At 41.9% G+C, this 144,179-nt stretch overlaps 1 protein-coding gene across 12 annotated transcripts; it reads left to right on the top strand.

The window, feature by feature from the left end:
- Nucleotides 1–26,344: 26,344 nt before the first annotated feature.
- Nucleotides 26,345–133,005, top strand: CCDC85A (coiled-coil domain containing 85A). 12 transcript variants are annotated; one of them, XM_067292748.1, is made up of 6 exons: nucleotides 26,345–26,807; nucleotides 29,572–30,487; nucleotides 111,293–111,369; nucleotides 123,584–123,703; nucleotides 126,727–126,810; nucleotides 130,994–133,005. In XM_067292748.1, the coding sequence occupies exons 1-6, from the start codon at nucleotides 26,580–26,582 to the stop codon at nucleotides 131,081–131,083; spliced, it is 1,515 nt and encodes a 504-aa protein (XP_067148849.1). In that variant the 5' UTR covers nucleotides 26,345–26,579; the 3' UTR covers nucleotides 131,084–133,005. The 12 variants fall into 12 exon arrangements, with proteins under 12 accessions (XP_067148849.1, XP_067148848.1, XP_067148851.1 ...); XM_067292747.1 differs by having other exon boundaries at nucleotides 26,345–26,837; XM_067292750.1 differs by lacking the exon at nucleotides 126,727–126,810.
- Nucleotides 133,006–144,179: the final 11,174 nt, after the last annotated feature.

Here is a 144,179-nt window from a genome sequence, read left to right as displayed (position 1 = left end):
CAGATAATCTAGGGCCATATGATTTTGTAGAGCCACCATCCTATTCTGAGCCATTTCATAAGATGTACTGTTCAACACTTGGAGAGTCTCGTTAGCCACCTCTTCTAGTAAATTGCTGAGTTGATGTATTTTGGTCCCATAGGATGCAGCTGCACACGTAGGACAGAGTGTAAAGAAAAACCTTCGTCCTTCTGGTATGACAGGTTTATTTCCTAATTTTAATTTTATCTCTCTTTTCCAATGTGGTCATCCTGATGGAGGTTGTTGTACCACTCTGAACGGGGGCATTAACAGACCCAGATAACAAGATCCATACCATCCTCCAGGTAGCCAACGGTACACTTTTTCCACAGATCCAATATGGACCATTAACGTGGCCTTGCCAGATGGTTGATTTGTTTGCAATTGCCCCCCAGGTTTGATTTGGGTACCACCAGGTGACATTACCTACCACTGTACCATTTGGGAGCTGTAAAGGAAGAGCAGCATTGCGGGAAGGGGTTAGGTAATACCTGCACTTACTTGCTCCTGCCTTGAACCCACCCGTTTTGTTCATTTTGTAACAAAGCAGCCCGTCCTCCACGTAACCTAATTTTATAGCTTCAGGTTTAGCTTTATCTCAACTATTCATCAGTAGAGATGGTTGTTTCGGCCACTCAGCTGACACCATACTATTGCTAGTTTCAGCAGGACAGTGGGCAGCTAGGGAATCTGCATAGGCATGGTTTGTTGCTTTTAATCGTGTCTGATTATTCCAATTATATAAAATACTATATTCTGACCATCCTAGAGGGGTAGGTTTAAAAGGAAATCCTGTTCCCCCCAACATTAGCTGCGAACATATCCAGCAGTCTGACATGTTCAACTTTTGCCAATCGTATTTTTGCCTCTTCGTAAAGATTTTCATGGTTTGTTCCCTGATTGACTGAACAGTCAGTTAACATCATGGCTACCCCAATTAAAATACTAATAATCTGTTGATTAGTTCTCATGTTTGATTAATCAATTAACTCTTTAACTTTCTAATTGCAAAAACAAGCAAAAGTTACAAATAATTCAGCAACACTCACTCCCAGGTCCCCGGGTTCAAATTATTTTCTGCATTCTTATTTGAAGAGGATTTTTATCTGATGGAATGACCTTCCTTTGAGGTTCTTTTGGCAGTGATGCTGGCTTAACTCAAGTGTAATGAACCCAAGCTTTGATCCCTTCCACCTTGAGTGCAGTGCAAGTAGGTAGGAGTACCCGGAAAGGTCCTTTCCACCTCTCTTGTAAAGGTTTGGAGTTCCACATTTTTAATGTATACGAAATCTCCCGGTTGATACTGATTGACAGGAGCGTCCAACACGAGCAGTCCTGTCAAAATAATATGCCATCGGAGAGCTGCAAGGACTTCCCCTAAAGAAATCAGAACTTTAATCTGTTTTTCCCTTTACAGGGATCTCCCCTGGAATCAGCAGCGCTTGGTATGGTTTCCCCATATAACACCTCATAAGGACTAATCTTACTCCTAGACCTTGGCTGTATTCTGATTCTTAAAAGAGCCAGTGGAAGGGTCTGGGGCCATCTTAAAGAAGTTTCTGGACATATCTTACTAATCTGTTGCTTTCAAGTTTGATTCATTCTTTCTACCTTCCCACTCGATTGAGGCCTCCACGGGGTATGTAAATCCCACTTGATACCAAGAATTTTACTTAGCTGTTGGACTATCTGCCACAAAATGTGGGCCCTGATCAGAGGACATTCCTATCAGTACCCCAAATCTTGGTATTATGTCTTTGAGCAATAGTTTAGTTACTTGCCTAGCTTTATTGGTGCAACAGGGAAAAGCTTCTGGCCATCCCGAGAAGGTGTCAGCTAATACCAGGAGATATCTAGAACTGTCTTGCCTTGGTAATTCAGAGAAATCAATTTGCCAATAATCTCCAGGGGAACTTCTGTGCTTAGTGGTCCCCAGGGACAGTCTTTTCCTGTTCATAGGATTAATTTTTAAACAAACAAGGCACTTTGCCATCACAGATTTTACTATTCCAGTCATTCCTACACATATAATTGAATTTTGAAGACTAGAAATCAGAGCCTCACTACCCCAGTGTGTTTCTTCGTATCTCTTTTTTACAATTTCGGTCATTATCTGCGGTGGAACAATGACCTGTTTTGTAGGTGTTATTAACCAACCCTCTCCGTTTGGGGTTGCTTTTAACAGTGATGCTAATTGTTGATCTGCCTCACTGTAATTAGGTTTCAGAATTGGCAGCTTCACCTGCTTTACTGGTACCAATACAAGGATGCCTTGTTCGGCCACCTCTTTAGCGGTTTTATCGGCTAATCGATTACCCACATTTACTGTGGCTTGTCCAAATTGGCGTGCCTTGCAATGCATTATTGCCACTTCCTCAGGTTTTTGAATATTCTCTACAAGTCGGAAAATTTCCTCCTTGTATTTAATAGGTGATCCTTGAGCTGTCAGCAATCCTCTCTCCTTCCAGGTAGCCCCATGTGCATGGACTACCCCAAATGCATACTTTGAGTCAGTCCATATATTTACCTTTTTCCCTTCAGCTATCTTCAGGGCTTGTCTCAACGCTATCAATTCCGCCTTCTGGGCTGACACGTTAATGGGTAGGGCCCCAGCCTCTATTACTTGTGTAGCTGTGACCACTGCATATCTGGTCACCCATTTCCCATCTTGTACAAAGCTGCTACCATCTGTAAACAGTTCCAAATCAGGATTAGTTAGCGCTTCATCTCTCAGATCCTGTCTGCTTGAATATACATGTTCAATGCTTTGCAGACAATCACAGTGCAAGGGCTCAGGGTCCCTTACTTCTGAGTTCAAAAACATCGCTGGGTTGATTGCTGCGGTGGTTTTGAGTTCCACATCACCCTGTTCCAACAGGATAACTTGATATCTGAGCATACGGCTTGGAGACAGCCAATGTCCCCCCTCTTGTTCCCAGATGTGGAACATACACCATGATTCTTTGTCCTATTGTGGATTTTCCAGCTTCTTGGATCAAAAGAACAGTTGTGGCTACAGCACGCAAACACCCTGGCCATCCTTTACTCACACTGCCCAATTGTTTGGAGAAATATCCCACAGCTCTTCTTCACGTTCCCAGTTTGAGTCAGCACGCCCAGGGCAAGATGTTGTCGTTCATGTACAAATAGCTCAAAGGGTTTAGACAAATTGGGCAGCCCCAATGCAGGTGCTGACATCAGAGCCTTTTTTAAGTCTTTAAAAGCTATTTGGCATTTGGGGGTCCATAGTAGGTAGTTCTTGTTTGACCCCTTCAAAATTTCATAAAGGGGTTTTACTAATAGCCCATAGCTGGGAATCCACAGTCTGCACCATCCGGCCATACCCAAGAATGCCCTCAGCTCTCGTGCAGTTCTTGGTTCTGGAGTTTGGCAGATAGCTTCTTTTGTCAGCTCCCGGTCTCCGTTGTCCTTGTGAAATCTCGAGACCTAAATAAATCACAGTCTCTTTCCCTACCTGAGCCTTACTTTTTGTTACACAATGGCCTCTTTGTCCCAGAAAATTCAACAGGCTTACGGTCATCTGTAGACACTCTCCCCTAGTCTCCGCAGCCAAAATGTCATCTACATACTGCAGTATTGTTCCTTCCAGGTTTTCCCTTTTCCATGACTCCAGCTCCTTGGCCAATTGGTTGCCAAATATTGTTGCACTGGTTTTGAACCCCTGAGGGAACACCGTCCAAGTAAGTTGTGTTTTGCGTCCGGTGGTAGGGCTTTCCCATTCAAAGGCCAATATCGCCTGACTGTCTTTGTCTAGAGGTATGCAGAAAAAGGCATCCCTGAGATCAAGCACAGTAAACCATTTATGGTCCTCCTTCAGGGAGGTCAGCAAGGTATATGGCTTAGCTGCTACTGGGTGAATATCTTGAACAATCTGATTCACGGCTCTTAAATCCTGAACCAACCTATATTCCTTGCCATTTTGTTTCTTTACTGATAATACTGAGGTGTTATATTCTGATTCACACTATCAGTAACCCATAATTCAAAAATTTAGTTATTAATTCTTCCAACCCTTTTCTAGCCTCCCACCTAATAGGATACTGCTTTTGTCTTACCGGTTTAGTCCCAGATTTTAGAACCACCTCCACTGGTTTCGCCAATTTAGACTGACCTGGAATTCCACTAGCCCATACCAAGGGCACTACTGCATCTTCTACGTCAGCAGGAATCTCCTCCTCCGCTTTCTGCGTGCTGCTCTGTAACATAAAAATTCTCGTTTCCACAGCTTTTGATTCAGGTATTAGTAGCTGCACCTCTCCATTCTTAAAGGTTATCTGCGTGTTCAACTTATCCAATAAATCCCTACCTATCAAGGGCATCGGACATTCAGGCATATATAAAAACTAATGAGTCACCCATTGGTTTCCCAATTTAAATTTTAAGGGCTGCAAAAAGGGCCCATTCTCTCCTTTCCCTGTAGCACCAACAACGCTTACACTTTCATGGCTAAAGCTTCCTTTACAAGTATTAAGTACAGAGTAAGTGGCTCCTCGAGCAACTACAAATTCTACTTCTTCATTTCCCAGCCTTAGTGTAACCAGGGGTTCGGCTGTGGATGATTCCCCCAGTCCCCTTCAGGATTCATCCTTTAAGGTCATTAGCTTAATGGCTTGCAGGGCTGGGGCTAAGTTCCCAGCCTGAGGACATTCCCTTTGCCAATGCCCCCTTTCTTTGCACATTGCGCACACTGATCTTCTGCTAGATGGGGTTGCACAAAAGGAGGTGATGTTCCCTTTCCCTTACTCCCTTTCACACCTCGGTAACCCCCTCCTGGGCCTTCCCTTTCTCTATAGGCTCCTTCAAGGAGCCCTGCTTAAAGCAGCAATCAATCTCCCTTCCCTTAGGTACTCCCTTCGAATATGTCGCATTTCTTTTTCCTTTTCCCTATTATTAAAAGCCGTCCATGCCACTTCTAACATTTTCCCCAGATCTCTCAAATCTGCCCCCTCTAATTTTTCAAGTTTCCTTCTTATGTCTGGGGCCAATTGTCCCATAAAAGTTGAAGCTAACTGCTGGGCTTCCTCTGGTTTCTCAGGATCCAGGTTGGTAGATTTCCTGGCAGTAGCCTTTAATCATTCCACAAAAGCAGACGGGGATTCAGTTGGTGCTTGTTTGACCTCATATAGCTTAGACCAATTAACTGCTTTTGGCAGGGCGTGTCTTATGCCAAACATTATCCATCTCTGATATCTTGTTAGGAGTCCCTGGGGTCCTGGCTGCTTAGGATCCCACCCCGGGTCTGTAGCAGGAAAGTTCTGATCTAGCATCCCCTGCAAATCCCCACCAGCATGTGCTCCTTCAGCCTGTTTCCAAGCAATGTTTAATACCATCTTCTTTTCAGTATCATCTAGCAGGGTGTCTAATATTACCTGTAAATCATTCCAATCTGGATCCTGAGTCCTAGAGTTTCAAACACTTTAGCCACTCTCTCTGGATCCTCTCTATAGTTCCCTGCTATTTCCTTCCAGGACCTTAATTCCACTATTGAGAAAGGTACTTGAACTGTTACTGGTCCATTATTTCCAACCACCTGCGGAAGGGAAGCCTGTAAACCACCCTCCCCCCCCCGCCCCCGCTTCCCCTTGTCATCCTCTTGTTCTCCTCTCAATCGGGCTAAATCCTTCTGCCCCTTCAGCCCCACACATAGCCTCAATATCCCCCTCCCACCCTCTGTCGGGGAGCGACCATCAACTCCAAATCTTCTTCCTCCTCCTGTTCATACTTTAAACACCTTTTTCCAATACTACAAGCAGAACAACACCTTTTCAAATTTCGACCCTTTCCCTCCTTCTCTACTGCTAGTATCATCGGATCCTTTGGAATCATCCCACAATCTTTCTGCCACTCAGGGTGGTCTCTTAATGCGAAAAAGAAATCTACATACATTACTTCATCCCATTTCCCCTCCCTCTAGCAAAACAACATGAATTGTAATATGGTATTGTAGTTCACACTTCCATTCTTAGGCCATTTTTCCTGATCTTCTAAACTATACATGATTACGATGATTACAGTATTCAATTAATTGTTCTCTTGGTAAGTGTACCTCCCAGCGGACCTGCCGCCTCCTTCCAATGCTTCAAAATACCTCCCTGGGGCGATTTCTTCAAAATCCCCCCCTCTTTCGACACTTGGTTACCCATAACCACAAAATCCACAAAACAAAGTCCAATAACATTCCAAATGTCAAATTACCACATAAACACACAATTGTGCACAAATAACTTGACCTTCCTCCCCCTGAGGGACCTCTAGAGCCCAACCTGACCTCCCTGCATGGCTTTCGCCACACCTTACAGGCGGGCGACCCCACCTTTTCCACCCTTTTAACCCAACTCTGCAAGGCTCCCTGCGTCTGACCAGTGGGCAACCCAACCTATTAAGGAAAGGAATGCCTTTACCTTCGCAGGGGGCTTACTCAGAGCTCTTTGGTCCGGGGATCAGAGGTTCTCCCCGAGAATCCCTCGGTGCCAGCTGGAGGTCCTGCAATCCCACAGATGTGTCGAGATTCAGAAGCAGGGTCCCATCTGGGGTGCCAAAGCTGTCACCAAAATCGGGAGAAAAACTCCTTAACACCAACGTAGCATTAAGAAGCAAGCATTCTCTTTATTACAGCGCCAGATGCACGGGAGATAGCTCCACCCAACGTGCACACCGTGTCTCACATCATCCAAAGTTTCTATTGCTCTCTCACACAGATATGTACTGAATTTCCTGGAATGATTATACATATTCATTCTATTCCCTGGAACTAACTATCATATTGACATAATCATTACGCATGCGGTCCTGGTAACAGTCTTAGCTAAAGCTCCTGCACGTCTTCCCAGGCAGGTGATCCACAGCCAAGGAAGACAAGCATCTCGAATCAACCAATCCCCACAAGGAGGCTGCAGAGCTTCCCACCACAAGGCACTGCCGAGAAGGAGCCCGCCCGTGCTCAAGGACAACTGCACATTCAGGCCAGGATAAAGCAGCCACAACTGATACCACACAAGCCACACACTCAAACAGCCAGCCACACAACACCAGCTGCCTTCAGCCTCGGGGCTAGCTACTCACTGAGAACATTCAGGCAAGTTCCCACCTGCTCTCCAAGGCAGCACAAGGCTGCCAGGAAAGCACCATAAAAAACCTGCCCCAGAAGCACATTTCCACACCACAGGACACCAGCACCCTGCCTGCCTAAGCCCACTGCCCACACCCACCTTGCCATTCCCCTGCAGCTAGCACAAGCTCAGCAGCTGTCTCTCCCACCTACAGCAACTCCTTTGCAGCCCATTCACAGCAGGAAGGTCCCACCCTGTGGTGCTTATCACAAAGGGACACACTCAATGACCACCCAGGGGCAATGGAGCCCTTGGAGCTCACTTCCTTTGGCTTTTCCCTCCTGAACACAGGCCACAGTCACACTTCTAAGCAAGCCAGGGCCAGCCAGAAGCAGCCTAACACCTAGCCAAAGGGAAAAGCAGCTCTGCAGGGATGCACCTCAAAGGCCAAGCAACTCCACCAGGGCACCGCTGCTTATGTAGATACCAGCAGCACCTGATCAAGGCTCCTTGGCTTTGGTTGCTTCCCTTTTTGCTTTCTCATTTATACTTCTGAAGCTGACGACAAGCAGTCAGGACTGACTGGGGTCTCCTTTCAGAGAGGCTTGCACAACTGACCCAACGCCTGAAAGTCACACCTTGCCTGTAACTTCCCAGGATAAACACCACTCCTTCAGGGACTCGGAAGGCAGCCTCAGGAAGCAACTGCCACCCAAGTTTACAAACCTTTCTACTCTCCACTGCGAGAGCAGACCCAGACCCACCAGCTTGCAACAAGCCACAGCTTTACTGCAAGGCAAATTCACACCACCCACACAAGTGCTAGAGTCTGCTTTAAGAGGCCACTGGCCTTCAAGGAGGCACTCCCACACATTGCCAGCATTCAAAACACACTTCAGAGGTGCCCTGAGCACAGCTGAAGCAGGACATGACCAAAGAGCTGCTGCACACAGCTGCTTGCCTTCACTAGGGAACCCCCAGGCTGCACTGCACTAGCCTCCTTGCCTGCACTGGGACAGGCTGCACTAGGAAGCACTTTCAGGGCTTTGGAAACACAAACAAGGGCACTTCCAGGGGAGCGTCTGGGGGGCAACAGGCTGCGGACATTATGCTGCAGCAGAAATGCCTCTCAACCAAGGGAAGAGCCACAAGTGCAGAGGCAAAGCTACCAAGAGGACACCGACGCAGCCCGAGATGGCTTTAAAACCCAGGCACGCTCAGGGGTCACCTCACCACTCTCACCCCCACAGGCTTCCCCAGCGCACAGCACAGGCAGCTGGGCAGCCCCACCACTGGCTGCCACACAGCCCCACTCACCCCCAGCAGCTGCAGCCCCTGCAAGGCCGCTTTGGTGCCACCGCCACCTCTTCCCCGCTCCCTGGGGACTGCAGGGCAGCAGCAATTTGCCTCTGTCTGGGTTTTGCCACCCGGGCACCAGCCTACAGCTGCCTTCCCCCACAAGGCTGAGAACCCAGCCCTTCTCCAGGACTGACGCTTTCTCTCGGCAGGACACCTCACCAAAACCCTCAACCCCCACCACACACGCCCCATCACAGCACCCAACAGCCACCCCCCACCGCAGCCCACTCCCTTTAACGGCCGCCGTCGCGCGCCCCGCCCCTGCGCCCCGCCCTAACGGCCGCCGCGCGCTCCCCGCCCAGGCTGCCGCAACAGTCGCCGGCCCTTCTGCCTCGTTGTCGCCCTAACGGTCGCCGCGCGCCTCCCCCTCCCCCCCCCCCCCCCCCCCCCCGCCTCGCCCTAGCGGTTGTTGCGCGCGGCAGGTACTTGCTGTAACGGGAAAACTGGCGAAAGCTGCGCCAAAACATCGTCCCAAGACACTGCTGAAATCAGCACTAGACATTCAAGTTAGCACTTTGTGGGTATTTTAGTAATTCAAGTGGACAAATCTGACTGATGATTGAATTATTAGTAAGAGCTTTATTCAGCCTGACTTGCATAAATCTCTGTTGGTTTTCATTGGTGTACTCCACTTTCTCCGTCACGTAAACCTATGTGCTTGAGGTATTAGGTTTATATTTATTTATGCAATAGGGAAACTATGGTAAGTGTGCTACTGATTTCATTGATTGGAAAAATGTGACTAGTACAACAAAGACTATAGAATGGATATCAGCTGCCCAGAGGCTTCTGCAGTTAGATAAAGGATTAAGACATGAAAAGAGAAGTCATTTGAATGAGGTAACTGTATCAGGCTGCATAAATGCTTGTGTTCCTGCACACCCACAAATTGAAATGCAATGCTTGACGATTACGTAGGGATGTGTGAAGAAGAAGATTCTTACAAGAAACTCTACCTGGGCCATTTGCATTGATCCATAAAGAAAGAAAGAGAACAGCAAAGCACAGAGAGTCCCAGCCCACACATGTAGTGGGAAAAATGCAGCAATATGAACTAATTTTTCTTAACCAGGTGTGCAAAACAGCAGGAGGACAAACCCAGACTCTCTGCAGATTGAGAGTGGTAGGAAAGTATCAGCAGGCAAAGTTTCATTGCAGCAAGGCACTCTGCTTCAAATTATTTTTGTGGAGAAAAAGCAAATGCATGTACCCTGTCAGCTGAGGGAGACTTCTTTTTATTGTAAGCTGTGTATGACAAGTAGCCTGTATGGGTTGTTATGGCTTTTGTGGTTACTTTTTTTAATACCTGAAAATCTTTGAAAACTGTTGGAAAATCTCCCAAAACTGAGTTATCCAGGCATTCAGCCCAACATTCCTGCAGAGCAGTGGCCTGCAAACCTAGAAGGAACTTTTCCCTTCTCCAAAAGGTCAGTCTGTTAGGCACAAAATAATAGATGTTGAAAGGAAGTAATTTCAAAATGTAAGATTAAGGTTGGCATCAGGCAGAGATGAGTTACCAGAATATGTCTTTGTTTTGCTGCCTCTTGAAGCCTCAGTTTCTTCTAATGGAAGACTTCCGTGTTTGGCTCATGTGCAGGTATATATGCGTGCTGCATTTAAGTTGCTGTGGAGCTGCAGCAACAGAAGGCTCAGGATGAAAAACTGCCTGAGAAGCAGGTCCAGAAGCAGTTACCCTATGGTGAGCTCTGCCCCGCTGGGGTTTTAGTACCAGTGGTACAAGAAATGGTGATTTCTGAGGTAAGTCAGTGAAAGCTGCAATCGCTCTAAGAGTTCAGAGAGATATAGCCACCCAGGAAGAAGCGATGGGGATGTGGCCCCTGGAATTTCCCAAATCTGGTTGTTTTGTCTGCATGTGAGCACTTCAGTCCCAGTCTAACAGGAGCTGCTCTGGCTTTTCCTGAGGAGCTTCACTTTGTTTCTGGTACAGCCTAGTTGCTCTAGGGTTGAAATTACTGCATAGAGACCCCCGTGCATGTGCAAAGTCTAAGCAAATGAAGCAGAGATTAAATTAATAGGGGTCTTTGGAACTGACCTAGAAAGGCAAAAATGAAGAGAGAATTAAAGAGCAGATGCATGATTTCTTATTGAACTTACAGGGAGGTGCAAAAACTCTATAATTGCTTTGTAACAAGTTATACAGAATCCTTTTTAATTATTACACACATATACAAAGAAATAAGCAGAATTTTGTAAATCAGGTAGTCACAGAAGGAGAGTAATTAAAATGTTAATTCTAATTGTATGCTATGATCCTGCACTGATTCTTTTTTTAAGCTCACTTTATCCATTAATTAGTTAATGCCTGTAAAAGTGCTTTGAAAATAGAAAATGCTATTGTTACTATCATTATCCACCAGTTTTAATTAGTTCTCTTACATTTTAATTGGATTATTGAGATGTAGACTTAGGAAAAGTGATTTGGGAGCAATTGCTATCCTCAGAATCCCAGTGAAGTGAACAGCTGCCACTGTCCATACAAAGAAATAAGACTGGCTTGTCCTCTACGTGTGTTGATGGATAAATCTTCATATGTGTCCTACATGAATGGGTGCAGATGATGGCTTTCCTCTCTCAAAATTATCTTGTCTAAGACCAGGATAGGACACATTCAGCCTGGTCTCGTGACAGCTTTTCTACAGAAAGATGTGTCACGGTGCTAAGCTGTGATTTATGACCCTGGAAGACTAGAAACAAGAAGATGGTAGCACAAAGATGGGGAGATTCCTAATTTCCGTGTGGGACTGACACGTTTCTCTCACTGTTTCAAGAAGGGGTACTGGCTTTAAACCGATAATCTCTTTAATAGTATCTGGTTGTGGTTGTGCCTTTTCATGTCTTCAGTAGTGAGGAAACTTGCCCAACTAGTCCTTCATTCTTGCCTGTGGTTGAGAAGAACATATAGGAATAACCGTTTCTATTCAGCCTTTCTTTTCCTTCTTTTTTTTCCCCCTGAAATAACTGCTTCTGAGGTGAGCTTCAACATCTGATCCTCTTGGGAGATTGTCTGGGGGAATTTGCTTTCAAATTTGGTCCCAGAATACCTCCCTTTCCCCTCCCCCCCCCCCAAACCAAGACCAGGGACTTTCTGAATTTGTGTAAATTTGTGGATGATGTAGTTCCAGAATCTGTTTTATTTCCAAAACAATAACTGGGGAGCCAGCAAATCTTCCCGTGTGTGCTTGCCATTAGAGACTCTCTTTCATGCATTTTTATAATGTTTTGGTTTTAGTGCTGATAAGACTCCCTGCTTAAAAATCCAACAGAAAAGCATTCTAGTGGCGAAAGGAGTATATTTGCTCTTATTATAAAAGACATTTATCAAAGTTAAATCAGTTGGGGTTTTCTAGCGCATGGCTGACTTGCAAAAATCTCTTTAACAATTTTGCATTTTTGGTAATATAAGGAAGTTCTTACCATTTGGAGTACTGGAACTGTACGGGGATGCCAGCTGACAAGAGCAAAAAAAGGTGATTTCGGGGGGGGGGGGTTTGAGCTTTTTTTTTTTATTAGCTATATCCATCTTCTACTTTTTTCTGTCATTTTCTGTGTACAAATGGTAGCCTGCTTCTAATAAGAGATCAGGAATAAAGCTGACAGGTAAGTGATTGAGCAATACTTGATCCAGTGCTCCCCACAAATAATGGAAAGTTGCCTATTGAAGCCAGTGAGTTTTGGGACAAAGTCCTAAGACATCTGACAGCTGCCTACTTCCGTAGCGTTTGAGTACCTGATAAAAAAAATAGTTGAGGTACGTTCTTTTTAATCATAGCTTTTCAAGAGTCTCTTCTGGGGTCTTATGTAAAGGCATCTTATCTCCAGTTCTTCAGGCTTTGTAGTATTGAACCCAAATGTCTCTGGTTTCAGGTATTAGGAGGTTAAAATCTTATATTTAAATCTTTGATGAATGTTTGTTATGTTAGCCTAGAAAATTAGATTTCTGGATTAGATCTACTTCTATATCACATGATGCTGCAGTTGCAAGAATTCCCTATGCAGTGATCTTGCTTTGTGTGCATTATTTATATGATGTTACAAATAGGGAAAATACTAGTCCCCTGAAGAACATATTTTTGTTTGGCCTCTAATATTTCCTTGTCAGAAGTAATTGTTTGTACTGCAGCCTTTCATTTTATCTTCAGAAGCACTTGCCCTTGGCAATTGTCCTATGTCAGTTGTGACAAAACGCACAGCAGTTTGATTCTCTTTCCTTTCTGCTCCCCATATATTCCAAAAGTTATCATGTGTGTCATTCCTAATTGCTGGGAATTGACTGAGGATGGCAATGTTTTGCTGGCAATTCTGAAGCAGTGGCTTGCGCTCTACTTAGGTTAAATACTATTTCTTGGAAACTTTTCCAGGTTGTCCCTCACTCAGTTTTGTCTCTATTCCATTTGGTTTAAAAATTCCATCTGGACTCTCATGCCTGTGACTATGCAAGCTGTACATAGTGATTAGATATATTATCTCCATCCAATGAGTTTCTGGGTGCTCCACTTAAACAAAAAAAAAAAACGACAACAACAAAAGCTGGATGTCCATCTATTAGTGTAACAGCAGTTCCAAGAGTTCCTGCATCTCCTCTCAAGTTGATTGACAATAACTGAAAGGAGTACACTTAGATCAGAAATCCTGGTTTTTTTCCTTTTTGCTTTAATTGTTAATAAGCTAATAGAACGAAATCTCTGATAATGTGCATATCATTGCAACACCGTTGTGCAGAATGTTTTGATATGGTTTGTAATGTTAGACTAGTGCTTGTTAGAATACCGAAGATACTTACCTTACCTAAGATATTGAATGCAGCTTGCTTAAATATTTAATGGATTTGTCCTGCTGAGAGGAATCAGCAGAATGACTAAAGAGTTTGTTCATGGAGATGAAAATTGCAGAGAAAGGTGATCTATGTGGATCACCATTCAATAGTCTCGTGACCTGCCTTTCTGACTAATGTATACCTTTCCTCCGAGCATGGTATTGCCTGCATTGATATAAGTTTATGTGTGTTTCAGTGGCACGAAGACAGTGGACAATTTGGAAGTATTATTGTATGACATGATGGTAAATATTAAGTTGATTACCATTTGCTGAACTGACAACACAGTTGGAAACCCCTTATCTGAGTATATTCACAGAATCAGAACAGACCATAGAGCAAAGGGGAGGTTAGCAGCCATATCTAAACAGATAGATCCACAATCACAGGATTCACGGGCCATTCTCTGCCCATTTTAGAGATACATTTCCAAAATGCTTTATATAATTTTACCTACTGCAAGCAGCACAAATGCTGATAGAAAAGCCCAGGCCAATGCATAATGTCATTGACAAGGCCATCTCTGGCATCACTGCATGACCTAAGCAATCACTTCAACCAGAAAATGACTGAACCCATATTAGAACACCCCCTTTTTGAAGACAGTAATTTTTTCTCCTGTGTAATCACTGCACATCCTATGGTCTCAACTCCTTCAGGCTATTGCTGCCATTTAGGGCAGCATGCCATTCTTTTCCCAAGCATTTAACATCAGCAAATCTCCCAGTGACTGCCTAGGTTGACCTTTATTTGCTGAAGAACCAACCATTTTGCTTTGAGGACTTAAATACTTCCATAATTTTCCCAATTGCAGCTCAATGCCTTGTGTTCACCACAGTTCTTACATTTCCCCCAAAATCATATGCACAGGCATTTTCAGGATGTTGTTTCATTTCTGCCATCATGGTATTTATAATCTTTTCAGGTTACATTACTGGGTTTATAGCTGTTTGACATAATCCTCACTAATATACGCTTTAAAAACCTTCTTTGTCTCTTAACATCCATTTTTCTTCTTGTCTCATTGTAAACCTTATCTATTTCTTTCATCAAAAGACATTTTACTGTCTGACATTTGCTACTTTTCTTATGTGGTTTGTTCCTTCATTAGTTTAGTGTGTATGTAGCTTTAAAATGAAAAATGGCTACATATTAAATGGGACAGTCTTATTTAACTAGTTTTGCCCTTTCCCCTGAACTTTGAAGAATCCACATGTCTAAGGCTTAGTTTGTAAATTCTGTGCGTACTGTTTTTTATGTACTATTTTAAGGACAGTATTTTCATGTTATGGTTCTATAGCTCCAGCACAAGGTCATGCTCCATGGCTAGAGGTGTCAGACACTAATACAGCACAAATAAATGAATACTAGTGGTAATTAAATGAGCTGCACTCTTTATTCCATCCTGAGTGGCATTATCGGAATTGCTAACTAATTGCTAGAATTGCTAGAGCCATGGGTATCTGCACAAATAGGCATGCCCAAATGAAAAGTATATCTATGAGCAGAGTGCTTCCTTCCACACCTGTGTAATTTTTAACTGACATGAAGGCAACGTCTATGTTAAGCTGCGTGCTTTAGTTCCACCTTAAGCATGCAACACAGCCTAAGGCTGTGACTACTGTTTTTGTATAGTTGTCAAAGAACCCACCTCTCCAATCAACTTGTATAAATTTTCATTCATGACAGTAGATTTTAAACTTGAAAAAAAAGACTTGGGAAGGACAGGGGGAGGAAAATAAAGTCCATGTAAAGTATTCAGAGTCTATCAGGGCATGGGATTTTTCCATGTTATTCCTTCCAGACACCAGTGTCTGTGCTTCTGACATGGTCTTGCTTGAATTCCAAAACCTTTTTTTCCCCCCCCCCCCAAGGATTTATCCTACCCTAAGTTCTCCCTAATGCTTGTGCTTAACAGGTACGTTGTAAAGGCAGAAAGGGATGCTTAACTGCAGTTATGTTCATACTGGTGTCTTGGAGGAGGAGGACGACGACAGATGATCTCCATCTTCATCCCTTATGTACTGTGCCAGTATTTGTCACTTTTACGGGGTTGAGTGAAGGAAAGGATTATGCTATAGGACATACACCTCTCCTCGCTTCCCACCACTTAGTTATCTACTTGGCTTCCATGAACAGTGATGGAAAGAAGCATCTGGCCGCCTGACTAACTCACAAAGCAAATAGGAACACAAAACGAAGTCCAGTGTTACCTGGATGATGATCAGAAGTACAATTAAAGCAAACCCACAGATGTTCTGCATATGTGTCTATTTTGGATCCCAGCCAGAACAAACTGTTAGCTGTGTGGGAAAGTTGCCAAGCTCTTCATGATAAAATCAACCTCCAAAATGTTATAATTAACAATTTTATTCTAATATCTTTGGCTACCTTAAGTTATTGTTTCAGGTACATTTTCTGCTGAGTTGGAAAGGCACCTGTTTCTTTATTTCATTTCTAAGGATCGGTCATCTAACCCACTTGTTTAACCTTGAGCAGGTTATAAAGCATATTGATTTACATGTTCCTCATTGTAATAAACAAACAGGTTTAGGAGTGTAGGCCGCGACTTTCAAAAGCAATTTCTGAGTCAGTTCGAGTGGTAGTAATTTTCCTGCTTTCCTGGCACCTCCTGTGAGTATTCCATGACCAGGAATCCCAGGTTTGTTCTAGAGGAAGGTCACAAAAGCCCCCAGTCAAAATTTCAATTGAAAGAAAAGCAAAGTGCTCACATAAGACCTTTCAGGATTTTTCTTTTTATTATAGATTCCAGGTCAAATCTCCAGGTCCAGCTGAGCCAGGGTCAGCATGTAAGTTCAAGCAGGAAATGGTAATTATGCTCCACTCCTCTCATCTGGGGTGTCTTTAGTGGCTCTTCTGAAGGTTCAATGTTATGATATGTTTCATCTGTTCCAAATGCAGGCTGCCAGGGATAGGGATGGTTTTGCTTCACCTCCATCCCCAGGGCTGCGTGTTCCCTCCACCTCCCTTGCATCAGATGTAGGTACTGGGAGACTGCACAGTGAGCCAGATCAATGAAATACCTATTTTTTGGTGGTTGGGTTTTTTTTTTTTCATTGACTCATTGAGCTGTGCCAACTCACCACACAGCTGCATGATAGCTAGATCATGAGAAATGTGTAGGTGGGGGCAGGAGGAGGTTCAAACTTTGTTTTTTTAAGAAATTCTTAATTTTGAAAAAAACAGATTTTTGAACAATTTCAAGATGAAAAAAGAATGGTTTTATTTTGTTTTTTTTTTTTCCCCATGGAATAAATAGAAGCTATTTATGACGGATAACTAACTAAAGAATTTAAAGCCAAAACTTTCTGAAGTTCTAAAAAATCCCATGACTAACTCACACTGAGCTTTTCTTTCCCTTCTAGATTGTTAGTCTGAAAACATTTTTTAGATTTTTTTTTTTAAGTTTTTCTCTTTGTTGGGAATACATTAACCTTTTTCTCTCTCAAAAATATTTCTGGGATGAGAAAACTTCATGTTGCCGAATTTTTTTTTTTAATGCTCATACTTGCACTGGAGATTATATCTGTGGAATTATTTCTCATTTAGAGGCTGCAATAAAGCTGAAATATAACAAAACGGGAGGATTTAAGAATCGCACAGTGTGCTCTCATGTAGCCAGTCTTGTCCACTAGGGGTCTGCAGTTTCTGCTGTTTCCACTCGTTTTTCACTTTCTGCAGATACTACTGGTGCATCACCTTTGCTTTGCTGTTGGGGTTGGTGTCCAGTGTCACCTGGGAAGTCGTTCACTAATGAAACCCTGTCAAAGTACAGAACGGTGAGAGGCCTTCTGAAACTCTAAGGGCTCATGGGTGCAAGAGCTTTGGAAAATCAATGGATGTTTGAATCACTTCCTCTTTAATATATGCATACTGTCTTTAATCTCATTTAAAGCTGAAAGATTCATGGGTATATCTATACCTATTACAGATTTATTAAGAGACAGTTTAAACCATGCCTAAGCAATGGATTTAAGCCACAGAATATGAGTGTAGTTCACACTGAATTGTGAATGTAATAAAGATTGGGATTATGCAAAGTTGGATATTTACTCTTACCTATCCTAAAGTCAGGTGTGAAAGACATGGATTCCTGTTGTAAATGTTTCAAAAAACCAAGATGTCTTTAATGCAGGATTTTGTTTTAGGCCAGCTTTAGCTAGATGTCACTATCCATAATATCGTTTATGTGGTGGAAGTGGATATGCGGTGAAGTAAAAAATATTGTACATGCTGCTTAGTATTAATTTTTAAATTTTTATTAACACTTGATGGACACTGTAGACTCAGTGAGGGAAAGTTGTTCTCTACTGTACTGTGAAATATTCTTGTGTGAATACATTAGTCTAATTTATACTGGTATAGTGAAATGAAGAAGGGGCAGCCAGAGTCTGTGCTTATTGGGCTGGGAAATGGAGGCTTCTATGATGGTGAAGGCTGGAAGCTTGTGACTTCTGGAGACAGGAGGGCAGCTCCTGCTCCCCTTGCAGATCTGCAACTACAGAACAGGCTTAGTGCCGTGGTAGCAAATGAGTCCGACACAGCATCCAAGCTGGCTGAGCCTGAGGCATGCGGGAGCACCAGGAGGAAGCAGTCAGTGTTAGTAGTGGGAGACTCCCTACTGTGGGGGATAGAGGCCTCGATCTGCTGACCTGACTTGCTCTTTAGGGAGGTCTGCTGCTTTCCGGGGGCTTGACTCTGGGATACTGTGGAGAGACGGCCAAGGCTTGACCAGCCTTTGAACTATTCTCCCCTGGGAACTCCTCCACATGGGCACCAACCCTACTGCCAAGGGAGATCTGGAGTGTATCGAGTGTGTATGGCTCTTGGGATGAGGGCCGAGGGCATGGGGGCCCAGGTGATTTTCTCCTTGATCTTGCCAGGGAGGGGAGAGGACTTGAGGAGGAATGGATGGATCCTGTGGATCAACAACTGGTTGTGTAGCTGGTGTTGACAACAGGGAGGTGGGTTTTATGACCCTGGGGCCCTCTTTGAGTGTTGAGGACTGCAAGGAAGAGTTGGATCTGCCTGACCAAGTAGGGCAAAAGCATCTTTCCTAACAGGCAGGCCAATCTGATGAGAGCTTTAAAATAAGAATGACAGGGGAGGGAGCTGATGACCCACGGACAAGTGGGGAAGCAGTGGACCAGGTTAGTAAGCAAAAAGTGCAGAGTAATGTGGATGAGAGAGACCTCAAAAATGACAAAGCAGGGTCGAAAGGGGCCCACTTCAAGTGTATGCACAAAAAGAAATGCTGAGAGGGCCTCACACTTTTCTTGGGAAATCAGTATGACTGGGTGCCTCTCTGTACACTAATTTGTGCAGCATGAGGAACAAACAGGACAATAGAGGTCTGTGCAATTGCAGGGCTATGATCTCATCAGGATCACAGAGATGTGGTGGGATAGCTCATGTGACTGGAGTGCTGCCATGGATAAATACTTGGCTCTTTGGGAAGGACTTGCTCTTCAATAGCCAAGACAGCGATGTGGATGAGTTGCCCCTTATGTGAGAGAGCAGTGGGAAGGCATGAAGCTCTGCCTAGGGATGAACGATGAGCCAGCTTAAATTTATGGGCTAGGATTTGAGGGTTGAACAATGTGGATGATGCTGTAGTGGGTGTCTGCTACAGACCGCTAGATCAGGAAAAAGAAATAGATGAGGCCTTCTTCAGACAACTGGAGGAAACCTCATGTTTGAAGGCCCTGGTCCATATGGGGGACATGAACCACCCTGATACCTGATGAAAAGGCATCACCGCAGGGCACAAGCAGGAGTTTAGGATTCTGAGAGGAAGGAACAAGGCAGATAGCAGGATCACAGCCCTGGATGTTCAGGGATCTGCTTGGAGGAATCCCATGGGAGACAGTCCTGGAGAGAAGAGGGATCCAGGAAAGCTGATTGGTTCTCAAGGATCACCTCTGCCAAGCTCAAGAATGGTCCATTCCATCATGCAGGAAGTCGGGCAAAGGTGGCAAGAGGCTTGCATGGATGAACAAGGAGGTCCTGAAAAAACAGAACAAGGAAGCATTCAAGAGTTGGAAGCAGGGTCAGGTGACCCAGGAGAAATATAAAGACACATTTGAGCGTGCAGCTATAGTGTTAGGACAGCCAAAGCCCATCCAGAGTTGAACCTGGTGAAGGATGTGAAGAGCAACAAGAAGGGCTTCTGTGTGTATATCAGCAGCAAAAGGAAGACTAGGGAAAGAAAATGTGGGCCCACTGCTAAATGGAAATGGGGACCATAGTGGCAAAGAACACAGAAAAGGTCAAGGTGATCACTGCTGTTTTTGCCTTGGTCTTACTGGTAGGATTTGCCTTATGGAATTCCAGGCCCTTGAGACCAGTGGGAAAGTATAGAGCAAGGAAGACTTACCCTTGACGGAGGAGGATCAGGTTAGGGAATACTTAAACAAGTCCATGGGACCCGAGGGTATACATCCACAAGTGCTGAGGGAGCTGGCCAGCCTCACCGTGAGGCCACCCTCTGTCACCTTTGAAAGGTCATGGCAATCAGAAGAAAGGTTCCTGAGAACTTGAAGAAAGCAAATGTCACCTCTATCTACAAGAAGGGCAAGAAGGAGGATCTGGGGAACTACAGGCCTGTGAGCATCACCTTGATCCCCGTGAAGGTGATGGAGCAAATAATCCTGGAAACAATTTCCAAACATATGAAGGACAAAAAGGTGATCAGGAGTGGTCAGCAAGGATTTATGAAGGGGAAATCATGTCTGACCAACCTGATAGCCTTCTACCATGAAATGATTTGGTGGATGAGGGGAGAGCAATAGATATTGTTTATTATGACATTAGTAAGGCTTTTGACTCTGTCTCTCACAAAATCCCCAAAGGCAAGCAAATGAGGTGTATCTTAGGGTTTGATATTTGGGGCAATACTGTTTAACATCTTCAGTAATGATCTGGACAATGAGTCAGAGTGCACCCTCAGCAAGTTTGCAAATGTTACAAAACTAGTAGGAGTGGCTTATACTCCAGATGGTTATGCTGCTACTCAGAGGAAACACAACAGGCTGGAGAAATGTGCAGAGAGGAACCTCATGAAGTTCAACAAAGGGAAATGCCAAGTCCTGTATTTGGGCAGAAACAATCCCATGTATCAAAACAGGCTGGGGGCCAACAGACTGGAAAGCTGCTTTGCAGAGAAGGACCTGAGCGTCAACAAGTTGACCATGGCCCAGCAATGTGCCCTCACAGCAAAGAAGGCCAGCAGCCACCTGGGCTGCACTAGGAAGATCATTGCCAGCAGGTTGAGGGAGGTGATCCTTCCCCTCTACTCAGCAGTGGTGAGACCATACCTGGAGTGCTGGGTCTAGGTTTGGGCTCCCTAGTACAAGAGAGGTATGGACATACTGGAGTGAGTCCAGCAAAGGGCTACTAAGATGATTAAGTGTCTGGAGCATCTCTCATATGAGGAAGGGCTGAGAACTGGGACTGTTCAGCCTGGAGAGGAGAAGGCTCGGGGGTGGGGGAATCTTATCAATGTGCACAAATAGCTGAAGGGGGGAAGTAAAGAAGACAGGGCCAGGCTTTTCTCATTGGTGCCCAGTGACAGAATAAGAGGCAATGGGCATAAACTGAAATGCAGGAAATTCCACTTAAACATAACAAAAACACTTTATTGTGAGGATAGGTGATGAAACAGGCTGCCCAGAGATGTTGTGGAGTCTCCATTCTTGAAGATACTCAGAATGCAACTGAGCATGGTCTTTGGCAGCCTGCTCTAGCTGACCCTGCTCTGAGGGTTGGACTAGACAATCTCCAGAGGTCCCTTCTAATCTCAACTATTCTATAGTTCTGTGATTCTGTTTATTAGAAACCTTTGATACTTGAATTCATTGGGAAAAGTACTGAAAGGCAGCACGATGGTTTCCTAGATAGGAACATGCCAGAAAGACAGTGGCAGCCTGCTGTTAGCTTCAAAGGTCCAACTTTCTGCAAAGCTTGTTTTACCAGACTGAGAACTAAAGATCTAAAGGAGACAGGAAAAAGTGAAAAAAGTAAAAAGAAAAAAATTCTTTGAGGGAGAATGGTGAGCAGTTGTTTGCGCGGGCATGCTAATAAGGCCAGGCTCTCTGAAAGTGTCTGGAGAGACTGGGTTTCCCAAATCTAGGGAATAATGAGCTATTGTATTTAATATATAACCAGATATGGTTATAGCATGTTGTTTTTAAGCCATACTTCTTCAAATGCTTCTAAGTTATTAATATCTCATTTTAGAGAAACTGCTTCGTTTGTAATCACCATTATCATTGTCTCTGAGTTAGATAAGCCCTGTCCTATCTTAAAAAGTGGTCTGAAGGGGAATCTCACCTAACTTGAGAGTGGATGTATTGGATGATACCATGACAGGAGAATGGGGACTAAAAGTAGTGTTAAGAGACACCAAAGGTGCCGGAATTCTGACTAGCTCAATTACCATACAACTTTCCTTCTCTGAAGAGTGAGGTACTTTTCATGGGACTTATTCTTTTGTCTTTCTTGGAGATTGCAGATAAGAAATATCAATGGCATAATTAAAAATAATTTGTTTCCCATTATGCACCTATCCCACACAAACACTTTCTGGTTCTGTGACATTTCACATTGATCTGAGACTGCGTGATGCAAAGACCCAGAGTCTCTAAGTGTCTAAAAGTGTTCATGAGAGTTAAGTGTTAGGGTTGGAAGCAGTGCTTGATAATTCACTGAATGATTTATTTGCATAAAACCTGTTGCAGCATGTAGCACTTTAAAAATTCAGATGGTTTCTTCACCTTATATACGGTGAAGCGTTTGTTTCTAAATGATGGGTAGAACATCTAGAAGCAACTATAACTAAAATTACTTGAACTTTTCATTTTCAAAGCTCTTTCCACTACTTTCTGGTTTGGGGATGACATTTTTCAAGTCTGAACTCTGCTCAAAAGTGTTTTTGGAAAGTCTGAATAAAAACAGTTTAGCCATCTCTGTGTAAAATGACTGCTACAAAAGTACTCATTTGCTATGACACATTCTTGGCAGCCGTCTACTGAACAGCTTTAGTGACTAATTGGAGATGGCCAGAAGTATTTCTGAAATCATTATATATTTATTATTGATCATAGCAATGCTTAGACTCCGCCCATCAACCAGAGACGTAAGTGCTAGATAGTCTACAGGTGGTAATGGAAAAGCCAGTGCTAACCCTCAAAGACTTGCAGCATAGTTTGCCAGCAATGATAGCTGCGTCTCTGGGGGAGCAGGACACAGCAATGAAGGTGTTACCAGGTTGGCAAACCATAGTCAATGAAGGCTCTGTAACTGGATGCACATCCACTTGGTGCTAGCGTTTGGCACACAGTCGGGAAGAACTGAAAGGACAGGGGGATGTAATCACCCTTGCCGTTGGACGAAGGCTGTAGTGATCCCAGCGCTGCAGTCCCATTGCTCATCTGTTTAGTCTCTCCCCTTCAGTCTGTGAGGGAGAATTATTCAGGTGAGTGAAGTGGCATTGTGAAAATTCAGCTTGAATTTGAAAAATAGAAGTGCTTGTTTTGGGACAATTCTTATCATCATAGTTGATGCAGATAAACAGCTCCAGCCTAGGAAAGTACTCAACACTAGAGCAATTAGGTGGACTCTCTAAAAGTAAAATTTTAAAATTGCCAGGAGATGGGAATAATTATGTAGCAGTTCCCACTTCCATTTTGATCTTGTAACACAAGCATGAGCGAACGTGGTATTAGATTCTTTTCCTGTTGAAACATCCTAAATTAGTTTTGGTTCCATTATTAGAGGTACATTTGTTCCAAACTTTTGAAGTTTGTTAGTAAACTGTCTCTAATGGCCATACTATATGAATTCTCCTTTCACATTTGTGTCTATATAGTAAAACTATACCTCCTGAAAACATAAATATGGAGGTGTTTCATATCACTACAGATTACAATGTTCCCCTAAGCAGTTCATTTCAGATCCATGCTTCCCATGGCACCACATGCAAAAGATACAAAAATGCCATTAATGTTGAATTGAGGCAAATGGACATTCTCTTTCTTGAAAATTCTGTATTAAAATTGTCATTTTTCAGTCACCTGTTTATTTCATGGAAAGGAATATATTTGAAGTTATAGAAATCTAATATAATAGGACTTTTCAACCTATGTTCTGCTGAATTAGAAGAATTAATAATAATAAAAAAGCCTTTATTGCTGCCTTTTTCCCCAAGCTGTTGTTTTTCAGTTGCATTAGAATGGAATATATTTGGGTTTAAAAAATGACAGCTCCTTTTCATGGTCTTTTACTGTATTTCTGCTATGGCTGGTCAGATGCTTTTATCTAAACCTTTGTTCTTTGCAGTGGAAGAATTTCAGAGGATTTAAGCGAGTGCTTGGAGAGTTTTCAGGGGAAAAAATTTATGCGATATTTTGCCATCATGAAATCCTGTTTTCTGATCAGCACTAATCTCCATACTTTTTTGAAACTTTTGTTGACTGTGATGGACCTGAGAGTTCATGATACAGCTCAGCACACCTGCCCATCCTGCTGGCGCCTAACTGTGCATAACAGGTCCTGTTGTGTGTTAGAGGTGGTGGGTTGTTCTCTTATGTCCTAAGGAGTATTGTACATCGTTTGTTAGCAGCTCGACTCTGATTCCCATGCCATGACTTTGACAAGTGACTGTTATAAGGAAATAGCTAGAACAGGGGTTGCCAAGTAATCTGAATCCCTAGCTATGAGAAGAAGCAAGCTGGCTTCAGAGGCTGGCACTGCTGGGTCATCCTGGGACTCAGCTGAACGGAGCCAGAGCATCTGCTAATAGCAGGCAGTGAGCAACTGGAGGTCCGTGAAAAACGATCACCTGAAGGAACATCTCTGAATGGTGCTTGGAAAAGGAAAACACGTGGGGCTTTTTGACCTGGTGAATGCGCACCATGTAGCCCAAGATAGACGGGGCGGTAAAACTTTTATTGTGTCAAGTGGTAGCTGTTCAAGGAGAAGATTAAAAATAAGGACGAAGGAATAGTATTTGATTTAATTGTTTTTGTGGCAGCTTTTAAATAGTACCATGAGCAGAAAATAATTTGAGGCTAGTCTGCTCCTGTGGCATCAGCTGATTTGCCTATCAGACAGGACAGAGTTGCCTGAGGCAGCAAAATGGCAAGGGAATCTGCTGGGACAATGATGGTGGGGCATGAGGGGCACGTTCTCCAGGTGCAACTGCCTTCTCCCAGAGCCAGCCCTCCTTGTGATCTGACACACCACAACCTCACGATTTACCAATGTGATTTACAAGAGAAAAGTGGAGATGTTAAGAACTTTAAACTTTCCTCTTAAGAATCAGAAATCTTCCTTAATGCTAAGTAATTATAAAATTGCAAAATTAAAGGTGGTAAGGGCCTGTTAATATGGCACCCTGCTCCGTCTGCAGGGGATTGTTCTGGGGGAACTAGGTGGTTTAAAAACGGGCATTCAATCAATTATTTACCTAATAATTTCTGTTCATCGACTTGTCATTGAGATATATTGTGTCATCTTTTTTCATGAGCAACAAGAATAGATTAATTTCATTCTCAAATCATCTGCAAGGCAGATTTATATAGAGCCTTTGTATCTCTACGCAAATTGGAAAACGTAAGCCTTCCACAACGCACTTGCTAAATATTTTCAAAGAAGAAATATGAATATCCCAATCTTAATTACTTTTTCATGGTATGCTACCTTCAGCTTGAGTAAAGAGTTGGAGTACGGGACTGCATCTAGTTTTGTCTGGAAAGAATTAGGTCTATAAAGTTTAAATATTCCCATTGTAAATGGAAGATGAGGTGAAAGCTGCTGCGGTGCTGGCTTTTGGCGATCAAATGCGACTCACAAGCCGCCCTGTGAGAGGTACCAGAAGTTCTGTGAAGTTGAATGTGTTTGTACATTTATTTCCAGAAATAAAATTGCTTACTTAAGCGTCACTTAAACCACGTGAGGGAAATGTGAGGCTTGTGTAGGCCTTAGGAGAGCGCTGATGCTCTGTTTAGGTGTGCTTTGAGCTAGGTGGGGGGGCACAAAAGCGAATCTCTCCCTTTGGGCTTTCTGTGGGCGTTTTTTATGGGCTTCCATGAAGCTGCCCTGCCCCTTCGGGAGGTGGGGGGGGGGGGACCAGCAGAGGGTAAGCGAAAGCAAACGGCTGTGCCCACCCCTCGCGCGGCAGCTCCGGGGTACCCGGCCCGCGTGTCCCGCCCGGGGCCGCCGCGGCGAGCAGCCTCCGCAGGTGCCGCGCGGGGGCGGCAGGGGGCGCTCGCGAGCCGCGCGGCCGCCGGCGCCGCCTCCCTCCCTCCCCCCCGCCTGCCTGCCTGCCTCCCCCCCTGCCTGCCTGCCTGCCTCCCCCCTGCCTGCCTCCCCCCCCGCCTCCCTCCCTCCCTCCCCCCCCGCGCCGCGCGGGCTCCCACGTGCTGCGCGCCCCGCTCAAAAGCCGCGCGCCGCCCCGCGCCCGCTCCCCGGCGCCGGCAGCGTCCGCCGGCGCCTCTGGCTGCTGCCGCCGCGCCGCCGCCCTGCGGGCACATGCCAAGGCGCGGGGCGGCCGCGCCGGCCCCCGCCTGCGCCCCTTCCCCTGGCCGCCGCCCGCGCACGGGGGGCACGAAGCTGGCGGGAAGAGGCGGCTGCGGAGGAGCGCTTGCGGTCTCCCTGCGCGGGTTCCCGCTTCTGCCCGCCCGCCCGTCTGTCTGTCCGTGCACGATGGGGCTTCGGCTCGGGACTTTGCGTTCATCTGTTGCGTGGCTTCATCTGCCACCCGAAGAGAAATCGATTGCCACAGCAGCCCTCGTTAGACAGCACGGCTTCAAGGGACGAGCAGCTCTTAAGGAGCAGGGAGGACGAGACGCACGCTGCTACCGTTGACTTGTTGAAAGACCTGGGGTTTTTTGTTTTTTTTCTTCCTCCTTTGGAAGGGGGAAGTTTGCTCCCCAGACTCTAGCCCGGCTTCCTCCACACCCTTTCCTTCTCCTCTTCCTCTCTTTTTCCAGGATCCGCTGCTTGGGGCCGGAGGTGATTCCCTTCGTAACCTCCCCCCCCCCCCCCCAACCCTATACCGGCACAGGAGGCACGAACTAGCCGGGCGGAGCGCTGCCCGCCCTCGCTGGAAGCGGGGCGCCCCCCCCCCCTTTCGGGAAGAGCTGCCCGCGGCGCTCCGGGCTCGCCCCCTTGCCCTTGCCCTCGGCTGGGGCGGTGTTGCGGGGCTGCCTCCGCGGGGCGCCCGGGGCGTGAGGAGCCCGCCGGGCTCGGGCTCGGGCCCTTTGGCCGCCACCATGTCGAAAGCGGCGGCGGCGGCGGAAAGTTGCGGGGCGGCGGCGGCGGCCGAGGACTTGTCCAAGGTGTCCGACGAGGAGCTGCTCACGTGGAGCAAGGAGGAGCTGATCCGCAGCCTCCGCCGGGCCGAGGCCGAGAAGATGAGCGCGATGCTGGACCACAGCAACCTCATCCGCGAGGTGAACCGCCGCCTCCAGCTCCACCTCGGCGAGATCCGCGGCTTGAAGGTAGCGGGGGCGGCGGGGCGAGTTTCTCCGGTGTGTCCCCAGCGCATCGCGGCGGCGAGAAAGGGAGCCCGCCCGTGCCGGAGCGGCGGGCACGGAGCGGTGCCGGGGAGCAGGGCCGAAGCTGCGCCCGGCGGAGCTGCCGGCACGCGTGGGGCGTGGGCCGGCGGCCCCCGAGCTGCGACGGTGCCCCGGGGCCGAGGTGGGGGGCGCGGGGGCTGGCGACCTTCCCGCGGCGCGGGGTCCTTGCGCGGAAAACTTCCCTGCACGTAGGTGCCGGGCACACGAGTGCATCTCCCGCGAGTGGCTTCGCCGAGCCCTCGTCAGGTGAATGTGCTGGCGGTTCTTGCCGAGAATGGCGTGAAAAGCGAACAGGGTTTGAGCCTGCTTGAAATGAAGTGCCCGGTTAAAAGCGGTGAGAAACTGTTCCGCGGTCTGTGGAGCACAGCTGTTCTATAATGTGTCCCACTGCGCTTTGGGCTGATGGGAACATCTAATTCTTGTCACCTTTGCGGTAGACTTCATTGGTTTCTGGTAAGATTCAGTGTTTCTATCTGAAATACATGTGAAAGAATACAATGTGCGGAGCTGTAGAGATTCAAAAGGTTTTGTTTTGCCTATGCTGTTTTCTGTCACGTTTTTTAAGATGACTTACTAGGCTCTGCCTTGGAGTGATGAGAATCATTCCCTAGTTTCCTTGTCTGGAAAGGACATCTGAGGATGCATCTCTAAGGAAGTCACTTTCAATGGTGTACTTTCACAGACTGCACTGAGAGGCAGACCAAGTCTGTGATGATTTATGCCTTCTTAATTTAACTCTTGCTAGGTGGGAAGCGTAGTCCCTAATGTTTCCTTCCCTGCTTCTGAGAATTGGGAAGACAGCGTAACTACTGCCAGAGAATTTCCCTGATGTACCGGGTATAACTGTGCTGGAGAACTTGAAAGTTACTTTAAAGTGGACGTGACTACAAAGCATTATCTGTCTTGTTGCTGTGACATGTGGCACTTTTTGTAAAATTCCTTAGCTGAGGTGAGGTTGGAGAGGAGGAGAGACCCAGGTGCAGTGTGGCCTTTTGAATTGTTATGTGAGGGTACAACAGAAGAGAGTTCATGACTTGTAGAATGGTTTTAGACAACTAAATTATTGAGAAAGTGTCTTTGATAATCCAAGCTTTCCTGTTCTGCAGCGTACAGCAATCCTGCCTCCCTCCCTCCATTTTGACAATAGAAGGTGTCTGGGGGTAAAAGAGACCCATCAATGATATTAGCTTAGTGAAAACAGAGCTTACATTTTAAATGCAATTTAAATTACAACAGCAATATCATTCTCCTGGTTATGTTCAAAGGTGTTGTGATGTTATATGGGTTTATAGATCTGCCAGATAAGTAACAAAGCATGCCAAAATGTGTAGGAAGGAGTGACAAATTCCTCTCTCAATTCTGAACTTCCTAAGTGATGTTCAGCTTCCACCTTTTGTTCAGATGTCTCAGCTGAAACTTTTAAAAGGAATTTGGGAGAACAAGGTCTCTGGGCTCCAATGGATTTCAGTGGTGTGTGGGTACCTACTTGCTTCTTTGTCCCATGTGAAGGAACAGGTCCATGAGTAACGATGAACAGCTGTGCCTGGCTTGAGTGGATGGCTGCTGCCTGCTTAGATACTCTGACTGATAAACTGTGGGCTGTCACTTAAACTTTTTTCCACCATGGGGTCATCTGAAGAATCCCTATCCTGTATAGGTTTTTCAGGTTACCTTGCAACCTCATTGAGACTTTTCCTTTGTCAAAGCTGGGTTGAAACTGGTCAAGTTCAAAGTCATTTTGAGAGGAAGGTCACACACTCATGCATGCACCCAGCAGAGTTGCAAAAGCTTCCTTTTTTATTTTAAGAAACTGTGCTAGAATGGTCTTTCCATAAGGCTAAGCTTGTAATACCAGACATAAGGGAAGAATATTTAGACCAGAGAAGACAAATATGGTTACAAGCCAGTTTAGTAAAAGTAGGATGGCGAAATACTGAAAATGTTTTCTTTGCTGTATTATTCTGCTACAGTAAGAGCCTGAACGTTTTTTCTTCAGAGCATTACTGTTCTTCAGTTAGAGAAGGGCACTGGGAACAGGTACTACTTTGTTTTGTTAGAAGTGAAAAATCTATTAAAGCAGATTATTTCATTTCAGAGTGATTGAACCAATTCTGATTAAGTGAGAACAGACAAGATTCTTTTATGCAAATCCGAAGCAAAATCAAACAAAACCCAAATATTTTAAATCTCTAAAAAGTTCGTTTTGTATGTGAATATGCTTTAAGGAATAGAGAATATAAATGTTGTTAACTATCTGAGTGAGATTACCATTTCTGATGTACTTTCTGGTTTTAGTCAGCAATAACTTTACAAGTGAGTATTTTTGAGGGAGTGAGAACATCATGAGAGAGTATGATCATCTGAATTTTTCATTGTGTTTTTGTTTTTTTTGTTTTTCCTTTGGGCATTAATTAGACACCTGAAATTTTCATACCATATTGGAAGTTAGTCATTGAACCTTTCCAAATTAGCTCTGCATATTCAGTTTTGTACTGGACAGGTGTTCTGTTAGTATGAAACATGGTGCAGTTATAATATGCCAGATCTAAACACACAATTGTTTATGCCTTACTTGAGTGCTTAGCCGATGGTTTGTAGCAGTGCTGTTCACTGACTTGTATAATGCTAATGGTATAGTGTTAATTTTTTTAGACACTCTTCTCTCATGCTTATCTTTCTTTTAAAGGATATCAATCAGAAGCTGCAAGAAGATAACCAGGAACTGAGAGACCTTTGTTGCTTTCTGGATGATGATAGGCAGAAAGGCAAGAAGGTATCCCGTGAGTGGCAGAGACTGGGCAGGTACAGTGCTAGCATTATGCACAAAGAGGTTGCCTTATACCTACAGAAGCTGAAAGAATTAGAAGTGAGGCAAGAAGAAGTGGTTAAAGAAAACCTGGAACTAAAAGAATTGTGTGTGTTGCTGGATGAGGAGAAGACTGGTGGAGCAGGCAGCCGGAGCTCTATTGACAGCCAAATCAGCCTGTGCCAGTTAACTGCAACAAGTACATCCATAAGAGATGTTGGTGATGGAAGTAGTACTTCTAGCACTGGAAGTACAGACAGTCCAGACCATCATAAACATCATCCGAGTACTAGTCCAGAACATCTTCAAAAAACCAGGGGTGAAGGAAGCCCTGAGCATCCGAAACACAGGAGCATCAGCCCAGAGCATCTCCAGAAGCCTAGGGGTTCTGGCAGTCCTGATCATCACCTGAAAGGACCAAGTCCAGAACATCACAAAACCCTTGTCAAAGCACCTGAGCAACAAAAGCACAGCAGCAGCAGTCCAGAAACTCTCCCAAAGCACGTTCTGAGTAGTAGCCCTGAACACTTTCAAAAGCACAGGCCTGGCAGTAGCCCTGAGCATCAAAAGCACAGCAGTGGCAGCCCAGATCATCTTCAAAAGCACACACCAAGCGGAAGCCCAGAACATCTGCACAAAGTGAGGGGTACGAGCCCTGAGCACCTCAAACAACATTTTGGAGGGAGCCCAGAGCATCTCAAACATCTCAGTGGAGGCAGCAGAGAAGGTACCCTCAGGAGACAAGTAACAGATGACCTGTCACCTCACCACAGAAGTGTATACAATGGAATGAATGGTGGGTCAATATATTTAGTGAGAGCTTGTTTTTCAAAATTCCTAAGGTAGTTTCAGTTCTGTGTCAACACTTTTGGAAAAAGAATAGTATTTTATGTGAAATGAAAGGTAACAAGTCTGATGTTAGTATTAACTGACTTGATAAATAATTGGGGTATACCCAGTTGTCCTTCTGCCAGGTTTTAGGTGGATTGATGAAAAAGTGGAGGAAAAAGTTCATCTTGAGTGCTTGTGTAAGGTATCAAGAAGCAACTTTTGGACTTGATTCTGCCCGGTGGTTGGTAGACATAAACTGTCCCTATGTAGACTTATGTTTACATCAGGTATCAGATAGGGAGGAGTTATGTGTGTTTCTTATGCTGTCTATATTTGAGTCGGCAGAATGGAGGTGAATGTCTCCAATTTCATTTCCAACTTTCTAAGCTAGTCTGTCTATAGCTTTGAAAATTTTAACATTTCCTCTTTATTGATGGAAAGCTTCTTACATGCTTTTCCATAAACTCTGGAGAAGATGCCAGATGAAGAGCTAGGCTCAATATAAATGAATCTGATACTCCTAAAGCTTTCCAAAGCCTTGATTTTTGCATGTATTTAATTATAACAAATTAAAGGTTAAGGAAGATCCTAAGGGATATTTGTTGTTATTGCTGCCCTTTAGGAAGATACCCAATGAACATGCCTAGCTTTAAGGAGCTGATATCCCCACTGATTGCAATTAACTTTTTTTTTTAAGATAGGCACAATGTAAGTATCTTGGTATTTTGGGAGACAAGTGGTTATGACAATATTATTGAAATGAATATGGATTGGAATAGAGTAAATGAAATAATTAAAAACAAAATTCAAATAAACATCTTCTGTTGTTGAAATAACTTTTTGTAGACTTGGCAAAATTTCTGTAGTCTGCTCTTTTCTTCTACATGCTCTGAGATCTTTTCATAAAAGAAGTCAGCATCTTATTTATATCTGAAAACTCATTTCTCAGTTCTTTGTATGTAGAAAGTGAGGATTTTGCCATAATAAATTGTCTCGGATGGAGTTCATGTGTTGCCATTTTATAAGCAGCTGCGAGAAGTCTTTCTGCCATCGCTGGAACTGACTGCTTGTTGTTGGATCTGCTTGTGAGATGGAGACAGTGAGCTCTCTGCCGGGTGCTGTCCTCAGCATTTATCATGTTGCTGTCTCGCATCAGTCCATTTATCTTTGATGAATAACTTGCAGAATGCCTTCAGCTGAGATAACCTGCTTTGTAGGTGTAAATCCAGATTACTTTCAGTGACATGTGCGTATTCCACAGGGCTGATAAACTCCAGAGCGGTAAGTGTAGAGACTTCAAATTAATTTTTAAAACAGGTAATTAATAAGGTGATTGTATGAAAACTATGTGAAGATGCAAATAAGTAAGTTCTAAATGTTGACCTTGCAAAACTTCCTTTAAATGCTGTATTTCTTTCTCCATTCAGTTCAGTTAAAATAAGCGAACAACACTGACTTGTAAGTAGCATGTAGTATGGAAACAACTTCCTAGAGACTTCTTACTTTTACCCATGATGTTCATGAATGTATTCACTGGTTACATAGAAAGGTGATTTAAGGCCTTAAGTATGCATTTTTCAAACTCATTCACAGACAAGGATACAGTTTTTCTGCTCCCAGCCCGGTGGGCTTTCTGGTGTTTTCAATCCAAATAGTTCTTTTTTGTCGTGTTTTTAACAGTGGGATGACAGCAGTTGTTACTTTAAACCTGAGGTGACTGACCTGCTTTGTGCAGGGCATCTCAAATAGCCACAGCTGTGACTCAGATAACAGGGAGCTGGAGAGGGGAGCCAGTGATTTGGGAGTCTGTTTATTGACCTGGATCAGAGCATCGCCTGTCCCACCCTTTGTGTTAATCACTTTTGCAGAGGAATTTGCACCCCGATAAGTTGTCAAGCCTCTCTCATGTTTATGTAATTTGATATAAGCATGAGGTAGATGTTAGCTGTGAGTTGACTTCTGGCTTTGGTCTGACTTTTTGTCTCATTTTGGTCAAATGTTAAACTCTTGTGAGCTTTGCTGTAAGGAATAACCCTTAAAAACTTGAGGAAAAGACTTTGTCTTCACATCCTCACAGCTAGGCTCAACTGCTGCTCTCCTACCTCCCCCCCCCCCCCGGCCTTTTAGGGAAGAAGTTGCACAAAAGTGCTAGAAGCGCTGACCAATATAATTTACCATCACTGCAAATGTAATCTGTAAACCTTAATTGGCATGTTTTATGTGTTCCTGTATACATGAACCTGCCAACTGAGTACAGACTGGGAGCTGTACATTGAGCTTGTAACAAAAATGCCAATTTTGCATCTGCAGCAAGAAATGCTAAAATTGTGCAAACATAGGTAAGAAAGTGGTGTGGAAACCTGGCCTTAAACTCAGATGAGCAATGTAAAAGGATGCTATTTTTGATTCTTATCCCCAAATCAAGTAGTAAGTCTATTATATCATGTTGGTGAAAACCTAGTTTGCTTTAAAATTCAGAATATATTCAGCTAGTAGGCTGATTGCACGGCCATTTGATTATTTTGCAGGGCATTTCCAATGTTACAGCAGTACTTCTGTGACTGTCATTTGTTTGAGCAGCAAGAATGAAGTTTTTGTGTTGATAAATGGTAAATAGTGAAGAGTAACATCTTTTGACTCTTCTATAGAAATAATATATTTTAACCATGTAATTGGAACTTACCCGGCTCAGTAGAGGCCTGGCGCATCTCCCTTTGGATGAGATGGAATGGCCTCCATTGCCTTGTGTGGACTCCAAATCAGGTCTGAGAAGAGAAGGTATTCCTCTGCATATCAGACCTTGCTCTGAGAAGTACTATACTGTCCACCTGAAATTGCTCTTCTTTCTTGGAAAGCATGTTTGCAGACAGCCCAGCTATTTCTGTTGAAATAAAATCTTCCATCCATAACTAATAGCTCCTATTTACCCTGAGTTCTGGTCTTGTTAGCACTTGCATGACCACAGGGAAGCAATGTATTCAGTCATATGCAGTTATTGATACCAAAATTTTGTATGTAAATATACAGGGAACAGAGATGGAATCTCTGCAGGCTTTAGTCAAACTCTTAAGCAATATAATGTTATGATGGTTTCAGAAATGCGGTGTGTAGCTATAGTCCGCATTACAGGATATGGTATATGCATTCGTTGTTTGGGCCTCCTGCATCTTTTAAGCTCCCATGAGGGACATGAGAAGTTGTCTTTGGTCCGTTGTCTCTTCTGAAACGGGCGCCCTCAAGCTGTGGAGTCCCAGAAGTGGGGTCTGAAAGCTCTGTTTGGCTTGATGCTTGTTAGCTGAAAACATATTTCATTTTAAAAGCTCTAACCAAATACGAGGTGTGTTGTAGCAGTTAACGATCTTTTGCTGTAATCCCTCTTAAAATGTTCTGGTTAATGAGCACAGGGCTATTTGGGATAGGAAGATGGCTGAAATTAGGTAGAAGATAGCAGTGGTAAAAACATTTTACAGTGAATGCTTATGCAGTCTCAAATAATACATGACAATCTTTAACTCTGACACAAATATGTGGGTGCAAAAATATAAATTAATGTGTTCAGGATTTGCAATCTAAGTGTTTTTTATTCTAAGCAGTTTATTGTAAATTTTCTATTTTAGAAGTCTTTTGTTTTATTCTGGGCTTTGACTTTTGTGTGAAAGGAAAATATCAGAAGGCTTTCAGATGTGCTTTTTGCTTCCTGCTAAGGTTATTAATGACTAGAAATAAAAGTGCTGACTAACCCTGTAAGCGCTGCTGGAGGTGCGAGGACTCATGTACAGAACAAATGCAATGCTGTCTCTCGAGCAAAAGTATTGGCTTAAATGGAGACTCGGCTTAAATTTTGAAAAATTCTGCTATAAATGCGTTGCTGCTTATAAGGAAAATAAAATAAGAACCTACTGCTTTGAGTAAAAAGAGGAAAGTGCAGTGTGACTTCAGAGAGCAAAAATCAGTAATAATGTTACTGAGTTAATTTCAGTGGAAATAGCTCCTATCCTGCTGCTCAAATAGTGAAATGATGTCACGTGTCTGTGTAGGCTTGCTTACATGTTACTTCTCATACAATTGAAATGAAAATAATTTGCTTGTCATTCGTAGCAGTGCACAATACTTTGCGTGTAAATTGAACTTTCCTGATGGCACCCAATACACATCTGACATTTAGAGCCTAATACAATATTATTTACTCTTAGGAGTAACCTGCTGTATAAACAAAGGCTACAGGGTCGATAGAATTTCTACTTGTCACTGTGAATTAATCTATTTATTTCAGGGGTTTATTTTTTTAAGTATAGAATTCTAAAACTTTCATGTCAATGGGAGCCTTTCAGTTGAATTCCATAGGATTTACATCAGACTCATAAATCGGGTTCAGACATTAGACTGCAAGAGAACTGAGGCCTGATATGTGAGTATGTATGTGATTAGAGCATGCTGTATTTATTGACAAAGTCATTTCTGTGGGGTAATTTGCCAAGCTAAAACATGGCTTATAATACGAGAGCTATGAAACTACTAGAAACTCATGTCTGAGGGCTTACGGGAGAACTTTACGTTTACATTTCTTTAACTTCACTGGCAAAAATAGTTCTGCTTTAAATGTTTGAGTATATGCTGGATCATCTTTCCAGTAAAAGTATGTGAATCTTAATGGGAAGACTGTCTGTTTATAAAGAAGCTTGTCTGGTTTAAACCAGCTGGCTGAATGTTGCAGCACTCTGGTTCCTGAGAAGTTCAGCTGAGGATCAGAGTGGGAATCAGCCAGTGCTGACTGCAGAGATGTGCTTCCCTCTGTAGCTATTTGGTGGGAGATAGGAGGTTGCACTACACTTTAAAGTGGGAATGCATAGGAAGGATTCAGCTTAACAGTCCCCCCCCTTCCAGGACTGCAACTAAACCACAGCCACACATGGTATGTAACACTTTGCGTGAACTCACCACTTCCAGCTTCTGTGCTAGTATTTCTGAAGTGCCTGGTGAAGGCTTCTGAATGCTTAAGTGTTGAATGCTTAGCTGAAGCCTTACCTACCCCCTTGGTTTTGTTAATGCTTTTAGGGCAGGCAGGACAAGCAGTGCATGAATAACACCTGTCTCGGGTTGAAGACTTGTTGTCAGCTGAGAGCATTCTGGGTGGGATTTTCTTACCTACTGTGGTGTTCTTCAAAACAAACAAAAATATCACTCACCAAACAGCCTATCCCCCTGCCATTTAAGGGCCCAGTGTGGAAGAAGGGTAGGTGGTACAGTTAAAGACCAGTGCATTTAGGTTGTGAGCTCCTCAGCGATTAGGAAATCAACACCGAAGTTCACATAGTGGGAGTGAGATCCAGTTCCTCTGAGTGTAGAAGAAGAATGTGAGCTGAGGTGTTTTTGAGACCATACTTAAAAGAAACCACATGCATGAAAATGTGTGCACGGTACTATTTCTGCACTTGTGTACTGTAGAAGCCCATGAGGATGTAATGAGAAAGGCTGTTGGAAAGTACAGCTAACCAAGGGCTTAAAGGACAAAAGCATTCTGCAAGTATTTTACTATCACAAGGGAGATGATGGCTACTCTTCTACTTAATACCATCTACAAGTGATGCTGGATTTTTCATTGATGGATTTTTACTTTTTGATTCCATCTTAGTCCATTTAGTGAACGGTGATCGGATGGCTAAAACCATTCTAGTAAGACCTCAAACTTAAAAAAAGGAAAGGAAAGAGGAGAAAAATAATTAGTGGGTTTTTTTGTTTTTTTTCCTCCAAGTAAGCTAGGCCTGATAAAGTTCATAGTAAATTCTCTAAGGAGAATCTCAATCTCTTCTTTGATATCTTTAAAGGAGATGAGTGAAGTTTTGGAAGAGAGACTATGGTGATTTTCCAGTCTTGAGGGGGAAAAGAATAATGAGAAAACTGTGGAATTGTCAATTTAATAATAATATCTGGAAAAATACTGGAACAAGTAACTAAACTTTTTAAATGTCTAGGTGGTAAGGAGGAAATAAGTTGAGGTAAACTTGTTAAGAATAATGATACAAAACAATCTCTCTCCTATGTATTGTAAAGTAACAGGCGCTGGGGAGAGTGGGGGATAGGGAATGTAACTATCTTGAGCTAGGAAGGGTTTTGGCCCTGTCTCACCTGATATCCCCTAGCAAGCTAGGGAAGCATGGCTTGATTAAACTCCCATAAGGTAGGTCCACAGCAGTTTGGAAAATGTGTCTAGAGATGCATCTTCTCAGTAATTGTCTGTACTTCTTGCCCTTTCAGGAAGGCTATATCAGAATTGAGCTTTCACAGGTGTCTGTCGTTCTTCACTGTTTTCTTTCATAACTTGCTAAAGGAATGGAGTGTATACTTTGTAAAATTCAAGATGACACTTTGTGGGAAGGTCCGAAAGCAATTTGAATGATAGCATCTTGACAACTAGTCTTAACAATACAATGGAATGTAATAAGGATGAATGCCAAATCCTACATTTAGGTAGGAATAGTTATTGCTCCATTAGAGGTTGGGGGATGTTTGGTTAGGTAGCCGTTCTGCAGATACAGATGTGGAGGTTATTTTGAATCACTGATTGATTGAAAACATGAACCTTGTTATGCACTTTAAAAAAAAAAAAAAAAAAAGAGGATAAGCCTGCCTAGGGTTTACCTGTACAGAGCCTTCTTCTCATCTCTTTTCTCTGCTTCCTTACTTTTCCCTTTAGAGTGCTGCTTCTGCTGCACAGATGTCTTTATTTTGGCTGTCAGGCCTTGATGCTAATTCAGTCTTTCCTTGATACAGGCAGTGACCCTTTCACTGTGAGTGCCAGAGCAGGGAAGGGGTTCCTGGAAGTGATATGTTATCTTTAAATCATCACCAGTGTGCCACATATCTTTAAGAGCAAAGTCTCTGTTAGCTAGCCTGTGATGACTGTGTGCATTAATAAGGCAGGAGGGAAGTGATGGTGAATAGAATAACAAGCAAGAGCTTTTGCCCTCTTGAGGTACCATTTTCAGTTTGTGCAAAGGTAAGCACAGCAGAGCTAGACAGGTTCAAGGCTGGACAAGATAGGCAGTTTATTGAAGACAAATTATTTAAAGACTAGTTTCCTTCTGATTAATTGGCCCTCAAAGAAGGACTCACCAATAAAGGTAATGTTTCAAAGGAAATAACTTTCAAAAGGTAGAGAGTGGAGTGCAGATTTTATCCATTTTGAATAGCACCTCAATGTGTTACTGTTCTTTTAAACACAAATACCTTTCAGTGTGAAGGCCAGAGGAGTTTTAAAAAAAAAAAAAAAAAAAATTTTTGTGAATGGGGCTCCTATAGAGGGAATGGGAGATACCCCTAGTTCAGGCAAGTTATTTGGAAGAGATTTAAAAATATGTTTAATTTTAATTAGTCTTTTATGGGTGAATCATTTATGGGTGAATTAGTCTTTTATGTTGCTGAACCAGTTCCTCACTTCCCCCAGTGTATGTGGCCAGGGCCAGGCATATTGCAGTTGCACAGAAGCATTGACACAGTCCTGTCAGTAACCCTCGCTTCAGACCTGAGTAGTGCCCTTATCTTCCAAGCATTTAACCAATATGAAATGGAGATTAGCAGCTATGCCGGCTGGCTGGTTAATTTGAGATTTATGGCCTTATCTCTTGTTTTGAGCGTCCATTGGAACTTCACTGACATTTGAACGCAGACCTCCAGAGGCGGAAGGCTGACGTAGTGCATCACTGTGCCGGTGGTGTCAGAGTCTTGACCAACTCTGCAAGCCAGCGTTTGTGTGGCTCCCCTGACTTTACTGGTGTTCTACGTGGGACGCATCTGATGCGTTGCGGGGTTTTTGGTTTATTTAAATGTATGTTTTGAAAACAATAGATTTTTCAAGTAGTGAGTAGGAGGTTGTTTCATCATGTACTGAAGCCAACATAAAAGCTCATTTATTTTCATGATAACTGGGTCAAGTTGTAAGATATTTGCCTTCTCTTTGCCTTCCTGATGCTTTCTGAGTCATCGGGAGCTTGGAGGGGCAGTTAGTGTTGTCTGCCTGAAATATATAGGCAGACTACTTTTGTACCAGGATGAAAAGTCCTTACGTTAAAGCCTAGTTGGAGTCGTTGCTTGGGGAGAGCACCTTTAACTTCAGGAGGGGCCATGGTGCAACGTAGCCCTTCAAACAGCTTTCTGAGTTACTATGTTATGGTATTATTATAGTAAAATGTTTTTAGAACTATTACAGTGATTAAATTGTCAAATTCTCTGAACTCTGGCAGTTTTAATGCAGAGTTGAAATATTATTATAATTCTTGGTAAGTGCTGCTTGTTTAAGCACTTGAGCCTTGCAGGATGTACTGTGCATGTTAATCAAAGGGTGTCCTGTCTTTCCAGCTCTACCTATTAATGGAGCCTTTCTTTTTCTTGTGAGTTTTTTTATTTTATTAGAAAAGTAATAATGGGGGGCTGCAGATTGTACAGCAAGTTGAACGGGTTAATAATACCCAGTGAGGAACAAAGCAGTCAGTGTAGAGTGGTGCTGAAAATATTGTACTTACCGTTCACACACACACCAAGTACATTCTTTAGGTGTTGACAGGTGCTATAGGACAGGGAAGCAATTCCAAATTAGAGGGTATTTAACGAGGTGTAATAAAGCTTTGTGTACTTAGAATGACTCTAGCAATGAAAACTGATTGGTTTCTGAGCTAGTAAGTCATGTCTCAAGCTGTGCTTCAGTTCACTAATTATCTTAGGTCTTATTGTCAAATACACAGATCTATAGTAACTGAGAGAACACTTAGAATTATGTTCAAGTAATGATCTTGATATAAATCTTGTCTGTGTGTGCTTCTTGAACAGTTAAAGGGTGGGTTCCATTGAGCAAATTAGCTAGGATGGAAACACTGAGCTCTGAATTTTGCTGCTTCACGCAGGAAGAAGTCAGTCTTTAATATACCACATCTGTTCTTGCAAAAAGGTTAAACCTGAATCATGCAGTGCTTGTTTTACTACTACAGGTTTTACTACAGCTGCATACTTGAAGCTGCAGAAGAGTCCACTGTATCCACTTGTCTGTCTGAAGAAACCTGGAGTATTAAGCCTTAGTAAAGAAAAAGGGCTAGAACACTTGACCATGGAATTTGGAAATGTATTTTAATAGGATGCTCAATTGTAACTGAGCTCTTAAGCCCCATTAGCACATTTAGCCAGATGCTCATTGCTGTGAAATGACACTGAGCCCAACAGCTGTCGAGGTCCTAAAAAGGATCATACATATTATCTTTCATTCAGTAACATTCAAAGAAATGTAAAAACATGGAAATCCATGACACTTTGGAAGAGAGATGTGATCCTTTTGGTCTAAGGCATAAATTGCCATCTACCTAATGGAAACTAAGAATGAATTTCACTCTGACATGTTATTTCATTTCTGTTTATGGCAAGAGGTTTTGTGTGCCTCCATCTAAAGCAGCTGGTACTGGTCACTATAGGAAAAGGAATGAAAGACTGATTGGGTCAGTTGCCTGATCCAGTATAGCAAGCTGTAATTGTTGTAGGTGGTTCTCTTGTAGTCCTCTGTATGTGGATGCGTTTTTCTTTTTTTCCATATCCTTGTTCTCCAGCAGTGGTTTGTAATATGTCTCAAGGGCTTAATAATATGGTCTTTACCTTCATGGCAAACCTGAAGTACTGTGAAGGGTTTTAGTGGTGCTTATATACATGAATTAAGAATCTTCTATAATGTGTGGGGCATTTACAATCAAGAAACCTAAAAGCACATCTAAATAAACAAGCAAGAAAAACCTACCTTTCTCTCTTACCTCCCCCCCCCCCCCCAAAAAAAAAAAAAGCTTGTTCTGTCTCAGGTCCTTCTTTTGAAATCTGATCACTTGTGATCAAATTTTCAGACAGTCTTACAACTCAAAGATACCAAATGAAATAAGGAAATGGAGGGATTAGCCTGGAAGGAGCCTTGGACAGTGGGACTGCAAGACAGTGAGATATACCATTAATAACAGTAACTTGTTTCAGAGGAAATTAATTCTACAGTTATAACATGGGAGGGAGGGGAAAAAAATACATCAGTCATTAAAAAAGCCCTAATGATACTAGTCTATGCACACTTAGTATCTTTGTGAAATTTTTAATGCTTTTAATCTTGTAAAATCCATAGAAAAGAAACAGGATCATAGTTTGAGACCTGTCCATGAGCATGTGGTCCACACCATGAAAAAAGTTGCAGATGTATTAATTGCAAATGGGAAAGGTGCCATATTGAGCTAGGCTATCTTGAAGGATAAACAGATCTGTGAAGCCTGACTGTGAATAATAAATAAGCTTAGTTCAACATGTGTCAGTTTTGCTATAAAACTTCTGGTTTCTTTGCACTGGTCCCTCCCTATACATTGTTTGGGGAGGGGAGGAATCTAGCAGTTTTTTGCACCTGTGTACTTCAGCAAGCAAATCTTTGACCCTGTATTTTTCCTGTGCATGATTTGTGTGAACTTTGCACTAGATGATTACACACATTGTCAGGTGACAGAGCATGGGGAGAAAGATGACAGTATTTGTAATGCTGACCTGTAAAAATCCATATCATAATTTTAAGTGGTTTAGACTAATCGAACACAGCACTGTTCAAACATTGTCAAGAATAAGAGATGCATTATCTTTCAGCTATGATCAGTGAGCCCTGTGATAAACAACAGTATTGAATATCTTTTGAAGTTCTCTATTTTGGTACTTCATCAAAGTTACCTAAATATTCTGAAGCTTTTATGATCTTGTTTAAATTTAAGGTTCTAATGAGACAGAACCTGCAATATCAAACTTCTATTTGATAAATAGTGAGATCTCTTTCAAATGTTTGGCCTCAAAACTGATTGTTTCTTTTAAGTGCATCTGTTTAAATTCCTGTGGATTTTAAAAATTTGGCTTGATCAGCACTTGCTGTAGGCTTTGGAATATATATTTGCAACTTGGATTCAAAAAATATATTTACTTTTACCGAAGGTTGCAGGGTTTATTCATCATTATGTTGCTCATATTCATGCTAAGCTCAGATAAACCTGGGGAAAAGCACTGATTGGTGACCCACATCCCCTGTTGGTTTGTGAGTCCATTTTAGTTTTACAGTGGGTGAATCTTAATGCTAAATATCCATCTTATGGTTTTTTGTGGTCTGAGAATATTATTGATGGCCTGAAGATGGGTCTCTAAAAAATACTCTTTGTTTCTGAAAGAGCAAAAGAACACTTCATCGAAGGCAGCTAATAAAACAATACACCAAATGCATTCAACTGAATGCTTAAAGGTTAAACATGCAGATTGTCTTAGTCCTTTAAAGTATTTGATCATTTCACTCCTTGGGCACCTGACTTGCCCTCAAGCTGGGTGCCCAGACAAGAGCAAGATATCCTTGCTCTTGCAGCACTTTTACAGACATCGCTTGCCTGTTATTGTAGTTTGACTTGCTTGCTTGTATCTATTTTAAGATTTTTGTAACCTGAAGTTAGACTTTGAATTTTAGATTTTTGCAGTGTCATTAAAGATACTGCAGTAAAGATTATGCAGTCCATAAAGATAACATAAAAGCAAAGCATTCCAACAACTCTTTTCTCCTAACCAGATCTCCAGCCTCCAAGACCAAAGGCTCTGCAGTCTTAAATTAACGCAGAAGATCCCAGAATCAGTCTCCTACAGGTACAGGCGCTAAGAATTTTTTGATTTATTCCTTGTTGTTGGAACTTGACACCTGAACTCTACACTCCAATCAATAATACTGAATGCTACATGTTGACTGCTTGCTGCCACAGCACAGGTGAATGATTTGGAGAGTTAGGAGGACAAAAAGCATCTTGAGCATATTAAGCCAAACTCTGCTTTCAGTCTTTAGGTGTCTGTACTGACATTTTGCCTTCCATATAAAAGTAGTCAAATGGAAAGATATCTTTTATAATGTGCTGAAGAGTTGTACTTAGGCTGATAAAAATGAATTGCTTGGTTGCCTGACAGCATGCAGAATGACTGATCAGACTATTTTGGAAGCTTGGATCTGAGTTTTATCACCTCGAGTCATTCCGTCGTCCTTCTTTTGTCAAGAATGAATTGGATAGTGCTAACTCCTTGTGTTGATCACACTATTGCAATTATATGCAGTTACAGACCCGTGGAGTACTGGAAAGATACTTGTGGAAGCCTAAAAAGGGGCTTGCTTTACCCTCTTTCATGGTAACTCTACAACCACCCAAATCAAGCAAAGTGTGTTGCATGGAACAGATAAGTCAATGCATATCAGCTGCCACCTGAAAATGTGTGCTGTGGGTGCTGAAGCTAGGAGCCAGTTTCCTGGGCAACACGTTCTATTCCAGCTCTATTGCCTGATGCTGTTTTTATTTTAATATATATATTTATTTAACTAACACACTCAGTTGACGGAGATGATTCTGACATCTGTTTGGAAAATGGAGGTACATTTGAAGGATTAATAAGGATGTTTGAATATGAAATAATTATTCTTTGAGAGCAAAATATTGAATTTATCAATGTGAAAGGTTCTATGCTTTTAATGTGGCAGGTCTTGGTTTTGTCTGCTTTTGTGTTTGATAAAGGTGCACTTAGCAGATGTATCTTTCAGTAAGTTGATGAGAGTTATCAGTCTTACATGTCCGTTCTCCTCCTGTTGTGAGATTTTGGGTATTCATTGCCTTGGTTATAGGAAAAGAAGGTGCTGACTGAGGAAATGCATTCAGGGGACATTTTCTCTCAAACTTAACATTTTTAAGTAGTACTTTTAATAACCCCAAAACTTGGCTAAATTTTTCTTGATTTGTTTTTGAAGTGCTACCCAGAAATACATCATGATGCAAGGAAGTCATAGGATCTTGAAACTGGTCAGAAGGGGTCTGTAATAGAAGATGAAAGTGGTAGAATTTCCACTGTCCAAAATGTGAAAAAATACAGAGAATAAATCCAGAGAGTGCAAACATTAGTTAATGTTGTTTCCGAGGGGACCAGGAACATCTTAATTCAAAACACTGAGGCTCAGTGTATCTTCTGTGTGTTTCTGCTCATCAGTGTAGTATTCAGGTGCTCAGGTGTATCTCTTGAGCTCAGGTGTTTAGTCATGCTAGCTAGATGATGAATAAATCAACCAACTGGCTTCCTCAGCCGGGTAGCATGACTGTTTATACAGTGCTAAGTACTGAACTTGTGTCCCAGTCTATCTGGTAAAACAAACTGGGAAAGGCTGTCTGAGGGTCAGTTCCTTTATTGCTCCAGAAACCTAATGAGGAATCTGGAGGTGTATTGTGCAGAAAAGTAAAGAAACCCTCAGACCCTAACCCTAAACAACCAAACCCAAATATATCAGATCTGAAAGCCACCAAAATAAATGTTATGTGGTAACTTTTTTTGTCTGTGCTATGTTGAAATCTTGCTGAATTCGTGAACATCTGGCAAAAGGAGAGGCTGAAAATCTCCAATATATTGGTCATCAGACTAATCAGATTAGTGCATCTGCTGGAAAATGGCATTTGCGGTATGTCTGTTCTCTTTGGGCCCAATCTGTTACACTTCTGGATGTGAAAATCTTGCTCTGGTTCTTGCTGGCCAAGCTTGCTTCTGCTTTTCAGTGATCCTATCAGCTTCTCAAAGGCCCAAAGAAGTCTGCAATTTCAGAGACGGGGACTGTGGTACCAGCTGGAGGACCTGAAGGAGTGCAAGACACTGCTGTCTTCCTTTGTTCTCCTGATTGCAATGAAAAGCGATCAGAAGGTCCTTTTTTCTCTACAGCTCAGAAGTACAAGTCAAAAAATGTATTTGCAAAATGGAGGCCCTAATGCTTATGAAGAACTATGGATGAACTGTTAACCTGACTTAAATATTATGCTTGTTAGTAGTGCCTGATTATTATTTAGAACTTTTTATCAGTAGGCTTCAAAACAATTTCCCAAGGAAACAAGTATTGTGATCTTCATGTTGCACTTGAAGAACACTGAGCAAAACAAATAACCAAACAGGATTAGTCAACCACCAATTAGACCTTAAATCTAGGTCTTCTGAGTTTTAGGCTGCTGCTTATTCTTTTGCATCACACCGCTTTTCTAACAGCTTCTCTTTTATATAAATCTGTGTTTGGTGTGTGGAGTAAAGAATGGGGCTGAGGTTACTAACATGCCTAGAAAACACCTTTATGAACAATTAGCTTGATACAAACATTTTCAATGTGTTTCCTCTCAAAATCAAGTTTTAAGGCAAACTGTTTCCTTCCTTCCTGAATTATGCTAACCAGGCCAGTGAGGAACAAAGCTATTTTTATTTATATGTTTTTCATGGAACAGACATCAGAATATGTTAATGTGCCTTTTCCATTTATGGGGTGCTTAAGAACTCTTCTTGCAGGTTTAAAACAAAAAGTTCACAATAAATCCAAACTTTGAGTAAAAATGAAGTGCTGTGATAGCTTTTGCAAAGCAATCTGTATTTCTCTGTCTTGGTTCTGGTGGCCCGTTTTTGCTGTTGTGAAATGGTTATGTGACTGTAATTGTCTTCATTTGGGAAATCGAGATGCTGATATGAATCTGGGGTGCAGTTAGCTATTAGCTGGGGCTTTCAGGTTTCTCATCTTCCATGAGATTAAATATGGAAAAAGAAAGTGGTCTTAGACTTAATAAATAAATAAAATCTGAACACAACCTGTGGCAAGATGGTCATTTGACCCTTAGTGTCAATCAATAATGTGCCATCTTGCAAATGTGCCAGGGAGCAGGGGAAGTAGTACTTAGTAGATGTAAATCTCCATGGTGCCTCCCATAGTGTGAACATCTGTGTGACTTGGCAGATGTAGAAGATTGGATCTTGGTGAACTAGTATATTTTGAGATTTTTGGTTAATTGATTCTTCTATTTTTTCCAGCAGACTTATTTCTGGCAGGTGGATGGTTGCTGCTGCTATCTATCAAGTACTGCAGTCTGAAATGTTTAAACTCCTGTGGAGGAGTGGCTGTGTTTGAGAGAAGACTGGGTAAAGGCTCTCATTGTCTGCCAAAAGCTGAAGATTACTTGGACAAAGTAACTAACCCAGTCGTTTCTGAAAATGTTTTATGCATGGCACCTGTCAGAATTCAGTCCAAGACTTTCAAAGCTCTGCAGTAACGTACACTCGCTGGGGAATCAGGCTGCTATGTTCAAAAATGTCAGCCTAAACATTTCTGTTCTGTGATAAGTGATGACAGTACTAAGGTAAAAATTCTTTTCATGAGAACAGAAAGTTACTGCAATTACAGCAGCTTCCTGCCACACTAAGTATTGAGTTTTTAGTGGTTCTTTTTATCATGAAATACCATCTGAGTGCAATGTAATGTCTCAGAATTGTCCAGAGATTAGAGATGTGGGTACTGTTACTATTTTAATCCTACTTATGAACTAGAGCAAACTTCAGGTTATGTGTCCTGAGCATGATTTAGTGACCTGTTAGTCTTTTAATTATCCACTTCTTAATTAGATTGGTCTGATTACTTGATACTTGAAATAAGTGTATATTTTTAAGATCTCAGGGCAGTAACTTTTGGGAAAAACTTCATTGCTTTTTATTTTATAGGCGTTTTGTCCTTCATGCTGAAGCATGAGAACATATGGTGCTACTTCTGATGTAGCACATGTCTAAATATCTTGGCTTGTAAAATTTTCTGCAGAGCCATGTAATTTTGCCTGTAAAAACATTCCTAATGTAGCTAACCAACTTAAAAATGCAGTAATCCTATGCTGTACTTGTAGTCATTTTAAACTTTTACTGCTTATAGGTTGGGAAACTAAACTGTGAACCCCTGAATGAGGAAAAATGAACAGTAAGCAGTTAAACTTTAAAGAGCCTACTAAGAAATATAATGCAGTGATAATTGCATAAACAAATTATCTTATCAAAACACTTCTCAGATATTTTGAAAGGGTCAAAATATCAAAGTGCAATCTCAGCCATTTTATTTTTGAGCTGAACTCATGGAATATCATATCACTGATGGTCAGTAAAAAATACTCGCATGGTAATGGGTTACTTCTCATGTTTTGTGTTCAGCCTACTGAACACATTTTCCAAGTGCTGGTGTTTCTTCTGCCTGAGCCATTTGAAGCTTGAGTTATCAGCATGCCCCTGAGCTGAAAGTGTCAGGGAGATGGTTCTAAATACAGGGCGATAGGAAGAGAAAGGCCAGACATGGAGAAACAGATGTGCGCTGATGCGACAGTGGAGTCAGTGTCAGCAAAGGACAAGCAATATGCAGGTTAATGTCAGAATATTGTAGATCCTTTGGTGACTAGTAAATTCCCTGTCTTGGTGCATGCTTGGCATCCCAGCTTGAGGAGCAAGTTGTGTCCAAATAAAGAGGTCTACCAAACCCAGATGCAGATGAAATCACTTGTACGATTGGTTTCTTGACCACTAGGGATGTTTAAAGTCGGTCTGGTCTGAGAACCAAAATGCTCTTGAAGTCAGCAGTAGTGAAACACGTGGACTGGCTGTGTTGAATAGCTCTAGGAAGAGGATGCAAGCGAAGGAGAACCTCTCCTAAGCGTGCATTACAGTAACTAGCACGAGTGTTTCTCTTACAAGATTTTCATGGGATCCAGAAGAAAATGTCACACTGCAACTGCAGAAACCTCACTGTTGGGTCATATCCAGGCCATTGTCAATTTTTAGCACTAAAGGAGATCACCTGAGGCAATAAGACTTCATCTGACTTGCCTTGAGAAGAAGGGATATTGATGATGAGGAAGCTTCCTCCAAAAGCTGGTGGAGGTGGGGAGGACATTTTTTTTTGATGTCTCTTCTTTCTTCATTCTTCCATAAAGTTGCTAAGGAGTAGTTTTCTAGTATTCAGGGAAAAGATACTGGATGTGTTAGTCATAAAGAGCTGAGAAAGGCAAATTGTATGGTCTTTTTTCTCCTGCCCTGGGAGCGGGACGTTATATGCAGAGACATAGTCAGACCACTCTTAGGAAGACTTGTAAGCAGTGCATGCACCACTTTGCCTCCTTCAGAGACAGTCTCTCCGGATGGCTGTAAAGGGAGTTTATTTGGGGTGGTGGTTCCTCTTTTCTTTACTCCTTCTCCCTCCTTTCAAGCCTTCTGCTGTGCAGTTTCAGTTCATCAGGCAGCCACTAAAAGTTTCTATGATAAGTGATTAATGGCTCATTCTAATTACTTATTTGCCTTCAGTATCAGTTTGGGCTTTTCAATTCTCCTTTGCAATTGGATTGCGATTGAAAACCATGCAAAAATTAATTTAATCAGTCTTTCAGACACTTCTACATTGCATCCTGCGTAATTCTGGTTATCTTTTTGAACATATCTGTGTGTGTGTGTATATATACACACATACATACTTAATATTAGTTATTTATTTTGCAGTGAACACAGCAAGGAGTTTTGGTATTTGACAGCCTTAAAAGGTCAGCAAATACATTCACTACTGTTTGTTCTGGAATGTGCAAGAAATCTCATTTACCAAAGAATGCAGAATAACACATGATATACTGTGAAGGAAAACTGAAAATGTTTTTGAGACTGAAGACCCTGGCATAGCTGACACAGTTTGTATTAGTTCTTTTAGAGGAACAGAATAACCAGAGCACTTTTGCACACTGCTAAACCATTATCAAACATGAGAGAGAATTAGCAAAAGTTTGTTAAACAAACTTGCTCTTTAGAAGTGGGCAAAAATATTTTTCTCAAGGAGTGGTATATATCTAAAACTACTCCTCTTCCACAGCAGTGGAAAAGCAAGGATGCTGATTAATGTGGTGGTCTTGAAGTAATGTGAGGTATCAAGATATGGGCATGTGATAAGCATTACCTGTATTACCTGTCAATGTAGGAAATGCTCTAGGGCATACAACTAGTAAAAAACTGATGACAGGGCCTTGTGCTGCCCTGTGCCTTCCCAGGAGCTATGTTACAGAGGAGCCTGCAGCTTGAGTGCACGTGAGGATTGAATTGGACAGGCTTTGAAAGACAAGCTCCAGAAAGTGCTTCCTTTAACATCTGAAGCCTTAAGCCTGTGCATTAAGGTTCAATAAAGAATTTTAGCATGTCTTTTAGGAATATGCACAAATAGTATTAAACCAACATGTGAAACTCCTGTTGATGCTACTTAGAATAAATGCTTGCCTGTTTTGGACACTTGTATACTGTACTATAGAAATGCACGTGTGCACAGATGTGTGCTGTAATCTTACTTCTGAAAACAAAATGACTCACCATGTTGTCACATTGGAGATACTGTTCTTGCTAATGAGACTGTTTAGGGTTTGATACTGCATTTGTTTATGCGGGTGACAGGCTTCATACACTTGCAGATTCCCACCATGTTCACAGCCTTCCAGGAGCAGTAGTTTTTGCATGGCACCATGCAAACAAGCTGGGCCTTAGAAATTTATTCCAGGGGAAGCGATAGCAATCCCTTTTTGCCCGCAATGTTCTGATATGAAAGAAATCTAAACTTCTGTTTCAAGAAGTTCTACTCTTCTACCCTCTACTTTCAAAAGGATTGATAGCTGAAGGTTTCCTTGTTATTGAATATGCATGGTTTTTGTGAGCTGCAGATATCAGATTGATATCCCTCCCCCCTTTCCATTATCAGACAAAAAATAGGAGATGTTTTACAGCATCTGCCAGTCCTAATGTGGCTAGCCTCATGGCAGTGCTGATTCTGACTGGCTCACAGTGGACAGTCAGGACACTTTTGTAGCATCTTGACTCTATGTGGCGTTTGACGTCTCAAGCGCTTGAGGTGTCTACTGTAAGTCTCGTCTTGTGATTGAGAATGGAGAAATTATGCTAGAAGAGCAACTAAAAGTCTAACACAAGATAAAAGCTTTACAGTGCTAGTACCTGTATTGGGCAGGGATAGTCTCTTGCTACATTCTATGTGCATAGTTTAGACTATCTACAGGTAGAATGGAAGCGAGGAATTATTTGGATTTTCAGTTTTGCTAGGTAAGTTTCTTCTCTTTTTGTAATTTGTTGCTGCAACAATAAATTCTTCAAATTACTGTGTCAGCCATCTCTCCTCAAAGTGCAAAATGCATTACCCTAATGCTGTTGGGTTTGACAGAAGATTCAGCCAAGAAATATCTTGCCCATGAGAACAGGGAATTTTCATGAGTCCTTGCTTGGCAACCAAATTTCATGTGTGGTTTTTTGGAGGCGTGTGTTTGTGTCTAGGAATAGACAAGAAAAGTCTAGCAAAATCAGATGGGTTTAGCAATATGGCAAAAGAGAGAGAGTCCGGCAGTACATAAGGATATAATGAAGACTTTCAGTGGAAGATCCAGATGGCTCTCACAGCACTGTTCCTTCAGCGTTGTAGAGCTGCTTAAAAGCATAGTGATGTGCATGTAAGCATAATCGGAATGATCTATCAGGCCAGGGACAATGCACATTGCTCTGAAGTAAAAAATAGCTTAGCAGATGCATTGGGTTGCAATCCTCATTTATTTCCCCCTTCCCCCTCCTCCCTCTCCCCTTGCAGTTATGAAGTGCATAGCTTTACGTTGTTGGCTCTAAATCGTGGTCATTTACCAACAGCTCTAACATAATGTGCTGAAGTGATCCTGTTGACTTCTGCAAGCTTGTCTGTGTGTTCCTTATTTTAAGTACAAATGCAGTATTTGCTGATATGAGGGCTTGGTCTTGTTTTAAAGGGCAAAGCTGTGCAAAGCTTTTTTCATTAAAGTTGGCACTACAAGAAATCACATGGTGCAGGGAATTTGTTGCAGACCTAAAGTTCAGACCGTGTTGATAAGTAAAGTTTAATTAAATTTGGGTTTGGAAACTGTGCTTTGGACACTGCAAAATAAACCTAACGTAGATCAAAGTCATAGAAAATGTTTTCCAGAACTAGTTTACAAGTTCTGTTCTGCAACACAAACCCAGCTGTGAGAGTCCTGTCTGTCCTTGTAAAACACATCATCCTATGATTGCTGCCTTTCATGCAGCACTTAGTTAATGTTTTCTGTTTCAGTTTTATTTCATCATCTCTTATATATTGTGTGCAGTGTAGTAGTAAACAGGTTTAACTTCTTTTGGGTATTGGAAAAAGTTTAGTGTTTATGACTTTTATGTTTGTGTAATACATCTCATTAGATAAACTTGGGGTCACATCCAGATCTGATGTGATTCTTCTGGTTTCAACAGCACTATCCCTGTTCCCATGAAGAGGGACTTTCACCCTAGCTAATACTGAGGTTTGTTACTGCAAATCTGGCAGTGACTACAAAAGATAATAGGTTCTTCTAAAATGTTTCCTTTACCTGGATTTATTTTTGATAGCAGATGAGGTATTATTCAGAGGGAGGCAGGGATGTAGGAATTCCTCCTGGTTCATCTTATTATTCCATGTCTAGCAGCTGTTTTAATGGGTGCTGTCTGGCTAATATAGAGTCATCATTTGGTGGTATGAAGAACTCCGCAGTGTTTCCTAAATGTGCCTATGCTTTAGCACTCAGGGAAAAAAAAAAAAAATCGGGTAGATTATCTGAATGAGGGAAGAATATGATGATTCACATTGTGTTTCCTTACATGGTAGCAGTTATGAATTTAGGGAACCACTTGTTGCTTCATTTCAAATTCAGTAAAAAGTGTTCAGTCAACTGCTTGAATGCCATGATAATAGGTATGACAGATGGGTAGACCTATCAAATTAATTAAATTAAAACTAACAAATTAATTTCAGTTACTAAGGTTGTGTCATGTGTCACTTGATAATCATATAGTTGTACATTGCATAGATGTAAGGCGCCACTGAACTAGCATGTTAAACTACCACCTACATATCATTTTAAACTTCTAATATCTTCCAGCAGAATCCTGATATGTTTTCCACTAGCCAGTTCTCCAAGTTTTTATATGGGCCTCAGGGAAGTTGTTTGTGTGTTACTTGCTCAGATTCTGGTCTTTAGAGTTATCAGTTTAGGCCAGGCATTTTTTTCTTTTTCTTTTTTCTTTTTTCTTCTTCTCTCTTGTAGTGATAAATAGCAAACTCAAACATGAACTCCAGTTATAAAGGGGACACAATGTTTAACAGTATCTCAGTGTGGCTTCCTCCTCCTGTTAGTCCCCCAGTGCTCTTCTATTTCTGCAGGGTTGTAACCAGTTCTACTAGCACTTTTCACTAGCAGTGAAAAACTGCTGAACTCATCACAAGTTGAAAAAAAGGAAAGGTTGTTATTGCTAAGAGAAAGAGGTTATTTTTTTAGAAACAGAACAATGAGTACTAGTTGGAACAAAAGCACTAAGCTCTTCCTACCTGTCTTTTTTCCGCCATCATTTCATATAGGTGGACTTGCAGCTCTCTGGATAATCGTACCCAGAAACAGAGCTGGGGGTGGGGAATAGCTGGATCTGTAATTTTTCATAAACCTCAGTCCCGTAAGATGTTTGGAGAGAGAGAAGAAGAAATGCAGCTTTCTGAAGTGGATGAAGTGTGTAGCGCTGGGTAGCGTTATCAAGGGACGTTGCCGTGAGGTTGTTTCCTAGTGTTTGGATTTTGGAGTCTGTATTTCAGGTGCTGGAAAGTAAACTCATGGATGAAAATGGTAGCAAAGGATTTGTTCAGAGCCAGAAAAGTATAGAAAATCAGCGGCAGATGAAGGTTCTCAGAAGTATATTACACATTATACAAGGTATTCAGAGTGTCCAGGGGATGGTATGAGGTATTTTCTGAAGACTTTAGTAACTTTGGGAAGTGTAAGCACCTAATTTAGGCACCTAAGTTAGTCAAAGATGGACAATGTGAATATACTCCTAAAGGATGGATTCTCGCTTGGTCTGTCCTTCAGCTAAAGGGATTATGGAGCAGGAAGAAGAAAGAATTGTCCTTTTAGAGTCTTGTTGACGTTATCTGGGCTTTGAATCCACACATGCAGGAAGGGCTGAAATGAAATTGCCTGTTTGCTGCCTCATGGAGGGAGAGAAGCAGGTAGTGAGGGGTCTCTTGTCTTCATTTTCAAGCCAAAGGGTTCGAGGCAGTACACTGCAGGCAGCAGTTTGTTGCTGGTGTAAGTCAATGTTTCATTACCTTTCCAGCACTTGTGGAGCAAGGAGGAAGCAGGAGGGGAAACGATCCTTGGCAGAAGTTTGAATAATGATTTCTCCCCGTTTCTTCTGTTTTTAATGTGGGTAAGTTTCCTTTCCCATGCCTCGCTCGAAGCATTATCGAATTCATAATTTGTACATGAAACGAATCCTGCAAACCAGGCGGTACTTAAATGAACAGGGTAGAATTTGAAAAATCTGGAAAAAAAAAATCTTAAATGTTAAATGGTTTCCCCCAATAGACTGGAATCACCATAATGACTGAGCATATTTTAATAAACCTTTCCCAAATAATGTCTTTTGGTTCTTACTTAGCATGAAAAAGTACTGGACTACATAATCTGAGGAAATGAAAAATGAGTAAAGGGAGGTGGCTGGATAAGAAAGGCTGTCTTAGTGTTAGCTCCCTGTAGTGAACAGTGTTGTGATACAGCACCAGAATGGATCACAAATCTCATTGACAGTACGCCAATGAGAAGAAAGAAAATGCTTATGAAGAATGAGTTTATTTGTGTGCATTTTTTATTTATTGTAGAAATATCCTCTCACATTAGCATATTTTCATAAAGAAAATACAGCATCAACCGTAAACTCTTTAAAAATAATGACTACTTCTTGTTCCAAGCTTTGCCTTAGTAATGTACTACTAAGTAAATGTATGCCTTTTAGTTAAGGTCTGAAAACAATTTCCTACAATTCAGAAGACAAATTGAGGCTTTTTGGTAATTCATGATGAGTATTTTTTGTTGTTGTTTTGAAGATTATCAAGGAACTAACTAAATAATCTTTTGAAGGCTGTAGATGAGAAAGCTTTCTTGAGTAACTTGAAATCCATAGCCTTTAGCGTTATGACTCTTTTTAAGCGTAGCCTTGATTACCTTTAATTTTTCAGTTTGTCTAAATGTTGCCTTTGGTTCATGTTAACTTTATCAAAATTATTGTGGGAGTGAAAACTTTCAAGGAAGATCAATGAGATGAGAAAGAGATTTTTGAACTGGACAAAATTAACATGAAATTCCCTTTCTGTTTTAAAAAGTTTGAGAGCAGATGCTTTGTCTTGGGGAGACTGGAGAGTAAAACGGTGCAAGTGCCTGGGGACTGTGGTCACCCTGCCAAGGTTTTTGGTGAAAAGCAAAAATGTTTATCAGAGAGGGTTTTTATGTTTCAGATTTCAGCACAGAGTGATATGTGCTCCTTCAGGAAAAGATATGGATGTGGGCTGTATTCTCCCCCATCCCCTTCCTTCCATGTAGTATAGATACTTTTGTGCAAAACTCCAGGTATGATATGCACTTCTGTATGGAAAATTCTATATCCATGTTTCAAAAAGATAGGTCAAATGCAAGAGCATATACAATGTAATAAAGTATAGATTATATTCTAGCTCTACAAATGAACTGTATGTTCAAATACACAGGCTGTCTGGGATTTAACAAGAGATGCAAAGTAGAATTAATCCAAGAGTGTTGCCACCTGTTGCCAGGCTATCGCTATACTGATGGCACGAAGTGACACCTCCTCTGTGCAGTAAGTTAATTTTGAGCGTCTGTGAGACAGCCTTTCTGTATGCCAGGCTATATGCAGTGCTTCTAGGAGAAAACTATACATGAGTGAGCACTCAAGCTGTTCTAACGCGGAATATGATTGCGTTTCTGGAGACTAATCTGTTGCTTATTTCCTTCTGACTTTGCTTCGGTGACAGCCAAGGGCCGGCAGTGTTTGCTTGCTAAAGAGATAATGGTAGACTGATAAAAGAAGACAACTCTGCTCCCTGAGTGATGTGCAGATGTTAGTCACTGATGTCTTAAAAGTTGCAATTACTGTGGGTGTAATTTTGGCCATGCTGTTTGGAGTTTTTTCCTCAGAAGTAAAGGAATTGCATTAAATATTTCACTGTTTTTCAGGAAAATGGAATTAGATTGGGAAAGGTGTTGTTGTTGATGCTTTGGAGAGAGAAAGACAGGATTTTACTGCCCTGGATTACGTTCTGCTGGGCTACAGTTATTTCTGTCATTACTTTAGATGAGATTAAAGTCAATGTGAAGACTCCCATGGACTCCTGTTTCTGAGCAGTGGACCTGTGAATAGGAATATGAAGAAAGCCAAGTGATCAAGACTTACCAAGCAGCATAGAGTAAAAGGAAAGGCAAACAAAAATTTACAGTAGACACAAAGCTTCATATAAAACTCCATTTAGATGTAAAATATGTTTTTAAATTTATTAGAGACTTTTCTCTTTAAGGTTAGTTTTTCTTATTTTGTCAGATAGGCAAAACCAGCAGGTTTTCCTTGGCTATCTTTTGCTAGCTTGTCATTGTCAGTGTAACCAGTATCTGAGATCCCCGCACTGTGACCTAGCGTTCATCAGAGCAACGGACATGTTGTTGAAATGATAAGCCTAAAAGCTTGAGGGTAAATTAGCAGAACTTCCTGTAATATTGAACTTTTCTTCACATCAGATGTTCTGGTCCTTATGTATTTTGAATAATAAGAGTATAGTATGCTTTTTCAGTAATCCCTTTTGCTACATATGTACAAAAAGAGAGAAATCCATACACATGCTCATCCCATGTAATTACATATATATACGCGTGCGCGCACACGCACACAGAAGGAGAGAAATCCATAGTAGAATCAAGAAAATACTGAACTAGATGAATTGTAGGGCTTGTTTTCTTGCCAAACAGCAGTGTTCTTTGAAGCATGAATAAGAATTAATGCTACCAAGATCAGCAATTAACCCCTTGACAATTGGAGTGATGGAGGTTAGAAGGTGACATGGGTGGTTCCAAAGTGCTGCTTCCAGACTGTTCAACACCATTTTGGTTTTTGAGGAAAAGTGGAATGTTAGAAGGAGAGGAAAAAACTTATCTTACTGTTAAGAGCTGGTAGTACAGAATTGCCTTTTGATTTTATTTTCATGGGAACGTATGTTTCGTACTTGATAGTGAACTTTTTCCCTAAACCTCTGTTTCCCAGGATAGTTAGAAGTTTGAAAAATCAATGTGAAGGAAACAGCTGTGTGGGGTTGGAATAAAACCTTGACCCACTAGGCCACAATTCATCCTTTAGAACATTAAACAGGGGATCGCACCAGAAAAGAATGGTCAGTAAAGTGTGGGGAGAAAGGACAGAGGAATTTGGAAACTGCTTAAGTTGCTTTCATTTCATTTTGGGCACGGGGGAAAAATCTGAATGAGAAGTTGATGGTAGAGGTTTTGATCTCGTTGTCATTGAAATTGATAGAAATATTGCCATCGTTTCTAGAGGAAACGGATGTAGCCTCACTATTTAAGATTCAGTGCTTCTCCATTGGTATAGGCTAATTCACTGACACTTAGAAAAGGTTAGGTTAGGGTTAGGTTAGGGTTTGTTCCTTGGGAACTGATTTGTTTGGTATGACTTTTGAGACAGAATCACAGAATAGTTGAGGTTAGAAGGGACCTCTGGAGGTTGTCCAGTCCCCCCCCCGCCGTGCTCAGGGCAGGGTCACCTAGAGCAGGCTGCCAAAGACCATGCCCACTTGCATTTTGATTATCTCCAAGAATGGGGACTCCACAACCTTTCTGAGCAAGCTCTTCCACCAACTGCCCTCACAGTAAATTCTTTTTGTTATGCTTGAGTGGAGTTTCCTGTGTTTCAGTTTGTGCCCATTGCCTCTTATCCTGTCACTGGGCTCCACTGAGAGTCTGGCCCTGTCGTTTTTACTGCCTCCCATCAGGTATTTGTACACATTAATACACTCGTTGCCCTTCCCCCCACCCCCGAGCCTTCTCTTCTCCAGGCTGAACAGTCCCAGTTCTCTCAGCCCCTCCTCATATGAGAGATGCTCCAGTCACTTAATCATCTTTGCTGGACTCACTCCAGTATGTCTATGTCTCTCTTGTACCAGGGCACCCAGACCTAGACTCAGCACTCTAGGTGCGGTCTTACTGCTGCTGAGTAGAGGGGAAGGATCACCTCCCTTGACCTGCTGGCAATGATCTTCCTAGTGCAGCCCAGGAGGCTGTTGGCCTTCTTTGCTGTGAGGGCGCTTTGCTGGGCCATGGTCAACTTGTTGATGCTCAGGTCCTTCTCTGCAGAGCGGCTTTCCAGTCTGTTGGCCCCCAGCCTGTTTTGATACATGGGATTGTTCCTGCCCAAATACAGCACTTGGCATTTCCCTTTGTTGAACTTCATGAGGTTCCTCTCTGCACATTTCTCCAGCCTGTTGTGTTTCCTCTGAGTAGCAGCCCAACCCTTTGGAGTATCAACCACTCCCACCAGTTCATGGTGCCCTTTCATCAGGTATCAGGGTGGTTCAAGTGCCCCATGTGTACCAGGGCCTGCAAACATGGGGCTTCCTCCAGTTGTCTGAAGAAGGCCTCATCTACTTCTTCCTGATCTGGCAGTCTGTAGCAGACACCCACCCACAAAGACTTTTTCCAGACTCTGCAAGTTGTACCTCAAATTTGTTTAGGAAATGCGAATTCATGCTGTTTGCCTTCTTTTTCATAGAATAAATATGATGTGACATCCACACACAGGCTATTGCTGTTCTTCTGATGTAATCTGAGGGATGAAATAAAAGATAATTGCTTAAAATTTTGGTTAAAGTTTAGGAAGTGACACGATCTCAGTTGGTATGTGAGAAGGTGAGAGAAGAGGAGGAAGGTGCTGACTAGTTCAGTAGTTGAAATGGTTAAGTAATTTTCTAAAAATCCAGTAGGTACATGAAAATGAGAGAGTTTTTGATTTATTTGAATCTCGGAGGAATATAACGTGAAAGCCTATTCAGGTTCTACTGCCTGGCCAGAGACTGCAGTCAGTTTAATAAAAGCCACAGCTAAATTTACCAGGATAAATTGCTGCTTCATGCATGAAATAGATGCTCTAGTCTTGTGCTGGTGATTTGGTGATGTCTTACCTTTAAAACTGTGGAACCAACATGCAAAATTTTTAGTGGATTATTCACTTGATCACTTTTTGGTACCCCCTGGACTCTTATTGATAAATATCATTTAAAAAACCCTCAAAAATAAGATATGAGGTATTTAAAGAATTGTGCTTTTCACAACAATAATACTTCCTTTTTCCCCAGGAGATGTTTAAGAAGCTAGTCTAACAGCAGTTTATGCTGCAAAAGATGTTTGTAGCTCACTGTAATCTGGTTCCATATGAAATTCCTGGTGTTATTCTTTAAAGCTCTCATGGGGCTTGACTTAAATGATGAGCCTGTCGTCCCTCTCTCTGTGTGCGGTGCTTTGTTACCCACTGCAGTGTCTGGGCTCATCTCTTGACAGGCCTTTGCTTGAAAGCCCAGGCGGGGAGAGAGAAGTCGCTGTATTTTTTTCAGGGCTAGATCAACTAAGGGATGCCCCGTTCCAGTGCCTAAGGGAGTCTTCAGCGCCAGCCTCTGTACCTAGGCTTCCCCTTTAACTTATGGTGAGAATAAAGCGTTTAGGAGTGGGATTAGTAAACACTAGGAAACTGAGTGGAGAAGCCAACAGGAGGCCGAGGGGAGAAGTACATCAGGGGCATCACCTCTTAAAGGTAATAGGTCAGCTGTGGTATGGATGTTAACTCTCCCCTGGAGAGAAAACGCCTAATGACACAGAGATGAGGGATTTCTGTTGGTACAGAAGAGACTTGGGTTTGAGTTGGGCACTGTGGAGATTTGAAAATACTTGTGCTGTTTCCTAGGTGGGTATCTTAAATGCAGCGTTATGTAAACATATACAGCCAGTTCCTGCTGAAAATCTCATCTTGGTAATCTTGAATATATGGAATGAACTGTCAGTGTCCATTAGATCCTGGAGACAAGCAGTGCACATTTGAGAGTCTTGCCAGAGTAAAGAGCAGCTCAGCTGGTGAATAGCTCAGCTGCATCAGGCTTTGCAGGAGCAAGGTGAGGGGTGTTTTATGTGCCTGCTGGTGGAAACGCCAGTGTCTACAGGACTTTGGGAATCCACAGAGTTAGGCAACATATAGTAAAGACTTTGACAGTCTCACTAGCACCTAAATGTTGGACGTAAGTGACTACTTGCTCTTTCAGATTCTTAGTGGTTTTGGTTCTGACCCTATAGGGATCAGGTGATCCTACAATTTTGCTTTGTTCAGAGGTTATTGCGTAATCCACACTTATACATAGGCTCTCATGCAGTTTCAGAATGGTAGAAGGTTCAGCAGTGTCTTAGCTAACTAAAGCAAAGACTCAGTGTAGAAAAGGAGAATTTAATTCCTAATAGGAAGTGTTCTTTAGAGCTTTAGTTTTGCCGCATTTAAGTGACAAGCATGTTAGAAATGTATATGTGCCTAGGTTTTCATTGAAGTATTGTTTTTTCTTTATTTACGTGTGTTCTGTATAGCGTCTTCAAAATGCAGTTTGTCCCTATCTAACTAGCAGGTGGAATCGGAGAGCAGATCATCTGCTCACTTGGGCCTTCCCATGCTGCTGTACTTTAGCAAGCGAGGCTGTTCTTGGTATTTGTAAGCTAAGCGTGGTCAGTCTGGGTTATTGCTTGGATGTATAACCTCTGCAGAGAACACAGGTGTTCTAGGAAGCAATGGAAGAAAACATCATCTTTCCTTTGAGTCAGTCATAAATCCTGTTAGAGTAAAGTCTGAAAGATTAAGCTAAGATTCTTTTGACTTATTATTTAAAGTCCCAAAGACCAAGAGCAGTAAAATTTTTCCAAGGCGCTCTGCTAACATAGCTGATGCATTTTGCTTCACATGCATTTCTCTTGTTATTTTGGCTGAAAATATTGCCATTCACTTCTTGTCAGGAACTGTTGCATAATACTGTTGTGTGCTTCTGAACAAATACAGCCTTTTATGCCGATCTGCTTCAAGTCCCGAAGCAGACTCACTTTTTCTTCTCTCATAGTAGTAATAACTATTTATTCTCTTTATCAAAACCGTCTTTTGTCTTATATGATCTCTTTGCCCCTTTTTGTTCATTCCCGGTTCCCTGCCAGCCTTCAGTATTTGATTTTTGGAAGTTCAAATAGATCTAATTATAAGCAAAAATACCTGCTGAGAGTGGAGATAGTCTGAGACTGTGTCTGGAAGAGATCATTCCCTTTGTGGGAAAAACTCTTCTTTGTCCTGTTGTTGGAAATGCTGTTTCCTCTCTGACTATATGTCTTCAAAAAAAAAAATCTGTGTTAAAGCATTTCAAAATATCTGAGCTGGATTTCTGCTTATCCTGGCTGGTGAAGTCAATATGTACCTGGTGACTATGCAATTGCCCCTACTCTGATTACCTGAGAACCACCTGCTGCAGTGCCCTGTGACTCCCAGCTGCTCACAAGTGATCCTGTAAATTACAGGTTTCAATCCCTGTAGTGCAACAAACCAGAGAATATTCTGCCGGGTAAAAAATGATCGTGATTATTCTTTACGCATCTCCCTTTTTTTCAATGTCATCTTGTATTTATCAGAACGAACAGCATTTGGACTCTCACAGTTGCATCTGGCTTGACTGTCTGATGAACAAGCGTAGTTATGAAAGAGACGGTTTCTTTAAGGGGCTGTTGGCATCCCAGTCTTCACCACTGGAAAAAGTCATAAAAAAATGAACGAATGTTGATGGTGCAGTAAACATGGGTGTGTGTTAAAAGACTAAGCTTAAGCTCAGTGTAGTCATAAAACAATGATTTCAAATTATTGACTTCTGGAATGTGAAGTCATGAAACTTCAGTTGTGGAAAAATCTTTTTATATTAAAGAAATGCATCTTAGGTCACAAATAGTTTCCTTTGTCTTTCTCAACAGCCAGGCCTCTGTGGGCTCTTCACCAGCTCTCAGAAATGATCCTAATTCGTCAATGTTAGTACTGGATTGTACTGTCTGGTCATAGTGGGAAAAAAGTTGGCCAAAATCAAGATCCAGTTTCTGCTGTTCCCTCTGCTATAGCCTTCCTGCATTGCCTGTAGATGTTCTGCGTTACCTGTCAGGCTGCTCAAGGCACAAACTCTTTCAGGACCGCTCAACATTGGCTTTGTTGTCAATGGTAGAATATGTTCTACTGCCTGCTTTTGTAAATACTACTGCAGTTTCTCTTCTGTCTCCATGGTGTACTCCTGACTTCCTTTACAATGTGAGTAATAATAATAATAATAAAAGGTTCTATTATTTATTTACAATTATGTATAGTAGTGAACATTTTGCTGAATCTAGTCATAGGTTTTAAGCCTATGGCCATCTACAGTACATTAGGGTTGCTAATGGAAGAGACACTAAGATTTGTTACTATGCTTTGGATAGGACCCTGTGATCACTCCAGCAAAGTCTAGTTCGAGGATAATCAAACTAGCACTCTTCTGCAGGAAGTGTTAGATGCAACAGATCTAACAGATGACAGGTTGGGCTTAATTTTTATTTGAAGACATGAAAGATGCAGTGCATTTCAGGGCTGGTAAAAGTGCTGCTTCTTTGGAAGTTTTAGCAAAGTTAAAATGGTTCTACAGGCCAAGCAGGTAGAAAAGTTTAAAAAAAAAAAAAAAAAGCTGCCTCTGGCCAAGAACAGAATGTGCATCCAAAATGTTACTTTTTCAAATGTAAATAGTTCTTATAATTCCAACTTCTAAAAAGCTAAACGTGCTGTCAGACAGCATGGAATGAGAGAGCATCTCGAAACATAGGGGATAAAACCTTGGAATAGAAAACAGTGAAGGACTAATGGCTTGATCTTTTGTTGCCTGCTGTACCAAAGAAAGGAGTGTTGACTGGGGCCATGTGTTGCATCATATGAAGTGCTGTATTGCCAAAAAGTACAGGCCTGCTTCCAGCCTCTGACTCTGGCAATTCAGACAACTTGAGTATTACACTTGTACTTGGTGATCTCAGTTGAATCCTGAAAAAATTCTTTCCCTTAGATACTTGCAGAAGCTTTATGCTTGCATCCAAAGGCAGCATTTAGTTTTGATGCATACTTTAAGATATATTGCACTTTCTGTCAAATACGTACTTTGTACTATATGATTTGCTTTAGTGTTTCCTGGTTGAATAGACAAGGGAATGGCAAAAATGTGGTGGAGAAAGAAAGTACTTAGGATATGTTGTTGTCAGAAATGGCGCATTCAGCAAAGTCATGTGAGAAGAAAGCAGCCTTAAAACTTTTCCCTAGGGAGCTAGAAGACGAAGCTCGGAATAATTGTGCCTTACCTGGTCTGGTCTGTGCTTTCACCTGACCTGTGGAAAATTATCACAGCTTTGTCTTTCCCTGGTTGTTACTAGATCATTTTTGAAAGTGACAGCAGAGATACAGAAAACGATATTACTCAGCTGACTGTATCGAGATGTCTCAATATTTGGAAGCCATGATGTGTCATGTTGATGAATGGTTCCATTCTCCCATTGCTACAGAGGACATAGAGAAGAGTTCCAGAATATGTCAGGGTAGTTCATTATCTTCAGAGAATGTATTGGCCTGAAAAGACTCTGAATGTGGAAAACATATATGTGTGTGTGTATATATCTATTTTGTTGTTTTATTTATCTTATATGGTGTGAGCAGCCATTTGCTTAGGGACAATGCACTGAAAAATAGCAACAGCGTCACTTGAAGTAGTGGCTGAAGCAAACAGGAAAATGATGATATTCAGCCGAAAGTTTTGCTCACATTGTGTATTGTGGAAGGTTTTCTTTTGTGTTGAAATGCAAGGGAGTTATCACTGTAGTCTCTAGGTCATTTTACTAGTGACTGTGACTTGTGGATTCCAAATAAATTCAGATTGATGAGCTTCTCAATATTAATAAAGTACTTGCTAGAGTGGGATGAAGCTATGGGTTTTTTTGTTTGCTTTTTGCATATTCAAATTCTATTTGTTATTCCTCTAAGGGTAGGAAAATGAATTGAAATGAGTGTTTAACTTCTTTCTTAAGCATTGGGGTGAGAAAATGAGAAATAAAAGACAGGAAAATGTTGTAGATCAAACCCTCAAATGACAAAACGAGGCACTGTTAAACTTTTTTGGGCTTTGAATTACATGATCAGAACAATGCCACATTTGAGCATTTGCAGCCCTGGTTTAGGTGTAAGTACCTGTGAGGGATAGATTTCTGGCTGCAAATCGCCCCAGGCAGCATTCTTATCCTTCGGATTCATGGAGTGCCTGAACCCTGTGGAATCTCTGCTCCTATTATGTGGAAGATACGCTGATGGTGATGGGTGGCAGCTAATGCTGAGGATGTACAGAGAAAGTGAGTGTGAGTTTTCAGAATTAGGTACCTACTTCCCACTGACAAGCAGAGCCTAGGAGAGACCTTTTCCAATTTCTGTGTAACCAGGCAATCTTGTTGGTAGTGCTGCAGGCTAAGGCCTGTGGCAGGGCTGCAAGTGAATTGTGTTTTCCATGGAGCTGGTTGGGAGCTTTACCTACAAGCTTGTTCTTCCTCTTCTGCGATCTTGTTTTGCGTTTGTCAGAAGGCAGCAGGCATGGATGAGCTTCCTCCTGTGTGAACGCTGTTGATGTGCACGACAAAATTTAGCCCTAGTTCATTTGCAGAGCATATGTGATCTTGGCTTCCTTACAATCGCTGATGATTTATTCCTGAACACGGATCGCTAGGCCCTGGATCCTTACAGTAGAAGGTCCATGCCTCCCACGTCCTTTGTTACTGACAGAAAAGAGCTTATTAGCATTCTTGAGATTAATGTTTCCTGATCATTCTCAGGAACAGAGCAGAGAACTGCATCACCCTGCTTGGTATGAGAGGAAAGGAAAGGTTAAATGTGAGATGCCAGTTACAAGCTGCCTATTCTACTCAAATATTGTACTAGTTGTGAGTTTTCATTGTAGAGAGAAGTGAACTGTCTGGAGGAATCAAGTAGCCTGGAAAATGGGCCTCTTCTGATTCAGTGATATCAGGGTGGAATTGTAAAGACACAGAGTAGTTTAGGCTTGGTGGAACCTTTGGAGGTTTCTAGTCCAACCTCCTGCTGAAAGCAGGACCAGCTTAGCTCAGGGTGCTCAGGGCCTCGTGCAGTTGCGCTCTGAGTATCTCCAAGGGCGGAGGTTGCATGCCTCTCTGGGTAACCTGGCCAAGCATTTGATCACCCTCACTGTGAATCTTGTTTCCTAATAGCTCATCAGAATTTCCCTCGATGCACCTTGTGCTCGGAACCTTTTATTCTTTCCCTGTGCATCTGAGAAGAGTCTGACTCCATCTTCTCCGTAACCACCTGTTAGGTAGTCATAGACAGCAGTAAGACCCCCTTCGCCTTCTCTTCTGCGGACTGAACAACCCCGCTTCCTTCATATGCCATGTGTTCCAGCCCCCTGACCATTCTGGTGGCCCTCCCCTGGGTTCACTCCAGTTTGTCAATGTCTGTCTTGTATTGGAAGTCCAAAACAAAGTAGGACCAAATCCATTAGTGTGGATGAAGTCGCATTGTCTCTACACCTGCTTAGGCTGACATGCAGTTTAGAGGAAGCATTGGTTCTTCTTGATCTAGAAAGAAAAAAATCAGAGCTCTTGCAAAGAAAGCACCCCAGAACATTTGACTGATTAATATGAGTTAAGTAAGGCAATTGATTTGATGGGATATTTCTTTTCTTTCTTTCTTTCTTTTTTTTTCATTTTCTTAGAGAAACTGAAATCCTTTCCCAGATCTGAGATTTCCTAGGCAAGCAATGCCAGCAGGAATCATAAAAGCCTGAGAAGAGCAGGAGAATAAAGAAAAAGTGCAAGATCTAGTTGATGCTCAGTATTCCTTACACACAATGCAATGACTAGTTAAAATGATGAGAAGACTTATAGTCAAGCTTTAAGGAAATTGTAGTGTGATCAAGAAGAGGGGAGAAAACTGGGAAGCACTGGGAGCATTGATGGTGATGTTTGTTTAGACAGAAGACATTAATAGCAGGTATTCTGAAAGTAAATAGCAGTTGCAGAATGCCAGTGCTTTAATCATCTACTCCTTGAAATTCCTACTGTGGCTGGTTTGAGTTATGCTAAACGTGCAGGACCTAGAAACACATCCTGTGCTGAGGTGTAGAAAGATCAGTGTTGTCTTCAGAAGTCAAATTCTCCTGCTGAGCACCCTCAGTCTGTGTGGATTAGTCAGGGAAAGGTGTTCAATCACAGTAACTCAATAATTGCTGCAACGCCAGATGCTGAATGACACGGCCTGATACTGAGCTTTAGTGATGTTCTGAATGTCATGTCAGAAGGAGTAGATCGCAAGGAAAGTGTCTGGGAATATGTTGCAGTGCAAATAGTCGTAGTGTTTGTAGTATTTTTGGAATCTTTTCTCTTGCCTAGGGAGTATCTTGATGAAATCAAGACAGACTTGACTATGTTTAACATTTTGGAGAAAGAAGGCAATAATGATATTTTTCTTAAGGTCAGTTCTCATCTCAGAACCATTTCTTCATTTCCCCTTTTTCCAGTAAGAGGTGGGTCTGATTGCAGGAGATAATTTAATCCAATTTAGTAATAGCCAGAAAAGAGAGGCTTTTTGGTTACTTATTAATACATCTTTCTTGCTGTTTTAATTTTTTCCCTATTCTTCATGAAAGAGTTTTAAAAATGTAAAGACATTGTAGTGAGGAGGGAAGAAAATGATGAGCTGTTATGTATCCAGAGCTAGATACAGCATTGAGGTAACTCTTCTGTCATTGCAGTGAATAGTATACCTCCCTTAACCTCAGGCTAAGCACAGACTGCTACGGAGCTGCTTTTTTTTGGGGGGGGGGGAGGGGAGGAATTCCGTGTACCTAACATGGACTTGCTTGAATATGAATATGACTACAGGCATACCTTGGAGATATTGTGGGTTTGGTTCCAGACCACCGCCATAAAGCGAATATCGCAATAAAGCGAGTCACATGAATTTTTTGGTTTTCCAGTACATATAAAAGTTATGTTTACACTATACTGTAGTCTATTAAGTGTGCGATAGCATTATGTCTTAAAAAAAGTGACACAGAGACACGAAGTGAGCATATGCTGTTGGAAGAATGGCGCTGATAGACTTGCTCGACACAGGGTTGCCACAAACCTTCAGTTCATGGTTTAAAAAAAAAAAGGCAATATTTGCAAAGCGCAATAAAACAAGGTACGCCTGTACTGAGTGATATGTTTCAGGACTCAAACTGATTTATTAAATTTCTAATGCTTTTTTAACCACTTCATTCTATTGCCATGGCAGCTGGTATTCATGGCTGGCTCCAAACTCTTGCTTGTCTACCTCATCTGTAGAAGCCTATGCAAAAAGGTATTTGTACATGTAGACCAATTCAGTCATCTCTTAGCTGTTCTGCGAATGCTTAATGACACGTCCAAACATATAGTTTGGAGGGTGTCCCAACAGTGCTGTAGCTTTTAACGTTCTCTCCTTAATAAGCTGACAGCCTGAAAAGGGCCACGTGTGTATTTTATAGTCTGATGCACAACGAAGGCCTGATAGCAAATGCAAGCTGATCAGTGCTGCAGAAGGACTTTAAAAATAAGGTGAATTAAATTGTGAACAGAGTTTTCTGATTTTGAACATTCTGCTTTGGGGTTCAAAGATAAGGAAATTAAGCTCCAAACCCTACTTCATGGGTAACTTTAGTTATAAGCGAACAGCTCCCTTGGGATCTTTTTAGCCTGACTTGAAAATCTAGCCTGATGGTTCCTGATAGATGGTCTGTCTCCTGGCCTTTTCTGAGGCTTTATGAAGAAATGTAAGCTGCATGTGAAGTTGCAAGAAGAGTAAGCTGTATTTCACTTTTACAGGGATTTTTATCAGCTGCTATTTTTATTCGTCTTGTAATTTAACACCATTAACTTTCAGTATTGTGCCTTAAAGGTTTAAAACTAAAGCTCACTAGAAGACAGCAGGCTTTCCAGCATCTCCTAGGAATGATAAAGGAAAACTTTAGACAAGGCAAGAAGCACCTCTGTTGGGTTAAAATAGAACATCCAGCATTTTACAGATAGTGGGATAGGTGGGTTGCTAGAAACCTCTCTCAACCGAGGGGACATCTGAGCAGAAAAATACTGTCTCTGTGAAAGCTGTTTTGTGCTATACAGCACAGAAACACAGCTTGCCTTCTCCCAGGTGGTCTGCAGGCAGCCAGAATCTGCAGTTACCTAGAGGAGAAGGTACTGACAAGATAGAACTGTTTTCTGATTCCGCAGGGCCCCCGTCCTTGTCCTGTGGAGCTTTTGATGGTTACTGCAGCAGAAGACTGACTAGGAGGGCTGTGCGATGCTGCTGGTGTGAGCTGGCTCGGCGACTGAGCCCTCTGGGGTGCAGTGGCAGCCGGGCTGGCAGGAGGGCTTCGAGCTCTGCATGTATGGATGTAGCTCAGCCTTCCTGGGTATCCTGACAGGAAGTTATCTGTTCCCTTCAAAACAGGGGAAGGCAGGATGCAGGCACTGTAGCAGGGTAAAACAGCAGGACCCATCTCTTAGTTAGAACTGCCTCTATGTTACTCTGCCTTTGGTTTACACCTGAAAGTGTGTGTAGCACAGGTGGCTACCTGAACTTTCATGCCCTTGCTGTCAGGATGGTCCTTACTCTCATTTTGGACCATGTTAGTTCAAAGGAAAGGGGACCTGGTCAATGAAAATGTAAGGCATTTATCGCCTTTTCTTTAAGTTCCTCATTCTGCATTCTGATCCTCGCTAGTAAGGCTGGCCTGGGGACTGGAAGAGCAGGTCTCCCACCTGGCACCTGCGTATGCTCCCTCCGGTCGCTGGTTCTTGCTGTACCAGTTCTGCGGACTGTCAGCAGGAACAACTGGTGTAATATCTACAAATTCCAACAGAGAAGACTCCGCTACCAACAAAGTACTGACCTCGCAGGTGAGTGTGAAGTACTTGATTCCTCGCTGGCACTGGCTCTTAGTGACTGGTTGCCTTTTGGGACCTTGACTATAAAACTGCAAAGAGCAACTGAGGAGAAATACTACTCCTTGCCTGGATTTGACCAGTGTCTGTCACCTGAAGATCAGGTGTTTGTACTGCAAGTGCCCATGCAGAAAGTGCTGCTCTTTTATTTGGGGCGCTTTAGTACAATACTGAACCCTCTGTTACCTCTGGTGAAAAACTTTACCTTTGTTGGAATTAATTTTTCTTAGTTCAGCTCTAAGCCCCTGCTGCATGCCGTTTCACTCTGCCTCTGGATAGCTCTTGCCATGTGTCTATGGGTTTCTGAACAAGAGGAATGAAAGGAGCGTGAAGCAGGTGATGAGATTAAATTGACTACAGAACAGGACTGGAACCGAAAATGTTAAACTATTGCTCTGCCTCCAGTTGCCCTTTTACCAAATAAGAAAAACTGTCTTTAGATCAATGGTGGGCACATGAAAAAAGAATGACATGTGAAAGAGAACAAAGGGAACCTCTGCAGAATTCACAATGAAGGTGTGAGTACAGCAAGTAAAAGCCAGTGGAAAAGTAGCAAATGAACAAAGATTGCCCCTGGAGGAAGTCTCAAATATTTGTCCTTCTGTCTCTTTTTAGAAAAAAAGATTCAAATGCCTTTAGGAGTAAAAACACATTGTGGATAGTGTTTGCTTAATATGTGAGTCATGCCTGGAAAAATTCCACAGCAAAACAAATTTATTCATGATCAGCTTACTGAGTATAATGAACTTGTCCACAAAAATTTGATACAAAGTCATCATATTGTATCAAGCAACATATTGAAAAACATTTCATCTTGGGATTTGTCTTGCTAGCGCTAGTTAACCCTCTTCCATTTTTAATGACGTACATGATACTTTCATTGGCGGTGTGAATTGCTTGCTCACGGGGAAGCTGTGGATACCCCTGCTACCTAAAGCATTATATGTTAATGTTGTTTTCTTTCTGTGAGAAGCTAGGGTTGACAGTGTTGGATCAATGACTCTAGCTAGCTAGTTACATGTTGGAGCTTGATGATAGGAGAAATGGTTAATACCAGATGCCATACACTAGACATGTTTAACAAGATGACTGATATGAATCATTTACATGTTCGCATTAATTTAAAATCTTGAAATTCGGTGCACTTGTTTCTTATAGGATATCAAGTGTGGGAAATGATTGCATCTTTAATGTTCTCATCACAGTTCAGTGATAGATCACTAAAAATACCAAGGATACAACTTGTCTTCAGAGCAATAAATTCTGTATACGGTGAACTTAAACTACTGTAGTAGCTTAAATGGGAGTTGTATTGTTCCAAGCCTGCATATCCTGTAAAGAGTGATGGAAACCTGTGCCTAAGAAAGGTATTATGCAGGCTAGGGAGAGAGGCTGGCGTTTATTTGGATTCTTGAGACTAAAGAGCACAAGGCCACGATATGTGGCCTGAATATGACAGCCATACTGTCCAGCTAGGGTAATTTTAACAGGGATGTGAAATAACTAAGATACTTTTCATAGCTCTAAAGTCATGGCATCATCAATACTGCTATTGAACCTGGGCATTGCAGCTGAATGAGGTCATATTCTTGTGTGGCATTGGTTAGAAAACATGAAGGCGATGCTAGCTTGCATGGGACCCTGAATGCTATGGAGAATATGATAATACATGTATATTCTGTATAAGTCTTATCTTAAATAGTATGTCAAGTTCTGGTCATCTCCGACTCATAAAAAAGATTCAGTGAAGGGCAATTGAGAAAAGATTTTTAATCTTTGAGGAGAGGAAGAAGAGAAAATAGATTGAAAATATGTAAAGCATGAATAACTGCAGAATACACTTTGGAGCTTTTTTTCTGCTTCTCTTATAGAAAAGATAAGAGATACTCCATGAAATTTAAAACCAGGAAATTCAAAATCAATGACAGAAATCTACATCTGTTGTTTAAATATATAAATAAAATTTACTACCCAAAGAAGTTGTCAATGCTTAAAATGTAGTTATATTTGAAAAAAGACTCAGACGTGGATATTAGGAATGTCCAGTGTTGTCATAATTAAATGGAATAAACTTTGCTCTAGAATAACTGTATTTCAGGATTTTGTTTGCTTCTGTCCAGTAAAGAACAAGATATGCTCCCTACTGACAGGGGCAAATTAACCTGCATGAGCCTGTGGTGGAGTGTTTGCCTGTTGCTCTACAGCATCTTGATCCAATCACTGATAGAGACTAGACTGACTTCAGATCTTCAGTGTGATAATTGCTGTGTCCCTGAAACAGCAAGTTAGTTTGTCCACTTCAAGGCTGTATGTAGTCTTTTATTCTGGATCTTCACTTCATCCTGAAGTGCTATTCCACAAATTGTTTGTATTACCTGTTTTTTTGAATCTATTACTGTCGTGCACAGAAACTTGCTCACCTGGTGAGGAGCCCTAAGTGCAGAAGAGTCTGCCTGTATATGCAGTATAGATACAGCTGGTCTGGATCATTTGGTCTGCACACAAAGTGAGCTCATACTGAACGTGTTGTGATTGAAGACTATGAGCATTAGGTACTGTGGCTTACTTTAGTGCTAGTAGATGGTTATAATTAAGGGAATTTGCAAGCAGAAATGTTGTTTAGGCTATATGTACAGAAATAACACCATATGGATTAAATCCTACAGATATGCACATTTTTATATGAAAATGTGACTGAACAGTTATGAAAGATTGAATAAAAATCAACATGAAACAAGGACAAGGGAGAAGCCCTCTAGCAGTATCTGCAAATGGGAGAAAGGCATTATTTACTTATTTTGTATTCAGCAGGATCAAAGGGGACAAAAGTTGGAGGACCAAAAAGGAAGAAGGGCACAGTGCAATAGGTGTTTGGTTGGAGGTTTTAGTCCCTGCCCCTGCCAGTTCTGCACCCCAGCGACGTGGTGGTGTTGCATCTGGCATCTGCAAGGACGGCAGTAACAGCACTGGACAGTGCTACTGATCAGGGCTGAAGGGGTAGATTCAAACACTGCCAGCTCCTACTCTCAAGACCATCCTGGTGCATGGCCCAGAAGGGCAAGGCACATGCTAGAGCTGGAAGAGGAAGCAGTGTCACTTGTCAGCTGCCTTTGGACTCTTCGTACTGAACGCAAGCTGGCTAGGAAAGAGGATAAGTGGTGAAGTATTGAAGGAGGCACCAATTTCTTATTTGGTGACTGAGCAAAAGCCAGTACGATTTATGCTGCCAGGAGATAGAGCAGGATTTAAGTTGCAAGCTCCCCTGCTTTACCACTGGGCCTGCTACTGAATTCAGTAAGAACCAGTCTATATTTCCGTAGCTGTCTTGGCAGGACAATAATGGAATAGAGGTTTCCCAAAGCTTTTTGCCCAGAGAGTATGCCGAGATGGAAAAATCCCTATTTTTCAGATGTCTAGTATACTCTTATTTTAAATTTCTTCTTAATATTTTTATGAGACAAAATCTCCCCTCTGTATCTCCTCTACAACCCCATATTTTCTTTTTTTAACAAAAGACAGGGTTTTCCTTCTAGGATTCTGCCTGGCACCAGATGGGAAAAGGTCAGAAATTCAATAGTAACTATTTTGTCACCATTATGAGTCAAAGGGTGTGATAACATCAAATTACATCTTCACCCATGTCATCTGCAGTCCTGGTACACGCTCTTTTTCTGATGGAGTCATAACTTATTCCAGGTCAAGCCTTGAGAGCAATATCCAAATCTGCTTATGATCACAGAAGACGAAATTAGTCGGATTTGTACTTTTTCATCTGCTGCGGCAAGTGTTTGTTGCTGCACTTCTGCTGCTTTGTTTTGGCCTTTCCTGCTCTCTTTTACTCAATAAGCCTTGTAGGTGTCAGCCAACGAGTTCTAAGGGGACAGATATTAGCTAGATTGTGGTGGCATCCCCAAAGCATCTAGCACTGTTGAAACACAAAGGAATATTGTCTTTTCCACAAAGATGATAAACACTAGAAAAACAGCAAAAAAGGGATGCAGAGAGAGCTACACCGAGCAACTCTAACGATCAGTGTGATCATAAATACATAGTTCATTGTTCACATATTTTTATGTAATTTTTACACTGTGTATGTATAACTAAACACAGTAAATTATCTTCCTCTCTCCATAAATTGGCCCCCTCGCCCAGCTGTTTACCAGCTTTGGTTTATTCACTTTAAGGTAAATAAAATTTATTTAAAAATTAAATAAAAATGGGGCTAAGTAAAAGATTTTGCTATGTAGTTTCCTGTAGACTGTGAAAATAGGTCAGTGAAGGAATTTAAATTCTTGGGTAGAAATGAGTGAAAGGTTACTGTTTGCTCTCATTTGTCGTTTTGCTAGAAATGTAATAAACCCTAGGTAATAGAGTAGGATATTATTGTTTTCAGATTGATAAAGTCTGCATAGAAAGTACTGTTCAATTCCTTTAAATTAGAGACCTGCCAAATTATAAACAAACCCAGTGGAACACAAGAAGTTCTTATGAGTTTTATCTCTTTCATTTTATGATGTGCAATATCCTGCCCTTTATTAAACCACCTTAAGGATGGACAGTGAGTATCAAGGATAAGCCTGTTACTGTTCCCAAAGGCCTACTCAATACCTCATTTCTTTGAATTCTTATTTTTCCTAAAACTAATATCTCTCATCTGGAAATGATGTCATGCTGTCAGGCACCCACATACAAACAAAACCGTAGAAGATTCATGTGGAAGAGACTCTAGGAGGTCCCTTGGCTCATCTACCTGACTAAGGCAGAATCAACTCTATCTCAGCTATTCCTGGCAAATATTTCTCCAACCTTTTCTTCAGATCTCCAATGCTGAAGATTTTACAGTCTCCTCAGGCTGTCTATATCATTGCTTTGCTGTTACCCTTATAGAGGTCTGGTGAACCCAAATTTTACTTGCTGTGATTCTTTATGTGGACATACTTGCTGGGAACAAATATTTCATGTATGGTTGTAGAGTTGCAGAAAATTTGAAGTATAGCCGTTGCCCTAAAAAAGAAGTCTAACTTCCATCAAACAAATGGTTTAGTGATTACAGAAGATGGCATGTCCGACACAAATACATATTTTTATTCACTAAGCAGGGTGTTACATTAGTAAACATCCAATCATCAAATATGTAACACCACCACTTTACCTAACATTATTTTTCTCTGTTGGAAAACCAAAAGAGTCTAGGGGAATGCTGAACGCTTAGGTTTATTATGTGGTCTCCATAGTTAAGACAGGCATCCCAGTAACCCTAGCTGAAGTCGCACATCAGGTTGGTAAAAACTAAAGTAATCCACATGAAATGTTTTGTCTGTGGTCCTTTACTGAACAAGAATTTATGGAGGCGGGGAATTCAGAAGGCAATTGGACAAATACGTTTCAGTTCAAATATAGTTTCAATTTTCCAATTTTTTTTTCCAGACCCTAGAAATCTTCTTTTATGCTTTTTAAGCCTGGGGAAGAGTAATGGCTCAGTAGTGACTGGTGTCTCTGAATCTTTCTGGCAAGTCTGATGAATTGAAGGCTGTATTCCTCCCATCTGTCTTCCCATTCCCAACTGCGAAAGCTGGGAGCTTAGTCACCCAATGCTCCCTCTGTAGTTAATGGAGAGAGAAACAGGCAACTTCAGATGGCCGATGAACTGCATAGTCAAGCTTAATAAATTGCAGATAATATTTTTTCTGCCAAATCAAGGCAGTTTTGTGAGAAATGTAATTAATAAAATACACTTTTTTAAGCATTCTCCCATTTAAGTCATTCTAAGAGAAAATCGCTTTCATTTAAAAGCTACTAAGTAAAAGGAAATAAGGAATCAGTTGGAATGAGACATAGCTAGTCATTTGTAACCGTACAGCCCACGGGTTGATGGAACTAGCTTAAACTGTTAATTGCTATGAAATAGTTTATGTTCCCAGTGTTTTAGTGCTTATTTATTTGGCTTAATTGTTTACTCCCTTAAGTTTATCAGGAAAGGGCTTAGTCATTCAACTCCCAAAGCAATTTTGTTGCCATCTCCCAGTGTGGAAAGGATAATTTATCTTGTGAATGTCCTGAATGGTTTTCATTTGCTCGGACAGACAGGAAATAACCATTCCCACGCTTGCCTAATTGGTTAAAAATGTGTTTATTCGTTGGAAGGTGAAACCTTGCCTCCCCTAGTGCTGGGAAGTGATCACAGTGCAGATTAATTATAATATAGATATTGATACACACATTTATATATACACCTGCACATGCATGCGCACACCGAGTTAGCAAGCTGTATGTCAAATCATATGATGATGATTAATGTAAGTAGCTATTTGCTGACTTACATCTGCAGCCAGATGTGGTGATAGCTTCCCTGAGGTGATAATGGGTCTGCAGAGCTCAAGCCCTTTGCTGTTTTTGAGGGATAAGGTAAAAACCTTATTTCTATGTGGCGAGAGAGTTATAGTATATTTTCTGTCCATTAGCCCATGTGTGTGAGATGAATTTGATCTAGAGACTTTGGCTCGGGAGAGTGAGCAGAGCCAGTGAAAAGAAGAGCAGTGGTTTGGAATAGATTCTAGGTCACAGGTTTTTTTATAATATATATATATTTTTTGCTTCTAAAGATATAAATTTAGAAACTCATTAAAGTTTTGTCCTCATGGATTAGACACACTTAAAACAACCACTGGATTTTCTCTGAAAGAAGTGATAGAATTTGCTGACAAGATTAAGGACAGACTATGGGTGTCAGCCAAAGCTCATGGAAGTCAGTGAGAAGCCTTCACTGACTTCTAAGGGCTTTGGATATGGTTTGAAGGGCTTTGAATTTTTACAGGAAAAGCAAGCTTCTGTTATCTCCTGGATAAGTAATAATTCATTGCTCCTTGCTAATATAAGCCATGGGCATTGATTTTTCTATAGGTTTATGTATGATGTTTTATAAGACTCTAATTTTTATAAATGCTTTCTACTTGCAGATGTAAGTAATCTCTTACTGCAGTGTCTCTACAACTGCTATTTAGCATGTGGTTGTTATCAGAAGGTAATTTTTTTTAGAGCTTAATTTGACTTAAACGTTTGTTGTTTTTTAAAGTAGAAGAAATATCTGTAAAATTGCAAAAATGGAAAAAAAGCTCATATGTCTTTCAGATGGCCGAGAAATCTTTGAGAATATTGATTTAGGTTGTACCTTAAAAGGATGACCACTACTGTACCGTTTTGCCTGTTGAAGATCATCGTGCACACAAAATCCACTGATGTCTAAAAAACTGAATTGGTATTTGAAAGATCTTTCTGCAAATCTCTATTCCTTCCACCCCTTTCCTCTGAGACTACTTCAACTTTTTAGATAGGTTTTTCTCCGCTTCTGATTATCAGCTGCAACTCAAAACATAACCTGTAAGAGTCTCACAAAAGATTGGTGTTCTTGAGATGAAGTTCTCATTTAGGGCCTTGCTGCATTTGGGTATTTTGGAAGCATTTCAGAAAAAATCATAGATTCAAACCAGCCTTTTGTACCATTCATGGGTAATTATGTCTTCACTACGCTACAGAAGGTAAACAGAAGGAAACTTGTATTTATGCTTTCTGAAAAATTTCCTTATGTTGTTCCTTAGGTATCTGGCACAGCACTGGTTTTGGGACATATATTTCACATTTGTCATCAAATACTCTGTACTTTTACTTGGAACAAGTGTGACTCAGCTAGGTTGTCTGCTCCCTTCCCATACAGCCTTTTCTTTGAGCAAAAGTACTTGAAAATTTAGATCTTTCTAGAGCTACTGGGTAGCAATATTGAAAATATTAACAGGAGATGTTTTTAACATAGCCCACTTGAAAAAGAACCTTCAAAGAGTGTTTCATGCAAAGCTCTTGTTTGTTTGTTTGTTTTAGTATAAATTGCAATAATGGAAAATGAAACAGACCTTCGTCCTATAAACTGTTCAATTTACATAATGAAAAATAGAAATCTTCAGTTCTGTTCTCCTATATAGCTTTACTAGACAAACTTTGTTTTTTCAGTGCCCAATATCACACAGAAAGTGTCTTACTCTTCTGGTGCAGAAGTTTCATTCATTCATTCATAGCCTTATTGGCAGCAGATTATGCGAGGTGGGAGTAGGCTATTAAGTCACCATCAGTTTATTTTGAGGCAGAATATTCATTGTCAGACTGTTCCCTGCCCTTGATGTTTCTCCTGGGTCTACATGATCTAGTGATGCAAATTCCTTCCTTTGTGAAACAGAGGTGACTTGGACCCACGTGCCCACACTGCATGCATTCCTGTTGCATCAAATTGCATGGAAGGTCCAGCATATTTACATTCAGCAGTTAGTGTCAGATATTAATAATGTTGCTTACAGCTATTACTGTTGGTTTGTTAAGGGTTCATTGGTGCACTAGGGCTAGGTTTCTGGTGATATATTACCCTAATTTTGGTCAGGAGTGAAATACTATAATCCTTGGTTCTGATGGCATTCATCTAAACCTGTCTGTCGCCTGACAGGGTGTTTATGCTGAAAGAGTGAAAGATTTGCAAGTCTGGGTTATGCAGTGTTTTGGCAGACTAGTGTGTTGGAACTTAGAAAGTTTTGACACTTTGCATGAAAAATTTGGCTGAAACTTTTCAGGAGTTCTGACTGGTTGAACCCCAGATACATTGATCATAGCTCCCAGGTAGGACAAGGTTTTCATGGAACGCACCAGGTCTCTGGACCTGGGAGTGCTGCCTGGTGGACTGTTGCCAGACCAGGGCACGGATTCTACCAGCGCCAGCTCTCTGAACACTTGCTGGGCTGGAAAATCCTGACCCCGTTAGGTAGATAAAGCCACAGGCTGTGCTTTTTACTTGAAAAAAATTTGGCAGCTTGTTTTGCTGTTCAGTTTGCTTCTATTTGGGTATTTGCTAAAATGGCAAAAAATTGCTCAAGAGAGATTCTCAATCAGAGAGCACTCAGATACTGAAAAATAGAAATAGGTGCACAGTTAAAGTATTTTGACCATCTGCCTATTAATTTTACATAGAATTGTGTAAAGAGAAAAATACAGGAAAAAATACAACTGGATGGAATAAATGGAATAAATGTCTCTCAAATATATATACACTCTGGATTTAACTTACTTGCCCTGAAACCTTTTTTTTATTTTTTTAAGTCTTTTTGATCTTGTCCCAGGTAACTGAGCTTTCTTTAGCAGTCTCTTTAGAGTAACACCTAAGCCGAGGGAATGTAAAAATCATATTCTTAAAGCTCTATTTCTAGAGGTGTAGGATGGAAACATTAAAAAAAATCACTCTCAGGTGAAATCTGCTGTGTGAAGTCTCTGGTGTCCTGGCAGTGAAAGGTTCACTATTCCATTATCTGTTCTTTAGATCCTATGATATCCCCCAAAGTGTCTTTCTCAATTTATTTTTGTGTAGGAGAGAAGTAAGGGAGGGTGATTGAATAGCATATTGGAAATACCATTGCTTTCAAGGCTTTTCACCATGAAGATCTCAGTTGAGATGTGACTTTGAAGGTATCATGAGACAACCACTGATCTTTCTGTAAAGGTAGGGCTTCTAAATCCAGCTCCTGGTGGCGATAGTTTGCTTTGAAAATCCACTGATGCATTTGATGCTCTTTTAAACAACTGTTATTAGAAATCCAGAGTAGTGGTCAGACCAGTTATTCAGGGTATATTTCAGCTGTACCTTCCGAGCAGATTCCAATCTCCGGTGATGTGAAACCAGAGCATTTTTGGCTCGGTTATGATTGTTCCACAAAAGAGATGGAGCCGCTCCATAGTTGCCTAGGGACGAATGCCAGCAGACGGATTTCCTTGAAGAGTCCCTCAAAGGCATGTACTTAGGCTATCATCCCTTCAACATGTCCCATAGCTCTGTAGATGGAATTGGGTGCTGGGAGGAAACAGAATTTCTTGGGTTGTCGTAGTGCCAAATGTAAGATCCAGCCAGAAAAGGCAGTCTCCTGTTTTTTACTCTTTCATATACCATCACACCTGCCAGGCCAGATCTTGTCCGTGACAAACTTAGCTCCTACTGATCAGTTAACAGTGCTGACGTGACTTCATCTTTGGGAGAATGGAGATGTCAAGGGAGTGGAAGAGCTGGAGCGTTTGGAGAGAATACAAACGTGATTGTGATTGTTAAAATCTGCCTGTGGCATAGATGCTGCAGCATTTCTCTTTAAGCAAAAAATCACATAAAGATGGTTAGCGTGCAGTTTTTGTGGGCAGTAGGTGAGAGGCGTTGTGATCTTGGAGATGGCCGTTTTGCATATATGGGGAAAAAATGAATGCCCCAAACCAAATAAACTGTTGCAGCTGTCTAATACTACACGTGCTTAAAGCTTGTAAACTGCACATTTCTAGAGAGTCTCTGAAGGTCTTACAGGAGCTCTCTGATCCACTGAATTAATAATAAAAGGCACATTTTAGAAGTTACACGAAAAGCAGTTGATCAGAGTTTTACAAAAAGATATGGTAAGTGGAATGTTTTTCTCACCTTCCTCATCTTTAATTCTTTATAGGGAAAGCAAAGAAAAATACATTAAAAAGTCGTCTTGTACAAAAGTGCTGACAATGTAACAATGTTTGAAGGATAGTGTGTCTCATGATGGGTGGTAATGGAAGATGCCACAAATGCCACAAATCAGATGATTGATAAAATGAATGCGCTTACAGATAGGAGATGCTCTGCCTATTGAGAGCTCGGTATTATGGTCCAAAGAATAATTTGACAAGGTGACCACTGAAATACAGAGACATCCGTCCACCGTGTGCGATTTGAAACTGTTGCTGGTTTCAGATGTCATCTGTTCCTTAGTATGTTTTGCAATATATTCCGTTGTCATGATTTACAACAGACAGCATTTACTGAGAGCTATCTCATCCAAATAACTATGAATCTGCAAGTGTCTCACTATAATTTAAATGCCCCTCATTTAACTAATACCTTTGCAGAGGCTCATGCAAGAAGTTATTTTAGTAATAATTAATTGCTAGATTCTTATAACTATTGCCTTTGCCTCAAGGGCAAGCAAATCCTATTCGTTCAGTTTCAGTTGCAGATGCTGACATCTGCTCTTTTTCATCTAAGCGGTGAAAGGGCTCAGGAGTATGACAGAGACTATTCTTCACTGGGATATGGCTTCTTGGATGTACCTAAACGCGCAGGTACTTAGGATCACGCTTAGGTGCGTGTGTTAGTATTTGGATGGGAGATACTTCTGAAATGAATTGGGCATTTCTTGAGGAAATGGGTTTTTGTCCTGATGGGCTTTGGTCCTGTGAGCTGTGGTGCGCAGCCAAGGCTTTGTACTTGCTCTTCATGCCAACCTTGAGTTTACGTGCACGATCAGGTCCTGAGTAAAGGGAGCTCAGCATGACTAAAGGTAGCAATTTTGATCCTTATTTATTTAACAAAACTGCTGTTGTAAGTTGCCCTTAAGAAAACCCAACGTTTGGGAAGAATGTCTGTAGCATTAGGATATGGTACTTCCTCTTCTAAGTACAGAATACTATATACAGCCTCTCAGATTCTGTCATGTTGAAAGTCCGGGTATATGGTAGTTACTTCTTTAAACACACTAAACTGTTAGATTATTTGGTGAAGGTAAAAATTATTTGCTCTAAGTGATTTACTATTCCTTACACTATCTGTTAAGAGTTTTAAAACCTATATGTGATGCTATTTTAATGCAACATATTATTTATTCAATATTTCTGTTAATCTCCTCTTAATTATTCATGTTACTTAAGTTTTATAAGTTACTGCTACAAGATATAGCTCCTTTTGCTGTAAGAAACATTGTGCTGCCATGTGTTATACTTCAGGTCTAGGTTAAGACTCAAACATTATGCATTATGTCCAGATTTAAGAAACAAAGAGAGTCATGAATCTCAGTTCTCTCTCTCTGCTCCTCTTGACTTTCATGTCTGCCATGGCTTTGAAGTGAAATACCTGCAAACTGCAAAATTATTTTCTGAGGTAAATTTAAAGAATTGTTTGAGCAATTTACATTTGTGTATACTCATTTTGTAAGCTTTTACATCTCCATGTAAGTTAGGATTTAAAAAAAATTCTGAGTGTTCCTCTAACTTTTCCGCTGAAGTCAAGACAGAGTTTTCCTGGTAACTTCAAGGAGAATAGAGCGGGCATTGGCTGCCTTTCAGAATCCGACCCGTAATTTATTAAACAATAAATCCATGTCAGCAACAGTGGATTTACAGCGGATGTCAGCATTTACAGTGTAAATACATTCACCGTATGCACACGTACAGTACTGTATGTACAGCACTACCACACTCGCAGTATAGATATGCCCACTACATTAATCATTGCGAAAGCGTGAGAGTTACCGCTGGATTAGCTGGGACGTTGCTCAGCTGTTAGCCAAGGCCAGGCTGCCGAACCGGGGCAGGTGGCAGGCGTCTCCTTAGGGAACTTGCCTTGGTGGCTGGTGGTTTACTCGCTGCCTGTGTATGGGGCCAGGCAGCATCGCAGCTCTGCTGGGACAGGCAGCATGCAGACACGTAGCCCGAGGCAGTCCCTTTTCCTGAAGTGGTTACATCTGACATAAAGAAATGAAGATGACCTGGGATTTACTCAGAAAGGCAGGTTTCAAACTGGGGTCAGCAGCCACGGTCCTGACGCCAGCGACAATTTAATGCCTCTGGTCTTGGTGCCAGCTGCCCTTTACTTGGGGGGGGCTGTGCTTGTTGACACAAACTAGAGAGCTCTTATGGTGTCTGAAGAAATTACTGATACAGTAGTTGGTTATGGAAACACAAATACGTGTATGTGTTTTATATTATACATATATTACATTTCTATTATATTTTATATTATATATATATATAATGTGAAGTAAAAATCAAGTGGTTCCACTTTTACTGTGCTGAATACAGGTGTTCTAACAGCAGGAAGGATCACAGAGAAATCCAGTGTATGTAATGCAACAGGATTGCGTAAATGTACTACTGTATAAAATATTTATTGTTCTGTGTTAGTAGAGCTCGCATCTTCACAATTTTCTGTGTATTACGAGAGCCTGAGTCGGTGCATTTAGAAGAAAAGTGAATACTAGAAATGACGCTGGCACAGCTTCCTTCTGCCAGGAAGGTATTATTTGTCGGTGATATTTACTGGCGAGGGCTAGCGCCATTGAAGGGCGGAAGAAGAGACGCCTGTGGTCCGCACGTTGTTCCCCTTGGTCTGCAGTCTATGAAGCTAGTTGGGCGTCGCGGCACGGTGGCCCGAAACGACGGGAAGGCTGAGCCCCCGCTTGGCGCAGGGGGGCCCGGCACGGGGGCTGCTGCCGGGAAGGGCAGAGGGGGAAGGTAGTCCTGCACCCGTCTGCTCGCAGCCTGCTCTGTCTCTTCTGAAATGCAGAAGTAGGTCTCTTCCCCACCTTGCTTTTGAGGACCAGACTCTTAAGATGATAGCTTCGCTGTCCCTTTTATGCTCTGTTTTTACCTTAGTCTCCAATTAATTCTTTGCATGGTCGACCAGCAAGGGAAAGACTATCCGCTCTGCCTCGGTCCCTTCCTCTCCCACCAAGCCTGAGGCTTGGCATGTCGAACATTTGCCTGAGGTGCCAGCTCCACTCGGAGCTCCTTTGCTCTGTCAAGCTGGAGCCGTTTTAGGCAAGTCCAGAGGTGTAACAGGTTTCCTGGCAATTTTTACAGTTTAAAATGTAATGTGACCAAGGAGCTTGGAGATGGTGTTTAAGCAGATGTTTTTCAGGATTAGAGTTTTTGATGTGGAAGTCCAAGTTCCACCTAAATGCCCTTATAAGCATGGGAATCTGTTTTAAATCTAACTTGCAAGCATAGGCACGTCTAAGTGGTAGAGGCACACTGTGATAAACACATGTATTTCTGTTTTACGAAGCGTCACTTGGTCTTCCAAGGGCAAATATGTCAGACTCAGACCCTCAAGATGGACAGTGGCTCAACTGTGCTGCCATTTGCCAGAGGCCCAGTGGCTAAGGGGAAGAAAGGTTTTCTTCGGATAGTAGACAAGTCTGATGCAGCTGCAACCAGATCCTTAACTGACAGCATGTCCTTTAGGACTGCTCAGTGGACAGTCTCCCATCATTGCAATCACTGACTTCACTTCTGCTGTAATTTTAAGAAACTTTTATGTTTTTTCTAAAATGGAAACTAGAAAGCTTTTAAGATTTTCTGAGGCAGAAGCCAGAGTGAGAACAAAGAATACAGAGCTTGTCCTTCTGTCTTTTTAGGGAAAATTGCTTCTCTTCACACCTGCTTGTATTGAATAATTCAAATAAACAGATCAGAACCAATTTTTCCATCAGTCTCTTTGCATTAATAATCTCATCCATACAGCTTCCCATTGTAGCTCTTTATGAAGGGGGCATTATTTGTTTGAACTGTTTTATTACAGGAAATATATATCATGAACATCTATATCATCATGTTCATTACATTTATGACATTTTCAGAGTTAGAAGCCTCTAAAAGAAAATGAGCTGAGTGCTTTCTTCCCACGGAGTTAAGCCAGTGAGTGAATATTCTTTGAAATGAGCCGAGGAACTAGACGTTTTCTCTCTTGACGTGGGAAAAGGCTGCAGGGAGAAACGTGGGCAGTTCACATTTGGAAAAGAAGCATTTAATGGAGGGGATCTGTTCTCAGTCCCTATACCCTCAACTCAGCCCACCTGCATGATGTGTGTGGGGACAGAAGGACCCGTGGTGCTGGACAGACAGTACCAATTTCTCTAACTGCGGTAAAGGAGTCCCTTTGTGATTTATTCCCCTTTTATTCCTTCCACGTTGTATAATGCAAAGTGGTGCCACAGCTTCTTGTAACTCTCATTTGGAAGGGTTATTACTTGCTCCTCTAACAAAACAGGTGTGGTAGGAGCACAGATGTAAGAGGACAATCACTCTTGAAAATACCCCTTCAAAGCGCTTTGACATGTGTTGTTTGAACTGTGCATATGTCTGATGCTCAGTGACACAATTTTCAAGCTAAAACGTCTATGTTGGGCAGAATTTCAGTTACTGAGAAATGAATCAACGGTCAATGGCTGGTTGCAAAGGGGGATGTAGAGGAACAGCCAAAGCAGCAAAAGCTCAGTACAAGTGAAAGGTCAGACAGATAAAAGAAGGGACAAACCACATTATGGCTAAATACGACCCCTTTATACATTAGTATTAATCTGAAAAAAATAGCAGTGGCATTCTTAATTAACACTAATGGTGCTGACAGCAGAGTCAAGCCTTCAGAATGAAAAGGCACATAAATTAGACCTTGAAATTGATCTTGGCTCAGATTACATTAATTTTACTAATCATGTGTCTACCCTTGAACCTCCTAAATTTACAACTATGGGGAAAGTTTTACATGTGAGAGAAAACTGTTGGAAGAAAATAAAAGCACTGTGAAAACCATGGGCTGGAAAAACTGGCACGTAGACTCTGAGTTGCTTGTCCATAAATGCTCTCTTACACACTGTTCCTCTTGTTAAGTTGAGTATTGTGTAATTGATGTTGGCATAATTAAAAGGACGTCTTGTGCAGATCTGTGCTCTCGTACTGCTTCTTCTTGCAAATGAATAAACTTCTATCCTTGCATTTAGTCTGGGGGTATTCAGCAATCTGCCCCCTGTAAAATACAAGCGACTGGGGGCTCAGAATATTAGCCTGGGATTCCTTCTACACTGCCTGCAGTTTAAAAATACTCCTGTGAAATCTCTCTCTGTATTCAATGTCAAATATTTCATGCCCCAATACTTTTGTAAAATGCTGAATTAATTTATACGAATTGGCAGTAGAGCTGTTCTCACGGCAAATACAGATTTGCAGCATGCTATTGATTAAATGGTACCTACTTTTAAGAGGTTAAATATAGTTATATGGGTATTCAAAGTTTTGAGTGTGTGTATGTTACATCTTTGAAAAGGGCCTTAGATGGTACATTCGAAAATGAGACATTTTTTGACCCTTTTGAAAATTGTCCTGTGACTATTCTCCGAAAGAGGATTTAACTTCATTTGAATGTTTGTATTTTTTTTTTTACAATTATTTTAAAAGCTTATTTAGTTTAAATAAATCTTAAGGCCAAATTCTACATTCATATGGCCTCAGTCTTCCTGTCTTTTACAAAGTATATTTGTCTTCTATGTGTTCTTCAGCTGCGAAAATATACACAATGTGAATGTCTGTTCCAGGGTCAAAAATGATGCTTTTGAGTGTGAAATTTGACAATGTGCGTATTTATCCAGCTGATAAACCTGTCAAATATAAGAGAAATGTTTGACAAGAAGATAGGAAACAAAATCTTGAGGTCATGGAGGCATATGTCCCCTCTTACTGCTTTCCGTGGGCTTTCACGTATTTTTGTTGGCATTCCCTAAGTGTTCAAGCTAATAGCTGTGTTGAAGGACGAGATGAAGATGCAAGGAAGTCACTGTGTAAGAAAAATATTTCTTTGTTGATTTCTCAGTCTTAGAAGTTATCAGACAACTGCATTAGTGAGAACGGGAGAAGTCTGAAGACTTCATTGTGGTCCTTAGTAGAGTTTTTTCAGGAAAGCACAAGTAAAAACTGAGGAAGGACTTATGGGCCTGCTAATTATGACTGCCTTAATGAAGAGAGAAATCATATTTAAAAATGTGCATGCATCATTTGTTTTAATGTAATAAGCAAAAACTATATCAAAGTAATTTTATTGGGGGGGGGAACAGTAATTAACCCGTCCGGTTATCATGAAACACATTTTTTAACCATAGACATCTCTGCTGGGGATAGTAAATTTACCTTTGATTATGTGCTATTACATTATGGAAACTGCAGTTCAGTCAAACTCGTCTTTGATTCAACAGATTTTCGGTTTAATATGGTATGAGCTTATTGAGCTTAAACTGGGTATGAAGATTTCTAAAGGTGACATTTCGAATAAACATCATTTTTTACAGTCTTTTCATTCAGAAGCTAGACCAAATGAATGGCAGACATATATGAAATAACTTTTTAACTAGGAAATATGACACTTGTAAAGTTAGGGTGTTTTGAGTGACAACGTACCTAATTTCTGTTACAACTGATTAACTTTATATAATGGTTCACAGGGTCAGGAAGACTTAATTATAGTGTGAAATAACTCACGATGGTCTGTTAGACTGTGTTCTTGTTAAAAAGTGTTTAAGGTCTCTGAAGACAGGCTCCAAGCAGGTGGGAATCTGCAGCATCAAGAACGGTAGGTGAAAGTCAATTACTGGTGAAAATGTATACTTACAATTAGCAGGTAAAGACTAGTGTTTGGGAAATGACTCTCAGCATGATGAAAATATACACCAATCCAATAATATTGATTCTAGGCTGCTGGCAGAGAAAGGAAATTGTCCTGGAAGAATTGACCCCAGCTCTGCTCTAAGACTAAAACTGTGAGGGTTTTTTTTTTTTGACAACTGATCACGAGGGAGCCCATGTCATTTTGTCCTTGCTGTTGGTCCTCACTTCAGGTTTATAAATTGGTGAATATGTAAATTCTGCAAAAGGGGAGTTGTGCCCACTCCCCAGGTCTTACGAGACCCATCAAAATACGGGCAGTATTCCCACAGATACCAGCAGGTGTGCAGCACAACTTCTGCTGAGCTGCTGAAAGCGAAGCCCTCAAGACACAAGGCCATGAAGAAGCTTCTAGCTACATGCAGTGTTTTAACTAAGGAAGAACTGTTTTAATCTCTCTCTTACTCTGAGCTTTGCTTTACATAGCTTTTTCTTTCTATTCATAGGGTAACGATCCTGGGGGTCAAACAGCCTGTCCCATATGTGTATATGTACATGTATATATATGTATGTATGTGTGTGCACACGTGTTTGCGTGTGTGTGTGCATGCGCATGTGTGTGTATATATGTTTATATATAAAACATATATAACTGTGCTATTTATCTGTGTATCTCTGCCCAGGAATACGACTGAACTTTGAGCAGATCAGACCCCCTTTGCCGGTGGCTCTGCGTTAGCCTGGCTGTGTGTCACACCCCAGGCCAGCTCGTTGCTTTCCACCTCTGCGTCCTCTGTGCCCAGCTTAGCGGCAGTGCGGTTTACAGGACTCAAGTTTTGTGCCTGCTTAAGCTGCGTGTTAGTTCGTGCCTGTGATGATATCAGTCATCTCAGAAGTTGTATGACCTATTTTCCTGCGCTGAAAAAAGGAAAGCGATTAGTGGCAATACTGCCTGGCAGGGTCGGCCAGGCAGCTGAACACAACGATACACATCAACGAGGGGAAGTAGCACTTTAACTCTCTTTTAATTTAGGTCAATACATTAGCGTGAATTACGAACCAGCATTATTTAATGAAATATGTGGTCTTTAACTGATTGAGGGTATGTGTGTATTTAACATGTAGGAAAAAGCTACTGATGTATCTGATTGGATTAGTGACAAAATTAATCTGGTGCATGACACCGCTGATTCAACAGGCTTTTTTTTTTGGATTTTGGGACAAAGTGACTTTGGTTTGATATGTGATGCATTCAACATACTAAAAAAGAACTGTAGGTTGTATGGATTTGATGCCTTATTATTTCAGTGGGGAAAGGAATTTAACTTGAGAAGAGCCTCAATATAAATTTAAGGCAAACCTGTTTTCTCCTGCAGTGTGGGACAGCTATTCTGACACGTGTGGAATCTCCTCAGATATGATCCCCAGTGGGTAGTTAATAAGTTGCAAAGGCATATTTCCCAAAGGTGTATATTAGTACTTATGGCACAGTTTGTGAAAACTTGTGCTTTCTGTGATATTCCTCAAATCAGAATCAAAGGATAAATATCCTTTTCCCTGTAAAGACATTTATCTGAATCAGCAGATTTGATAGAATGTCCTTACTACTGGAAGATAAAGGACTAAGCAAACAGATTAAGTATAGGCTGAATTTTAGTCCTGCCTTGGTGGGAAAATAATCTTGCCCCTTCATGAGTAGTTTTAAAATTGGAAGTAAAATTGCGGCTGTACTGCATTAGTCAGAGGTCAACATGTTACGTTTTTTCAAGCAGGGATGTGTGTCTGACTAAAGACGTAGGAAAATTGACTTTGAATCTTAAGGTTCTCCTTGTCTAGCAGGAAGGAGGTGTCTTTTTGTTGAATATGATAGGTGTCCTGTTCCTAAGAAATCTCTGTAAGATAGAAAGGTTCTGAAGACTAGTAGTATGGACTGAAGCATCTTTACAAAGTGCATGAAAATGGATATTTTCACATGTCCAAGCGTCAGAATTACCCCATGTTAAGGGCAGATTTAGTCAACCTGCCGGTAATATTAGTAGAGGCTTATTGTGGGGGTAAACTGCCTTCTCAGTGCTAGACAGTCACTCCAGATAAACCTTATGGCATGTTTGCTTACTATTATACAGCTGGGCAAGAACAGTTGCTGTATCTACTTTGGAGAGAAATAGAGAGTTTGTTTTCAGTTAAAATAATCAGTTCTCCTGGTATTTTTACCTATATGTGCAAACATTTATATAGAAGTGGGAAAAAATGGTTTTCAGTTTAAATCTGTGTAATGATCAAAATGCCAGAGATTAGGCATGGCTAATTCTTACTATAAATACATTGTGCGGTTCCCAAATATATACATTTTTTCATCTTTCTACACATTATCTTGAGAACTCAGTTGTGATAGCAGACTTTAGCTTTTGACACTGTTGACTAGATTTCTTAAATATTTTATGTGAAAATGCTAATATTTTTAATAAAACGTAGTAAAATATCACTTTGTGGCAGTATTGCAACCATTGTTGCAGTAAGTATGGTACTTAATGAATGTGAGATTATAAGTTGCCTTCATCAGCCCTAACAGGAAAAAAACACTTTCAACTTGTTTTCATGTATTTATTTTACAGTACAAAAATGTACTTAGTTACCAGCTGAGGAAAAAAACTGGTTATATGGCACCAGCAGTGGTTGTTATCTGGGCTTTGATACGAGCTAGAGAAAAGCAGGAATTGGCATTGTGTAAAGAAATTGGCTCTTGACAACAGTTAACACGTTTAATGGCATGTGCTTTGATGCCAAAAGGATTGTGGACTTTTTTTGGAGGTAATGACTGATTTTTAGAAAACCGTTAGTTCTCTTTAAGTTTATAGGAAGTTCTCTACCATAGCATAAGAATCATTGGGTTAATATTAAGAATAAGGCAGTAAAGATAAGGTGATTTTCTGAAAGTAAGCTTACTGGTTATTACTTATTTCCTTTGATTTTACTTTTTCAAACATATTTGCATTCCTTTGACTTCTACAGTAAGATTTGTTTTCACTTGTTAGTTCAGACTGAGGTCAAGTTTCCTTTCTCTCCCTCCCTCCCTCTCTTCCTCTTTTCCGTTCTTAAAGCTTCAAAACCAAATATGAATTCATCCCTTAATCTTTTTTCTAGCCAAAAGATCCAGTCCTTTTGAGACCTGGCCCTTTAATCTCATATTCTTCTAAACCAGAGAAACGACTTGCATATGCATGCTTTACACAAATATAAACATTTTCATTAAAATATAAAATGTCTTTGGCAAAGACGGCAATTATAAAATCAACAAGCAAATCTGAAGGTTGACAAAAGGCCCTGTTCTTTCCATGAAATACCAGTGTATCAAGCTTACAGTGCTAGGGTGATTTAAACCCAGCAGATGGAAACTTGGACCAAGAGCCAGTGCTGTTCAGCTGGTATCCGTTCAGTGACCAGTCTGAAGTAAAAGGGTTGTCTTTGGTCTTTTATAGCACTAGAAAAGTGTTCTGGTAGCAAGACCATCGCTGTATTTAGTGTCCATGCTGGAAGTTTTTGTGTGAGGTCAAAATCCAAAAAGCTCAGAGGCAGACGAGTCTTCGAGGAAACTTTGGGTTCCTGTACGTTGTCTCTCTTCTCCATTCAGCTGCAAATAGTGCCCTCAACTACAACAGCACTCAGTCATGATGTTCAGATGACATTTAGATAATGCTTTTGATGTTTAGATGACACAGTGATAAATGTTTCATTAAAATGTTGGCCAGACAGCTCTAATTCTTTTTAGTTAGAGACTCGGCTATGATTGCCAGAGTCTTGGACAAGTCTGGTATAATGCTGTTCTTGACTCCTGGGCTTTTTCTTTGCTTGTGAGAAGCAATGCTTGGAGAAAGGATTCCTGGAAGAGTGAGTAATACTGACAATTTTGAACTAATCTGTAGAAAACCAAAACAAAGCAGTGATATCAGGAGCTCGCTCTGTCTGTCACAAGAGCATGTAACAACTCCTTTTGTGTGGAATACAGAAACCAAACCTTTCTGCACATCTCCAGTACCAGTGTCAAATGCCAGCTGAGCTTTCTGTGTAATTCATTTGTTGTAGTTTTGATCAGTGAAGTTAACCCTTCACACGATCCTTAGAGGAAGTACTTCACTTTAACAAAAAGAAAGCCCATGGCCTTTTCATAACCTTCCTCCGGTCTCCACGTGTATTCTGTGACCATAGCACTTTACTTTTGCTGTCCTGTGTAGTATAAATTCTTTGTCTTCCTGCATGCTGTGTGTGGAGCTAGGTCTCTAGTCATGATATAACAGATGCGATCAGCAAAACTCAGCCAACTATGGAGACTGCCACTGCAAGCGTTCTCTTCACAAAAAATCAAAACAAAACCTAAGACTCTTGTGAGTCATTGAACTGGGAGGACACTGTCCAAAGACTTGCTTGTGACAATCAGATGTGGGAACGAGAGGATAGCAACGTGGGGGAGAAAAAATCAACCTGCTACAGCTTGCCAGCCTATGAAGCGTTTTAGAGAGATGCGTCAAATGCCTTTTCTTCTTCTGCTCATTTATAACAGCAGGACTTAAAACAAGAAAAAAAGCAAAAAAAGCAGGGACAATTTGGATCGCTACTCCTCTAGCTCCATTTGCTGCCCAAAAGCTTTAGTTTACAGAACTCTGTGTTTGTCTAATGATAAATGATGCAACTTGCCCCTCCACTGAGAGAGTTCAGTTCCTGATGGCATTAGTTCCTGAATACTCAAGAAGAGGTAATCTCAGCTGTCTGAGAAAATACAGTTTTGCTAGGAAAGTGCACACCAGTCTGGCTGTGCTGACGACTGTCAGCAGAGAGGCACGTGGCATTTAGCGCCTGCTCTGCCTGATAATTCTTCAGCTACTGCTGTTATTACGGAGCCTCATTGAAATGTGTTTATGCTACAGGAAAGGCAAGCTTATAATTTTCCTGACGTACTGGCAGGTTTCCAGGAAGAAGTTGTTTGTGTGTCAACTGCTTCTGGAATCCGTACGTCATAATTGCAGCTATTAGAAGAATAGGAGGAAAGGAGATTCCTTATAGTCTCCCATCCCGAGCTTTGAGGTTTTTTTAGTCTTCAGAAGTCTCGGCTGAGTTTGTGAGCAACAGTCTGTAGCTAAAGCTTGCCTTGTACGTGGCCAGTGGAACAAGCCCTGCACAAAGCCTGCCCCTAACTCGCAAGCCACAGTTCCTGCCAGAGAGGAGTGAGGGGCAGCTCTCTGTTAAACTACCGGGGAGGGAAGACAGTTACTACTGCCTAGGACAGAGCAGTGGTGAATTGCTGGGGGACTTTTTCTGTGCAAGATTTCTCTCCATTTTTGGGACGTTGGTGACACTTAACTGTGGCATGAAAACTCAGGGTACTGTGGTATCTATTCCTACATGCAAGTGGAGGCAGGTGAATGGAGAAAGTGTCACCGGTATGTTGTCCGGAGTGTGGATTTGCAGCCCATGTACTAGAGCACACTGCATTTCCTTCTTGTGTAAAAATGGTATAAACCAAGGAGGTTGAGTCAAGTAGGTTTTCTTCTGCTGTTTCTGTGGCTGAACATGAAAGTAAGGTTGCCCAGATAAATGACAGCAAGTAATACGGATGGACTGAAACTGGTCATCATACTTTATAATAGCACAGAAACAAAATTGGAGAATACAACCCTTCTGCAGTAATTGATTACTTGAGATCTTACACTTATGTCCTTTCTGAGTCCCCTGAAAAATGTCGTTCTTAAACTTAATTTTGATCAAATTGTTTTCCATTGTTGCCAACATTTTCTGTGGAAGAAAAAACCCACTGCCGCCTTTTGACCATATCCACTTCCAGCAGTGAAAAAGGAAACCAGGCGTTCCTGGAATTCTTACCAGGATTCCTTTGTCTGTGTAAGGCAGGAAGAAACTACATTGTTTTAATGGCATTTTTCTAGCCTTAAGAACTGTGAGGTTCTCTATATTTCTCAATTAAAAAAAAAATTTTCAGGACGTTGTCTGCTTTTTGTTACAACAGCTACCCTGACAGCTCCTTTATAGACTTATTCTGCCTTCCTTGCCCTCAGCACTATAGTAGCTGAGCTCATCCCTGTGTAATAAAATAGTAAGTAGTCTGGTTTTGTTGTCTTTTTAACATGAAATGTAGTGGTGTTATGTATGTAATATAATGTGATTTGTAATTCCCCCCTGACATTTTTCTACTTGTGTCTTTCCTTCAGTTTATACTTATAGTCACGTATGTCTTTTATTGCACAGGACTCTGAGAATAATTATATCTTTTTGTCTTAATTCTAGAAAGTCTCAGGAGATGCATTCCTAGTTTGCAGCTGCTGGGAGAGTAAAATATCAGTATTTTCTATTTTTCTAGAAGGTATTTTATTTCATAAAATTTTATATTTCAATTTCAGTATTATTAATCAGGTAGACCTGATAGCTATGACTGCACCATGGCATCCACTCATAAAATCCTCACCTTGGGAGTACAAATCTCTTTTTTCTGTCTTTTTGCCTGTTGAAGGAGCAATTTTTTAGTCCTTGTAATCCTATTGAAGAAAAGCTTCAGAATGTGACCTGAGTAAATCCCTAATAACTCTAAAGCATACAGCAAATAAAAAGAATCTCACATTGCGCCCATATGCACAAACGTGCAGTCTTCATTTTTGATGTCTGTCTCATCATTCTGTCCCTGGGGGAGCAGCAGCAGAGGGACAACTATTGCTTTAAGATAAGGGTTTTTTTAAATCAATATATTCTTTTTCTTTCTTCCAGTGTCTATTGCAATAGATCTGTTTTTGATTTTGGAATGCATTGGGAGCTCTCTCTTTAGCTGGCAAGTCCTTGATGACTGAGGTTTTGTTTCGTTTAGGAAGCTGTGTAACTGTGTAGCATAAGAGACCTGATGTTGAATGGGGCAAGAAAGGGTCCTCAGGAGTTCACCTAGTCCATCTCCCTGCTCCTGGCGGGGGGAATGACTCGTAATGAATTGCTGCGTCTACATCTCAACGTGAAGGACATTACAGTTTCCAACAGCTTTTGTAACCAAAAGTGTTGCTCAACTATTTATATGTTTGAGGAAAGGAAATACATAAACAACTATCCCATTAGTGAAATAATCAGGAAATAAACAGAGGAGACCTTACTTAAAGTATTTGTGTTTCATTAGGGTGATGCAGAGAAGCAGCTGTGATAGCTCTCGTGTTTAAATGCTCCATGGATCATTCTAAGCTTTGCCTGGATGTTGGAGCCTCTTGTACAACTGAGCAGAGTACTGTATCCTTGATTAAAGAAATGCATAAGATGGTTTAAAAACCTGCAGAATCATTGTAACTGTTTGTTTATCATTTTCAGGTTCTTGAGTACTCTCTATATTTGACTGATTGCATCCCTATTGAATTAAATGGTACCTGAAACATAACAGAAGGAGAAGGTGCAAAGCCAGTAAACAGCTGGATAGCATAGTTTTATGTATTTAATAAACACAGCTCAGAGTGAAAAGTGCAGATTCAGAAATGGTCTTGCTGGGTTGTTTATAGCAATGCTGGCAACAAAGATGTACAGACAGTTCTGCATAAGACTTAGTCTTTTATTTAGAGCTGTTCATAAATATATTTGAATCCTTCTTCTAAACGTTTTGGAAGTGATGGACCTCTGTTTAGTAAAGTGAAAGCACTTCATTAACCTCATCAGTTGGGAGGATTGTCTCTTTGTATTAAAGCTCAAGGATTAGATCCACCAGTACTGGTGAAGAGGCACATCAGTGGAATGGCTGTCAGCAGGGCAGACAGTAGCAGCCTAAGGGAGCTGGGACCCCTGCTCTCCTGGGACCCAGGCAACCTTTAAGGGATCGCTTGAGACGTCGGTTATGCTGACCAGAAAATGGGCATTTAGGTGTTGAACATGCTGACTTCGGAAATCTCAGCTGGTTTTGCTATGAAGACGTTGCAGATATACTACTAGGGAAAAGTGAAAGAGAAGGCAAGCTCAGTCACCATTTGCTGGGTTTGGGGGAGATATCATGGTGCACAGCAGCTGTTTCTGATTTGGGAGATGCACTCACAGCGTCCCGTGCCAGCATTGGTAGATGTGTGCTGCTAATTCTGAAATGACTCACAGAAAGTAAGAAGGATCCATCATGCTATGCGCTTGGCTCATCCAATATTTGTTTATAAAGATATTCTTGATAAAACTGTGATACTTCAGAGAAAATGACATTTGGACCTGTTTTTCAGATTTGAAGTTTACAGAACTAAAGTTGCTGAATGAAAGCTGGTGCTGACATTTCAGTTCGCTTAATAAAGCGGTAGCAGAATTGTCTAATGAATAAGATTTGATTGCTGAAGATCAGATCCTTGTCTAATGTAGATTAACGTAACTGCATTTACACCAGATGGATGTTTGGCTGCAGGAGCTTTGTAAACAAGACCCTTGCCAGTTCTTATATTCTGGCTTAAAGGCTCCTATTTCTGGGACTTCCTCACAGTCTTTTGGGTATTTTGAACAACCTTCTGTTTCTTTTCCAATATATCTTTAATTTAGATGAAACACCCTGCTCGCTTTTGGTTTTTCCCTATTTTTTTTCCAGAAATATAAAATAATTCTAAATTTATAACAAAGGAGGAGCCTGTTTTTAATGGTTGAGCGAATGCGTCTCCCTTGGAAAACATTTAGTAAAGTACTGGCACTCTTGGAGATCTGCAGAAGGGTCTTTTTATACTTTACAGAAAATGTGTAGGATTAGTTCTTAATGAGCATCTTGGCTGATCCTCCTTGGGCCCCCTCCAGGCTTTGCTAACATGCGGTTAGTATGGCCAGACAAACAAAGCCAAGTCATTGCATGCGGAGGATTCTCTCTGCGCACTTGTGCCCCGGAGCACCTTGTGTTAATAACTGGCAATTTGCCAAGATCCTAATAGTGCTTTTTCAATTGGTACAGTCTCACTTACACTCGCAGAAAGCCTGTTTACATCGTAAGGTGCTGCTAAATGTAGTTAAGTATATGATAGTCCAGTCCTTGATGACAAGATTTTTAGAACAGACTCAAGAGTGACTAGTGATTTCTCCAGTTCTGGAGATCTGATGTTTAAAAATGCTGAGTGCCTGGCATGCCAACCAACCAAACCAACCAGATGTCTTTGGGAATCTACAGATTAGGTTTCCAGCCACCAAGGTGCTTTGGAAAGTTTAATCCATTGTCTGTTCTAAATATTTTGTGCTTGTAAATTGGGTAGTTAGAACTTTATTCTCTGAAAGTGACAAACTCTCCTTCATTCTGATAATTTGCTACCCTTATAATAACATAAAAATGAATTCTGGAGCAAAGACTGACAAAGAATAAAATCAAGGAGGGAGTAGCTGGATATATTTGAAGCATAGAAATGGCATGTGTGCTTTAAAACAATCAGCTATTTATCTCTTCAGAATTGGACCCTGTTACTCAGCTTAGTACAAAAGGATGAAACATTACTCCTCTAGACTACAAGAAACGGAGTGCTCTAAAGCACTAACACTTCTTTACACTTTTAAGTGTTAGCCCATTCAGTACTTTCACAGTGAATAGAGAATAAGGCCTTTTCTTGAAGCCTTCTCTTGAAGCCTTTCATCATAAAAGGTCCAGAGTTCAGGAAAAAATAAGATTAAGTACGTATCATTCTCAGTATCCTTTTGGATCCTGAGTTGTCAGTCCAGCAAAGCATGGCTGTGCACACTTGCAGGCTGGGCTTTCACAGAGCCTGAGCCTCAGGTTGCTTTGGTTTTTCCATAATGACCTTTTCTCTGAAAAATAGATCTGCAGAGCTGGTGGCAGCTGGTAGCATCCATGTGAGCTTGGCTACAGCGGAGATTCCCAAAGAGATGTTGCTGGTCCAGTGTAGATCAATTTGTCTTGACGATATTGGCTGGATAGACAGGAGGTGTTTGAACAGAGGTCTTGGCAGAGCATATGCAACCCTCTGAGATAAACCAAAGAGACTTTCTCAGTGGTGTCACCCTTCAGCACACTCATAGGCACAGTCACTGAATGGCATCTTGGGTCATGTAATACAGATCCCTTTGCAGGTGCAAGAAGACAATTTCTGCAGTAAGCACAATGTCACAGCTTTGGGAAAGGTTATTTACTCAAGATGTAATGCACTTTATTTCTGAAGGAATAATAATAAACAACTCCTGTACATTCGATAACTACATATTAAGGCATTATTATGTAGTTATTAAAAAGAAAGTATTTGTTGGCCATAATTTGAGATCTGAAGAGGAAAAAAAGAAACATTTTTATAAAGTGCAACTCCCAAGAGATGTTGGAATAATTCACTAAAAGGTGAGAGTATAAAACAGATAAAATCACACATGTGAACGATCCTTAAATTGAAAGCATTAAAGCAGATAAATGTGTATAGTGCAGCCTATCAGTAAAGATGTGTGCTGTTTTGTGTTATCTCTATTACAGATTACTTCTCCTTTAAATTATTAAAGTAGTGCCTTAATCGGCACCATGTTAATATAATAGCAACATATTACGATTGTGCTGAGATAACTGTCTGTGAAAAGGGACTGAGAAACTAGCAAATTGTGTTGATGTGGTGTATTTGGTTTCCTCTGAAGCCCTGATAAAGTCTCCATGTTTTATGCATCTCTCAAATGTAAGTAGTCTGAATTACTTAATGATTTATTTCTTACATTTGTATACTCTCACAAAATAAAATTCAGTCTTTGTTTACCACTAGCACTCAACAGAAACAGTGTAGGACACAGCTATTGAGATCTTAGAGAAGTCAGGAAAAGCAATGGGATAGGGAAAAATATGTTGGGGTGTAAAGAACCGTATGTGTCTGACCATATGAATGGGGAAATGTGGAAATGGTACCTAAATCCTGTAGAAAGATGAGTTTTGAAACCCACATTTATCCACACATTAACTAACTTGAAAGTAGTTCTGGTAGTTCTAGATGGGTTTTATGACTCTCGTCTTCAGTACCTCACTGTCGTATGTACTCTTCAGGGAGACTTTGTGCCCAAATTGAAAGCGGGGATTTCCTTTCAGAGCTCAGACACAAGATGTTATGTTGCAGGGTTTAGCAAATAGCACTAAAGTCCCTTCTGCATGTGGCAGTCACTGTCCAAACTGTTGTTCTTAAGAAGCAATGGCTGCTCAGAGATTCCCTGAAATATCACATAAGCTCAGCATCATATCAAGACCCATACTGGGTCAGATTTCCAGAAGTTAAGGAAATAAACAGGTGAAGCTGAGCCAGGATACTAGGTTAGGTGGGTGCTTGATCTTTTCTGGTACAGTCATTTTTATGCCCCTAAGGCCAGATTTTTTTAAGGTATCTAGAAGATGCAGAAGGAATTTGCAGAGTTTTCTGAAGCACCTAAGTAGGTTAGTAACATACTGATTTCAGCTGGAGCTGGACATTTAGGCTGCTGAATCAGCTCTGAATATGTTGTCAAGATACATTTCTGCATCATGGTGTTCCTTGGTTCCTTTTTCATAACCTAAACCAAAGTGCCTGAAAGGCAAATGTAAGTTAGTTTTGCTCAATATAATAAGTGGGAGATGGTCAGAGGGGGCAAGGTGAAAGATTAATGTAGCTGATAAAGATGAGCTGATATTTTCTGTTGTTTGATTGCTGTTTCGTCATGAACTTTCTGTGACACACTGGGCATGGGCAGGGCAAATAAACCTCTTGTCAGAAGCAGACCTTACATTTTGATACTCCAAATGACTTAAGCTTTCCCCCCTCCCATGCATTTCATCTGGAGATATGGATGTTCCAGCTTAGGAGGAAGCAGCCCAAGCTGTCTCGAATGAGATAGCCTGGCAAACTGTTGGAGATGTGGGTATCTGTGGATAGTGACATATTTGTACCAACAGATTTTGGCTTAAAAGCTGTGTGGTTTGAATACATCTTTTTATTACTCCCTTCCAGAATTACCCCAATAAAAATCTTACAGAAGACATGTTGAGTCTACAGCCTTTTCCTCCACTCTCAGATAGCTGCCAGCATGAAATGGGTTTTTCCTCAGAGTTAGGTTCTGTGCTGAGGTTGCCAATGGAGTCATTTTACGAAATGGTCGTCTTTCTGCTTCAAATTTGATCACAGTCAGCAGGGACAAGAAGTCATTATTATATGATGGGTCTTTAATGGGCTATGGGAAGCAAGAGGGCAGCTTCAGTCCAGAGGACCTATTTAATCTTGCAACATCTTTTGCTACATTTGATAGCCCAACCCACATGTTAATCACTCTCAATGTGGAGAAATTAGTCGTAAAACCTCTTTTGTCCTGATAATTTTTAATCTGTATTGTGTTTGCCCACATTAGCCTGCCTCCAGCAGTTCCACGGCATCTGCTCTTGCCTGATCACAGCAGTGCTCCTACTCAGTTTTCTGAGGCATATAAATATAGCTTCTCTTTACTTTGGAGACCTTTTTTTTCCCATAGTTTTCCCCCTTGTGTGTCCCATTAAATTTCCATCCAGTAATAAGACGCTCATAGTTTTTGGCAGCGTGTTCTCCCAGTTCTTTTTATGGTGCCCACCACTGAGTTAGTAAAATTTGAAAGGTACCATATTGTGAGGTGTGCAGACTGGAATCACTTCTCTCCAGAATTATTATCCTGTCATCTGTGATCAGGTCCTCTTCTGAAATATCCTGCCTCTCTTTTTCACCTTCATGGTGACAGCCATAAACTGAGGCTGTCAGGAAAGGTTATAGAAATCTTGAGAAAAGACTTTTCTTAGAAAGAGGAGTTTGGCTGTCCTGTTCCCAACTAGGTACCAGAGGTGAAGTGCCTTTAGCCCACGCAACAGTGGCAGAAGGAGGAAGAGTGGCCTGTACGTGGGGCTGTGATGAAGTGTCCTGGTTCTGTGGTGGTGGCTTGCTGATGCGCTGGCTCTGGGAGGAGATGACTTCCTGCTGCTGAGTGCTAATTGCTACAGACAGAGGCCACTCAGGCGGAGATCTCAGTCATGCAAGCAGCCTGCTCTGGGCAAGAGGATGCCTGCAGCCACGTGAAAATGCTGGATGTTTGGAATCCTTTGTTTTTAGAGGTGAGAAGCCTGGATGCCCCCCTTTGCCCTCTTTCCAGTTAGTGATCAGATCCACCCTTCCCAGAAGCAGGCACGACACGTAGCCACAGGCTCCGTGATATCTTCTTGTTGGGTGCTGCCTGGCATGGCTTGTAACCAAGGCAGGAGTATGTAACTGTGAGGAAAAAAATGCACAGATTTGAAATTGAAAATTAGCTTTGGTGCTCATTAGGAAGTATGACTCATTGTTCCAATATGAAATTGTGTATTGGCAGAGCTTTTTGCATAGCTAGTAAGATGTTCTTGGAAATGTTTACAGCTCTGGCAATAAACCCTAATAACTTTTTTTTCTGTTTTTCTTTTCTATTGTATGGTTGAGAATTAAGTAAGGACTTAAAGTATCACCGAGAAAAATCTCTACAATTAATCATTATTTATCTAATAGATTTATCTTGTATGTGTATTTGAATTATGGTGCCCCTCATCAACTCTTCAGCATTCATAAAATACTGGGATATGCTTATTTCATAACCACAGTATTGTGAAAAGACTCTGAGGTCTTTCTATAAAGAAATAAAGTGTAAGCATTCTCTCCTTTATGGCATACTGTCTTGGATTTTTTAATGTAGAACTGTAAAGTCTTGTTGTAGGCATCTGCAATATGTGTGTGTGTGAGATGGCTGGGTATAGGAGAATTTTTATTCTGTTTATTGAGCACTGATTGAGATCAAATGGCAGAACTAACTTTATATTTACATTTGTCATATTTTTACCTTTGCATTTAGATGAGAGACTATATAAACAGCAAGAATATCTGAGATACTATACTAGTCTTTTAATTTACCTGGTTGATTCATATAGCTTGATGTATTTTTGATGTGTTTGTTAAGAACTATTTGCCACTGAAGCTTTCCTTGTCACATGGGCATATATTTTAATTCTGAGTTTTAAGTTATGTCTGACCTGTAACTGAAACTCTCCAAACGTTAACATTCTTTGACTGCAGATACTCGCATAGTGGGAATAAGATCTGATCTAAATTTAGTGTCTTGGCATTCTGCTTGCTATTTCCTTCCTCTTCCTTCTCCTCTCTGACATTGGTTACAGAATTGATTTCTTCATTCAGCTGAGGCTGTTATTACCCCTCCTATACTTATTAAATGTAAATGCTACTCTTTTATCTAGCATGCTCTATACTGAAAGTCTTTCTGCAGTTCAGATTACTTTAGTACAAGGATGGCTTAGAACACTTAAAAGTAAGGCACACCGCAAAAGCTTGAAAAAGGGTTGTATTAGGGCTGTATAATGCAGTTAAGAAGGGGTATTCCAAAGGGTGTTGTAGGCTCTCATGATTTTCATCATCTTTGATGTGACAGGTGTCAGTTTGCACATCTTAGTTTAGGAGTGAATGTAAAAGATTCCTGGCCCTTTCAACAGCTTTTTCTGTACCCCAGAGATAGCACAGTTTAACAGAAAATAATTGTATTAAGTCCAAATATCTTTTCTTGGATAATCGTTATATGGCACTTTCCCCTGAAGATCAGGTGTCCCTGCACTCCTCTGACCATGGAAGACATCGGGTTCAGCTGCCTGAAAGGGACCTTTGCCGCTGCGTTGTCTCCCTGGTAGAGTTTACGCAAGGCTTCATGGCACAGTTCAAGCACTGGACATTCGCTGCTTCAGAGGTGAGGGGCTGGGGTGTCTCTATCGTGGGAAACGGGGAGAGGCAGCAGAACAGCAGTCCACCGAGGAGCTGAAATCAGAGCCTGAGAGAGCGGTTCCGCTGCCCCTCTTGCCGTCGTGGCACTGCCGGCCTCCCACGTCGCGCTGGAAGCTGCCATCAGACAGTTTCCAGGCTCCAGCACGGGCAAAGCGGGCTGCCAAGACGGCCTCCCCCGGCTGCCTGCTCCCACCGGCTGCTGCCCGCCGTACCCGTGCCTGGAGCAGCCCTGCCCTGCACGGCTGCCTCGCTGGGGGCTTCTCTGTGCCCGCAGAGCCTCACGGGGGTCAGCAAAGGTCTCCCCTAGGCAGCTTGCTGCGTGCTGCCGTCTGCGGACTGGGCTATAAAGTCTGCCGCTGGAGACTTGCAGTCCCTGGTGTCCAATTTAATTAACGGGCTAAGCAGCGAAGAAATCCTTTCTAGCCTTTGCTTCTCTGCCCAAACTCTCCCCACATAAACCCCCCAGTATGAAATGTTGGTTTCATTGAAATCACAGGCGGATGACTTACCAGGGAGTAAGAGTGTGGGCTGGTTCTTCCTCCACATATTCATGTGGCTATTGATTTCTGTTGCGAGTTTTGGCATCTCTTTTATAGTTTTAGCAAGAAAAAGTGTGTGTGTTATTCTTCAATGGCTTGAATTTGGTTTTGAGTGACACAAATAGTAACCCATCAAATGGAAAGGTACAGGTTGGATAACTGCCTGCTAATTTAAGTAGATGAGCATAAAAATGATTCATAGGTTTTGTGTAATACAAAATTATTAGATGTAGTTTTCAGCTTTGACCCACATTAGACTTTCAAGTGGAAGTCAGTGTAATTGTTAACTAGAACTTATTGTATCAATACTAAAATACCCAACCAAACTAACCTTTCTACATTTTATGTGTTTCTTCCACATCTGATGACTTGAGGCCTAAAAAATCTCTATATTGTTAACATAGATGTTAATATTTAAATGTTAATATTTGATAAGAAGGGTAGCTGTTAGCATCTGTGAGCAGTTCTGGGGATGCTGAGGGACCTGAAGTGCATGTACTTAGCACCTCAGTCAGTTTGACCCTGTGGTCCTCTGCCTTTTGCATTAATATTGCTGCTGTTTTGAAGCTTTATATTTTTGCTTGTTTTTTTTTGATTGCATTGTGCTGCAAACTGTCCTGTAACATCGGCACAGCAGAACTGGGAGGAGCAGAAAGTGGGTTTGCGGGATTCAGGAGCCGGCCTGCGGGGCCATGAAGGCATACGTGATTTTGCACTGTTAGTTTGTTTGCAGAGCACCGAGGGCCTTTTCAATGAGGGGGCACTTACTGCTAGATGCAAATCACTGAGCAGAAGGCGCTGGCAGGCGGTAGAAATGGCTCTTTGCAGATTTCTTTCCATGCGCTAGTAGTGAAACCTTCCCTTATTTATATCTCTGAGCCAGTCCTTAGTCTTTCCTCCAGTTTAGTGGCTAGTCCCATTCAGTAGTCTTCTCCTGCTGTCAGCACTGCTGTCTGTTAGGCCAGTCCATGCCCTCATCTACTCCCCTTCGCTCAGTGGAGCTATTCTCAAGCTTGCCCTTTCCAGCCTTTCATTTGCTTTCGCACACGTGCACACTGAACACCTCTCCTCTCCTCTCCTCCCCTCCTGCTGTTTTAAGCCCGGTGGGCTGCGTCTGCAGGCAGGGAAGCACTCCTGATGAGCAAATGAGCGCGTGATGGCATCGGGAGGTACCTATCACTTAAGCAAGTGGAGCCGAGGATTTTACCAATCGTGAAACGCACAAAATCAATACCAGAGCAAGCTAACAGCCAGCGGGAGAGGTTTTAGCAATAGCATAATGGATTTGATTTTTCTCAGTTTTCATCAATAACAAGGCAGGTGCCTTTAGCACAGATTGAAGTGGAGCTAAAAGGGTATCAAGCAGGCCAGGGAGAAAAGCTTTGCCTTTGTCACCTTTAGTGTCCCCAAAACCCCAAACAAACCAAGGTTGGAGTTACAGCAGACCATTATCCAGCTGTTAGCAAGAGTGTTGTGGATAGCTTCAGAGAAGTAGGGAGCAAAACCTTAGCTAGTCTGAAATCGGATGTAATTTTTAGGCTCTTAAGGGTCACTTTTGTAGTGAAATCCTTGTTTGCCATGGGAGTTTTTAAAACTAGTGCTTTTTTGTAGATGAATTCAGCTGGAAATTTTGTTGCACCCCAAGGCTAAACATGTAACAAGACCTCCAACAAATATAGACCCAAATCAACAAAGTTCTTAAGCTGAATCTGCTTATCCTGAACATAACTGAGAAGCCAACTGTATACTTTTAATAGCTCGTTTCACAGGCAGCATTTAAGTGGTGAATGAGAGGAGGATTTAGACTAGATCCCAGGGGCATTCCTTAGGTGACCTCAGCAGCAGTAAAAATAAAAGCATGCTGCTGAAGCAGAATGATGCCTGCCTGCCGACGCGGGGGAAGTGAGCACGTGGCAGCCTGGTTAACACAGACCCGCTCAGAGCGTGTCAAAGTGGCACTTAAATCCAGACACATGCAAACACATTGACAATCTGAGTCAGACAGCATCAATGAATCATTGAAGACATGGCTAGAACTGCCTCAAGGCAATGAGAAATATTAAGTTTCCCTTGTAGCAAATAGAGATAATTTGCAATTAAAAGCTGCTGCAAATGAGAAAACACTACTTTCATGTGAAATCTGGGTAAAAATATCTGATTACAGAGATAATTTTAATTACTATGTGTCCATGTCTAATATGTTCTGAAAAGAGGAAGCATGGCACATGCTGCCTGAGAAATAAAAACCAAGTGCTTTGGTGGAAGGGATAATGCTGCATTCTGGATGTTTCAATTAGCATATGTAAGTTTTTCACTTTGATAGGATTCAGTTTTGAAATACTCAGTGAACCATCTATGCTTAGTCAATTAGATTCTTAATTATAGGCAGAAGTCAAGAGGTGGTGGATCCATAATCACAAGAAAGCTCGACTTTGGGGTGGAAGAATTTCAGACAACAGCAGTATTGAGAAATGCAAACCCTATGCAAACCCTATGTAGTGTTTGCTGTCACAAAACTTTCAGAGAATATGGGCCTTACTGGTAAATAGCTACTAAGCATTCTGGTGAGCTTAATAAAATTTTGCCTTAGGCAAACTTCTTTCTCTCTACATGATAGCACTAATCCTAATGTTGCTGGGTTACAGGGGAATTCTACTGCACTTTAATAAGAAGTTCTCTAGCACTTATTCTGTAAGAGTGTTACATAAGATGTGCAATCATAATAGAAAATCATAAAAGATAGGGCTGAAAATGACCTTCAGAGGTCATCTAATCCCTCAGCTAGGAGACTGGACACTGGCAGTGTAAGTACTGAGTAACAACCAACTTTAGAGTTGCAGGTGGTGTAAATGGGATTTTTCTTATATTCAAAGTAGCTGAAAGGGGATGGATTGAAGTAATAACATGCTTTAGTTATGAATATTAATATTGAAGTAATTACATCAGGTTTCAGACAACTAGGAATTATAGGACAGGGAGATACTTTGCCTGTCATTGAATCTGTTCCCCAATTAGCACAGAACCCTTTTCATAAATGGTTGGAGCTGTCAGTTAATTACAGCAGGGTTTAGAATAGCCCTTGTACCGCCTTGCTTTTTCATCTCCCGTTTATTGAAAGATTATTTAGTTTTTATTGCAGGATGCTGAGTGTGGATTTGAATGACCAAAATCTGATTTGATATGCAAATATTATATTCCTGCCAACACAGTGCAGGAAGAGCAACATAATAAATGACTTTCCCCATTGAAGTTGACCCCTTCTGCATATGGCTTAACCGAACCTTTATTGCTGTACATCTATGTACATCTATGTACAGCACAACATGCTAAATTCTTTGCTGAGGTAAATTGTTGGCTGTTTCACTCATTTATACTGCTAGGCAGTTTGTGTTCTTAATGTTTAAAATATTCATATCAGGATGTGACAGGAGCTCTCCTGATTCTGGCAAACTCCTTTAGAAACATGAATACCAAATAGAGCTGAGCTAGTGGAAGCAAAAAATGTTGTTGTTAACAGAACCAAGATGATGTTTGCATTCTCATGAAATCATGTTCTTCTGTTTTCCGGCCATCAGGCAGCCTGCTGCTCCACACCGGCTTTCTGTCTGGCCTAGCATCCTGTCTCCAACAGTGGCCATAAGTAAATGCCTAGGATCAAGGCAAACAGTGTTCTACTTTTCTCCCAATACCTCCAGCCTCCAAGTATTTTCATCTTGGAGGACTTTCTCTCTTATGTGGCTTGTCTGCTTTGTTTATCCACTGTATTACAGTTTTTCTTCAAAGTTAGGAAACTCTAACCTTCTTTTAACATCAATGAAGCAACTAGTATCTTCTGCACTGATGATTTATTGTTTAGAGTTAATCAAAGGGCGGTATGTAGATACCCAGTGGTCAGTTTTTGCAGAGAACTATTATTAGTATATTTGGAATCAACATTTTTTAAAAATCCAGAAAAAGAGAGTTTTAGTTCTTGAGTTAAAGCAGTTTTAATGGATTATTTTCCGAGCTTATGTCAGTACTAGAGGTATTACATCTTCTACCCTTACTTTACCTCAAGTATAAAGGCATTAGATAATATCCCTTCCACCTGCCTTATTGCGCTTGGCGCCCAAGCTCACTTGAACAAGTAGAAGTATAGGTTGAACCCTTGAGTTTTTCCTTTGTATGGGATTCTGATCCATCTGTTTCATGAGGAGCTAATAGCTGGGTAAAGGTCCTCATATTTTAGAAAGTTCTTCAGTGCTGTCCCACATTTGCCTGTACCTTGTAACCCCCCTTGTCTCTGTAACTTCCATTAGCTCCAGGGTGCCAGAAACGACCTGCTAGATCATGCCCATTTCATCAGTGTGGGCTCTCTTACTCCCCACACATCTTCTGCACCGCTCGTCTTCTCTTTACCAGCCTGTTTAAGAGACTGTCGCATCAGCTGGCTGGAAGAAGATATTGGCGTCCTGGTTAAACATTGTTCTGAGAAGGGAGGTTACAGGGAACATGATTTTTGGAAAGAAAGTGTTTGTGTGAACCTATTTGGAGCTGGGAGAGCAGGATCAGGTGGACAGATGTCTGCTTAAGAGAGTGCATTACTTAGATGTCTGTCGCATAGCAAAGGGTGGCGACTGTGAGTCTAACAACTCCATGTCCACATGCTGCTTACTGCGGGGATTTTGAGCTGCTGCCTTGAGTGCAGAGCTCACAAATCAGCATGACTGGGGAGTGCACCGGTTTCTAGAGGAGCAGGCCCTAGAGCAGCTTCTAGTAAACGAGGAGGTGAAGTGACAAGGACAGAGCTAACAAAAATTGGGATGTTGGAACAGAGTCTGAGTCAAGCTCTGCAGGGGAACTATGAGGGGAAGATGCTGCAGCTGTTCCAGTTCAGAAATGGTCATGGGGAATACTGTGGACTGAAGCCTGCAGGCTTTCCAAATCTTTTTGGTTACTTCAGTTGTTTTAATGTTGTTAATAATTTGGTTTTTTCAATGTAATATTTGGGTTGTAATAGAGATAAGAGAAACAGAAGTTGGCTCTTTTATTATCCAATATATGCAATTTCACATACGCCACAGAAAAATGAACAGATTAGTTACCCTGTAAACTGCCAGAGCACGCTGCCTTGCAATCCCCAGCCCTGCATCACTTTTCTCCGTGGTTTATCATGACTATATGAGAAAAATGGTGCCCAAAACATCCTGTGTCATCTTCTTCACTCAAATTTTATGATGGTAGAAGTGATGGTGCCTGTGCCAATGGTGACAGTTGTGTTTTCTAGTTATCTTTTTAAGACCTGAAAATTGTGGGGCTACTTAGAAAGTACCACTTTATTTGGAGGGGAAAGAAGGACCTTGCTTCTCCAAATGGGTAAACAGGAGACCTGCTTAGCATCCTGGCATCATGAGACTTGGTACAACCAACAGCAGTTGATCACAAACCATCCTGTAAGGCCATTCAGTCCACAAGACCATCAGCTAGTGTCCTTTGCTTTGACTGGGATGCTCGCACCTGTGAGGAATATATGAGTGCAGTTTGGGAACCTAGCATGCTCTGAGTAACCCATAATCTCAATCTCCAATATTATTCTAGGCGTAGTGCCTATTTGTGCTGTCCTAAGGGCAGCTCATTTTTAATAACTCCATGTAAGTCTAGTGTTGCGGTACTGACATTTTGCTTGCTAGTACCAGCTGGTTAGTAGTAGACCCCTTGGTAAGGAGCCTGCTCAGAGCTGATAGCATCCTATTTCTGTATCTCCACAGCCTCCATCACCTCAGTGCCTGGGCAGTGCAAGGCTTTACGCTAGTTACCCCCATCTACGTGACCCCATTTACCAGAGGGAATTCGCAACGGCAGGATGCTGCGGGTGTCTCAACACTGCTGCGTTGCGGCCCAGCGTGGCTGGCGTCTTTGCGTTGCAGTGCACCCTGCTGCCTTCCTCTAAAGAAGGGCTGAAATGTTACTGCCATCTCCACTGGAAGAGTGGAGCTGCAGTAAGGAGCAGCTCATCCTGCCATGCTGGATCCCTGCCTTGGCAGCAGCCGGAGCAGATGAAAGTCAGGAACGCAGAGAGCCAGAAGTGCTGAAGGGTGGAGACTGGGGACGCTTTGGGGAGGGTAGGTGAGCTCTCCCGTGAGGTATGGGGAGTCTGTGCCTGGTGTGACTTGGACTGGGGGGACAGGGGGAGGAAAGGAAGAGAAGGCGAGTGTGCAGCTCTGCAGTGTGAAAGCTTGTTTGTGAGAGGCTGCCGGCGTGCTGGGGACTCTCCCCCAGCTGTGCTCTGCAGCGTAGACAGAGATGCCGCAGCGAGCGTGCGGGCTAGGAAGGCTGGTCTCCAAAGGGAGCCAGGCTCACGTGCACGTCCTCAGGGCTAACCCTGATGTGGAACAGAAAAGTCTTTTTTGGCTTTACTTGTCACTGGATCAATGCCTTTTTAATACTGGCCTTAAAAGGAGGAAAAAGAAAAAAAAAAACAGAAAAGAAGGGAAACTGTCTTTAGAAAGCTAGAATTTAATGTGACATCTTCAACCATTCTAAAACAGCAGAGGATAATCTAGCTTAAAGAACATTATGAGGTATTTAATAGAGTGAGATCAGGCATAGACACACAAAAAATGGATAAAGCCAAGGCACAAATATGCCCTTGGCAGCAACATATGGGTCTGATACAGTTTGACATAAGCCCAAAATATCTACCAGCTTCAAGAGCGTGGATGTCAAAAGAAAAAGAGATCAGCTACATAAATATTGATGTTCTCTAATAACATGTTAGAATGATGGATTTGGAGAAAGAGCAGATTGTCACTGAATTTCGCTAAAAGCAAGATATTATTGTCTCTATAATAATTTGGAAAAGAATTTGAGTTTCATTCCTGAAATGAAGCACTGCACAATGATCATATTTGCAATCATCTTAAGAGCATGGGAAGCTAAACTGTGGAAGTTCATTTGGTGAAATTGCAAAGTTTTTTCTGTTTTTTTCCACTGGAAAGATCAAATGAATTTGAATATTATTTGTCACTGAAGTAAGACTTAAATACACTAATGGTAAATTAATAGTCCTATAACTTAGTTCCTTGGTTTGCTCCTGGTCTTCTGATCATGTTTATTGCAGGTTTTCTTCACAAGCTCTTTTTTGGAGTGAACCGATTAGTTCTCTCTGAGACAAAACCCGGGGATATTTTATTCTGGGAACTGCTTTCTACAGCTGTTATAGACAAGACCATGTCACGTTTAACTTCCTTCACCTTGCGTGATCTAACACTTTCCCAGCATGCGTTGTACACCTCCCACTCTGTCGTGTCATGTCCCACATATATACCATGCTGCATGCTTAAAAACACCGTTCTGGTAAGACGGGACACGTTCCTCACATTATTCCAGATGCTTTGCACTGAAGAAAACATGCAGGGATCTGTGGCTTAGAGCCCTAGGGGCAAACAAACTCGCTGAGCGTGGACTTGGGCAGGCCGCACTGGTGTGGATGAGAGCCACTGTGAGCCCCTTGGCCTAAGAGTGGGTGACTTTAGTGGTGTGGATGTATCCCGAAGGAGCAATGTATAAAGAAATATTTGGGAAAGAATATGAGAACGGGAGTTTTTTCCATCTTTAATAGATAGTGATATAATTTAGGAGCATTAATGTAGGAGCATTAATTTATTCAGCATAAATCTGGTTGTGAGAATGGAAATTGTTCAAAATTGTTATATCAGTAAAACTTCTGCTTAGCAAAGGAAGACTGGAAGGAGCACAAATAATGCAACCAAGAAGCCCATAGTTGATGAAACTGGTAACTTGGCTACCACAGTGTCATGCCTCTGTGGTCAGATCTTGTTGAGATGTTGACCCAAATTTATTGTCTGTTTTTATCTGCATTTGATCTCAACACAGTTAACAGTTTTGTGCTGTTACTCAGAATACAATACTAGAGCTTTTATAGTGTTAATACAAATACCGTTTTTTCCTTTTGTATTTTAGACAGAGGGAGCTCCCTTTAGAGCTGTATTTGGAAGTTTGTATATAAGCAGTCTACTACTCAAATTTAAGATCTGGCAAGTAATGCAGGGCTTTTATGTGTACTTGCACTTCTGTGAAAATTATAAATATTAAATAAATCTACTTGGGAAGGATAAAACAGAAAAGGTTTTATGACTAATGACATCAGCTGAAAAATCCTGTTTGCGCAGGTTATTTTTCAGAGCAGTGATTGCCTGATATATTGTAGCATCTTATAAAATGCTTTAATGTCAGATAACAATAATGTTATGAAGAAATGCTATGTTTCTGTTCTCCTTGACTTTGGGAGACATTTGTTTTCAGGTCAGATACATATTCTTGTTGAAAATAAAGCATTGTGATCATCAGTTCGTTCTGCCTCAGTTTAAACTTGCTTAATTTTCATGTGAAAATTTGCCTGGAACAACAAGGAGAGCGACAACAGGTGACCGTTTTCTGGCAGGCAGTTTAAGGTCTACTTTTTAGTTAGGGCTCTTTACTGGTCTCCAGGCTAGTTAAGAATAGATGGATTTTATAGTCCCTTCCATAAACACTTTTACAATGCAACTTTTTGGGGATGGTTTGCTGTCGACATTACTGATGACAGCATTTCACTTTGTGTATTTTCAATTCCTCATTCTCTTGTGCCCTTGACTGCCTTTTCCACTCTTCCTTTCCTCTAAGCTCATGCATAGCATCACAGTAGAAATACATTAACAGATACTGAAATATATATGCATCTAGCCTATACGTCAAGAATACTCACATAAATAAGGATTTGCTAGATCAGGCCTTTGGTAGTTGACCTAATTTTCAGTTTTCATCAGATTACAAAAGGAAATTTAAATAAATGTTTCACACTTTAAAAGGGTTAAAACGCTAGGAGATTTTAGACCAGATCCTCAGCTGGTGTAAACTGGCACTGTGAGGTTCTGAGCTGACAGTGGAGCTGTCTTTTTTGAGGCAGCAGACATCTCAGCGCTAGACTCCAACATATAAGTGAAGGAATAAAACTGAGAGGCAAACTTTGCCGAGAGCTATGCAGCATATACGGAACTAATAAATGGTAACACAGAAAATGCCTCGGAGTTAATGGGAATTCAAAAGGGAGCTTTCATGAACTAAGCTGGTGAGCCCGGCATGCTCTGAAGGGGTCGCCGGGGTTATATTATACTGCTTTTGTAGCTGTGCTCGGGTTTGGCTCAGGCCTGTGGATCCGATTAGCTTGAGGCAATTGTGCCCCCATGTGCAAATCAGCCCCCACCCTGCCCCTGGATTTTGGGGCCAGGAAAGCTGGCTGGCTTCCACCCGGGCAGAGCTGGGGTATTAGTCAATGTGTTGTCAGATGTGGATAATGGGGAAGTTGGACTTGAATGTGAACTTGGTGCCCAAGCTGACATAGCAGCAGAATTGTAACCAACAAATTGGGAGATTGCTAGTGCCGAAGAAAGCCCCTACTTCAGTCCCTCAGAAAAGGTGGTTCCACAAAAACCATCTTCTGTAGAAAACAACAGAGAGGAGAAAAGAAATGTGCTGGGAGCTATTGCCAACACTAATGGCCATACCAGTGAGGAAGCTTCAACAGCTCCTCGCAGAAGTGCTACTGCTGGGAAAGGAGCTGATTTGATGGGAGGGACCCTGTCGTCTATAGTTAATTGAATAAGCTGTTCATTTTCTAAGTGCTCATCCGAACCGGGCTTAGCAGCTCTCCAGAGATGCACCCATCACTAGCTATGAAAATTGTTATGCTGTAGAGCACATAGAACCTCAGATTACCTCTTTCCCTTTTGTTGTACAATGCTATTTTTAATCCAGTGCCTTGCTGTGCAGTAATCGTTTTTGACAAATTTCTGTCTGTTGTCCTCATGTTCTGTAAATTCGCATGCACTATCTGTGCACGCGTATTTTAGCCTACTGCAGTCTGACAAGAGCAATAAGTGACACCTCATGTCCTGTCACTTTTATTTTATGGGCAGGCTGGCACGGTGATTCAGATATCAGAGGAGAAGGGTACACAAATTCATCTGATAATTTATATCAGAGAACTGCTCTGGTGTCAATGCAGCTTTGCAGCTTGATATCAACTGCCAGTACTGCCCTGACACCGATGGATTCCATACAGTTAGACATCAGAGATGTAGTTGTTTCTATCTGTACGCTAGTTACATGGTAGTGTGAGTACATATAAATTAATGGAATTGACATCTCAAAGAAAGTTTAATGGATCATTGAGTCAGGAGTAAATCCATGGTGGACTTCCACCTAAGTATGAGGAGGTACTAGAGTCATAGCAGTGATTCTGTACTGAGAAGAGGTCTTTTCTCTTACAGCGACCAACTACTTTCCCAGGCATGTATTTTTTCTAGGTACAGTATTTTAATGGCAGAATTTCTGTGTGCCCCCCAAAATGTGTGATACAAAACCTCTCAGATGCTTCTAGCGATGGATCTTGGATCTACTCTTCTTACAGTAAATTCTTGGGAACAGAACAGACCGTGACTCATTTTCCAGGGGGAAATAAGACCATTGATTGAAACATTCAGATGCTCTATCAATACTCATATCCACGGGAAATGTTATTCTCCATAATCAATCAATTTATCTTATGAAGGCCAGTGATGTTACTCGTGAGTAGGGTGGGTGAGATTTTGCTCTGCAGCAAAGCAGCTTTATGAGAGCGTATGCTAGTACGGTGCTGCCCTAGCTCGCACGAGGAATAATAGTTATAAGAATGCTGTGTCTCAGGCGGTTGTGCACTCTATCAGCCAGACTCAAAGCTCTCTCAGGACCCTGGAGATGGACACAACTGATTCCCAGCACAGGCTAAAGCCGGGACAATGCACCTGATTCCCAGCACAGGCTATACCTTGTGCCTCCGTGCTGGCTAGCTGTGGTATTCCCTGCAGGCTGGATCACTGCTTGCATGGGAAGTCTGCATGTGCTGCACCAGCCCTCCGCTTACTGGTGTGGAGGGACCTCTTTGGCTGCATCTGTCAGCAGAAGACAGTCTTCTCTTTCTGAGTTTTGAAGTGGTGACCCTGTAGAAGAATGCATTGCTCTTGTCCAAGCTCACAGAGCTTGGGGTATGGGATAGAAGAAATCAAGTCTGTGTTGCCTTTCTGTAAGATTTCCTTTGTCTGAGAAGGGACTATAAATATTGTTTTAAAGTGCAGTAGTTTAGAATCCAAAGTGACAAAGAACTGGATTAATTCTAGTACCAGCATTATTTGCAGTGCCCTTGAGAGGAACAGAGCTGCATGTTTAAGGGAATTTTAAGAGAAGAAGGCTGCTGCGAGCACAAGTCAGCATGTGGCACAGGCTCTGACACTAGTATACACAAGCAGATCTATGTGGATAATATGAGTTTTTTTCTTTTTAATTTTAGAATCAACCTTGTCCTATGTTAGGCAGCTGGAGGCAAGAGTAAGACAGCTGGAGGAGGAAAATCGCATGCTACCCCAGGTGGGTGACTTCCTGTTGGTGGGAACAGTAGTGGGTAGCTAGACAGTAACTCTTGAGTCTTAGTGCTTCAGATAAAGTCAGCATTTCTGTGATTTGGCTTTGCATTTGGGTGATCAAAGGCTCTCGCATATTTGTTTCTCTCTCTCATGACTGAGTGGAACATTTCTACTGGTGTATTTAAGACTATGACAATACTTCCATTCATTTTTCTCCTTTGCAGGTGTTGATACTTTGCTAAGAAAAATTCACTGGAAGCTGCTACTTATATTCTAATTCAAAATTCCTTTAACAGTTGAAAATTACAGTAAGCTGACCCTTTACATTCTGGTTTCATTCCAAGAGGTTCTTGTAATTAGAATATCAAATACTTTTTATAGTTAACTGAAATATTTTGCTCTAAATATGCAACGATTTTAAATAATAATAATTGGGTTATATGATTTTTAATATTTTGAGGAGTATAGCAGTACTTAAATGCAAGACTGAAATTAAATTGAATAGATAAATAAGCAAATATGAAATTAAAGGTTTTCCTAATATGTTTCTAAAAATGAAAAATTTACAAGTTGATTAAGAATGAATCAAAGACACTTCTATTAAATTTCATTAAATAGTCCTTCAGAAAATCAGTAATGTCTCCAAATGAAGTTGCCCACTGGAAAAAAAAAAGCATTTTGGTTAATTGAAGCACTAGTTTAAATGAAGTAATTGCTCTGAAGAACGAAAATGCTTTTCATTGAACTTAGTCAGAACACTGTCATTTGAATATAAAACCCAAGATAACAGTGAAATGTAGGAAGAAGTAAAATCCACTGACTCTGATTTATTCATTTATATAAGCCAAGATGCAAATTCTTTAGCTAGAAGCTATTTCCTTCCTTAAGCAGATTTTAAGCAAAGTTATTTTCTCAATTGCAGTGTAACAATTAGAAAGGCCTCTATAGTCCTACCTCTTGCTTTGGTCTTGACTTGTTAGGTGACCTCGTGAATTTATTTAATTTCTCTGTACCCTAATTTGTTAATCTGGAAAAGAAGAGCAAGAGGAATGGTTAAATGTCTATGCAGTACCATTTGTATGGTCTTGAATAGGAAAGAAAAAGTGAGATGCTCTCTGGTGAAGAATATTATTTTCTTGTCAAGGAAGGTATTCAGGGCAAATGCTAAAAAAAAGTTGCCTGAAAACTACCACTGTGATTTGTCTTAGGTCTGGAAGAGCACTGGGAGATAAATCATGCAGACTGTTCTTTGTGGGCAACCTTTAGCAGTGACCATATGTTTTATTTGTCCAGCTTTGGAGGTGTCCGGGTGGAGGCCCATTAAGCAGATTGCCCGATCGTGTCAAAGACTGGAACGCCCACGTTCTGAATGTTGAGTTCTTTGAAAATATTTTCGCTGGGGTGCCAAAACCAGAAATTGCTTGTGAAAACAGTGCCTCCCCCTGTAGCTATTGCAAAAGTAATCCAAACAAAGTATGCTGAATGTGGGACATTTAAGGGGGAAAACTAAGGCAGCAAGTCTGCAAATTGCTTTTCATTGATACACAGGTCTCAAGTCCCAGGTTTGTCATATGTTTGGTTTTGTTGGCACCAGGATCTACAGCAGAGTTCTGAAAAATATCCTAACGTCTCCGAATAGTTTATCGTAAGAAATAACGAGTGACATGGGTTCACATTTCCTGGCGTGCCTTCCTCACCTTTCCTGCTGAAGAAAGTCACTGCTTATGGGAGAGGAGGGAAGGGAAGACACGAGGCTTATTCTGAGTTTGCACTTGGTTGCATTGGCATTACGTTTGTACGAGTTTGTTCGGGGAGTTTGTTGTTCCTGTGGGTAACACCCTGAATGTGCTGTCAGTGCTGGTCAGGCCCCGTCGGAAACACGAGGACACTGGATGGAAATGCACGAGCCCCTGGCACAGGTCTGATTCTGTTTAATGGGAGGAACGGGAGGTTGTTAGGCGTTGAGCCAAACGCAGTGCTTTTGGCAAATCAGCTGAAAATATGTGACAAGCTACACGACAGACGAGGGGTTTTGGCGCAGCTATTACCTAGTCCCAGTGTTGTGCCTTAAAATTTCAGCAGTGCTTCAGCGCGAGTGCCTTCTGGTTTTTGTATAGGCCTTCGTTATTTATCACTGGTTGGCATATAGCAGCACTGGGAGGGTTTGAAAGTTGCAGAGCTGCACTTGGTGTGAGAGAGGTGACGGCTCCCGCTCGTGGAAGTGACTCTTCTACTAGTTCTGTACTGAAGAGTCCCCCCTCGCTATCTAAGACACTTTTTTCTCTCCTCCTGCTGCACTTCTCCTCTTTCTCCCCTCTGCTTTCTCTCAGTATCTATCCTATTCCTCCTTTTCTGCTTATTTATCACTCATGAAAATATACCAGCATGTTTGTTGACACCCTCTTCAGATAAATCACTCCTTTCATTTACCACTTAGTTATGATTCTTTCCCAGCTTCTCTTGCTTTGCTTGTCTCCTTCCATACATATTATTTTTCTTTTCAAACCCCACAGACCTCTACTATAAAGGTTTTATTAATATTTAGTGGCAAGAACATTTCCGGAGAAGATGGTATTAAGTGCTGCCATCACTGCTCAAATGGAATCTGAGTTCAGTTCACTCTGCTGTACCGACAGACTTCCTTGTCTGGGGAAAAGCAGCACCAGCACTGAGTCAATATTTTAGTCTGATCAGGTAACAGAAAAGGTATAAAAATGCACGTATTCACTTAAGCCCGTTAGTGTCTCTTCCTGTGCTGCACAGTGGTGCTGGTGCTGGTTTATAGCGTACTAGTGGGTTTAAGAGTTATGAGAAGCTAGAGATAGGCTGTAGGTTTGCTTTGTTGGTGAAGGCCATAATTAGCTGTTTTCTTCTTTTTCCCCCAGATAGCATGGAACAAGATATGATCCAGACCCTTTCAGTTTCTGGCCACAGATAGGATTTTTGTGCAAGAAAGCAGATACTTTACAGGATTTATGGTATACAGCTGGGTCTTCTGTAGAGAATGCCAAACTGAGGACTCGGCTGAGTCCGAGACGAGGGGTGTACACAGCTTGCACTGGTGCTTCTCAAACCCTGACGTGGGTAAGGGGGCTTGACGGCAGCGTGGAGAGGCAAAAGAATTTGAGAGAGAACATTTCTGTTCTGCCGGATGCGTTTCAACCCAGAGGAGTTCCCACCGGGTTCAGCACACTGCTGCACGTTTCTTGTGCTGGGGCTGCAGCGATGCTGGCGCAGGGATGGCTCTCTGCAGCAGAGGGGCAGGGGGCTGCTTATTCCGGCAGCGGCTGTCTGCTGCTGCCTTGCAATGTTCAGGGAACTACAGCTTCGCTGTGGATCAGTTTTTGCCTTAATGTTCAAAGAAATGCGTGGTAGTGTGGCCAGCAGTCTAGCCAGAACAAAATTTGTGTATTGTAATGAAGATACCTAGCAATGATCAAGAAAATATGTACGGATCAAACAGTGGATTCAGATCCCAATTACAGCTTCATGGGCTGTGTTATGGTATCAGTTAGGCCGTTAATAACTTCAGATAAGTGAAAACAGGAGGGTTCTCCCAGACCTGATGTGGTGCAGAACTGCTAACCGTGTTTTACACTGGTGGAAGTGAGATCAGGATCTGGCACCCACATGTCAATTAACTGAAGACGTTCCTCAGTTTTTTTAGGGATACTATTTCAGGGCTGATAAGCTAAGCTGAAATGTTACGGGAATGTGGACATCTGTCCTAATGACAATGAATGCATTTCAAAAAGATGTTCTTGGCAAGGCACCAGTTTAAATTACTTCAATTTTTATTTGATTTATGGGAGGAGGGAGCAAGTGGCGCAGATGGAGAGCTGTGAGATATCTCCCCCTTCTAATTCTTTGTATTCGTAATTTGGTTATACCTTTTAATGAAAGAGAAAGGAAATATCGCCAGGACACTGCTTCCTGAGCAAGCAGAAAGAATCAGCTGCTGGGGCCAGAGGCTCCACGAGAGCGCTCAAGGAACGGAGTTTCTGACTTCCATGGCAACCCTGCCTCCGCTGGACCCAGTGGAGTTAACACGGCAACGTGCTAGTGCAGGGCTTGGCGAGCAAGTCAGCAAAAAGGGTCCCCGGGGGGATCTCTCATTTCCTCTCCGTTTTCTGCGTTAACTTGCTTCCTTTCAGTTTCTTCTTTTGATCACTTATTACTGTTTGCTAATGCAACGTCTGGAGCAAAACCCCCACAGGACCAGATCTCTGCTCTGCCAGCTGCTGCTTGGATATTTAATGTAGGAGGCAGACCCTGCCGCAAACAGCTTAAGCTCTGTAGTCACAACAGGATGGTTGAGAAGAAACACAAACCACGAGGAAACAGGCACCTAAAGTGCATCTCGTGTATTAAGCTGTGCCCATTCTGCAAAGCCTTCCCTGGTCCCACAGCCAGTCTGCTGTTCCTTCTTCCGCTTTCTCTGGGCCAGCTGGCAAGTGTCTAGTTTATCTGGAAGGCAGGATGGCAGAACGGGGACTGTCTTTTAACCCTCTGCTTAGTGGGTCCTTCAGTGCAGCAGAGAAAACCTGGAAATATTGATGTACAAGAATACACCGGCGTGTGTATTATCATTCTTCAGCATGCTCCTGGCAGGAGCCACCAGCTGTGCTTGGAGTACCCTTAACAGACCAAGTTAGCATCAAGAAGCAAGCACAAGAAGTCAGACGTTCATGCGAGTTTTGTGCAAAATGACATTGCGGGTTTAGATCATGGCAGTTTTGGAAGCCAGGCTTGTGGCTAAACTTGGAGAGCCCTTGGCAGAGCCTGGCACCCAGGTGGCAAAGCACTGTATAGACACAGGATTTTTCAGGAAATAGCTGCAGTGGCCAGCCCCCCCTTTTCCTCATCTGTGGCTGATCACAGAATTTTGCCCCCTTCCCGTGGATGTGGTGTGGGGCTTCATGCCTTCCAGGTCTGCCCTCACAATGTTCTGGGCCTCACTGGGCCTGAGTTTGAAGATTACCCACATGCTGTCACTGGCCTCAAAGTCTTTTTATGCCCAGCTAAATGCACATCTTTCTCCAAAGGATTAGGGTTTCTTTCCTCTCATATCAGGGTTAGATCTTAAGACATGTCCGTGAGGTCTGATGCAGGCATCCATCTCTGAGCTGGCCATGTATGAGCCAGCGTTGGTCCCAAAGCCAGGAGGGAGCTTTAACGCAGGACTGAACTTGAGCAGTTCTGTTGTCACTCATGTGGGTTTTTCTGTCTCTGTTTCCTCATTCTTCCCCCAGCTTCCCTTTGCTAACCTTTATGTTCTTTTGCATCTCCTTTTGTTGCATCTCTTTCATATCTACTCTTGCTTCAAGCACTTTTTTCTTTTTTGCATCCTTGCTAGCCTTTTCCAGTCCTGGTATGTTTAAGTGTGAAATGGCAGACATGACCCTTGGGCACACACTAATTTATTTTTAAGCACTTGCGACACTTTCCATTTCCATCTTGCTTTCTTCTCTTCTATTACATTATCACCTTTTATTTCATCCTATATTTCCAAATCTTTCAAAAATCCTTTTGCTGAGATTTATGCTCTTGATTTTCCCTCTGCATGGCCTGATTTTAGTTCTAAATCTAATTAGAAGATGGTAACTGCTTGGTTAAACAGTATTTCACTCACTTTGTGAAATCTGTGCCATTCACAATCTAATATTGTTTTGTCTCCTCCTTTCCATAGCGTGTGGAAGAACAGAGGAGACTTCTTCAACCAGAATGTAATTAAACTCGTTGAACAAGCCCGTATTACCTAATCATGTCATCAAATATTTGCTGAAAGAAAATCAGCAGCATCCACCAACCCAGTTCTTTCAAGTAATCTTATCCTCAGTTTAATAGTAATAGTTCATTAATGTAGTGACATCAATTAATAACAGCTGAGGTTCTGACCAGATTCTTTGTCTCAAGGTATCCTAAGTATAAAATTTCCACCTTGGTTTGTATGGGCTTGCCCATATAGCAAGAACTTATTTGCTTGCCGTTACTAAGACACAAAATTCAAGAAAAACCTGGGATACAAAAGGAGTTTCCAGGTTAGAGGGAAGGACTTTTTTTTCCCCAGAGTAATTTCCAAATGTCCTGAGTTAACTTGTACTCAAAATTTTCTACTAGAGTCCACTGAATTTGCCAAATTTTAAGTTGTGTTGATTTTTATATGCATGTCCTATAAGATTCTGAGACACTAGAGCCCCGAGCCTTTTCTTCTTACAGGTTTATTAGCCAGCAAAAGAGGTTTATGAAGGGCCTGCTGAAAACTGCTGCTTCTGAAGGTGTGTAGCCAGCAGTAGCTTGGACCATGCAGAAAGACTGTGCATTTAATATGCCATGGAGATATGTGGATTTAGGCAGAAATGTGGAGAAGTACAAGTCTTTACTGAGGCCTTTGAGCAGAGGAATTATGCTGAATAACAGCAGCATTTTTAAGTTGTATATTAAAATTGACAGGAGTGTTTCCTAAAAAAATTGTTGCTGATTTGTTTGGTGCATGATTTATCCAGCAGAGCAACATACTGCAGTTTATTGCTTTCCGTTTTCCCTTTCTCCTGCCTGCTTGAAACAAGCTGACAAATGCAGCCTGTGTTTTCTTCAGAGCTAACGGGGAAATTGAGGGCTGAGGAAATAAGAAAACCGGTTTGAGAATCAAATAGTGCTTGAAGCGGCACGGCAGTTACCCAGCAGGAAGAATGCACTTCCCTAGTAAAGCACTTGCCTCTGGGATAAAAGCTTCCTGAAGAACAAGGTCTTTTGCATTTGCTGAGCTAGAACTGCCTCCGGTAAGTGTGCAGTGCGGTGCCTAGTGGACAGGAAAGTTGTGTTTTCTCTGAAGCCTGCTCTGGAGGCGACTGCTGCTGTCCTTGGGGCAGTGATGTACTGTGTGTCTTTTGCTTCCTGGCTATTCCTGCATGGGATGGGGAGAGTGCTAGTCAGGCAGCAAGTGGCAAGCTTCCTTTGAAGGACGCTTGCAGGTCAACTGAATGTAATTTGAGTTACGCAGTGTGTTTTGCACTGCAGTGGTTTTCATTCATGACTGTCCTTATCATCTGTACGAATAGAAAAAACAGTGTTTTCTACTGGCTCAAGTAACCAAAGGCTCCTGATGAGTTTTCTCCACCGAAGAGAATCCTGTTCTACACAGAGGTCTTTGTTCTGTCTGGGAACAGTGCACAGTGCAGTGTTTGCCTCCGGCACTGTGCGAGAGTGGCCTGAGTATCCCTAACGTTTTGCAGCCAACGAGAGGGAGATACTAAATTTCCATTCATCTGTTGCTTTGTTAAGTGATATTATGGGCTTGAGGCAGGTTTCCTGTGCTTTCTATTCACTAAAGAGTTGCTTATTGCCATTAGATATTTTGTGGATTTACTTACAACAGAAGATGGATCTGCATATTTACTGATTGCACTTCTCTCTGTTATCTTTGCGACAAAATATGCAGGGAATATTATGTGTGTTCTGCCTCCTAAAGTCAATGTGCTTTCTGCAGCTGCATAATTTAGACACAGTATGCGTTTGACTCGGAGGAACCAGTCCGCAAACCATGCTGTAGCTTGGGCAGATGGGCTAGGCAGGGGCAATAGGGAAGTCTGACAGTGTAGGATGAAGGGAAAAGTCAGTTCTTTCTCTCATATTGACCGTGCGCAGTACCGTTTACTCAAAATGGCTCAAGATGTTTAAGATCAATGCAGATTTCAGCACTGCTCTATGGAGCCATGACTTTATGACTGTTTGATTTGTTTCCATGTCCACAGCTTGGTTACTGGATAATAGATGAGAAGATCTGTCCTAGACACGGGGACACGTGGGACGCCCATTTTGAGCGGCTGAAAACAAATGCACTGTGTGGTGTTAGAGAAGAGGAGAAGGGGAACAGGGAATTCTCCTCCCTTCCTCAAGTTCCTGCTCAGGATGTGGTTATAATCGATCAGCCTTGGTCTGGCAGTGGTGGAAAAGGGACTCAGCGGAGAGAAAAGCAGGTCACGTTTTGGTGGAAGGATGAACATTGCCATACTCCCCACTGGCAAGAAGCTCCTGTGACAGTGGGTCTGAAAAGCACACTTTTCTAGTCTCTTGAGGCATCTTGTTTGCAGATACCAGCACTTTGGAAAAATGTCTTTTCCTCTAGTTTTGCTTTACTGCATCAGAAACTTGTCATGGAGTCAATAAGACCAAAGTATCTTTAGGCTCACAGGACTTGCCGAAGAAGAACAGACCCATGTTCAGACTGGTCCGGTCTTCTGTCTCCTCCGGTAGCTGGAATAAGCTTCCTCCAAAGAAGGCAGAAGCTGTACTGCATTTGCAGAGTGGCCTAACCTGAGGTCTAAATTGGTCTGAAATGCACTCAGAAGCAGATCTTCCATCTTTCTTCCTGTGTAGTTCATGCTCTTCCCAAATGACAGGTGCACCATGCAGAGGGAGGATGGTGATGCAAAATTATCCTAGATTTCCCTCTTTAATCCAGATTAAGCATCTTAAAAATCTGTAATGTTTTGAAACATTAGCTAGTGGTTTTGTTTGCCATAGTTTTAAGGCAAACAGGCTTAACATGGCATACCTTTAAGTATTTTTAAGTAGGATCAGATTTCCATAAGGTGTCTCAAACTGTGTACACCAAAATGGGATTTCTTAGAATAACCATTTACTTTGGGAAAGGAAGGCCTATCCCAAAGTTCCCAAACACCCTTACAGTCTCTTCCCAGTGCTGCTATGTGACATCAGCCCAGTGGCACCAGCTCTGGCACTGTGACCCGGATTCATCCTACCTAATTTTAGGTACAAGTCAGGAGCACAGTGTCTCCTGCAAAATCAGTAGAGAGAATTAGGCATTTCCTAGCTTAATCTGTCTCTTTGATGCCTCTCTCTTCAGCAGTGAAAGGAGGAAGCTGCTTACCTGTATGTCCACTTTTACACTGCCCCTAGGAGCCTGCACTTTGGTAAGATAAATGCAGACTTGCTTGTACAAAGGAGAAAGCTGACTACCAGATTTGGAAAGTGACTCTCAGGTCCAAGAGCATGACTTTGTATGCTTACAGGACCCAAAGTAGAATGGGGGCTGTAAACCTCTGCAGAGCTTTGGGAAGCGAAACAACCTTTCTGCCTGAAAATAGAGGTAAATCCAGATTCTGTTCTTAGGATGTGAAGCTAGCTAGGGGGGCTCATGAGAAGCCTCAAAGCCAGGAGGATGAGGTTTAAGGGTTGCAAAGCTTGTTTTAATTTTTAAGGAAAGTTTCTTTCTCTTATAAAGGACAGGAGGAGGAGGGATAAGGAAGTTCACAGGGGAAATATTAATTTTCAGTCTTCTACTAGCATGTGTTGAGAACACTGTGTGCTTACAGCAATGAATGTTCACAACAAGCTTCTCATTCTCATGAAGGGAGACAGAAATGTGCTGCAGATGGCACAGAAGTGGCTGTGGAAGAAAGCTGCCTAGAGGCAGCTGAACTCTGACAACAGCACAATTTGCAGGACTTTCAGGTTTTCTCATATTCAGGAGACTTTATATGTGTCTGCACTAATTTTACGTGCCTTTTAATAGCACTGTTTGTATTATACTGTTTGAAACTGGCCAAAATCGTTGCTGGCCCTTGAGCAGATAAAGAAACAGAATATACTGACTTGTAAAAAACAAGGCTGGCTGAGGGAACTTGTCCTAAACCAGAATTGCTCCAATCTGCTTTATTACTCCTTTTCCTTCCTCTTTCATTTCCTTTTCCAAAGTATAGCATTAAGTCTGCCTAGTGGCTAACAGGTCTATAAATCCTTCCCAAAGGAAAATAAGTCCTAAACCTCCCTCCGTACATCACAGCCAATTGATAATAGTTGTTGCTGTGGAGAAGTGTAGGATGATGCACTGCACGTTGCCTTAAACGTGCGCCAGTGTTGTCAGCCTAGTTAGGAGACACATTACTGCCCACTACTGTGGCTTGCGTTCCTGCCACCCATTCCTTGACGGGACGGGGGCACTTGAAGATGAGTTTGTGTACTGAACGGGATTTAATATTCAGACTCAAGATATCTGTTCTGTGGGCTTCGCATATGCAGCATTCCCATTTTTGAATTGCTTTTAGGGTTTTTTTCGATGTGTGAGGTTCAGTGCTGCAGTCGGGGTGCACACGTGGCTTAAGGAAGCCTGGGATCAGGTCTGACATATTCAATAACGACAGCAGTTCTCTGTCCCTTGTGCTGTGGGTCATCATTTACCCCTTGGCACTGGTAGGATCAGTGCAGCATCGCGTACAATGGATTGGGCATATTTTGGTGAAGTCATGCACAGCATATAAAGCTGCTTTGGACTGGGGTGCTTTTAATTTAATATTTTTCTGGCAGATTGGATCTGTGAAACTCAGCTGCATGCCATCTCTCTGTGCCCTTTTTCTCTCACACCCACCTTCATTTTTTCTGTTGTTTAGACTACAGACACCCCCCAAAAGACTGCAAGAACCTTGCTCAGTGGGAAAAATTAGTGCACATCAGGGCACTGATTCTGATCAGAGGATCTTACCACTGTCATTATTTTTCCTTCAGAAAGGCATTGTACACATTCCAGCAGGAATTGCTGTGATGTTATTTTTAATGTTTCCTATGGCATTTCTAATCCTGTAGGAAAGGAACTTTTCCCTCTTTCACATTCTTTGAAATGTTTGTTTTTTTCTCCCCTACTTGTCTTATTTTTTAAACAAAATTCTGCATGAAGAATGACAGTGAAGGATCAAATTAAAAGAACATGTCAGGTTGAAAGCAACTCAGAAGCGTCTACTCTGGCTGTCTCTGTCGGTACAGCTATTACTTTGTTTTTGTATGAATGCAGCAGGGTATTTTTAGCATTCCTCCAAAGTAGGCTGCTAGATTAGGTTACCTCAGCACTGCAGTCAGGCCTTTTACTCCTCGGTAGTCACTCTAGGAAATGCTTTACATCCTGCAAGTTCTGAGGTGAGTGAGCTTCAAGAGTTTAGGGAGCTTGTATTTATTTGACCGTGTCGTGCAGAACCCTTCCAAGCATTCACTGGGAAGAGGAAGCACTTCTGGTTGTCCTTGTTTGGTACAATTTGCCATCTCTCACTGCTAGTATGGCAGTGGCACTGATGTACCATGTAAGTACATTGTGAAATTAGTCCTGGCTTGGAGTGAATTCACACTAGAGATGAGTGATAGATGAGATGGTGCAGGAAAAAGAGGCATGGGGAGAGGACTTGCTCAACACCTCCCAACTGACTAGTGGCAGAACTAAGATCCCCTGAATTAAATCAACCACTGCAGACTCCCCACCCCAGTCCCTGACTTTCCAGATATTTTAGGCTGACCCATTCCCTTTGGTTTTGGCTGCTGTATGTCTACAAGGCACAGTGCAACGCTGCATAGAAAACCCTTTCATCCTTTCATATCAGTTCAGTTGCTATGGTCTCGCTTTTTCTTGCCTCCCCTTTCCTCCTCTCCCTTTCTCCCTGCGCTGCTTCTGAGGCAGGTCTCAGCCATTGCAACTGTGCAAGTAAAGGGGGGAAATGCTCCTGTTTTGGGAGCAGCCTGAGCAGGGGAGGGGGTGCACTGGGGCCCCTGCAGCTCACGGCTTCTCCCTTCACCTTTCCTGGTGGGCTCCATCTGTGCTTGCATTGCAAACCTTGCTGGGGAGTTTAAAAACGTTCTGCAAGTTTTATTGAAAGAAGCAGCCCCAGAACTTACTGAGATAAAATGAGATATTCTCCAAACCTTCTTCTGGAGTCAATATTGCCTCTCTCTGAGCCTCACAGCACTTTTGTGAGGCGACATAGCTAAACAGTATTATTATGTCCTGATTTTTCAGATGGACACACTTGAGGCTCAGAGTGTTTGGGCTGACATGTCCATGCTATTTCAGCAGACTCCTGGGCAGAGCTGGCTCTTCACAGAGAGGCCACTGCCGAGCGCCTTACAGAGTGCGAGGCCAGTCACACGGCTGAGCTGGGGCCCTAGTGCCCTGGTCTGGTCTGTGCTTTAACGACTGCTGGATGTATCTAGCTCTGCCGGGAAGCGTGAGTATCATTCGATTTCAGTAGTGCTAACGGTAGGGCTTAAGCTGCCTCATGTGGATCTTTGTTACTGTGGCACAGGAAAAGCATGACTTTCGAGCAAAACATGCCTTCAGTGCTTGTTTGGGTTTTGTTTTTTTTTTAGAGGTGACATCTGTTTTAATTAGTTACCAAACCTTTTCCTTATTAAATAGTTTTTAATTTTTTACGAAGGATCCCAATAGGATGCCAGCAGGGGCGGAGGGGAGTTACTGCTCTCCAAACGAGCCACCTAGCGTCAGTGGACATGGCTCAACTTCTCAGCAGTCTGAATCAGTGGTAAATGCTCTTAAGGTAACTCTCCTGCAGTACAGTACATGCAGAATGTCATGTATGTTACTCAACACATGTCTTATTGTCCTGAGAACATTCCTGTGCGTATCACTGGAATGTTATTGTCATGAATGGTATTGTTTTTTCTGTTTGTCACTCATTGCATCTGTGGACTGTGTGTTCTTTGGGGCAGGGACCAGATGTTCATTATGATGGGTGTAATGCCAGCTGTAGCTTTTCTCACAATTGCACATACTTTCTCTGAAGATGAGAAAGTGGTGTTTTTCTGTAGAAGCAAGTCTTTCTACTTCATTGGGATGCATGTTTGTTCTCCAGTGAAATATAATGGATTGCTGTAACCCATACAGAGAGAAGTACCTTAATGCAAAGATAAAGCCAATAGGCATAGTATATTCACAGAAGAAATACCAGAATTTTGGTCTGAAGATAATGCATAATGACCCCAAGGTCACTGTGGAAACTTTTGTGAGAGCAAACATGATTTATTCTGGAACTCAGGGTCGGACTGCAAAGACCTACATTGCATTGACAAACACCAATTGACACAAGCAGAGGGGCAACTTTTGCAACTGCTTACCTGTGGGAACAGTGGAACTGTTGTAATTAATGAAGCTAAAAAAGTTATTACGAGGTATTAATGGCATATCAGGGGACCTCAATCAACACCTGACTGAGTTCAAGTGTCCCACTAGCAGTGTGTGCATCAGCTATGTCTGTGCTCCTCTGGGATGGTTAGAAGCTTATGGAGACCTGAGCAGAGAACAGGTACTCTGTATTCCTGTCTCCTGATGCTGACTCTAACATGACTATTTTCTGGTGCTTTGCGCAAGCCACTCTCTCCTATACTTTATTCATTAAGTAAACTGGTTTAAAATGCACTCCGTTAAATGTCTCCCCACCTGTGGAGATATCATAGGGATGCACTGGCTACTTGGAGGGCCTAGGTTGGCACTCCTTCCTCCAGGCAGAACTGAAAGGGACTTTTGTAGGTGCTCTGTGTTTGTGAGATACTTCTTGCAGATGCGCAGGGCACTGTAACAGCTCAGTGGTACAGTTGGCTTGCCTAGACATCTTAGTTTGTTTGGAGGGTGAGTATCTTCCACGTGGTGACATTGACTGGGTGACATTGACTTCTCCTCCACGAAGCCTGAGGAAATGGGTTTACGCAAGTGAAATGTGCAGAAATTACAGCAATCAGATCCCTTCCTGTAACATAAAACCGGGTGCAGGGCTTCACTGCAGCCACCTTGTGTCTGTATGACCTGTGTGAGCCGCAGCGGCAGAGTGCATGAACCCTCTCTCTCTGCACGTAATTGCAGGTCCCCTCTCTAAGCACCTCACCTGACCCAGGCAGCATTGACTCCTGGCCACCTGCGAGTGTGCTGCTGTCACAGATCTCCTATGGGAGAGGTGTAATAAACCAGCTTAGGAGTACATGTTTCAGCAGCGCTCAAGGTCCTGTGTGCACCTTCTATATATTTCACCTGCTGTTGCCTAGAAAATAAAACTATGCCAAGTAATTTAATCAAGAGATCACATGTGTTTACCAAATAAGCCTTTTGTGGCTCTCTCAAAATACCTATTGAAAAAGACACTCTATTAAATGGAACAATTAGCAATATGCTTTTGACAACCTGTATAAGTGGATATTTGAACAGTGGCTAAATACTCACCTTCATAGCTGGAATGGATTGATAAGATATACACAGAATTTAGTTCAATATGATGTGAAGTCATAGCTTTTAGTTTGCTAGGAGGTATTGCAGCAGGCAGAGAGATAAGCAATACTTATATTCTAAATGGAAAGTGAGCTGTCAGCAAACAGACTGCCCAGACATTCCCTTCTTCAGCCAAAGAGAAGATGCTCCTGTTTCCCGGACTGAAATACGATGAGTTGGAGCCTGCCTTTCTGGTGAATGCAGAACTCCCCCTTACACCACTTCACAGAATCAGATGCATGTGGAAGAACAGGCTGTGTGCAGAGCCCAAGTCAGAAGTCTGCTTTTCTTTAGAAATTTGGCATCCTAGAATTCCTGCAAAGGAGGGAGATCCTTTGTTACAAAAACTCAGTGCAATTCCCTTATGCACAGCAAGAAATCTAAAGAGCAGGAATGCAATGGAAAGGATCAGATCCATAAGAAAACAGAAGGGGTTCATTGCTAAAAGTCATGCTGTCTTTTTGCTGACTAGTAAGGAGTCTTAAAAAAAAAAGGCAGGTGAAATCTCTCACTGGTGAAGATGGGCAAAAGAAAGAGTTGCATGATGCAGTGAGTCTGATACAGACTCTTTCCTGTCCTGATCTGCCGTGCAGAGTGGCCAAAAGAAGGAATTGCCGTGTGTGCCCCCCCATGCCTGGGACTTGGTATTCTTCCCCACTCTGCCAGTGGTTATGGGATTATTCCCTGTGCAAAAGTGAAACAACAAGGTCACCCGGGGATATAGAAGTAGTCATTCCATATTGCAGGACATGGCTTCTTCCTTTTGCAAAAGAGTTGTATGTGACCAAATGGCATGTTTGCACAGAGAGAGGTGCATGTTCCACATAGGTTTGCTTTGGGGACCAGACTTTATATTTATGGAAAGATAGTAGTTATCTAGTCTGACTGCCTGAATAACTAAGGACAAAGACTCACCCAGGATTCTTGCATCAGGTTTGCCTATCCTCAGTCCAGGATATAACCTAATGGAAACTCTACTGTGCCATCTACAAATTAAAGTGAGATATGCTTTAATCAGAAAGGGTCTGAGGCTCAGTATAGGAGCTGCTGCATAAAAGTAAATGTTCTGTGATACCCAGGAGGTCAGGCAAGAAGATTTAATGATCCTGCCTGCCCTGAAATCTTAAGTACTGTAATCTGTCTCATTAAATCCAGTGGTTCAATTACATATGCATGCCCTTACTCAGAAAAGACCTGTGAAAGGTTAAATATATTACTGTTCTTATTTGTGGTTGAAAAACAAATTCCATTTGTAAAATAAAATTTCCTTTTTTTTTAAAACATACCCTTGTCTTGGAAGCTCAGGAAAATATGAATCAGCAGGCTGTTAAAGACTCTCACCTCTACCTTAGTGAGACAGAAAAAGCTATGGCTGAAGAAATGCACAGTGTAAGTTTAAGGTGTTTAATTTTGTATTCCATATTGAGCCTGAAACCACCTGAAGATGCAAAGTACTGTTTTGTTTAAATGCTGACAGTTAATATGCCCTTGAAGTATGGAAGTTAAGTCAGTTACTGTTTCCATAATGCAATTACTGTTTTTTATTATGAACGTCAAAATTTTAACATGTGGGTCAGTGTTGATCAGAAAATTCTATGTGTGATAATATGCATATCTGGGATAAAATACTGTGTGAACCAGCTAACTTGAATTTTATCCCTGATAAGAATAAAATTTGACAAGAATGGTAAAGTCTGGCAGTCTCAGTTTCCCCATTTGTATAATAGCATCTACGTATTTTCTTACCTATAGCATTGCTTTGCATTGTATGGATAAAAAGCAGTTTCTAACTAATAAATATTTAATAGCAATCCATAAAATTTCTCAGGATTTAAGTAGTGCCACTTCTAAAATGCTAGTTTACTATATTTGACACTATCAATTCATTTTTGTAAATCCCAAATATATACTTGTCTTCTGCCTTGTCTCTTTTTTTCTCCCCAGTCATTCAAAGTTCTGCCACTGGCATTGAAATGCTACCTCTTCTGATTTCCGTGATCTGTGTCCGATTTGACTATTGCTATATTATTATACTTTTAAAATAATTGGCTATTTCTTTCCTGGTTTTACTTTTTCTTACATTCACCTAGTCCATATTAAAAGTACAGTGGATTTGTGATGAACTAATTATAATTTTTCTTTTCTTTTGCATTCCCCATGCATTTTCTTCATTTTTGTAGCTTACTATTTTGTTCCAGCTTTATGTACAGCAGGGTTTTTTTTTCACATGAAACATTTGCCATGGCATCAGTTTGCCTTTGAAAAGAGCAGAATGACAACCAGTCTTGATTTTGGGTTCTTTAATTTTGGTGCATAGTTTTGATCGGTACTGAAATGCAATTTGGATGTATAACTCATGTTGTACGATATATGTTTATATATAAATGGGTGGGGGAATCTGTCACATCTCTCTCAGGATGTGTATATGGTAATTATGCCACTTCATCCCCAACCTATTTGGGAAGATTTTTGCTTTGTATTTATATACTTGCATTGTCTTAGGAGAAAACAGTCAGAATGTATCAGCAGGTTTAGAGAGAGCTTTTGATGTATTTAATTAGTGTCGAGGTAATTTCAAAGCACCAGAACTCTTGGAATCAGTATAGAGATGTGTTGTTCTTCGTTATTTTTTTCAGATTACCAGTAAGTTTTGTGCACAGGGCTGCAGCAAATTCAGCTGGACTGGCAACCTGGAAGCTCAAGGGAAGATGGGATTTGCCAGATATGCCATACGGGATTGTTGGGGGTAGCTGCAGAAAGAGGGGTTAGGGAGCCCAGAGATGTCGCTAAGTATGTTAAGATACAAATAGGAAGCACCACAGGCCTCAAATGCTACCACAGCCTGCAGGTGGTGCAGTTGCTCTCGTCTGCAGCTGGGGTGCAAGTTTTTCCCCTGGCTTACAGGGAAAATATTTCTCCATCCTTTCACTTCTGTATGTTGGACAAATGCTAGAAATGAATCTTCGTGACTGTATCATGACCTCATAGCTACCCTTTATTCAGTCAAACTTTCCCGTGAAATCTTGAGTGAAGTCTTTGGTATGCGGCTTTTTACTCTGTCATAACTATTTACGACACATTCAGGAATGCTTTAAGTTTTACATTTTCTCTTGAGTGCTTGTAAACACAGAGCAATTCCATTAGTGTCAGTTGCAACAAATCAGCGTTGAACTAGCGAACTGAGAAGAAAACAATCTTTTATATGCAAATACAAAATGCACATGTGATGCATCGGGCCAAATAAATGCATGCGCACAAGGCAGCAATATGTGCAGTTATCATGACTATGCAAAGAACTGTACATATGCCAGCACAAAAGGAGAGTTTGGTGACCAGTCTGCAGATATTTAATCCCTATCAGCCTGTATTTCTGAAAAGGAGACAAATGAAATTACTGTGACGCCTTCGAGACCCACCTCTCCGCTGCGTTGTGTGCATAAACAAAGGCGGCCGCTGATCAAGGTTACTAAGGTGGCTGTGTGATTCATGCTTTGAGTTTATCATATTATTTATTGTTGAAAGCATCACTGTCTGCTGATTGTTACCACCCTAGGACTGCCATCGATCTGGAAATCTGAGCTCTCAGAAACACTGAATGTTGCAATTCTTGTAGACAAAATATGAGCTGCAGCGTGGGCTGACGCCATGACTGCAAGCACAGCCCGTGCACCATGCACCCTTCTCAGCTGAAGGACGCGATGCAGTAACACACAGGATGGTGCTGAAACTGGATTTTACCTCAGTTTCCCACCCGTAAAAATGGGATGAATATTCTTTTTCACCTCCACCTTGTCAGTTCTGTTTAGGATGTAGGCTTTTCAGGGCTGTCTTCTTGTATGTGTTTGTCCCTTCTCGTCAACCAGCGGTCGTTTGTTCAGCTGGAAATAAGGGTCTTTGAAAAGTGTCACCTTTCAGTTTATTACAGTGTCGGCATTAACTGCTAGGTAAATATTATCTAATGTTCATTGACCAGAAAAATTGTTGAAAGGCATTTCTGTACAATGTGCCTTTTCACAAAAGCTGTCTAAGAGACCTTACTTTTTGATAATAATAAGTTAATAACATCAGCAACAAAATATTGGAAGGAAACATCTATGTCGTCAGATCTAGCCCTCCACCATTTCTGATGACTCAGTGATAGCTGGTTCAGGAGGTTTCACTGAAAAACCATTTTTCATGCATTTGCCACTTCATGGTATTTTATAATGTTCTACAGCAAACAGCTAAAGCACAGGCATATTTTTATTGGTTTGTTTTCTGGCATTGCTGTGATGATAACTTATCAGGAGTTATTTAGTTATTCACTCCACCTTTTTACCTTCAAATTATGGGTGATTTCAGGGTGCAAGATTCTGATCATATGGAAATTTTGCAGGGAATCGATTTTGGGTGAGGCCCATCCAGTAGCCCTGAAGACAGCTCCTTTCAAAGCTTTGCGCTTTAATTTGTTCAGCCCTGGTTAATAAGACTGTAGTCTTATTGCTTCCAGTCTTGGAGTGTTTCTGTTTTCCATACTTTCCATGTTTGCCTACTGTAGGCAGTATCAAAATACAAGTAGTAAATAAGAACAGTGGAAAACAGTTTCTGCCTTTCTCTACAGTTGTACCACTGTCGCTCCAGAGATTGAGTGGTTTAGTAGTAGTTATACCTTAATTGACTGCTAGTTGATTATTATTAAGTAGAAAGAATCTGAAATTCTAATCCACAATACGGTGGTGATCCATGAATCTGTTTCTGGTGGCTCCTAGAATAGAGGCCTTGGTAATATGGCACAGACAACTGATTCTCCTGTTTCTAAATGGTCAATCTTTTTTATAAGCCATTCTACAACACTTTCCTAAATTCTTTTTGCTGTTATTTTTCTGTGTTTTGAATTCCATAATTGTGACATGGATGTTTTGCAATCATGAATGGGAGTAGATGTGAGTATGAGGAAAGAAATCTTTTCAGTATGTAGTCCGCATTACAAAAAAAGTTTGAGAACTTTTACCATATTGCATCTGGTTCGACAAAACACACAAGCATGTATAGAACAGTAACTGTATGCACAATTCTACTGATATCAAGGATGAATAAAAGAAATTAAAGCAAATACTTTTAACGCCTTACTTGATTTTAAGAGAACAAGTAAGTTCCTAGAAATGTACAGATGTGTGTGTGCCTTTAACATTAGAAATGTTTACGCTCCTCTGGACTGAGCTGTGCACTTCTGAAATTAGTTCTGCAAGAGATGTGGTTGGGGAAATATTTGAACAAAGAGTTTCAGTTGAGGCCTGTGAATGTCCTCAGTCTTGTATCTGAAGCATAAAATATCCTAGTGATGCACGTGCTAGTTCATTTGTCTCCATTTTTAATCATTTTTACTTAGAAGCATGTGCTTTCTGTGTTCAAAAGGAATGTTTTATCCTTTGAGAAATATTCTCTTTTCCTGTTTTGTGTCCCTGCCTCTTTGTCCGTACCTGTGCTGCATGGTATGCGTAAGGAACGTGTGGTGTTTCCAAATGCATGTATATGTGAGTACGAATGCATCTTAATTGTTGATAATGATGTCTCTTTCCGTCCCTGCCTTTAGGTTGTGTGGAGGAAACTTGGAGATGCTGCAGGGTCGTGCCCTGGAATTAGACAACATTTGTCAGGAAATCAATATAAAGGACCTATGTAAAAGGACCTGAGCAAGTCCTCTCTCTGAAGAGAAAGAGTTTGACCTGCCCGTGAGAGATAAGAAAGAAGTGACTATCCACAGTGACTTTCCATCTGACAACGGGTTGTCTATGTGCACTACGCGAGACTTTGTTGGGAACTAGGAGAGGTTTTGCACAGAGATCTTTCAGATGAGTTATGTTTTTCAGTGTCCCTCCTATACTGCTGTTTCAGTATACTGACGAGGGAAACGCTGCCAAGGCACTGTCATTTAAACATGCCGCATTTAGAAGCACTGAGATATTCCCACTCCTATCTAATAGATGATTGGGATTCTGCAGGAGTTACGCAAAATAAATTATTTTGGATAGCTACAGTACTGGTAAGTCCAAATGCATCTTCCATTAGATTTAACTAAAGTTTTTCACCAGACTGGAGAGACATTGATAAACTGTACCTTTGGTCTCCACAGTTTTGAGAAAGTCACTTACTTAGTAACTCACTCTTCAGTCTGTAAAGTATCAGTTAATGGTGCTTAGGCAATTTCCAGCTGAATTTTTTGTTTTATTAGAATATTTGCATTTTGAGGTGCTAAAAGACCATAAAGTCTCCTAACCAGCCAGTAGTGTAGCAGAACTACAGTATTTGTAGTAAAACATGATTTCTTTCTAAATGAAAGTGAAATTAGCTTTTTTTTCGATTCACTTTGACGCAAATCTTCTGAAGACATATATGATGTTCACAACCCTTTAATGAACAGAATACTTAGGTATCGCTATTAAAGGTCTCAAATCAGAATTTCCATCAGAGTTTTTTTCTGAAAGTATTTTCCAATTGTCAGGATGCTAATTTCTGCTGTTTAATTTAGAGACATACTGTTTTATTTAACAAGAGTCTGTAAGAATCTAAAAGATTGCACTGCGTTATGAAAAAAGCTTTTCTTGCTACTGTAGCGTTCTTTCAAAGAAAAAGGTTTTATTATACTCAGAGCATGTCTTTCATTATTATAAGACAAAAAGCTCTTGTTCAGATTGCCTGAGATTTGACCAGAAGGTGCCCTAGACGTGCTTAGTTTATTTTTTTCCTATGTGTATGATATTAGATGTGTGTATTGAATTGCAATGATAGATATTTTGTGTATATCTAAAAGCAATGATAGTTTCTTGTATGAATGTGCAACAGGCTTGTGACTGAATGCTGTTACTTAACTTTTTACCATAGCTGAGCATCAACAAATTAAATAAAAATAAAAAAATAGGAATGCAACAATTCCCAGGTTTCTGGTTTGTTCTTGATTACTAAGATTTGAGCCAAAGTCAGTATCCTCTGTTTTCTCTGAGCTTGTAACATGCTGTATTAGTGGACTATTTCTAGTGGAACGTAGCTCGGTTGCTGTACAATCTTTTGTTATATAATAGTACGATGTAAAATCTGATGTCTTCAGAAAAACACAAAGTGTTAATTTGCAGCAGTAATTATGTTGGATTCTGTTGTTGTTTTCACTTGGTACCATTTGATGTAAGGCCTCTGATCCAGCATTCCTTTCTCAGGCAAAACTCCTGTTCACTCCTTCTCCTTGAGTTAGAAATGCAGAATCTGGCCTTCTATTTTGAAACACTTCACTCTTAGAAAATTTCTTATATATAACCCTCCAAACAGTTGTCTGCTATCTTTACATGTTGTTTTCTCCCATACATATTGTTTGCATAGTTAAACTTAAATTGTTGTATTCCTATATATCTATATATATGTATGAAAAAAATGTAAAACATGTACTTGTGCCTGCAGTACATATGTGCAGGGGCTAATTTGAGGGACACTGGTCTTTTGACACTACACTTGTGTAAATTTTGATACTGTATTAAAACTATTTTTTTACAGTTCTGCATACAATTGGGTATCAAGTATCTGTGTTCATCTTAGCAACGGTAATAAATTATAGAATCTCAAAGTTGTTTGCTTTCCTTTAATGACAGAGGTCTTGAGGTACCAGCGTTCAAAGTCAGTTTGCTTTGAAGGAGCTGTCTGAGATTTTTCCTGCGCGGCTGTTAAATTTGCTGCATGTTTTGGAGTTTTGTTCGCCTCGTCTCCAGGTGTCTACAGAAACCCCAGAGCTCAACACTAGCTAACGGGAACGGAGCGTCTCGTCTCCTGCTGCCTCCTGTTTCTCCGCAGAGCCCGCCCGCTGCTCAAGGACACTGGCTGCTCGGTGGCGTGGCCGGTGCGTGCTGTGCACCGGTGGACAGCCGTCCCCGTGCTGGTGTAGCCGGGCCTGGCAGGGAGCAGCCTGGGCAGGGTGTTTTTAAGAAGGTATCGGTTGTGGTGATATGACGTGTTTGGAGGACTCCTAGTTGAATCTGCTGACTGTAGGCACAAGAAAACAAGGTTATTTATTGCTTTTTTACTGCTGTTCAGCTGCAAATTGTACTCCATGGTGCTCATTACCACCAGAAGCATTTGCTCCTTTCCGAGTGCCACACACGTCTCTGAGCATTCACCCTCTTTGCTGTGGCCAAGCTCCTGTTTGCTCAAAGCCGCTTTCAGGTAGGAAGGGGGGATACCGGGCTGAGGCGAGCTGCTGGAGCCATTTTCGCTCAGGCGGGAGAGCAGGAGTGCTTTTGGTGGCCAAGGGTGCTGCGGGAAGGCTGGCTCTGCCTCTGCGTGCGGCGGTGGCCCTCCTGCGCCCGCTCTCTCTCTGCCCGTGGGATCGTCTGCCCTCGTCCCCTGCGGCAGCGCTAGGGCTGCCCACTCCTGCTTGTGCGTGAGCAGAAAGCTCGTGTTAAATTTTCCAGAAAAAAAAAAAAAAGTATAATTCATATCTTGAAGCTAATGAAGCCTGTGGGACTCCTAAAAATGCAGCTCAGTATATGGGCAGTGTGTAGACGATAGAGTAAATGCTGCTGAAGGGTCCTGTAGTCCGCTGACATTTTCCTGTGCTGTCTGCACTGAAGAATAAGCACTGCTGTAGTAGTTACGGACCTTCACTTCTTCTGTCTTGCTCTCTGCCCGTGTGGGGTTAGGCATTTTTCAGTAAAATATAATCACATCAAGCCTCATGGATTCCTCAATCGGTTGTTTTTATCATAACTCTACTTCAGTAGAAAATTTGCACATGTTGTTATAGGACCATTCCCAGACTTCTGAGCTGTGCATGAATGGGCTATAAAATTCAGTATGAGAGTGGATTTCAAATAACATAAAATTTCAAAACTTGTTTTTTCTTCAGTGTTGGGGTTTTGCTGACCTACAAACAGCTCAGCAGAAGGTGAGCCCCCTTGAACCTACGGGTAGGGTGCTGCTCCACTCTGCCTTCAAAATATACAATCATAAATTGCTCACCCTATTTATCCTTTAACGGAGAAAGGCTGTTTCATTTAAGGGTTAGAAAGCAAAGAATGGCAGTTTGTTTTTCAGCAACTGAATGGTTTCAGTAGAACCCGTTCCCCAAAGGTTGCCGTTGATGGACATGTTTATGAACACGGTACTAAGCCAATGTGCCCTCTTTAACATTTCAAATGCAGGCTGGGAGCTAGTACAAACGGGCTGTGCAGAGCGGGAACCACATCCTGCCTGGTGCTCTCTCGCACAGCCTGAATATCAACTGCACCGCAGATTTTCCACTTACTCAATAACATTCTGCTTCACTTGTCATTGTCAGATACTTCCCCAACAAACACCGCTCTAGCCAAGACACCAATTAATTTAAATCTTTACATAATTTTGAAATTAGGCCTTTAGAAACATTAAGCATATTAAGACGTGAGTCCCGGGAGGACACGACTTCTTTCTACTGATATCACCAGTTTGATATGGAAGAAAGTGGCTGAGCCGGAGATAACGTGGGGGAAAAAAAGTCCTTTGTGAGACCATCATTTAGTTTGAATTTCTGCAGAAAAGACTAGCAAAAGCAGCTGCCAGGTGTATAATATCAAGACACCTCCAAACTCATGTTTTCCAGGCTCAGGCGAATCACTTAGATAAGGATATCATCCACAAACTTCCTTAGAGTACTGCAAACTTCCCTGAAGTAGGAACTAGGTATGCAACTCCTGGTCATCCAAAAAATTGAAGGTACGAACAATTGACTCAATAGAAACTCTGCCTGGATTTAATAAAGAGCGGTACTCCATTACCTAATCAACCAGTAAATGGACGAATGCCCATTAGGCTACCTCAAGATTATGCTACTTCCCAACACATGCAATGTGATCTAGAACCAAATTGTGAGATGTAGGTTGCCAGCTATGGCAGCTCCCATCTGATAAATGCAGTATCAGAAGGATGGGGGGGAAGGAGAAACTGCAAAAGGAGGAAAGAGGAAATCTTCTTCTTGCTATTAATGACTTATTTCCCTTCTTTAGAAAAGAACCTCTCTCCCCTCCTTCTTGGTGACTTCAGCCTCTTCATGATTTCTTTATATCCCAGAAATAGCGTGGTGTGGCTGAGATTTTCAGTAAGTGGAAGAGAGACTTAAATAGCTGTCATGAAACGCCAGACAGTGGGGCCAGTTCACAAAAGGATCAGAGAGGAGGGAAATGCTTAGTAACCACTGAACTAACAGGATCCTGTTTGCTGGGAGGACCAGGAATGAAGCACATGACCTGAAGGAAGGAAACTTCTGTTTGCAGTTTCACTCCTCATGTACTGGACTATATGGGATGCTCCTGGGAACTTCTATTCCATTTTGGGGGGTGGAGAGGGGAAGCAACACAAAAATGGAAATGTGAGAGAAAATTAAATTTTAAATAATCTTACACAAGTAGAAATATTTTTATCATGTTTTAAAAACTTCAGAGATAATATGTGCCAGGATACATAAACCTTACCTGAACCTTTTTTGTTGCAAAAGCTCAAACACTTCCATAGGAGTACTTAGAAATTGAGAAATATTCATTGGGAATGAAGAAAAAAAATAAAACTGATATTTAAATACCTTCTGTGACTGCCTCCTCTGAAAGCTCTCAGACTAGACGGTCTTCCTTTTCTATTTTCAGCTTGCAGACAAGTTGATAAATATCTTTTCTTGCCTCCCACTTTCCGTGCTATGCTCTACTTTCACCCAGCACCTGAAGTTAGGGGGAGTAGAAAGTCAGTGGATGAACAGCCCAGTAAAGAACCTTGGGCTGCTCAGTTCCCATTGCTTGGCTATGTATGAAATCCTGAATGAATTGCCGAAAGGAGGAAAAAAGACAGTGCTGGGTGAAATACTTGCTTTGCTCTCGTTAGTTGAGGACTTAGACGTATGAGCTTCTCTCTTCCCTTATGATTCATTGCTCATATATTTTGCGTTTTACGTCAACATTTATGGCCAGATGGCATGCTGTGTCAGTTTAGAAGTTGGAAAGGATCCATATTTCCAGGAAGTGACAGGAATCTGGTACCTTGCAGGTCTTTCACTGATTACCGTGATCATATTTACAGGCTCAGTTTGGACATTTGTCCCCTGACAGTTTTTTAACAATGATCTCAGGCACAGGAAGGAATTGAGGCTTCATTTCCTACTTCTCATACAAATATTTTGACCAAAGAATTATTTATAGGCCTTATTTAACATGTCCCTTACTGCTCCCTTCCTCCCCGGTGCATGCACGCGTTCAGTCAGACTTCTACGTTATGTCCAAACATACCCTGGGGCTTGGTGAGGTCTTTTCTGGCTGGGCCAGGGCCAGCCTCTGAGTATCTCCAGCCTTGTACTAGTGTTGGTGAGTCTTCCCAGGCTACTGGCAGGTAGGAAGCACCCCAGGGACTTCATTATGTGCTTCCCTCTACAGTTGTTTCCTAAACAGCTGGTTCTCTGAGAAGTGCCAGAATAATGATAATGGATGGTCTAATATGTTTGTTAGAGCATGATAATTAATCTCCACTTGCATAAGAATGTGTTATAATGATCTCTTCAAAGCAGTGGCCTTGGCCCTGGTGTTTTGACTCTGAAGTTTGTTTGGTGATTTTTTTTTTTTTCCTCACTACAGTGACTATGTTGAAGTAAATTTTTAAAGTAACTTATTTATAAGTCTTCAGATGAAAAAAAATAAGGAAAAATAACATTGGGAACTGTTCTCCAGACTCTGGAAAGAAAGAGGAGAAAGAGAAGGGGGATGGGTACATGTCCTGCTAGGATCCTGGTTGCAGACGAATATTCTGCAGTGTTTATGTCCCCAGTGATATAATCCATTTGCTGTGTAACTCACCTGTGCCTATAGTAATAGTAGCCTGAGAGAAAGACTGTCTGAGAAAGAAGTTTACATTGGCTTAGCTGGGCTTTGAGGAAATTGAGAGGATGATATAATTAAATTGAATAGCTATTTGATGGCTATAAATGACTTTGTTCATTGTGTTGGTACAGGCTCCATGGGTTAATCCAAGGATGTTCAAAAACGACTGCTGTGTTTTTGTGTTCCGAAAGCCTGTTAACAAGCCTGACTGTCACCCACTGGAGCTGATTAAAAATTTTCACTTGTGTTTTGGCTTTTTGTTGTATTTTTTTATAAAAAGGTGGCTATATGTGGCTATATGGCTATAACTGAGCAAAACCATACTGACATGCTCTTGGTAAATGCCAGAACGGTGAAAAAACCTATTTAACGTACAGGGCAAGGCTGGCACATGAGCAATAGTGCTCTCCGGGGCCGGACGTTTTGTGTGGAGAGCAGGAGCATGCCTGGGACGAGGGAGGCTTCCGAGGCGCGGGGTGGCCGCAGCCGCAGGGCTGAGCCGGGCTGGCAGCAGCGCAGCAACGGGAGCCTCTTCCTTGCCCTGAGCACGCTTCGAGGCAGCAGCGGTGTCCTGGGGGCACCTCCTTGTGCAGCTAGGGGGGAGAAATGCGATTTCCGTACCGAAAAGGCCGCATACATTTATAGCGGGCTGTGTGCTGGTGTATCCACTGCCCCAGGAGGCCAGTCCTCTTTTTATTCTTTTTTTTTTTTTTAAGAAGCTTAAAAAGTCATATTGGGACCCCTAATGTGCCTGAGTCCTATGAAGCTGGTAGCATCAGCAGGGGCTTCAGCGTGAATGTCAGAGAGTGAAAGGGAAACATGCTCAGGTTTTGAGGTGGCCTTGCAAAATAGGATAACGTTTGTTGGCAAGGCGGTGGGAATTGGCTCAAACTCTGCCCTAAATCTGTGGCACAGGGCTGCCGAGCTGTTCTGTTTTCACGGTCGCTGGGCTTCATAACAGTGAAAACACACAAGCTAAAAATATGTTATTTTTCTCCCCCTCATGGAGGGTAAATTGTTCCTAGTAGATTGCTGAATTGCTGCATATGCCCATTTGAAAAGCAGCAGAGCACCACAGAGCCCACCCGACACAACCTTGAAAAATCCCAGGAAAAGCGCACCAGTGAAACAAGGAAACGTTGCCATGGGAACGGTTCCTGAACTCCCGCTAATAAAATGGACCTATTGCACAAATGATCACAGGTCCCAATTTCTGCAGCCAAACTACAAACAGTGAAAACTACAAAGCGAACCAGCAAAGAGCAGAAGTGTAAATCAACAAAACTGCGAAATTAGGTACGTGCATGTCTCCCCACAAAAAGCAAGCATACCAACAAAGCCCTTCGGTGGGGGGAAAAAAAAAAAAAAAAAAAAGGATCACTTTAATTATAGCACATCCAGCCCACATAAAACCCATGGACTGTGTGAAATCGGTTTTGTTCTTCTGATACTCAGCAGGAAACTTTGTAGCAGATCAAATACATCCAGGGAAGCTGTCTTGCTAATTGCTGCTTCTAGCTGAGCCAAAGCAAACTATTTAGACAAAGGACAGAATTCGCTTTTTATTTAGTATTAATTATGAAATAGCATGTCTGGATGGGCTTCATAATAACGCTGCACTTTCTGGGGAAAAAAGATGTAGTTCTAATCCTGTAAAACAATTAGAGCACTAACCCTTCCTTCAGACTGGAACCCCAACACGTGCTTACTTTTAAGTGCAAAACTGAACGCTGTTCTGAATACGGTGTTTCCTTGAATTAGAGCAGACTATGAAGCTCATTTTAAACCAGAATTTTATTCTTGTATTTTCTCACCTTACACTGATACTAAAACAATGCATTTTTTTCTTTCCATTCGTTGTGACTTTTACAGTTCCTCTTGTGTTTTAAGCTTGTTGTTATGGCAATTTTGCAACATCACTTTAGCTTTTTGTTAAAAACTCCAGGATTTTGCACTCTAGTATTTCAGGGTTTGGATATGTTACTTGTGGCACTCTCATTTTGGTCTGCAGTTAGCATACCAAACGTTGAGTCGGGTGTTTATTTTCTTGTTACGCTTTTCTCCTGCTCTGTGCAAATGAAGTGCTCCCGGAGTGGCTTAGTGGAAAATTAGCAGGTGTGGCTGGGGACAAATTGAAAACAAAGTGCCAGGGAAGAAGCTGAGATATCGAATGACAAAGGCCAATTGTCCGCAACTCTGCTAACTGACTTTGGCACCCAATTCCTCATTTAATATCCTCAGCAAGCAGCATGAGTCTCGAAGCTGCCAACCAGCTGCGGTCCCTTGGGCTGGTCGGCGCAGGGCGACGCCGGTCCCTTGGCGCCCCTTGGCGGGTTTGGGCCGTGGTGAGGATGCGGTGTGCCCTGCGGGAACCGGTAAGGCTGAATGCAGGGAGTAAAAGGCGAAGAGGAAAAAAGCTGGAAGGGAAGGGCCGTGTGAGGGGAAGCACAGGGAGAGGGGCCGCGGGGAGCTGTGGTGGTGCCGAGGAGCGCCGGCGGGGACGGCGGCGCAGGAGCTGCAGCAGAGCTGGGTTGGTGGTGGGGAAGCATCCAGGCCCTCCAGGCGTGTGCCGGCAGCGGAGGGAGTGCTTGCTTCTCTGTCCAAAGGAAAAAACAGTCCTGGAGCCTTCCTCACACATTAGGAAGCTTGGCAAAACCAGATGCCCGTGAGCCCTCCTACTACATGTGCCAGGCCAGGTTTGTTGGAAGTGGATGAGAAGGTGGAATAGGAATTGGTGGGAGCTGAAGGTTTCCTATTATACACCAGTAACAGTCTTGGTGATTGCTCTGGTCCTGCTTTCTTTTACATCAAGCTTTGAATATTCTTGTGTGGAGGTTACCCAGCATAACTGTAAAAACTGCTTTTGGAGGCCTGCTCAGGGCCAGTACCATCCAGAAAGGCAAATTTTCCATGGTGTAGGAAGAAATCCTCTCTCCAAGGAAACGAGAGGTCACAAATTGCATAATGACCTTTAAATTATTTGTGGTTCAGTTTCTGCCAATACATGGCACGGTGTATCTCCCTTTTGCTCCAGTACTGACACACACTTGTTTATGTATAGGCATTCAGACACACATGCGCTCACCTGGCTTTGTCTAAGGTCACTGAAACAAAAGGGATTTATATGAGCTTATGGTCTGGTGTGTTGCACTAGTTAGAGGATGTCACATACGGGATTTTACGCTCTTCTGAGCCAAGTCTGATCTCTCTTCTGTGGTGCTCCGAGGGAAGCAAATTTCTATTGGTAAAGCTTCTAACACAGTTTCTTGGCTTTCTCGATCAGGGTATTCACACCAAATATTTAAAAGGAAACCCAAAGAAGGATCAAAAGCAAAAAAGGTCTGTGGCCAAACTGCTTATTTGTGCCTTCACATCCAGAGGTATCCGAGATGAACAGATTCCAGAGTAAAGCAGGCACCTTTGGGGTGTTCTGCTTCCTACAGGCAGGTAGAGCCCTTCACATCCAGAGGAATTAACCTCTATCTAAGAGGACTGCAAAACTTTTTCATTTAGCAAATAAGTTACGTGTACATGTCAAACAAAACAAAAGAGATTTTACTGCCCAGATATGATTTATAGCTATAAATTTTTGTAAAAATGTTCATCTTAATTGTCTTGCTAATAACTTTAAAAGGAAAAATCATAAAATAATGATGAATAATTAATCCTTGTCTCCACAGATCTCATTAATAACATTAGGGAAAAATGGAATAGATGTTGAAGGCCATGGGGAGGAAGGCAGCAGCAGCCGAGAGGTGGGGTGCGCCCATGGATCAGGGCTGCACAGCTCACCTGTAGAAAACAAGGTTATTGCATTTGCTGTCTCGGTTTAGGTCTTCACTGAGGAAGATGTGGCAGTCATAGTGTGATACAGGGCGCGAGGGACAGGGCAGCGCTGGCCACGGGTGCAGCCGCCACAGTTGGACCGGCAACACCTCGAGGGCGAGGCAGGGTGGTCACTGGCCTTAGCCCCGCTTGGACACCGTTTGACCCATCTTGCTTGACCCACCGTATTGAATGTGCTCTGTAAAGTGCTCTCGTAATACGCTGTATTATCACGCTCACAGAGGTGGATCTGCTTTTCAAATTGTACTGGAAAGCAGAAGACAGAGAAATATGCCGGCAGACTGCTTGGGAGGGGAGGGGCAAGGTCTATCTAGGGGACAAAAGAAAATAAGAGGAAAATGACCAAATGTGAACGAGGATCCAGATAACCTTCTCAAGAGTCCCAGCCGACCATTAACCAGTGGAAGGGGGAAACCTTCCTAATTTGTAGCCATGTACTTAACTGAGCAGATAGGGAGAAATGCAGGAAGACACCAGTATATTTTGTAATACAGGTGTTGTATTATGCCACGTGTGACCTGGTGCTTGGTCCCTAAATTTTGTGTTGGCCCTAATAACATGTGGCTCTAATTAAGATATTCTCTGGAGTGGGCCTGCCAAGAGAGGTAATTACACATCAAAGGACTAACTGCACATAACGTCTGAGGAAAGGGGTCGGGCATCTGAAGACCTCAATAGACCACTTGCAAACAGATGAACAATTTAATCAGGCTCTGAAAGACATGCTGAAAGAATTCATAACAAGTAAACGGGGAAGGAGCAGCCTGTAATACTCTGCACAGGACACTGTTGCTGTCGGCCATGGCATACTGCAGCGACTGAGCGTCCAAAGGGTGCCAGGGAGCGTGAGGCCCTGCGCCCTGGGGAACGTGCTCCCATGGGCCGCTTAAACCAAACGAAAAGGAGTGAGAGTTGATTACTGAGGTGCCAAGTCAGCCTGGAGCAGTGGTCCCTTCTGGCTGGGGGGAAATGCTCAGATGCGTCCTCACACGGAGTACTTGGACAGGAGAGGGAGCAAGGTGAGATGAGAAATCAGGCTCCAGGGCCAGGGGGCAGGATCCTGTGCCTTTGCTCCTGAGGGAGGGAAACACCTAAACAGAAACCAAAGGAGGGCTAATGGATGAGGTGCAACAGAAAAGAAGCAGTGAAGGGAGCTGAAGGTCAAAGCTCTCACTGGCTGAAAGGTGCAAGGGGTGAGATCAAGGAAAAGGGTGTTGCTTACCATTTCTGCCATATTATACTATTTATGTATGTAAATGTGAGATTAGGCAGACAAAGCTATCTGGACTCTGGGGAACTTGTGACGTGAGGTAAAACAGGAGGCCAGTGAACCTCTGCGCTGTGGACAAAGCAAAGGTGCTGCTGGAGCAGTTGCTCATACAGCAGCGAGCCAGCTGCTTCACGGCACAACAGCCTGAATGCATCTTCTCACGCTGTGGTCTCCAGATGATCTGCAGGATATCAGGTTGTGTCTTGTGAAGCAGCAGCAATAAAAAAAGACATGTTCCCACATTGGCAAGCAAGCAAGCAGAGCATGGGAAAACAAAACTTACAAAGTAGACTGAACTTTGACTGTAGCCAGTAGCAAATGAAAATTAAGAAACCCTGTAAGGATTCTTGCTTGTTTGTTTTTGTTTTGGTTTGAGAAAAGGGTTTTCTGTTACAAGGGTCAAGAAGCACATGCTCAGATGACACCTGGAGCTGTTCAGCTGTCTCTGGTATTTCCTGGCTACATACCTGCAGTCCTAACCTGGAGCCTTCACTTTTAATGGTGTCAAAGCAATTCTGCCCCCATAGACCTTCTGATATCTCACAGAGTCTTGCAGAGATTTGGCTCTGTTAGCCTCAGCTATTCCTTCCGTGTCATATTTGCTAGGAAACGGAGCATGGTCATCAACACCTCTTGTACAAGCCAGTGAAATGAATTGTCAATGTACGGCCAGGAATCTCTTGGGTTCAGTGATCAGTGATACCTTTCAGTCTTCTCCTGCTACACTGACCTTCTTCCTGGCTTTACTGTTCATGTCAAATTCTGCCATCTCATTCTGGTCTCCTGATGTGATGAAGATTGGGATTAAACTACTGCATTGTTGTTTATTTGTTCTTCTGGATCGTGGTCAGGATTTCAGTTCATGACCTGGAAGGTGAACCCTTCTTCCTTATCCCAAGCAGAAAACACAGAAATATGACTGTCAGACTGTATGTGGACCAGACTCTTGGACTAGACCATATCAGATATGCAAGTTTCATCGCTGTGTATTGGTCACCCCTTACAGACAGCAGTATTTCACTGTATATAGGTAGAACAGTTAAGATCCTGTTCTTCAGATTATGGTAAATTGGTAGCGCTGAAGAGACCCTCAGGAAAATTTACTGCTGCCCTCAGTGCATCAACTCTGTAAGTCACAGGATAGCTGAGGTTGGAAGGCACCTCCAGAGAGCATCTGGTCCAAATCCCTGTAGTCATCAGAGCAGGTTGCTCAGGGACATGTCCAGTTGGGTTTTGAATATCTTCAAGGATGTAAACTCCACAAGCTCCCTGGGAAACCTGCTCGAGTTTTTTACCAACTTTCATGGTTTCCATATGTAAGCTGCCATCAAGTGTGGAATATAGCCCAGCACAGCAGCTTTTCTATCATAAATATTTATCACAGAATACAACATACAAGCATCTTAATTAAAAATGGTAATGTGGGGGGCAGGAATAGTGATCATTACAGAGAGCAGTAAATTTATTTTGAATCTTCTAATGAGGAGTGGGGAAGACAACTAAACTACTGAGCTCTGAGTCCAGAAAGACTGGAGAAGGAAGCAGGAAGTGGTAGGAAGGTTGGCGTTGGGTCCAGGAACTAAACTTGATCATAAAAGGTCAGGCACCAACTCTCAGCTCACCTACAAGCTATTTGGTGTGACCTCAGACAAGCTATTAAATTTATTCTGTTCCTATTCAGTAAACGGAGATAATATTTTATAAGGATAGTGTGAGTGGTTAAATACTGTGGTGACAAAGGCCATATTGGTACCCTGACAGAATGGAAGGTATAGGAATATTTATATTTA

The sequence above is a fragment of the Apteryx mantelli genome, chromosome 3 (assembly GCF_036417845.1).
Source record: "Apteryx mantelli isolate bAptMan1 chromosome 3, bAptMan1.hap1, whole genome shotgun sequence".
NCBI classification, from domain to species: Eukaryota; Metazoa; Chordata; class Aves; order Apterygiformes; family Apterygidae; genus Apteryx; species Apteryx mantelli.
The sequence above is the reverse complement of the archived record's forward strand: the minus strand, read 5'-3'. Positions and strand labels throughout refer to the sequence as shown.

Excerpts from the sequence above, each read along its gene's own strand:
- CCDC85A (XM_067292747.1), top strand. The coding sequence starts at position 26,580 with ATGTCGAAAGCGGCGGCGGCGGCGGAAAGTTGCGGGGCGGCGGCGGCG. Across the intron at positions 30,488-111,292 it reads TGTATACAATGGAATGAATG|AATCAACCTTGTCCTATGTT; the intron begins GTGGGTCAATAT and ends TTTTAATTTTAG. Across the intron at positions 126,811-130,993 it reads TGGCTGAAGAAATGCACAGT|GTTGTGTGGAGGAAACTTGG; the intron begins GTAAGTTTAAGG and ends CCCTGCCTTTAG.